Raw genomic sequence first — 128419 nt, forward strand, 5'->3', positions numbered from 1 at the left:
ACAATATGGAAAGAGGGAGTTGTAGAGAAGAAAAGAGGTAGAAAATAAAAAAGAAATGGTCAAGCAACTAGTTCAGTGACAGAGAGAAGCAAACTATAAATTGCCGTCAAAGGGGGAAAGACAGAAGTAAGGGAATAAGGTGGAATGGTGCTAACGTGGCGTCCCCAAACTTGAGTATCTTGAAGAATCCTGATGACTTAAGAGCCAAGCAGAAAAGACACAAAGAAACTAAATTAAGTGTTCCTGATTCCCTTGTAAATTTGTTTTCTGTGACATTTCTATTACATTTCTGATGTGTGAGAGATGGCACCCATTTGTATATGAGGACAGAGAATGACTCGTGAGTACTTTCACTGCTTTAACATTTACTAAAATGTTTTTGCAATTGAATTGGCATCTTTCAGTGTTCCAAATCACTATTGATCAGAGAAATGCAAATTAAGACAACTCTGAGATATCACTACACACCTGTCAGATTGGCTAAGATGACAGGAAAAAATAATGATGAGTGTTGGAGGGGATGCGGGAAAACGGGGACACTGATGCATTGTTGGTGGAGTTGTGAACGAATCCAACCATTCTGGAGAGCAATCTGGAATTATGCCCCAAAAATTATCAAACTGTCCATACCCTTTGATCCAGCAGTGTTTCTATTGGGCTTATACCCCAAAGAGATACTAAAAAAGGGAAAGGGACCTGTATGTGCCAAAATGTTTGTAGCAGCCCTGTCTGTAGTGGCTAGAAACTGGAAAATGAATGGATGCCCATCAATTGGAGAATGGCTGGATAAATTGTGGTATATGAATGTTATGAAATATTATTGCTCTGTAAGGAATGACCAGCAGGATGAATACAGAGAGGCTTGGAGAGACCTACATGGACTGATGCTAAGTGAGATGAGCAGAACCAGGAGATCATTATACACTTCGACGACAATATTGTATGAGGATGTATTCTGATGGAAGTGGATCTCTATGACAAAGAGACCTGAGTTTCAATGGATAAATGATGCACAGAAACAGCTACACCCAAAGAAGGAACACTGGGAAACGAATGTGAACTATTTGCATTTTTGATTTTCTTCCCGAGTTATTTTTACCTTCTGAATCCAATTCTCCCTGTGCAACAGGAGAACTGTTCGGTTCTGCAAATATGTATTGTATCTAGGATATACTGCAACATATGTAACATATATAGGACTGCTTGCCATCTGGGGGGGGGGTGGAGGGAGGGAGGGGAAAAATCGAAACGTAAGCGAGTGCAAGGGATAATGTTGTAAAAAATTACCCTGGCATGGATTCTGTCAATACAAAGTTATTATTAAATAAAATTAAATTAAAATTAAAAAAAAAAAGAATTGGCATCTTTCATGATATGCCAAAAAAAAGGAGTATTGTACTGGGTATGGGCTCAGGATATGATTTTAATACAAATGTATGTTATACACAGAATGTAGTTACATAACTTTTCATTAAACTAGAATACACAATTATGCAGAACATCCCACTTCCCTAGTATTTTGAATAAACATAAGGTACTTTAATCATATTATCATATCAATCATATAATCATAAGTAGGCATTGAGGGGAGAGGCAAATGTGCCTGAAAAGAAAGGGCATTGGACCATAAGCTAGGAGGCCTGGGTTCTATTTTTAATTATCCTTCCACTTTATTGTTAAATGACTTTAGGAAGTCATTTCATCTCTGTACACCTGACAAAATCAAGATTCAAAAAAATGTTAGGTTGAAACAGTAAACTAAAATAATGAAAGAGGTTAATGTAAATTCTTGCTTTTAAATTGAAAAATTTCACAAGGATGCAGGATATTTAGCTCAAAGGCAATTTGTGTCAAGGATTAAAAAAAGCTAGGAATTTTAATTGACTGATCTGTATTACATTGGGGAAGTTATCTTGTTTCCCCATTTGTAAAATGAGGGAGGTAGACTAAATTATATTTAAGGTCCCTTCCAGCTCTAAAGAGCATAATGCTAAGGAATGACTAAATATGAATGTTAAGAATTTGGCCTTAGGAAATGAGTTGGTGGATTTAGAAAATATGGAAACACTTGGACCTAATAAAAATGATGTTATCCACCTTCAGAGAAACAGAGACTAAGTATAGTACAACCTTACATAGATGTATACAAATGTATATGTGCATGATTATAGCTATGTGTGTGTGTATATATATATATACACATATATATACATATAAATGTATACACATACACATACATATCTATGCTTACCTATAGCCTACTTGGGGAATTGGAGAGAGAGAAAAAGAGGGAAGAAAAAGAAAAAAGTAAAAAAAGTACACAGCAGAGAATGAAAGAAAACCTACAAGGTGGCAAAGGACAATTCTGAATACAATGTGTAATATGTATTACATATGCTTTCTTGAAATGTTAATTCATTGTTTCATATTTTGAATTCTCTTATATTCTGCTGTGTACATGACAATTTTTTTCCTTTTGTCTTTTTTCTTTATCTATTTTGTATTTGTTTTAAATAAATACATTAAATTAATAAAACCTAGACTCAACTGCAAAAACAATAATAAAAACTAACACAATTAGACACTGCATGCATAGTGTCTAGAATTATTTCTGGAACATTTCAAATTAAAATGTTCCCAGTAAGGGCAATCTGGGACAGAAAAGATCTAGAAACTGTCATATGAGGAATTATTGAAAAACCTAAGGAAAATTTATCCTTCAGAAAGTTCTCAAATTTTGAAGGATTAAGGGAAAGGAAATAAGCCTGTATATGGCACCTATTCTGAGCTGGGCATCATGCTAAGTGCTGATCCCATTTGATCTTCACAACAATCTTGAAAAGTAGGTGATTTTAATATCCTCACTTTACAGTTGAGGAAACTGAGGCAAAGTTTAAGTGATTAGCCTAGAGTCACACAATTATTAAGTATCTGAGCTGAACTTAGGTCTTCAATGAAAGAGATTAGGTTTCCTTTTCTTATACTCCTCAGTTCATAAAACTTCCCAGCCAAACACTGGGGATAATTTTATTTATAATAGAAATTATTAGAATTTCCCCAAAAAGATTATTGTTTTGTTTTTTAAAGCTACTCAACATACAATATTAAATATAAGACAGTTCAATCTCTACAAAGGTTTCAGTTAGAGTTGAGAATTATTTAAAGGAAAATGATCCTGAAGAAAAAAAAGTTGGTGGGCAACAATAAAACTTTTTAAACAAAGGAATGATAGTAATAGAAAACCAAATAACAGTGTATTCTTCACAAGTTAGTACAAAGATAATGAATTACAAAGTAAACTAAAGTCAGACTTTAGGTCTGGAAAGCAGTGATTAAATCTTAGAGTGGCAAAGTTTGGATAAAAAAGGAGTGTCTGAATGTTTTACCCTTTTTAGCAGTTATCTTTTATAGAGTCCAATTTAAAATTTTAATTCTAATACCTCTCTCATTTTCTCTTTCTTTCTTCTTTCCTCCTTCTCTTTCTTGTCCCCTTCCCTTTTCTCATTTCTTTTCTCTCTCCCTACATCTGTCTCTCTCTCTCTCTCATCACACACACCCAGATCATGGAAAGTAACCAATTCAATCATATTCATGAATTCACTCAAGTATTTATGAAGTCATCGATTAATATGTACCATATGCCCTAGCATTGTTGGAGAGCAAGAATCAAGATGAAAAACCAGTCATTATATGTATATGTCCACAAGTTTGGAGCTATTTTAATTGTTTAACTAGTTTCCATGTTCCTCTAAGGAATTCTATGCTGGAAGCCAAGGAGCTTTTTCAGCATATGTGCCTAACAAAATGGTCAGCAGCAATATCTTAAAACTTGGCAAAAGCAAAATAAAATCTTGATTAGCACAAAGCCTCCACACTGGACTTTTTCCAGAAGATGCACGAGAAAGATGGGCAACCAAAAATTAGCTTCCTGTGTTTTCTGAGCCCTCTGTACCACCTCTGAAATCAGATGTCACACTGACATTTTACTAAAGATCCAGAAATAACTACAGCTGAATTTATTTCCAGGATGTCTTCAAATCAGTCTAATTACAATGAAGTATGATGAAGCTAATAGATGAAACCAGTCAAGGAAATGGCAAAAACCTCACTCTGTGACCCTCTTAGAATTTCCAAGTTGACTTCTTGTCTTTGAAAAGGTCTAGAAGAGCAGCTCTCTTTATTCCATTAATAGCATTAACTAGCATTTAAATTAATTTCACTGTTTAATGGTTGTTTTTAAAAGCCTGTTCATAAAGGCTCTGTGAACCAAACCAGCTTAGAATTAGAACCACACTAATTTCAAACATGTAGCTTCAGCTTCAATTTCAGTCAAATCAAGGTATAAAGTATTTACTGAGAACCTACTGCATTCCAACCACTATGTTATGAGGGGGAATGGGCTTTTAAAAAAGCAAGGAGATGGAAAGGATGTCATGGTTCCTACTCTCAAAAAAACAGTCTTTCTTTGGCATATGAGATAAGGGAGATAAGGGAGAAGAGAGGACTTACACATGAAAAGCAATCCCAGAATTATTTTTTAAAGTATGGAAAGAGAAGTTTTGTTCTAAGCTATAAGGCAATAAGAACAACAGTAGTTCAGTCTCTAAGAGAAACAATGCTTGGGTTGGAAGACCCAAGAGTTCACATGCTAGTTGGGATTGAGTTGGACTTTGCAGGTTGGATAGGATTTTCAATAGCAAAGAGGACTGAAAGGCATTCTGGACAAGAGAAAGAAAAGGAGGAAAGGAATGGAAATAGGAATGAGCACAACTAACATGGTGGGGAGAGATTATTTCATAATTCTAATAGAATCAGAGAAACTTCTGCTATGGAAATTCACTCCATTAATACAAACCAAAATTCTTCTGCAAATTATAGTGTAAGGGGTATGTTTGATGCCCATGAAAGTTGCATATGTCCATATGAATTCTCTAAATGAGGCTTTTAAGGAGATATGAATCTGAGATATTGCCCTTCTTCAAAGGAAACTTTTTGATTCCTGCATTGGAAAAATCCCTTTGAAAAAGAGCCAAAGAGAGCACAAGGGTCTCTTCAAAAAGAGTGGTACCAGATTGGAATTATGTATCTACCTGTCCCCACAATGTTGCTAATTTAGGGAAATTAATTTTATTAGGTTGATGCTATCTTTTCTGTTAGAATCCTAGTGTTAACTCAACTAGAAACAAGGTGATAACTCAAGGGAGATGTTAGAATCCTAGTGTTAACTAGGAATTGATACAATGCTTATTGGTTCACACCTTAGAGCAAATACTTACAAAGTGATAAGTCAGTTGCTTAATTTAGCATGGTACTTAGCAAATTCTCTAACTCACTAATGTATTTAAGTACTTATTGGAGTTCACAAGTATGGGAGATTCACAAAGTAAAGTTTATAACTTTATGAATTCACACCTCCCTTAATTCTTCCTTGGAGGAGTCAACCTTTTACACCCAGCATAAATAGAGCTTCAGTGAGCCAGTCAGGTCAGTTCAGCAGAAGCCCTCTCCTGGAGGCAAGACAGATTCATTCCAACTTTCACCTTGATTCAGGTTGGAGACATTCCGAGTAGAGCTAGAGGCAAAAGATTAGCAACAAGAGCTCTCGGAACCAAGGAAAGTTGAGGCCTCTAAGAAAGCTACCTGGGCCCAAGGAAGGAGAAAATAAACGTTTAGATTTTATCAGCTAGCTGTATTTGGAGTGATTATTACTCTGAACCAAAACTAAGGCTGCCTCCAGAAAACCTCCCCAAGAAACCTGCTCCCAGAGAGAACCATTATATTTTAAAGAGAACACCACATTTCCAAATAACTATTTTTTAAAGAGGAACCGGGATGAAGCCCATATTCAAAGGTTTGGTTGCTTTCCACCAAATGCTAGTTATACCTCCCCCACAAAAAAATCACAATGAATAATGAAACAATGAATAACAGATAAACCTATTAATCCAAGCAGAGAGAAAACAAAAATAGGAGACGTTATTCTGATTAGAATATTCCAGACAATACAAAGAGTGAATGAACTCTTCCACAAGAAAGAAGATAGCTCATCTCCTATCTCACTTAAAGGGATATTCCTTGAAGTCCCTGGGGAGGCAAACTGGAAATCAGCAACATTTTCTTCTACATGTCACCTCCCAAAATCCATTTTCTTTCTCTCTGGATTTCTCTCAAAGAGGGCCTGTAGTTTTTCCCAAGTTCTTATTAACCCTATCCTTCAAAAAGGCACATAGAATCATCATCAATGAAGAGAATTTTATGCAAATTATGCATGAATAACAGGTTATGATAATCTTATATATTTCTGTGGGGTATTGAAAGATCATGACTTACAATTTCTATGACTTCTCTTGCCTTCAAAAGTTTATCTTTATCCATAGCACCATACAATCAAAAAAAATTTTCAATTTTATTCTCATATCAAAATTCTTTTCTCTCTTCCTCTTCTCCATTCATTAATATGGCATGAAAATTGAAACCCATTACAAATATGTATGTTATTACAAAACAAATTTCTGCATTATCCATGTCCAAAAAGAAAAAGAAATAGAAAAAAATATATCTGGAGGTGGACAGCATGTTTCATCAGGAGTTTGAATTGTGGTTGGTCATGTTGAAAAGAGTACTAAGTCTCTTTTAAAAATCAATTTTTAATTTTTTTACAATGTTATTACTGTATAAACTACTCTCTTCATTCTGCATCAATTCATTTAAGCTTTCCCAGGTTTGTATGAAACTATCTTTCACATTTCTTACAACATTCTTAAGAACATTCTATCACATTTATATGTCATAATTGTTGAGCCAACTACACTGTCTTTCAATAACAACTTTTATGGATAAATAAAAATAGAAATGGTAGGAAAAGGCAAAAAGAGGTTAGTTTACACAGGCTGTCACCTATTTACAAAATCCTTTGTATACATTCTCTGAAATGAATTTCAAAACCATTTTGTTTTCTTTTCCCAATATATTTTTGCTTTACTTTTTAAAATAATTATACTTTTATTTTTCAAAATACATACAAAAAAAATGTTTTGAACATTCACCCCTGCAAAACCTTGTATCCCAAATTTGTATCCCTTCCTCTTCTCCTCTCCCCTAGAGAGCAAGCAATCTAATATAGGTTAAACATGCTTTGCTTTATTTTGAATATTTATTTTTCCAAATTCATGTAAAGATAGTTTTCAAAATTCATTTTTGTAAGACTTTGTATTCCAAATTTTTTTCTTTCCCTGCCTTACCTCCCCCTCCCCAATTCAGCAAGTAATCTGATATGGGTTAAATATGTGCAATTCTTTTGAACACATTTCCATATTTATCATGTGGTGTGAGAAAAAAGGGGAAAAAATATGGAAAAAAAAAAGTAAAAACCACTATGAATCAATCCATATTCAGTCTCCACAGTTTTCTCTCTGAATGCACATGGCATTTGCCATCCCAACTCTTGCCCAATATATTTTTATAGTAAAGAACAGAAAACATCTAAGTACTTACATTGTCACTCCTTGAAAACATGGCTTTGCATAATGCTAGTAAAGTTAAAATTCAATATGTGCCTTTGACCAACTTGCTAAAAAGTTTTTATTTTTCTGCTCCCCTAAAACACCTGTTCTGCTAACAAAAAAAGTTATATTACCTAAAACGTGGCAAAAAAAAAAAAAAAAAAAAAACACCAATGCATAAATTATAAACAAAAAACATTAAAAATACTACAACTTGTGGTGACCACCTTCAGCAGAAGCACAAGCAGAAGTAAAACATCTCTGGATGTTTTACCATACAAGGATTTTTTTATTTTTATTTTTATTTTTTTGCTCAGGTAATTGGGATTAAGTGAATTGCCCAGGGTCACACAGCTAGGAAGTGTTAAGTATCTGAGGACAAATTTGAACTCAGGTCCTTCTGACTTCAAGACTGGTGTTCTATCTACTGCACCAAGCAGCTATCCCACAAGGATTATCTTTTATAAACTGATTTAAACTCAAATTAATACAAAATCTGTATTTTTGTAGGTGATTTCTGCCAGGTAGTCAGACAAGCGCCTGATACCTCCTCATCTGTGGAAGACTCCTGGGATGCATATCAAAGTTTCTGTACAGAAGAGATTACAGGGTCCTGAAAGTGTACAACACTGTAGATCGTGAGGTACCTTGTCTAGCTAAGAATTCTGTGTCCCTAGAAGGAAGAGCTGATACCATATGGGTACCTTGAATTATACATGGACCTGAAAAAACCTGTGTTGAATCAAGTCTGGTCCCAGAGAGAAGGAACTAACATTGCTGAATCATTACTGAGCACCAAAAAAAGCGGGGAAAGATTAAAATGGCAGGGAACCATAGAACCCAGGTTCTTAGGATGATGTAGAACTGAATAACACAGAGAGCTTTGATGGAAAGGGGAAAAACTATACTTTGGCATTTTTGGTAACTGTGTAAATACACTGTTGATCCCATACCATAAAGCCAATTCTTTCAACAGGACTGTACATGTCCTTGAGAGAAGTGAGAGAATCCAGCTGTCTGTATCCTCTGATATAAGTCCTTTCTATTGGCTTACTCTCTCTCTCTCCCCCACCCGGTCCTTTTTTTCTCTCTCAATGCCCTCATTTTACACATAAGGAAATGGAATCCAGGGAAGGCAGACAAAGGCAGAGCCTGATCTGGAAACCATGTTTCTTGCCTTTGATTATTTGCTTATTGTTAGTGATTCTCTATCCTATTTAAAACACATTTGTGATTTTCCTCATCTCTGCCAATCTTGATGGACAAAAAGTCAAACATCAGTTTCTTTAATTTTGTGACTAAGGATCCAGATATTAATCACCCCATTTTACAAATGAGGAAAGTGAAAGTGGAGGTTAATTTACAATAGACATACAATGAAACATTGTACAATTCCCACCAAGTTGAGATTAACTATAAAATTCTTCCTGTTTAACTCTTCTCATGATAGAAGGAAAATGACCATGCATTGTACCTATCTTTATTTATAATTTATTATAAATCAACAAGTCTGTTTAGTCTTTCTAAAATTAAGATTGAAAGGACAGAATGAGTGGTATAAAATTACTTTATTATTCACATAATTTACATATATGAAAGATTATCACTTTCTTTGAAACAAGAAAGCTTACAAATGAGCATTTTTTCCATTTTCATCAATAACTGTTAGGCAACCTAGTTTAGATGATCACTTCTATCTCAAATCACAAGTATTCAAATAGTAGGTGTTAACAGAAAGAAATTATGTTTCTAAACTGATCATTCCTGAACTTTTTTATTTGAAAATGCATTCTGAAACAGGACATATGGTCTGACCTATGTGGCAATTAGAAAAAAGTCTTTGTATTCCACAGGGAAAGATAAAGACATTTAATTATATTTTCTGTAATTAATATTTTATAAAATACAAAACTGAAACCTTTTGAATCTGGCTGAGGTCTAAAATATTTGTGAATAAATCTTTTCATTTTTAGAATAGTACTAAATTTGCTTTAATGTCTCTTTTTCTGAGATCATTTTCTCATAGGGTCATTTAACCAACTGACTTGATTCTTTAAAAAAAAAAATCAGATAAACCCACTGCAACATATATAGTAGAATATAACATTTCACCAAAAGCTGCTGTTTATAAATTAAATCAGCAAGAGGCAAGTTTAATTAGCACTGTTCATACAAGGGGCAAATTAAATCATACAATCTAATCCAGAAAACAAAGTAAGAGAAAAAGAAATTTAGCTTAAGACTTTAAAAAAAATACTAGAGTAGAAAAGCAATGTGATAATTATCATGATTTTTCTGTACCTGATGCTTATTTGCATGAAAAGTATATATATGCACCCTTAAGTGAAGGGAATCTTCACTCTGACTTGCAGGTCTTTCCTCTGACAGTGATCCTATCTCTCATGGACTTTAGACTTACTCTCCCATTTTATAATGGGTCATACAAAGTAGCAGTCACTACAGAAGAAAAATTTTCTTGGAAATTTGATTTGAATCAAAATCATCTTTTCCCCAAATTTGGCAGCCTAGGATCATTTTTATTGGTTTTTGCTTGCCTTGCCTTTGGTTTGAGGGAAGAAAAAGGAAATCAAGTTAGAAATCTTGTAATCAGTTCCCACCAGCTCTCTACCCTCTCCCAGCCTGAATTCAAGACTATATATTTCCTGATGGTGCTTGGATGTCTCTTCAACGGGTTCTAGGACTCTTCCTCTAGACTGGAGTAGTTCTAGATTCTACATTGTGGTCCCCTTCCTCAATTACACAATTTTCACAGGAACTTTATTTTTCTGCATAAACTTTTTTCCTTATAATATGGTAATATGTTTCATTACTAATAGTTACCCAGCCATAAAGAGTAAAAATATTTTTGAAGATGTAGCTGATTTGAAAATTCATTTTTTTCTAAGTGAAATGCAGATTACAGTTTACACTCTGAAGGGTTTTAGTTTAAGCAAACACAAATAATTAATGAAAAACTAAAAAACAAGCTACTCATGGAAAACCTGAAATACTCTGGAATGCTTCATCAGAATTGCTGGAGAGGGGGAAAAAAGGATTGAGATGATTCCTAGATTATGAAGATGAATCACCAGAGTTTGAAATTACAATTCTTCAGTTTATAATGAAAACAAGTTTATGACTTCATTTCAATTAGCTAGTTGATTGATACCTTTTAGAAATTTTTTTAATCACAAATCAAACTATGTAGAATTTAGGGGAAGAAGAAAGATGCAGCAAAAAAGATTTATAATTTATAATCACTAAATTGTGGAAGGAATTTTGCCTAATTAGATTTTTTCTTGTTGGAAAGAATGTGCTTATCCTGAATTAGAAGAAAAAAGCCTACTACTGAGAGCCAAGTAAGTCAAGTAAAATATGAGGAAAATCTTCCTAGCTTCACAATTTCCAACAGACCAAACATAATCCATTATAATAATCATGTTCAATGGCTTCAAATTAAGGAAGAGATTCCTAATTGGATAAATACATTCATTTCTACCTTACCCCAAGTTTGTCAGGTTCAAAGACTGAAAACAGAATAGCATTCTTATAAATAAATAAAAAATAAATAAATAAGCTCTTTGATGTTTCACCTCTATACAAATATTGAAGTTAAATACTTACTTTTCAATTTGAACCATCAACCTTACATCAATATGGATTCTTTTATTACAAAAATACATATTTATAGTCAGAGAAATAGCTGATAATAGAAAACGACTGTTTCTTTGTCATTTTCTAAAGTTTCACAATCTGTTTCCACCTACTTAACAGAGGCAAATTAAAAGGCCCCTACCAAGAAATTACTTCACAAAAAGAAGTAATGATATATACAAACAACCTCCAAAGACTTTAGGCCTACAATTGAAAAGGCATTTAGCTGGGACACCACAAAGTGTCCACATGTGGCCAACACAGGAGGAGGGTCAAAGTGTAAACAAGAGTCTGATAAACCAGTCTAAACTGCTTGACTCAACCAATTTGAGGGAAATCTCCATAACGTACTCCAGTGATTTTAAGTGTTTCAAGACCGAGTTCATTAAATACAAAATAAACCCAAGAAAAATCAACAGTGATCCTTCAGCTAAATACTGTTTTGTTGTTATAACTGAGATTTAAAATCCCAAGCTTCAATCCCAAAAGCTTCAGTTTTGCTCTGCTTCATCCACTTCCATAAAAATATCACTAAAAAAATATTCAGTGACTTTGGTTGGCTCCTCTTCCGTTTCCATCTTTTGGTCCCTTTTATAACTTTCTTCCTCAAATGATTGATCACAGGAAACCTAATAATGAAGAAAAATGAATATTGAAAAGCACAACCCTATGGAACACTGTCGACTCCTATGCTGGCAATTTTTTGCCAAATCCCTTATGGTTGCTTTCTTTTTAAATTTTTGCTATAAAAGAAAGTTAACTGGAGGCATGGGATACATATTTAGAAATGGAGGCAAGGTAGAAAATATAGCAATAAAAATAACTTTTTAAATAAAAAACACCATACATCCAGCATAACTTTTATACACAGAACCTGGATTTTCTTAGTCTTAGTTTGATTAAATACCAATTAGGCTGTGGAGGCTAAGGCAAATTGTTTCAATTCTGCATTTTTGAGATTTCCTATCTTTAAAATAGGTTCACATCTTCTCTTCGTATAGTATATAATGTACGAGAAATTACAACAGAACAGATTACAATCTGAGGAGGCACTCAATGTAGGGGCAAACAATTCTAGATTTCATAATAATTCCTAATGAAATTATTTTACCATGTTAAAGATATAACATATAAACTACATATACTATATTTTAGTCAAGTGCAGTGACTGCCCCCAGAAAAATTTACTGTCAGTTACTGACGTTTAAGGAGGCAAGGACATTTTCAGTCACATAGAAAGTACCTCTAAAAATGAATAATGATATTATTGCATTATAAAAATTTTAGTAACTGAAAATGAGTAAACATTTAATTGTAAGATGAATGCAATTTTTAAACAACAGAATATATGTGGGTTGATGAGAGCATTATTACTCTTTGCTCTTCTTCTCCCTTAGAATAACAAAGACAGATACCACTTTCTTTTTTTGTTGCTGTTGGGTATTAAAGATTCTAATTTTGATTAGATCAGACACTTTGACCCAGAAATTTCCACAGGACTAATTTCCTAATTTAAAAAAAAAAGCTTTTCTTCTCCTCTCCTTTTTCAATGTTTTATTTTGTACCTTTTGCTGATATTCACATACAAAGATGCGTCATTCTTAACCATTAATTGAGTACATGTCACTTATTCTGTTTCACACAGAAACAATAAAATATAGAAGTAACTATCCATACCTGAGGTGTTGAGTTGCTAATAGTACTGGCTTCAGAATGAGATTCAGCACTTATGGATGGAAGGGGACAAGAGTCCTGCTTTTTTCTTTTGCTTTCATTTAATAGAGCTGGTCTTCTAAAATTATGTCTTGATACAGGTATAAGAGGTTTCAAACGTTTTTGACTATTTGTTGGTGTGGATTCTTCAGATTCCAAATTATTCTTTGAACATATCAATGATAAAAATCCTAGGGGTCTTCGGCCAGGCCTAGAAACAGAGATAAAATGACAATCTTGTTTATATGACTAAAATTCCTTTATTTCAAGTCAAGAACAGAAGATACAAGTCTTGGATAAATTAAACAAGAAAGGAAAACAGTTATTACATAGTTAAGAGATTTCTTCACAATACCTGGAAAACAAAGACGATGACTTGTTTCTCTGTCCTGATTGATAAGTAGCCTCACTTCTTTCCTGTGACAGTGCTACAGTGTCATCCTGAGATAAATGAGGAACATTCTCTTCTTTTTGAATACATGTCACCTCATCACAAGATTCAGTTCCTGAAGCCTGAACAATGGGTTCTAATTGCTCTTTCTCTGTCTTCTGAGGTTCTGCAATTGTACATGTGCTTCCCAAGATAGGTACAACTGGATGCTTTTCATAAGACTCTCCTTCAGAAGATACAAAAAAAAAAAAAAAATAGTGAGTATAAGCAATGAAGCAAGTTACTCAGAAAATGTATTTATTCAAAAGATCTGAAATGCTTCAAAAATATTATCAGCTGGATGTGGCTCTCTTTAACAATGAGAGGATTCAAACCAGTTCTACTTGTTCAGTAAGGAAGAGAGCCATCTACACCCAGAAAGAGGACCATGGGAATAGAGTTTGGTTCACAACATAGCATTCTCACTCTCTGTTGTTATTTGTTGCATTTGTTTTTTCTTTCTCAGTTTTTCTTTTTCTTCCTTCTTGAGCTGATTTTTCTTGTGCAACAAGATAACTGTATAAATATATTGGATTTAACATGTATTTCAATATATTTAACATGTATTGGACTACCTTCAACCTACGGGAGGGGATGGGAGAAGAAAGGGAAAATTTGGAACAAAAGGTTATGCAAGGGTCAATGTTGGAAAAATTACCCATGCATATGTTTTATAAATAAAAAGCTTTAATTATGTGTATATATATTTAATTTATGTATATATATATTTAATATGTATATATGTATATATATATTTAATTATGTGTATATATGATAATATATACACACATATATATTATCAGCAATTGATAGAATATTTATATATCTAGTTCACTATATGCTGAGTCATTATGAATCATTAAAAAGTTCATTTAGAATGAGCAGAATTGATTAAAATGGAAAATGATTTTTAAAAATTTAAGCATCACAGCACAATAAAAGTGAATGATGTACCTAACCCTTAGACTTATTCTTCTATATAGATAGATTCTTTCTTCTAAAGTCCGTCCTGAATTACCAACTGCTTTTGGGATATTTTGAAGTGGATGCTATACATAGGCATCTCATACTTAACATATAAAAAACAAAGCTCTTTATTTTTCCATACCTTCCCAATCTTCCTAACTGTCTTACTATTGCAGAAGGAAAATATCACTATCCTCCCAGTCATTTAGGTTAAAGCCTTGGTTATATTACCCTTAACACCATACTTTCATTCATTCCACTTACCCAATCTGTCGTTAAATCTTGTTTGGACTTGCACAATTATTTCTCCCCTTTTCTCTATTCAGATAGCTACCTTTCCCAGTCCCTGTCCTTAGTATGATCCCTCATTACACCTCATAAGGATTACTGCTCTCTAGTCTGCTGTCAAGGATCTCCACTCCATTCTTAGTTTAACTGCCAAAGTGACTTTGCTATAAAAAGCACATCTTTCCATGTTACCTCTTTATGCAACAAAATCCAGTGATTCCCTATTATCTCCAGATCTAGCAATAAAGGCCTCAGGCATTTAAAGCCTGGACTCTTCTACCTTGTCTGTATCCTATGCTCTTCAACTATACTGACTTGTGTTAATTCTTGCACCTAGATCTCCATCTCTAGACTACACCTTTCTTTCGGTTGTCCCCCATACCCAGAATCCTCTCTTTCTTCACCTCTGCTTCTTACAAGACTCAGCACAAATTCTACTTTCTGCAGGAGACTTATGCTGCTATTTCCTGATCCTTATGCATGGTACCCTAAGATTGCCTTCCATACATTCTTCATATTTCATGATTGAATTTTAACAAAAGGGCAAACTGAGGCAAATTTCTGAATAAGATAACATTCAATAAAAGAGACAGGCTATATTCTGGATTTAACATATATTTTTACCATATTAAACATATATTGGATTATAAGCCATCTAAGGGAGAAAGTAGAAGGGGGGAAAACTAGAATACAAGGTTTTTCAATGGTCAAAGTTGAAAAAAAATTATCCTTGCATATTTTGAAAATAAAAAACTTCAACAAAAAAAATTTTTTTTAAAGAGACAGGATATCTGTCAATAAACAGATGAGCAGATTGCCTCCATTAATGCCAAAGACTCCCTCCCCAAGCAAAAAAAGAGTTTCTCCTATGATTTTGGGGAATACAGGACAAAGTAGATGACACCACAGGATTAAAGGCAACATGACTGATTACACAGCAGAGATGGAGGGAATAAAAAACTGGTACTGGGAGTTAGCAACAACTTACCCTTCTTCTCCCATGAGAATAAAAAGAGCTCACTGTTTAAGCCCAGGTTCAAGACAGCAGCTTAAACTTTTAAAAACAAAAACAACCTTGAAGAATAGCTTGGTGGCATAAAGATATCAGACCCAAACTTCCTTGCTTTCTCACATATTCCAAGGTTAGTTAAATTCCTTGAGATAATAAAGCTATATTTTCAAAATTTAACCACTGTAGGCCAGAAGTATTAAATAAGTTCAAAGATAAAGAATCAAGAGCTGAGCAGTTACAGGGCAAAAATCAATTACTTGAATCAATAAGAAAATGATGCAGGATCAATTTTAATCTCAGTACCTCTTGTATATACTTTGTTATTTTCATATTGTCTGTCCCACTAGAATGTAAGCTTTTCTGTCTTGACTTCCTTTGAAGTATAGGCTTAACAACACAATCTCTGGGTCAAACAATATGGTCATATTTTTAGCACTTTTCCAATCTGCACAATTCCAAATTGCTTTCCAAAATAATTGTGACAATTGGCAGATTCACAACAGTACAATGATAAATGAGTCTGCCTTACCATTGTGTCTCCAACACTGGCTAATCCTAAATTTTGTCATTTTTAACAATTTGATAGACGTTAAGATTAGAAATAGAAATTCTCAAAGTATAGAAAGCTCCTTTCAGCCAATGATTCCAAATGCTTCTCCCCCAAATCAGTTGAAGCATAAGCAAAAAAAGAGACACACTTGTTCAGCTTTATGTATTGTAAATAATTTTCCTTCCCATGATAGTTTCTGATGAATACGTACAATGAACAAGTAGCCTAATGAAAATCTTATGGGTTAGTAATACTAAAGTCCCACAAATATGGAGACAAAGGTTCTTGAGAATCTGTGTTGATAATGATCTAGTTATAAAATGGCAACTGACACTATATAATATTTTTATTTGTGTTAAAAATGAGCATGTTTTTCCCCTTAGGACAAACAAACAGTCTCAATTTTTGTACAGTCCTAGGACTTTCCAATCACTGACAAATCATTCTAGCTTTGGGATTTGAATACAGCTGAATTTTAGAATGAAGGCAAAGTCAAAATGCTAACAGGCTTTGCTAAATCATATATATCACTAGCTATCCCAATCTTCACCATGCTACTTTAATCATAATTTTTTAAAAATGCAACTTCCTTGACTCTAAATATATCAAACATTATTTAAGCAATTACTTCAGATACAACTGATAGCCCAAAATTACACACAGAAAGAAGAGAGGTAAGAGCAGAAAAATAAAATTTAAAAGGGAAAAAACAAAAAAAAAGAAGTATACAAAGGAAAGAGGTACATAAAGAGGGGACTGAGCAGATACCAAATGCCAATTTGATAGAGATTTCCCAAAGAATTGTTGTAAAAATATTGGAACCAAAAATTCTAGAGTTTAGGAGATAGTCAAGCGCCAAGGTTTTATACTACTCTCAAAATGAAATCTTGAGGATGATTCCAGGGAGTAAAGAAATCCCTTTAAAATTGAGAGTATGGACACAATTTTGGCTTCTACGCTTTTTTTTTCTTAAAAAAAAAAAGCCTGATAATTATTTGGTTTGGGGCCAACATAATTTGCCAACTAGCAAATTGCTTTGTGGAAGGCACCAGAAGCACTCTTGATCCCAATGTAAAGGAAAGAACAGAGAAGTGTTGCTAAGACTCCATGAAGGAAAGTCTGCATATAGTAATAGTAAAGATTGATCATATAATCTGAAAATTACATAACTTGATTCTCATTACCACCCAGTAAGGCAGATGATGACAAGTATTATGCTTATTTTATAGATAAGAGTAGTTGAGACTTGAAAGATTAATTTACTTGCCCAAGGTCCCATAATTACCAAGCACAAAAGTCAGAAGCAAACAGGAAGTTTTGGTGCTCTTGGTATTACCAGACAGAAGCTTCAATTCTAAAGCTAGCTAATAACTAGATCACTATGCCTCCTTTCAAAGGACCAATTCAAGTTTATGAAATATCCAGTTAGATTAAGATCATTCAAGATGATGAACAAAATGTAAACACCAAATCCCTCACCTGCAGTATTCTTGTGCATATTTGTGGACTCTTCTGAAGACACCTGTTTTAAATAAATGTTATTAAGGTTAGAAATGTATTTCTTTCTTCTTTGTCCAGCAATCTGAATGAGATGACAAAATGTCTTTAAAAACCAGCTCAGATGATTAGAGTATAATGTTGACAATTAGGCTACAGATTCAATTCCAAATTGGAATTGTGTGACAAACCCAGGAACTATATGAACACAATTACAAACACTTCTCCCACAAATAATGTCAGATCTAAACAAATGGAAAAATATCAATTGTTCAGGGGTAGGCCAAGCTAACATAATAAAAAAAATAACAATTCTACCTAAACTGCCTAACTTGGTTCAGTGCCATACCAATCCAACTACCAAAAAATTGCTTTGTAGAGCTAGAAAAATAATAACAAAATACATCTGGAAGAACAAAAGGGCAAGAATATCAAGGGAATTAGTGAAAAAAAATACATAGGATGGTGGCCTAGCAATATCAGACCTAAAACACTATTATAAAACAGCAGTCATCAAAACTACTGCCTAAGAAATAAGAGTGGTAGATCAGTGGAATAGGTTAGATACACATAACACAATAATCAATGACTATAGTAATCTAATATTTCATAAACCCCTAAACTCCAGTTTCTGGGATAAGAACTCAGTATTTCACAAAAACTGCTGAGAAAACTGGAAAATAATATGCCAGAAAGTCACACAGACTTACATATCACAAACCATATCAAAATAAGGTCAAAATGGGTACATGATTCCATAGAGGGTGTATCATAAACAAATCAGTAAGATATAATTTACCTATCAGGTCTTTGTATAAGGGAGAAATTTATGACCAAAGAAGAACTAGAGAACATTATGAAATATAAAATGGACAACTTAGATTACATTAAATTAAAAAGGTTTTATACAAATAAATTGGAACGATGTTCCATGAGTTTAAAGGATTTATTCTAGTTCAGGAAAGTTATCTAACAAATGAATTATACTATTTTTATAACAATACACATATTGCTACTAGAAAAATAACCAAATTTTTTGGTGTACAATGGTAGTTCAACAGACCCATTTTCATGTATGAAGAGTACATTTTATAAATCATAGGAAAAGGATTTCTTACTAACAAAATACAAGCTTAGAAACTTTCATGAAATTATATTTAATTATGCTAAGATATGAAATAACACAGAAAACAGTATTATTGGAAAACAAATATAATTCATAATCGTCTGGGTTTAAGGATATATCTTATTCTCATATAACTACAAAAAACTTCAAGTCATCTAGACCAACTCCCTCTGTCCACAGATAGAAATTGAGACCCTATGAAGAGATTAAAACGACTTGCTTATGGTCACTGGGTCAAAATAAGTGACAAAGAGCTCATTTGCTTCAACTTTAAACAGAATACTTTCTTTCTTTTCTGATTTTGCTATGTTGCTTCTCTCTTGTTTACATTTTGAGGACCCCAAGAACTAAAGCTTTGCTTTTGGGTCTTTGACCAACAAAAGATGCCATCCAAACTGAACCACCAAAAGGAGTTTATTATTGTTTTCTCTTGTATGTTCTGAGAAGGAATACATAATGAGAAAAGGAGATTGTATGTAAGTTTGGGCACTGTAAGAATATGCCTCAAGACTCATCTCGTTCCATGTAATTCTGAAATTTATCACAGCAAAGTCATTTGTATTAAATATCTTCACATTTCCTCATCAAACAATTAATTCCTCCTTACCTTCTTATGGTTTTCTGAATGCTCAGAATGTACTATCACTGGTTTAGGAAACATCAGGGTACACATTCAAACACTCAAATGAATCTGTAATCTCAATGAGGAGGGAGTTCCCACAATGCAACTCATTTATACCTACCAATCCTATGGAATTCTTGTCCATGTCTTTAGTGAACCAAATGATTGATCCACTGTCTCTTATTTTCTTTTTCTCTTATGTATTTCCTTGATCAGTTCAAATTATTCACACTACTTAAACTAACAAACGGTATAGATCTAACATTCAGAACAGCCATGCAGGGACCAACATGGGCTTTATGAACAGTTAATTATGCAATTTATTTATCTTTCGGGGAACCCAAATACTATGCTAATTTATTCTACTGGAGAGAGATTATTGCTCTTCAACTTTCCCTTTAACAAAGTTCCTTTTGCCTTATTTTTCTGCATGTACGTGAATATCTAATAATAATAACTGATGTTTATATGGTACTAATAGCTGCAGTACCTACTGTTTATTTTGTCTCTATTGTATTTAGTACATTTCAAAATCCAAACATAAAAAGAAATGACAGAATATGATTACTTCAGGTCCTTAATGGTTCCCTTACCTCAGAAGTGATTTTCTGACAACTGTCTCCTAAAGTAGAAACATTAAGTTCTGTAGGAACAACAAGGGTAGTGCTTTCTTCAAGACTGCAACCAAGTGTTTCACTAAAAGAAAGATCCAAATGAGTTGGAGGCTTTTCAGGAGATGGCTGTACACTGTTTCTGTGACTAGATAAATGTGTGGCATCTTCACCAGTTGAGAAGTTCAAGCTGCAGTTAAATAAATTGGATTTTATAATTTTATAATATATTAAATGTCATTCCAATGGAAAATTAAGACAAATTATGCACTGACTACTACAAAATTCTACTTTCTAATTATATTCATGTTTAAGTTCTGATCTCAACTTGAATTTTTATGTACTAGATTTAAATCTGAATATTTTAATAACTTCATTTTCAAAATGAAAAGATTTAACTTAAAATCTCTAAATTTTCTTCCATCTCTGACATTTTAGACTTCTAACATCATTTGCCAAAAACTACATAAAAAGTCCTAAGAATCTTAGTCTAGTTTTAAGTTTTAATAACTTAAAAGTAGCTTTTAATAACTCCAAGTTTCAATCTTAAAATTACATGAAGATTTTTTTAGGATAGCCTATATAGGTTGGAGAAAGATCTAACACTGAATGAGAAATCAGAATAAGAGATGTTTAAGAAAATATCAATATCCAAATGGCATTTTCCCCCCAAATATGATGTCCTTACACATTTCTGTTTTAGCTGTCCATCCAGAAGTAAAAGATTTAGAGTAACTAACAATAAAATTTCAACTAAGCTTATTTCATTTTAAAAATAAATTTGCTAATTTCTTCCCAAAACACTCAGCAAAAATAGTGTCACTCATAATTTACCTCAGGTCTCCCCTTTCTTCTTTATTCACTGGTTTGACCAATATGGGTGCTGGCAGTAGAGGGCCAGAAGTTAATGAATCTGACAAACCAGCAAATTGCTCTGCTGAGTCTGTTGGGATTTCCACTAGAGTTAAAATGAATGTCTGCTCCTCTTCTTCTCCTTGATGTTCAACAGCAACTAGATTCACTATTAAAGTTTAACAATCAGTAATGAAAATCTGAACTAGGTTTATTAGCAATTGTCCTATAATTTAAATTAGCCTTAGCACAAAGGTTCACACATAAAGTACAAATAATAGTATTTCAAAAAGAAAGATGATTAGAATTGGTTAAAAGAGGGACTAATGTTACCCTAGAGGATAGTTGAAGGTGAAAGAAACGAGAGAGAGAGAGAGAGAGAGAGAGAGAGAGAGAGAGAGAGAAAGAAAGAGTGAGAGTGTGTTTGCGCTGGGGATAGAAAAACAGAATGGAGGAAACAATATTTAGAAGTAAAATATTTTTGAGATGAACAGTGTGAAAAAGAAGAGAAAGAGGCAAAGAAAGATTAAATAAGGAAAATAGGATAGAGAGAAATATATAGTAATCATAACTGTGAAAAGATTTTTATAGCAAATTTCCCTGATAAAGACCTCATTTCTCAAATATATGGGAAATGATGTCAACTTTATAGAAATAAGAACCATTCCTCAACTGACGATGGTCAAAGGATATAACCAGACAGTTTTCAAGTGAAATAATAAAAGCTTTTTTCACATAAGCATATGAAAAAATATTCTAAATCACTACTGACTAGAGAAAGGAAATTAAAACAAGACTAAGCTACTATACCATATATATTAGATTGGCTAAAATGACAGAATAGGAGAAGACAAATGCTGGAAGGGATGTGAGAAAACTGAAACACCAATGCACTTTTGGTGAAGTTGTATGCTGATTCAACATTCTGGAAAGCAATCTGGAACTATACCCAAAGGGCTATTAAATCACCAAGAAATACAAGTACTAGGTCTATATCCCAAAGAGTTTTTTTTTAAAGGGGAAAGATGCTATGTACAAAAAATATTTATAGTAGCTCTTTTAATGATGGAAAAGAATTGGAAATTAAGGGGATGATCATTAATCAGGAAATGGCTGAAGAAATTGCTGTATATACTGCTGCTATAAGAAATGACGAACAGGAAGCTCTCAGAAAAACCTAGAAATACTTCATAAATTCATAATTCATAATTCATAAAAAGTGAAACAAGCAGAACCTAGTAAACACTATACACAGTAATAGCAGTACTGTATGATGATCAACTGTAAATGACTTAACAATTCTCAGAGACTACAATGATCAAAGACAATTCTAAAGGACTTCTTATAAAAAACACTATCCATCTCCAAAGAATAGAGTATAAATAAATAAATAGATAGATAGATAAATAAGCATGCTTTTTTATTTTCATTTTTCATGTTTTGTCTGTTTTCTTTCACAACATGAATAACATGGAAATATGTTTTGCATGACTGGACATGTATAACCTACATCAAACTGCTTGCATTCTCAATGAGGAAGGGATGGAAAAAATCTGGAACTCAAAAATTTTTAAAAACAAGTCAAAAATTATTTTTACGTGTAATTGAAAAAGAAAATAAAATTTTACAAGGGTAAAGATGATTCACTACAAGGAGGGAAATTTAAAAGACCTTTGATTTTAAAACTCACTTCAAGATTTTTACCAAAAAATAGATCCTTATGAATGAAAAAATATTCACTTTTAATGAAATCAAATAAGAGTAAAATATTGAAATAAAAATATGGGTAATATATCACCTTACATATAAAGTAGCTAGATGGCATAGTAGATTAAGAGTGCTGTGCCTGGAAGTATGGAGTCAAGAAATCCAACCTCAGACACTTACTATCAATGTGACCCTGAACAAGTCACTTCATCCTGTCTGCCTCAGTTTTCTCATTTGTAAAACAAGCTGGAGAAGGAAATAGCACACCACTTCAGTATCTTTGTCAAAAACAACAACAACAACAATAACAAAACAAAACCAAAAAAAAAAGACAACTAAAAGGTTTCATGAAGAGTTGGACACAAGTGAAACAACAATTTTTTAAAAATCACTTAATAGAAGTATACTATACCTGCTGTGTCATCTGGAATGATTACATTCTGTTGTTCATCTTTTGTTGCATTGTTCAATGTACATTGCTATAAAAATTCAAGATTCAAAATTATTTTAGGGCAATATGACACAATGAATTGACTCTAGATTTGGATTCATGAAGTTATATGTTTGCAATATATATATTTATAATTATTTTTATATTTATTTACCCAATATATTTACAATATCAAAAAATTTGAAAATTTTCAGTTTTGACAATGTTTTCTATTTGTGTATGTGTATGTGCAAACAAATGAAGAGATCTAGAAGTAAAAACTGACTTGTTACTTTAAGCGTGCTGACTAAATCACCCAAATAATTTCTATACTATGAAATAACTTAGATGATGGTCCTAAATCTTCCTTTTTCTACATAACAAGTACCAATTTGATAGAGAAAAAAGTTATGTGGAGAAAGAAATTTACCTTTCAGCCAGTCTCTAGCACATACCCATTAGTCTCTGACAACAGCCGTATTACTTAACACTTAAATTAGTAAATAAATAGAATATTGTGGATGCAACATAGAGGACAGAGAAAATGACAAATCTACCTGGATGTTTGTCAATCTGTAACTCTGAGAGCTGTGTCGAGGAAAAGGTATGAGAGAAATGAGATTCAGGTTCCTCTCAAACATGCAAGGTGTTAAAAAAAAAAAAAAATCAGCACAAGCCCAGAGACAAGACCAAGAATTTATATGCATTTTCTACATGTATGTGTGAGAAAGAGAGAAAAAGAGACACAGAGATGAAAATAAAAGATGGAAAGAGAGAGACAGAGAAAAAGACAAAAAATTCCAGGGGGAGACACACAGAGAGCAAGAATAAGAGTGTGTGTGCGTATGTGTATGTGTTTTCTAATAACTGGCATATTAGAATCTAAGTATTTCCAAAGATTTTGATAGGATGTAAACTCAATTACCCAAATGTATAAAAATCTTATTACAATGAATACCACTATAAAGAAGTGGTTTACACAGAGATTTCTACGTTTTCATGAGTGGACCCATAAATACAAAGAATAGACTGTAGGCAAAAGGGCAAGATAAGATGTAAAAAAAATTGTTTTTTTAAGCATAAAATAAATAATCCTGTGCAACAAATGAGTATTTGGCCTATGGCAAGTGATCACACATTTAAAAATCAATTTAATGGAAACTGTGTAAACTTCAGAATTAAGTTGAACATTTTGTCTACTTGTTATTTTTAGTAACTATCTTTCAACTCCTTCTCATCCATGCTTACCCTTAAACATCCCCACTACAAAATCTCTCAACCAGTTATCAAAGCCAAAATTAATTCCAGATATAAGTGTTTAATAGAGAAGTAGTATGATACCTCCATTCTGCCAATACTGATTCAAAGCATTTCAATATAAAACAAATTACTAGAATTGACTGAGCATCTGCTATTTTATTTTTAGGACTACAAGACAGGAAATATGTCCATATTTTCATAAAATTCTATTACAGTAAAATAATCTGGAATTTGAAAGGATTTCAGGATAGAAGGGAAACTCAGATATTCTTTTACCTGAGCAAAAGGAGTCTTTAGTAAGTTGTGTCCATCACCATCACAGCTAGGAAATTCTTCTGTTGCAGTCTCAATGAGATTACCACTAATGTCATATGAACTGCTCTTGGCTAGTGTAGAGGGAGACTCCATTTGAGACTTGTGAAATTCCTTGTCCTGGTTTTCTTCTCTAAAAGTAAAAAAATATAGAAAAATAGGCATAAAATCACAATGTTTTTGACATGAAGGTCTTAAATAATCTAGTTTAACTTTCACATGAAAGAGAAAATTAGAAAAATGAGACTAAGAAAAGCTCAGTAATTTTCCCAAGGTCACACTGCTCCTGAGTGACAAAAGCAGTATCACAGATGAGGTCCTTTCACTCATAGCTCAATGGTACTTCTGCTATATAGTAGAAAACCAGTTATTTTCATAGAACATCTAATTATTTATTTTTAGGCTATAAAAACAATTATTTTACTCAATATAGCAACTTGGAAAACTTATGCCATTTTAAAATACTACTAATAATAGCTAGCTAACCCTTATTTAGCATTTTCAAATATTCAAAGCACTCACTGATCCTTATGACAACTCTAGCAGATAAGTACTATTGTCCTTCCCATTTTACAATTAAGGAAAATTTGTCGGACAAAGGCTAAGTGACTTAACTCAGAGACACAGAGCGTGAGCTCTGAAGTAAGGTTTTCCTGACCAGGTTCAGAGTTCTATTTTCTGCAGAGCTTAGCAGCCCTCTAGCATATAAATAGAATTTCTTTCTTTTGTTTACCTTTCTATTTGGTTAACTTCTGTGCCTTTGAAGCTGTGTAGATCTGTCAACATGCTGGTCTGCATCATGCCCATGCCATCTGCCATAGTCTTTGATTCTATATTTATATCTTCCAATACTGCCCTTTTGGAAACCATACATTCTGTTTCTTAAAAAAAAAAAAAAAAGAACAAATCATTCAATATATTGCAAGATAAGATGGCTTATACTAAAACCACATTCTTGATTAAGCCACCAACAAAACTTACAAACTTATTCAATCTATAGCTTTTCTAAATAATTCCTAAATAAGAAATACTGATGTATTATTTATAAAGGGGAGAAAAAATGACAATAGCCAATCACATTACTGAATTCCAAATATGACTGATAATTTATTGTGATGCATATTGCTTGCTAAACTGTGCCTCAATGATGATCCCAATCCAGGTTAAACAATTTCATTTTTTAAATTTACATGAAAACAAGTCATCCTATAAAAAGCAACACTGACAAAAGAGGACATCTCTGAACTCCAGAGGATTTTATATTCAATGTTTATGTTATTTTATATTTAAACCTATAAGTGACAGAAAGTCAAAGGAATTTACTGAAGCAGGTAGGGGCTGGGGAAAAGGAGAATGGGAAAGTGATATGCTCAGTGTTTTAGGAAGATCACTTTGACAGTTGAATGGAGGATGGATTGGGGTGAGGAGAGAATTGTGAAAGACAAACTAGTCTGCAGGCTATAAAACATAACTAGTAAGTGTCTGAGGAACAATCTGAACCCAATTCTTCCGATTCCAAAATCAGGATTAGATGCCCTAATCCTCTTAGTGGCCTCTTAGGCTGAAGAAAATGAGATAAAATTTAACAGTGTAAAATACATAGCCATAGAACTTAAGAATTAGTAGGGATTTATAGCAAAATTTAATTGAGACTGTACTTGACCAAGAATCCCTTCCAGAGAATTCAAAGAGGCAAAGGGAGATCTATGTAGACTAATGCAAGATGAAGCAAGAACCAATAAAAGAATACATACAACAACAATAACAAAATGTTATGTAATTGTAACAATCACCTGGCCATAAACAAAAGTGGAAAACACACACACACACACACACACACACACACACACACACACACACACACTCCACTTTGCCAAGCTAAGGATGTTCAACATCACATATACAATCAGATATAGCTAATGTTGGTAATGTTTTGCTCAAAAAATTTTTTCCCTGTTTTTCTTTTAAAATTATAAGGAATTGTAAATTAAAATTGTAAGGAAGCCTTGTTAGGTAAAGGGCAAAAAGGACATAGTTAGAAATTAAGATGATATTATATCAAAAGATTTTATCCATAAAACATAAAAAAATTTTAAAGACTGTTTTATAATATTGGCAACAAGTGGCCATCCAATCTCTGCTTGTTAAAGGGGCCTATAGCTCTTATTATTAAACGCTTCTTGAAATGAATCCTATATCTGTGTCTGTGTAACTTCTATCCACTGCTTCTGAGTTCAGATCTTCTGAGGGCATGAAGAACAAATCAAGACTAAAAGGATACAATCTATGGCCTCCTTTCAATAGTCTTTCGTGTGTGTGTGTGTGTGTGTGTGTGTGTGTGTGTGTGTGTGCGTGTGTGTGTGTGTGAAGAATGAATACTGCTACCAATTTGTACCTAAAATTTTCTTTTTTTCAAAGATAAATGTCCCAAGTTCATTCAACTGACTCTGATATGATATATTCTCCAATCTTCTATCCTGCATGGCCTCTTCTACTCTAGCTTGTAAATGTACAGCCTTCAATATGGTACTCAAAATTGAACAAAGTATTCTCCATGCTGGCAGATATTTATTATTACCCTTATTCTGCACACCATCTATGGTTTTCCAACAAATCTACAGTTCAAAAAAGAAACAGTCTGAGAAAAGTGACTATATGAAAAGGACTGTGGGTTTGTAAATTGCAAACTTAACATGAGTGAAAAAATTGTAGTGGTAGCCAAAGAGGCTAATGTCATCTCAGGCTACGGTAACAGAAAGAGGAGACAGTCCCAGTGAAATCTGTACTGGTCAAATCATATATGGACTATTAAGTGAAATGTGATCAGAATGAGAATGACACTAGAAACCAGGGTCAAACATAAATTAAGAAACTAAGAATTTTTAGCCCCTCAAAAAGATTTAGGAGGAAACATAAATACTGTCTTTAAATATGAGAAAGCTTATAAAGGAAAGATTCAAAGACTAAACTAAAGCCAATTAATAGAAAGTTAGAGAAGTAGATTCCCACTAGATATAATATCCCATTTCAAATGCTGATATGCTGTAAACATAGGGCCAAAAGTAACTCCATTTCCTACAAATAGAACTACAACACTCACCATTCTCTATATCAACCTGTTGATCCACAGTTGCAGGAAGACTAGTAACTTTCCGGCGAACATGTCTATCTTTTCCAAGTATTTTACTAAGATTTGGCTTAGGCTTAGGAAATCTATTTCTTGTTCTCAATAAACTTGTCTTTTTAGAAGACTGGTCACTACAGAAAGAAAAAATTTCATAAGTGCCCCATATCTTAATAAACTATAAGCACTTTAATCTTATTAGTCTAAAACAGTTAATCAGTTTATAAATGTCAAACTTACTAGCAAGAAATAACAGATATGGGTAAAAGTTTGGTTCAACAGTCATAAAATATTCTAACTACTTTAGCTAAGTTTAAATCATTTTGGCATAAGTTTGATTTTACCATCAAGGTGAAATGTTAAGATCAAGAAAGCAATTGTTTTTTTCAAAATTAAGAAAGATACCATAAATACTTACTCTGATTTGAATTTTATAATTAAATATGCCTCAATACTATCTGGTATATTAAAGCAGTTACTGTAAAATTGTACTTTTAAATGACATTAAAATTTACATTTACTTTATACTACCATTCAAAAGAAATAGATTTATTTTTAAAAAGCCCATGAAATTAACCTGGAAAGTACAGAATTTTCCTTTATTTGCCCAGGTACAGTCATTTCTTTTCCAGTACTTTGTTCCTCTGATATACTCTTATTTTCATCCTGTGTTGTAAGCAATGTACTAGGAACTGGTGAAGAAAGTACTTCATGTTCAAGAAGTACCCTGTGGTCAAAGGTCTCTGGGTTAGAAGTGGAAATAGGGGTTTTTATATCACCTTCAGGAAGCACACACATTATTCCTATAATGCAAAAAGAGAAGAGGAATGAGAGGGACAAGATTTTCAAACTTATTTGATAACCAATACAACAATACATCCATATAATTTGTTAATTCTCTATGATGAAGAATTAATTACATTTAAAGATATAACCATAATAATTTTTGTATACTGAAGCTTAAGTTTATGCTGCCCAAAATCCTATTTAAATGAAATTCAAGATAGATAATAATTATTATTTTTTGGTTAAGGCAATTGGGGTTAAGTGACTTGCCCAGGGTCACACAGCTAGGCAGTGTTAAGTGTCTGAGGTCAAATTTGAACTCAGGTCCTCCTGATTCCAGGGCTCATACTCTATCCACTACACCAACTGACTGCCCCTAAGATAAATAATTGTTAAAATAACAAACATGAGGCTATTGCACAACTACATGAGAATAGCCTAATATTATATTAATTTAATAACTGTGTAAGGAATTCTACCTTTATATGCTCTCTTAATGAAACCAGAAGTATCACAATAAATTTGTAAGAAAAAATAATGCATCTTTATCTAAACTATCATTTTAAAAAATAAACAAACATACTGAAAACATACAATAAAATGCAGCATCTAGGAGTCAGAAGATTTAGGTTCTCGTCTCAGCTCTTACACTGGCTGTATAATATTGTGCAAGTCCCTTAATCCCTCTGGGGCTCAAGATCAACAGACAGAATATCAGATTAGCTTAGATGACCTCTGTGGTATTCTCCAGCTCTAGAATTCTCTATTTCTGTGAAATTTATTAACTAAGAGAATTAAGCACATCCAAGTATGTAGGTACATTGTGATTATATGCACCTTATGGGTACTTAATTAATAATAATGGTCAAAAAGAATGGCATAGAATCGGGCCAAAATGAGTACGATTACAGAATTACTTCCATGATAACAGCTGCTGCTGTCCAAAACATCTCAGCAAGGATGTGTTAAGTATAGAACAGACTTTCCCTAGGATGGGCAGACATCATATTCAACCAAAGTGCTATTAATATATGGCTGACTTTCAATATTTTTGGCCAGTGACGACAGTACCACTAATAAAAAACAATCCAAAATGCATGTTATTGTCAACACAATAAAAAACAACCCAAAATGCTTGCTACTCATAACGTCTAAGTAGGAAAAATGGTTTTGCTATGTGAAAGACTAAAATTTTGTTTTCAGCTAAGATGGAAGAATAGGTATGTGAGGAATTTTGTTTTTGCTTTTGTTTCTCTTTTTTTCATACCTTCAGAAATTGTCTCTGACTGCAACATTTGATTTCCCATTGTAAGTAAAGCTATGGCAGCTTCTGTGCTTCCATCATTGATACCTATAAAACAATTTACCCAACTTTGAATAAAAAAGAATCATTATAGAAATCAATGTTTATTTAAATTTACTTTTTAAAGAATCTATTTGAAGATACTTTTCCTTCTTTATTATATTACTGTCAACATCTTACAAAGAAATACTAAAAATAACAAAATGAGACTCTGAATTTTTTGATCAGTTTAATTTATCACTTAAAAAATGTCCTTATACTCTTTTGAGAAGAAATTTCTTGATCATATCAAATGACTATACATTATGACAATGTCCTTCATCTGTTAAAAATATTCTGAGTAAGTAGTAGGTCTCTACAAATCCTTAATTATTCCTTCTCCCACTTAACTATCAGAAAAGAAAAACATAAAATTCTTCCAAAAGAAAAAGAATTCACTCATCAATATAGTCCTTTGGTTCAATCTTCCAGAACTATCACCACCATTTAATTCTTGAGTTTGCCAACAGTTTCTTAAGTACTTTCCCTACTAAAAGTTACCTGTTTCTTCTTCAGGATATTCAACTGCAGTAATTTCCTAAAAAAGAGGAAAAAATTGTGAACTAAATTATCTTTCTAAGCATTATTTCAGCACCTTACCTATGGTACAATGTGCCGTCAGGCATTTAGTTCCCTTTTGATAATTCTAAACTTAATTTTCTTTTTTTCTTTATCATTATTCATGAAATTACAAGTAGAAAAAAGTAAAACTATTCACTATTCCTACTTTTCCTCTTTCTTTGTATCCTTGTCCTGGCTATGGCCACAAATGAAAACTCTTTACACCTTTTATCATTCGTGTCTTTCTTTCTTCTTCATCATCATAAGCCTCTTAGGACATCTCTCCTGTCAGCTACAACCTAAATAAAAACAAGTCTGAAAATGTCCCTTTCGAAAGGACAGATAGATTGACACATATACTAATATATAATGAATGTTACAAAGTCTAGAAATACACATTAAAACCCATAACTCCAAGTCTTTAATAAATTAGGTTAATGTAAAACAATGTGACTTCTAAATAGTTTGGAAATAAATATATTCTGAATAATTTTAAGTTAGTATTAATTCAATACAAAAAAATTAAGGGATTATTGAAATACTAGAGAAAAGGAGAAGGGCCTTCATTTAAAATAGATCGGTATGATGAATAAAAATGATACAACTTATTAGTCAGGCAAGTACCACAATAGGGTTGCAAAGAAACCTACATGTAGTACCTACTCATAACATACCTAATTTTCACTTGTATTATTAGTCTCAATTGTTTGCGGGTTTGTGGGTAGATTATCTGTGACAATATTGCTCCAGTTATTTTTAAGTGCCTATAAATGAATTAAAGGTAACAAATTGAACTGTATACTTACAACTGCAGCATTTAGATTTTCTTCCTGATTCAGTCCTTCATTTGACACATTTACATCAGGAAGGAGATGTTCAGCAATAGTAATACATGGTACATCTGGAACATTCACAGAAATTTCAAGCTATAGAAATGAAAACATTTTATTATTTTATTTGAAAGTCTTCAAAAATGTAATACTAAACTTCAAAACTTCATGTTTGACTTGAAAATTTAATTTAACCTCTTTCAAGTACTTGCTTTGGTCCTAGGATGATAGAAAAGATCTAAGGATATAAAAGAGTTTATAGTATCATATACTACTATAAATTACAAATAGATAAGTGATATGAATGTAAATGGGGTCATATTATAAGAAATTAAATTTCTTTAAATTTAACTTAATTATAGGGCAGTATATCAAGAAATCTTTCAGAATTATAGCTGAGAGAGAATTCATAATCAAATGAGGGATAAAAGACATTAAAAAAGATAAAACATAATTTTGATTAAATAAAATTTAAAAGTTTTGCACAAACAAAAGCAATGTAATAAAAGGAGAAACTGTAAAACAGGAAAAAGAAACCTTCTATCAGATATCTCTGATTAGTCAGACTTAAATAATTGGAAAAATATTAAGTGCTCTTGGATCGGCCGAGCGAACATAATAAAGATGACAATACTCCCTAAACTAATCTATTTATTTAGTGTTATACCAATCAGACTTCCAAGAAAATATTTTAATGATCTAGAAAAAATAACAACAAAATTCATATGGAACAATAAAAAGTCGAGAATCTCACGGGAATTAATGAAAAAAAAATCAAATGAAGGTGGCCTAGCTGTACCTGATCTAAAATTATATTATAAAGCAGCAGTCACCAAAACCATTTGGTATTGGCTAAGAAATAGATTAGTTGATCAGTGGAAAAGGTTAGGTTCACAAGACAGAATAGTCAACTATAGAAATCTAGTGTTTGACAAATCCAAAGATCCTAACTTCTGGGATAAGAATTCATTATTTGATAAAAACTGCTGGGATATTTGGAAATTAGTATGGCAGAAATTAGGCATGGACCCACACTTAACACCATATACCAAGATAAGATCAAAATAGGTCCATGACCTAGGCATAAAGAACGAGATTATAAATAAATTAGAGGAACACAGGATAGTTTATCTCTCAGACTTGTGGAGGAGAAAGAAATTTGTGACCAAAGATGAACTAGAGACCATTACTGATCACAAAATAGAAAATTTTGATTACATCAAATTAAAAAGCCTTTGTACAAACAAAACTAATGCAAACAAGATTAGAAGGGAAGCAACAAACTGTGAAAACATCTTCACAGTTAAAGGTTCTGATAAAGGCCTCATTTCCAAAATATATAGAGAACTGACTCAAATTTATAAGAAATCAAGCCATTCTCCAATTGATAAATGGTCAAAGGATATGAACAGACAATTTTCAGAGGATGAAATTGAAACTATTACCACTCATATGAAAGAGTGTTCCAAATCATTATTGATCAGAGAAATGCAAATTAAGACAACTCTGAGATACCACTACACACCTGTCAGATTGGCTAAGATGACAGGAAAAAATAATGATGAATGTTGGAGGGGATGCGGGAAAACTGGGACACTAATGCATTGTTGGTGGAGTTGTGAACGAATCCAACCATTCTGGAGAGCAATCTGGAATTATGCCCCAAAAGTTATCAAATTGTGCATACCCTTTGACCCAGCAGTGTTTCTATTGGGCTTATATCCCAAAGAAATACTAAAGAAGGGAAAGGGACCTGTATGTGCCAAAATGTTTGTAGCAGCCCTATTTGTAGTGGCTAGAAACTGGAAAATGAATGGATGCCCATCAATTGGAGAATGGCTGGGTAAATTGTGGCATATGAATGTTATGGAATATTATTGTTCTGTAAGAAATGACCAGCAGGATGAATACAGAGAGGACTGGCGAGACTTACATGAACTGATGCTAAGTGAAATGAGCAGAACTAGGAGATCATTATATACTTCAACAACGATATTGTATGAGGACATATTTTGATGGAAGGGGATTTCTTTGACAAAGAGACCTGAGTTTCAATTGATAAATGACGGACAGAAGCAGCTACACCCAAAGAAAGAACACTGGGAAACGAATGTAAACTATCTGCATTTTTGTTTTTCTTCCCGGGTTATTTATACCTTCTGAATCCAATTCTCCCTGTGCAACAAGATATCTCTGATTAAAGTCTGATGACCAACATATATAAAAAATTGATAAATATAACACTAAGAGAAACTACCCAATAGATAAATGATCAAAGCATCTAAATGGTTCTCAAAAGAAGAAACCTACACATATGAAAAAATGATCATACCTGGTAATAAAAGAAATGAAAATTTCAAAAACCCTCAGATAACACCTTATAAACCACTAAATTAGCCAAAATGACAAAAAAGCAGAAATAGAGACTTTAGAAGGGGTTAGAAGAAGGTGTGGGAACCCCTTTGATGTCACTACTAGACATACCCACTGATTAGGCATCAAATGAATAAATTGTGGTATGTGAATGTAATGAATATTACTACACTCTATGAAAGAACGACTTGTAATCAGAAAAATACAGACTCGATACAGAATGGAGAAAGCAAAACCATGAAAATACTATACAAAATTACTTTAATAATGTAAATAAAAATAATATCCAACACACCTATCTTGGTCACAAAAGGCAGATTGACAAAACACACTTTTCTTCTCGAATTAGATTTGAGTGGCTATGGGTGTATCATGAGTCTAATATTATTAAATATGGTCCCTAATTAGTGTGATTAGATACAAAAGAAGAGAGCAAGGTAGAGGATTATTTTTGGGAAAGTAACTATGGCATAAAAACAAAAACAAAATGCCAAAAAAAAATATCAATAAAACATTTCTTTTTAAAGTTCACAATTTGGGAGCAGGTAGATGGCGCAGTGGATAAAGTACCAGCCCTGAAGTCGGGAGGATCTGACCTCAGACACTCAACACTTCCTAGCTGTGTGACCTGGGTAAGTCACTTAACCCCAGTTGCCTCAGCAAAAAAATAAATAAATAAATAAATAGATGAATAAGATATAAAGTTCACAATTTGGTAGGGGGATACAATACACGTAGAAAATAAAAATTTGCCGATCTTTAGGTGTGCTATATACATCAATGCGTCATACTTATAGTTAAGGGATTGAAAGATAATAATGTTTACCATTAGTGATTGTGTCCTGGCCAATAAAAATATGTCCTTAAGGTTACCAGTAATCTTACCTAAACTTAAGTCCCTGACACCTTATTCTGTCTTTTTTTCCCTCTGCATAAAGGTGTTATTGCTGTCCTATTTTGTTATCCAAGGAAAAACTGGAAACAGTTATTTTGGGGAATGGCTGAAAAAACTGTGGGATAGCAAGGTAATGGAGTTACATCATCATAAAGAAGTTCAAATTTGAGGACTATAAAGAAAAATGCTAAAAAGTGATATGAAATAATGCAAAGTTTTTTATAAAGCACAAATAGACATTTTTTTACATAATGACTTCATCTACTCATTCTCTTTTGTCAGCCACTGTTTCTCACTTTTTTCTACAAACTGTGTGGCTTTCTGGCAGTTGTATTTGGAATGTACAATAGAACAAAATTCCCTTAAAGTTCTAGCTGAGGTGCTCTCTTCTCATTTAACTTAATATCTCTCCAGACTGACATGATCTAAAAATTTAAAGTAAAAATATCAACATAATGAATTAAGTGTTAGACCTAACTAGTCATATAAGTTGTCTGGGCCTTAGTTTCTTTACCTAGAAAATAGTTAGCTATTTTCTTAACCAGGTTGTTTTGAAGACAAAATGAAATAAAAAGTGAAGGTACTTTTTTTTTAAATTAAGATTTTATAAAACACAAGGCACAGTAACATCAATTACACATGATGTTTAGAGAACAGACAAGTTTGGAGAATAAGCTATTCTAAATAACTAAAGATTAGTTTCTTTTATTTGTTTGTTTTAACACTTTTTGATGAACTAGCTAAAATGTTTCATATTTATATGTCCTAGAAAATGGAACTTTAATAACAATTCCTATGACAAACTACTATTCACATCCTAGAACATCAGTATAATAATGCTAGATAGTCCCCAGAGCATACGTATATTGAAACTTGTTTTCCTGTAACCAGATAACTAATTTTTATTGATTGTTCTTTCAAAAATAAACCTAAGTGTAGAATGTCTATCTGGTGAATTCCTGTGCAGTTATGTAAATAGCTATATTTTGGCACAACTAATTACTGAGTGAAAGGCCAAATTAACCTGTGCTTTTTTTTTACCTCTCAGAAATTCTCTTTGCCAATTTTATTGGTGTCATCTGAATTTTTGCCAGTATTCAAAAAGATTCTTTTATTTCCACACCAGTAAATACTTTAAGCTTCTTCCTAATTAGCTTTGGCCTTCTTCCTAATTACTTTCTGTAAGGGTCCATTAGAAAGGTCAGGCAAGTGCAATTGGGATGGAATTAGGCCAATGGTCTCGAGGTCCCTGGATGTGATTGGGTATGAGCACATAGGAACTTCCTTCGTGGATAGACCCTCCAGCCACAACGGGAATCCTAAATATTCTGAAATCACGTCAGGTAGAGGATGTAATCTCCATCACCAATTGGCTTATGCCTGTGACCTCATAGATCCTATATAAGCTCAGAGGAGGAAGGGCTCAACCCTTTTACTCTTTTTCATCTCTTTTCCACCTTCTTCACCTGGAGCTCGGCCTTGGGGGGAGATACTAAGACAGTACAGGAGGTTATAGAGTGAAATGTAAACCACATGAATAAAGTCTAAGTTTGTTTGCCAAAACTCTCAGGTGCTCTGTTGTGCTCAAACTGCGTCCACATGAGATAGCAACTGGAGGATTTCTGGAGCTCTCAAAAAGAGGTAAGATTTATAATATTTACCAGAGTTTCTCTGATTTAGACCTAGGAATCAGGATCAATTAGCGGTAGTTACATGCAAGAGTGGCACTTAACAACTTTCCAACCACTTTCAAGTTTCTGTGCTTTAATTTTCTAGGGAACCTTTGACTTTTGAGACTAATCATTTCTGCTAATAACCAGTGGAAGCATGCTGCACTTACTCCAATGGTCATAAATGGAATTAGGAAACCAAATTCCTAATCTATTCTTTTGCTTCTGGTCAGTCCCTAGGACTAAATGATCTCAGTTTGTAATTTCAGTACTACCATCAAAATCTGGCCATCTAAGATTATATAATGATCAATACTGATGGACATGGCTCTTCTCAACAATGAGACAATTCAGGCTTGTTCCAATGATTTTGTAACGAAGAGAACCATCTACACACAGAGAAAAGACAGTGGGAACTAAGGGTGGATCACAACATATCATTTTTACAACTTCTATTGTTGTTTGCTTGAATTTTATTTTCTTTCTCATTTTTTTTTCCTTTTTGATCTGATTCTTCTTGTGCAGCAAGATAATTGTATAAATACATATGCCTATGTTGAATTTACATATATTTTTACTATGTTTAACATATACTGAATTACTTGCCATCTAGAAGAGGGGATGGAGGGAAGAGGGGATGGGGGGATAGGAAAACAAGGTTTTGCAAGGATCAGTGATGAAAAATTATCTATGCAAATGTTTTGAAAATAAAAAGCTTCAATAAAAAAAAAAAAAAGAAGAATCTGGCCATGTTTCCTAGGCCTTTGGAGTTTTAACAGCCATTAAAATCAGTGGCTCAGGAATTCTTTGCTTCAATCTCTTTGGGATCCTGGGAGGTCTGTGGCTAGTTAAAAAGGACCAAGTTTTAAAACCCATGTTTCCTGAAGGAACTAGAAAAACACAATGGGCTCTAAAAAATAGTGACAATCATCCATATGGGTACACAGCTACCCTGGAGAGCTTTGATGCCCACATGTAAACAGCTGTTCCAACTACCTACTTTTCTCAAAGTCTACTGCTGTTATTATTGTGTTTGACCCACAGAGTTGAGGAATACATATTTCTTCCTTATTTTTATGAATTTAATTAGTCTAAGGCAACATAAAAGTTTTTAAATCCTTCAAAAGAAGAAAAATGTTACATGAAAATAAAAGAAACCTAAACAATAATACAATGTCAGAGAATCAAAAATTTTGCATACCTCTTCCATAGTTTCCTCGATTTGGGCAGAAACAGGTTCTGGTGACCGAAGTCCTATAGGTACAAACACTGGTGCCTTATTGACTTCTTCTGGTGCAAGATGGTAGTTTTCTTCCTCATATTCAGACTCTTCTATATCCTCTTCATCCTCTTCGTGAGAAGCTCGGAGTGTCACTAATACTGCCTTTGAGGACTTAGGTTCTTTCCTAGAAATCCTCCCACGGACACGTTTGGACCCACGTCCTTTGCTGAAATTTTGTTTAGACTTCCGCTGTGTTCTCCTATCTGTACTATCCATCTCACACTCAGAGGTTGAAGAAGTAACGATTCTTCGACTCAAAGTATTTTTCAGACAACCTGGTTCTTTTGATTGTTGCATATATCTAAATGATCATTTAAAAAAAATATTGTGGTCACTTGACAAAAACAACTTTTTAGGGAAGTTTTATTAACAACATTATTAACTATAAAGGTTTTATATGAAGTATAAGTTTAAGTCATTAAAACAAAAATTATCACCACACATTTTAATGGCTTATTTCTTTAAAGAATTATAATTCATGGAAAGAGTTCATGAACAAAGTGAAATATACTCTGGTGTGTGTGTGTGTGTGTGTGTGTGTGTGTGTGTGTGTGTGTATACATACACAAATAAAATAATAGCAATGTTCTAGAATGACCAGCTATAAATGACTTTTGTTATTCTCAGTAATACAATTCTCCACAACTACTCTGAAGGATTTACAATGAAAAATCCTATCTATATTCAAAGAAGGAACGATTATGTCTAAATACAGATTGAAAAAGTCTCTATTTCTCTATTTTTAACTTAATTTTTATTTTCAATAGGGTGGGAGATATATGTTTTCTTTCACAACTTAACTTTTATGGAAATGTTTTGTATAATTTCACATGAAGTTTCTTAATTGTGGGTAGGAATAAGGGAGAAAACCTAGAATTCAAAAATCTTAAAAATAAATGTAAAAGAATTTGTTTTATATGTAACTGGAAAAAAATATTAAATAAATTTTGTAAGAAAAAGAATTATAATTCAGTTCATCAAAACTTCCTATTATTATTTCATATTCAGTAGTAAATTCAATTTTTGATCAAGCACATGTGAAAACCCATAGCAATACTTTCATCCTGGGCTAGCTTCTCTTTTCCAACCAAATGGAAAATGGAATAGGCAATTATTTAAGAAAAGTGTAGAAATAAAGGTAAAGATGCATTAATATTAAGGAACTTGAGAATAGAAAACTTGCTATTTTTTAAAAACTCATGAGGATATTCCAAGAAGCAGGTAAAAGAAGCTAAATAAAGCATTGGCAAAGGTATATTCTCTGAGTGAATGGCTTCCAGCTTCACTTGTTAGAATGTGGTAATGAAAGAACGTGGAATGCTTTTTTCCATTTTTCCATTTTCCATTGCAACATCACCTAGTCTCCCAATTTTCCCTACTTATTTACTTTTAGTCAGTGGGGACATTTCCTACCTGGACAGATTCTATGTATGATATGCACTCTATACAAAGATTTAACTTGGCATAGGGAAATAAAATTTTTTATATTTATTCATAGACAAGGGAGAAAACCTTGAAAAAGAAGAACATAAGGCAAAAGGACAAGAATAATCAAAACTTAGAAAAGAAACTGAAATGACTAAAGAATCCTTATCCTCTATGAATGGAGTAAATAAAAGGTACCGTAAATAAAAGGAGACTGGAGATATGTTTAATTTTCTAAACAGAGAAATTATGTTACTTTAAGCTAAAAGTAATTAGGTAAGTCTTCTGCATAGAGTACTAGATCTGGAGTTGGGAAGACCCAAGTTCAATCCTCGCCGCCTCAGACAAATCATGTGATCCTGGACAAATCACTTAACTATGTTTCCCCATCTATAAAATGGGGATAATAATAGCCCCCTATCTCCAAGGGTTATGGTGAAGATCAAATGAGATAACAGTTATAAAGTTCTTAGTAAATGTTAAAGCATTATGCAAGTGTTATTATTATTGCTACTATTATTCTGTTATGAAACTGTACCTTGTTGATTTATTTAGAAGTTGCTCTTCAACACCTACAGATGACGAAGTAACTCCTGGAGCACTGTGACGACCATATTCCAACTGTTTGTCAAAGGAATCCAGTTTTTCTGACTGACTATAGTCTTTAGGCAGGATAGAGTCTCTAAAATCTATACATTCTTTTCTTGCTGCAATCCCCAAGGATGACAGTAGCTCTGTTTTATCCTTAAATATGAAATTTTTAAAAAGTGTTTTTAGATTTCACAATATGGTCTGCTTCTGTATTTTGACCTAAACTTGTTCAAAATATGCATAATAAATTCATGAATCTTTTTAATATTCAAAGATCCTAAATTCCCAGAAAGAGAAGTAGAAGACTCCCAAAAGTATGCTTTCCTCCATGACTATGATAGAAAAGAATTCATTAGATCTAGGTGACTTTAAAAAGCTTGGATTTTTCTACAAGGCAGTTTAACAAAAAGCAAATACTAAAATAAATTACAAAAACACTTAAGTTAATTGCTATAAACAAAAGTAAATTAAACACTGAGTTGTTTCTCAATATATAATTTGACAATGTACTTTTGATTAAAAGACTATCAAAACAAAAGCCGTAGTCTTAAACAAAAACTCTTCAGTATCTATTGAAACATTAAATTATCTTTTTTAAAAGATATGAAATCAATCTGTAGAGGCAGATTTAAAAAAAGAATCTCACTTTTAGAGACTGGTGGATATCAGAGTCTTCTTGCTGTAACAATTTATCTTCTATTTTTCTTGTGTCATTTTTACTTGGCACAATCTTTTCTGTTTCAGGTTCTTCTTTCTTTCTGTACACCCTCCCCAAATTTGGCTTAGCTGTTTGAAATCGGCTCCTTCTCCACTGTGCTGGACTGATAGCATGAAGTTTATATTTATCCTTGCTTTAAATTAAAAATTTAAAAATTAGTGACAGTAGTAATTATTTATAGCAAATATTTTTAAAAGAAAATTTCTCATTGTATAAAAAGTTTGCATATAATCTGACTATATAAAAATAAGTATATATTCCATATGCCATAATTAATTATAAAAAATTATCCATTTATATTTTTAAAGTTTTACATTTTCTTTGATGATGTCAAGGCCAAACTCACCTTATCTGTTCACTTAGAACTTCAGTTCTGCCAACTTGCAAATTTTCTTCTCCTATACTTTGATTTTTACTTCCACACAGACTATGGGCTTCAGAAAGTCCAACTTCACTTTCAATTTTAGAATTTGGCTAAAAAACAAAGTTAGACCATGCTATATAATAGAAGAAAAATAAACATGTAGGATTTGTTTTTCTGAAAAGCAGAAAATACACCTAGGAATTATATGAACCAAAATAATGTTTAAAACTATGTAGTCTTTGCATATAAAATTTGTTGGCATAAATTTCTTTAAAAGATTATAATATAAACAATCAAATTAGCAACCAATTGTTAAAAAACCTATTTACAATCAAGTAATAGAACAGAAAAGAATAAAAGGATTTATTTCCATCTACATGTAAATTTCAGCATACTTTTTTTTTTCTTTTTCTTGTTGAGGCAATTGGGATTAAGTGACTTGCCCAGGGTCACACAGCTAAAAAGTGTTAAGTGTCTGAGATCACATCTGAACTCGATGTCCTTTTGACTTCAGGGCTGGTGCTCTATTCACTGCGCCACTTAGCTATCCCCAGTATATATTTTTTAAACTACTTTTAAACTAGAGATCTGGTAAGGAACTTCCTCTACCAAAACTGGTAATCTTATCTATAACTTAAGAGTCTGAAAGAGTTGCCTGAAGCACTGAGTGCTCAGAAACACAAAATTAGGATATGAACCTGATTCTAGGCTAGGCCAATAACCTCTATTCAAAATGCCCGGTTTACATCAAGTGTTAACCCAGGAATAATTTACTTTTAAAATATAATAGCTCCCTTCATGAAAACAAAAAAAGATGTAAAAGCACTTTTTTTTTTTAGCTCAAATGAAAAAAGACCAAATCATCTTTAATCTAGTGCCTATGTGAGAGAAGGTAGGACTAAAAAAACCAGAACCAGATGATACAGATTTCTTTAGTCATAGCTAAATACTAGTAAAACAAGTGACATATGTAATCTTGGAGAGACTTAGTATAAATGTGATAGATTCTTGTCATATAAGCAAATTACCTAATTTGTCTCTGGGATAGCGTCTGAGTTACTACCTCATGCATTTCCTTCAATATTCCTGACACAATTCAACAAAATTACAGAAGACTAACTTACAATGGTGAATTCACTTTCAGATTCATTATTATGCTGAATTATTCCTTCTTCCTTATCTCCTTCTTCAGGAATACATTTTCCTGTTGTCCTGGATCCTCTCCGTTCTGCTTTGCTTATGTTTGGCCTAGGCCTCTTAAAACGGCCCCTCATTCTTTGTGTAGGTTGGGTATCATTTGTCTTAATTTCTTGCTGGAAATTCTTAATGCTAAGGATGCGAGGGAATAGAGAGGGGGGAAAAAAGCTATTAGTACTTAAAGCTTAAAAAAGCATCCTGATAGAATAAAACTTGAATCTATGAACTATCATAAATTAGGGTAATTTAAATTCATAACTGATTTCCTTTTATGTTAATATTATCAAAGATGTTAGATTAAAATTACTTAATATACTTATTATTAAAAATTAGTGAACATAAAATTTTTTAAAATGTATCTCCTCCAACAGACCATGAGTTTCTTAGAAGAAGGTACTATCTTGTTTTTCTAGTTATAACCCCAGAATTTAGCCAGAGCTTAGCATATAATAAGCACTTAAATGCCTTTCATTCATTTTTAAGGAAAAAACTAAGTTAAATATCTTTGGGGCATCAACTATAACTTAGGGTAAAATAGAAGATAATTATGCAGTCTTAAGAGCTAGAAGTAATTTCAGTTAATCTAATCTAATTTGTATCTAATGCAATTTGTAATTAACTATGAATCACCTGTGCAATATAACCAATAAAGAGAAACCTAACATCATTTAGCTTAACAAAAATGCATATAAAATTTGTCAATTCTTAAAACATAAAGACTAAAAGTTCATTAAAAACTGCTGAACCATAAATGTTTACTTTGGCATTTTTGGCATTAACTATACCAAAAGAGAAACCAGATTAATTTTCAAATATGTTTTATATGGCTATAAAAATGAATGGAATTTTTTTAAAAGTCTATCTTTTCCCTTATCCTACCAAACAATAATCATAAAACTTATTACCTTGCAGAAACAGTGAAACCATTTTCTTGGGCTTCTATAATTGGAGACCTCTCTTCACAACTCTTTGAATCTAAGAGCTTTTTTGGGCTCTGTTCATTTAAAAGTAGATTTGTTTCCCCCTTTTCTGGACCTGGTTTTTCATATTTAATTGCTGTCTTTTGAGAATATTCAGCTGCATCCTGAAAAGCATATTACACAAATGATTTATTTTAAATACCAAGAAGATAACTATAAACACTACTATTAGGAAAGCACTAAGGTACTTTAAAACAGGGTACCAAATTATTTTTAGCCTAAAAAGGTTTCTATTTATATAAAATGCTCAAATATTCATCAGTGTGAACAATGGATTTCACTTTACATTAAGTATATGACCATGTATCACAGGAAATAACATGGTTCTGCACTAACTCATGAAAGCTGTGTTTAAGTTAAACAAATATGTAATAAAATATATATATTCTTATAACTTTTTATAGAGTATTTTTACTTCCACTATCTGACATCGTCCAACAACCCAGTGAGACAAGTTAAGACACTATTACCATTTCAGATGAAGAAATTGAATCAGAGAGTTGTAAATATGAAATCAATGTAGCATTAGTGAAAAAGACTGGTCAAGAACCTAGGCTTGCCAACTTCACAATAAGCTCTTTCCATGTTCTTGTCTATGATTGTCTGTGATTATGACTCCTAAGTGTTTATACCTTAAGTTATGTGGTTTGACTCAAAGAACAAATAATGGGAAGGCAAAAACCATGTGCAGAAATCCTGAGGTGACTAATTTCAAGAGCCTAATTACCTATAGCTAGTCATAATTAATTATGCTTGTTACTAAAAGTTTCCAAAAATACTTAAAATATTAAGTAGAATCACTTACATTTTGACAAGGGTGGTTGATGTCTTGAATGGGAAGGGCATCATATTGAGGACACGAAGCAGTAACTTGAACAGGGGAGACTTCATCTTCAGGGGAGAAGGCAACAACTTGGTTGGGGGAGGCACTGACTTGAAGGGAGGAAGCAGCAACTTGAAGGGGGGAAGTATTGACTTGAAGGGGGGAGACATCAACCTGAAAGGGGGAGGTATCATCTTGAGTAGGGGAGGCAGTCATTTGAGGGGGAGAGGGATTATTTTGAGAGAGAGACACATCATCTTGACGAGGAGAGTCAACGACTTGAAGAGAAGAAGCAGTCAACTGAGGAGGAGAGGAAGCATAGGCTTGATCAGGAAAAGCACCAACTTGAAGGGATAAGGCATTCTCTTGAGAGGAGTTATCACCTTGAAAAGGGGAGGCTTCATTCTGAAAAGGGGAGGCCTCATCATGAAGGGAGGAAATTTCACCTTGAAGGGAGAAGGCATTGTCTTTAAATGAGGAGGCTTTATCATGAAGAGAGGAAGCATCATCTTGAAGGGAGGAAACATGAGCTTGAATGGATGAAGCATCACCTTGAAGGGAGGAGGCTTCACCTTGAAGGGAGGAGGCTTCACCTTGAAGGGAGGAGGCTTCACCTTGAAGGGAGGAGGCTTCACCTTGAAGGGAGGAGGCTTCACCTTGAAGGGAGAAGGCTTCACCTTGAAGGGAGGAGGCTTCACCTTGAAGGGAGGAGGCTTCACCTTGAAGGGAGGAGGCTTCACCTTGAAAGGAGGCTTCACCTTGAAGAGAGAAGGCTTTATCATGAAGGGACAAAGCATCACCTTGAAGGGAGGAGACTTTACCTTGAAGGGAGGAGGCCTCATCATGAAGGGAGGAAATTTCACCTTGAAGGGAGGAGGCCTCATCATGAAAGGAGGAAGTTTCACCTTTCAGGGACAAAGCATCACTTTGAAGGGAGGCAGTGCCTTTAAGTGAGGAAGCATCACCTTGAAGACAGGAGGCCTCATCATGAAGGGAGGAAGAATCATCTTGAAGAGGGAAGGAATCATTTTGAAGAAAGGAAGCATTTTGTTGAAGTGGGAAGGCTACATCTTGAAGTGAAGAGACTTCACCATGTAGGGGAGAAGCATTGTCTTGAAGAGGAAAGACTTCATCTTGAAGTGGAGAAGCACTGTCTTGAAGTGGGAAGGTAGCAAGTTGACAGGGGGAGGCAGAGATCTGAGGGGCTATGGAATCACTCTGAGGAGAAATGGAATCATCTTTAGGGGAGCAGGCATCAACTTGGGGGGAAGAGGCAGTGACTTTAGTTGGGAAGGAATCATCTTGACAGGGGGAAGAATTAACTTGAAGAAGAAAGGCATCTTCTTGAGGGGGGAAGATGGCATCCTGTTTATGATCATGTTGAATCATAATCTCCAATTTTCCTGTTTCCTTTTTCTCCAATAACTCACATTTTTCTGCTTCAAGAACTCCACTTTTTTCAACTGCTCTTCCTAAGTTTGGTCTTGGTCTCTTGAATCGACTTCTCACAAAAGGGTTTTTTTTAACTACAGGGAGCTTTTCATCTTGAGAACATTTGCTTTTGAGAAGAATAATATTAAACATAAGAAAGTAGTTAATGCTACAAAAGAAACTTAGAAGCAAATTCTTTTCTACCTACAGTTAGAAAGGGGCCCTGGTTTAAAAAGCAGCCATTTAAGTGCCAAAGAGAAATTATTACTATTTGTGAGAAAAGGTGACAGTATGGAGAGAGCACTTCTATGTATGTAAATAGTATTGGTATGTCAACAAATTAGGATTTTAAGCTAGGACACAACCATGTATCATAAGAGTCTCATCAATGAAATAAAATTTGCATTACTTAAACACTTAAAGAGTATTTTTCCACACCTAATAAGCTTTGCCTTGCTAGCTCCCTCTTCTCCCACAACTATCAAATTCTCCAAGCTTATTCTTGTGCCTAGGGAAGCTGTTCATTTCTGGTTTTTTTCTTCCCTTTTTACTTTACTACTGTAGTTCCATAATCCTTATTCTTTGAGGATCATTCTATTACATTTTTTTCAACCTGGACTAAGAAAAAACACCAGATTTGGCAATTAAGAAATTCTTGTTAACTATGGAGAAAAACAGTTTCATTCGAGTGATAAGGCCAGAAGAGACTTCAACAAAGGGTTGTGGGGTTAGCTGAAGTACAAGGGAAGAGGAGACAATGTGTTTAGACAAGTTTTTGAGGAATGTATCTGAAAAAGGAAATAGGGATAGAGGATAACATATTTAAAGAACTAAAGGATTTAGTAAAGGTTTCTGAAAGATGGAGAAGGCTGAACAAGTTTGAAGATAGTAGGGAAAAGGCAGGAGAGACACTGAAGATGAGAAAGAAGGACAGAAGAATCTCAGAGGAGAAAGATAGAATACGCTGGAAAAGATCAAAGAAGAGGGTATCAAGGGCACATTAGAAAGGAGAAGTTATCTTGGCAGGAAAAGCTATCTTATTATCAGAGACTAGAGGAAAGGAGAGATTTTATTAAGGGATTTTGAGATGATGAGAAAACGAGAAGACAAACAATACCAGATCTTCTATAAGACAGTGTTTTATCTTATTTAAACTTTGTATTTCCTACACTGCTTAGCTCAATGCTCTGAATACAATGGGTATTTTATGTTGAATATATTAAATGTTTTTAATTTATTCCTCCCTTTTTATTCTTGTATCCCTAATTTTACAATTACTTCTTTTCATCAAGAGCTAAGATGAGCTCTAAATTAATAAAATTGTGTCCCTTTTGAGTCATTTGATTCCCAGATCATCATCTAATAATTTAGCGTTATTTTCTTGGTTTCCCTTTTGTTATGGTATTCTTAAATTCTGTTTCTCTGTCCTAGCGCATCAGAAAACCTATCTAAATTACTATCAATTATCAACAAATTTTTTCTTCCTCTTATAAATAAATATATCCACTTAGATACCTTTTGACAACATCTGAAACTTGCTCCAGTTCAGTTGTAAATTGTGTTTCCTTATCTTCTTCATCAACTTCTACAAAAGATATGCCAGAAGGCTTCAGAGGAATTACTGAATTTGAGATCTCCTTTTGAGAAGGTATTTCTTTTTCAAATGCTTCAACAGGGAGTGGAACTCTACAGTTTATGATCTAAAAATGACATATATAATAATCAACTAATGCACAAACATTGTTTCAAGTGTCTAGAATTTCCTCAAGTAACCTCTATAGCCAATACATTTTTATGAAGCCATGCCAAATCTTTATCTCAGATAAAAAAGAATTCTGAAATTGTGAATTCTTCCTAGCTACTTTTATGTTAAAATCTTCTAATCCTTAGGCTACTTTATTAAAACTCAGAAATCTAACAGATAAGATATATTAGAAAGTGATCACTAATCAAATGTCTTAAGGATAATGGAACATCAATTAATGCAACCAGAACTCTCAAGTAAAAGGAAATTTTTTTTAAACATCAAAGAATCAAATAGTGGGTTAGTATTAGTTTAAAAATGAATCCTCAGTAATATCCTATAATAAGAACAGATTCATTCTAATTTTCTATACATCTTACATTTTATATCTACAATATTATCTTATATTTGGAAGCATCATCTTGTACATACCTACAATAATACAGAATGATAACTCACAAAACAAATGATAACCTTTGAGGTGTGATAAAATCTCAAATCAGGAAATGTTTAGAGTCTTTCAGATGCTGTCTTAGACCAATTTTCTCTGCTTACATATGAGATTAACTGGGATCGTGAAAGAAACTGACCTATCCAAAGTAATTCATAGCATTAATTTCTGCTACAGTGCATACCTAAAAACCATATTATGTCTGCTTTCTCTGAAAAACTAACTAAACTAAAAATATTTTTAATAAAGAAAAATGCATAAAACTTACATCTGGGAAGGGAAGAGAACTGAATTCAGCATCAGTTTGAAGCAAACCTGCCTCTATTTTCTCAGTAACACTTATTTCCTTGGGTGCCTTTTCCCCTGTTCTAATTTCACTTCTTCCAGCAGCTCTTCCTATGTTAGGTCTTGGCTTCTGAAATCGTGTTCTCCTTAATGGTCTTTGTTTGAGTGTATCTGATGTATTTGCATCTTGCAGACTGTCAAAAACAATGCAAAATCACAAACTTTTCATTCTTTTAGTGAAAGTTATGGTACTTAAGGAATTGTGCTAGAATATACAGAAACTTCAGGAAGGAAAGGAAAAGAAATATTTCATCTTATGAGAAAACAGTAAATAACAAAACCAATAAATACTTAAAGCTGATCTAGATAAGATCGTAGAAAAACCAACAAGATGATAGTGAACTGCCTCTTTTCAGTATTATAATCCTGAAAATTAACACAAGCCGCCCCAAAAGAAAATCACAATAGCAGCAAATAGGAATGGTCCAGTGATGTACAGAAATTATCCTATTTCTGTTTCCTGTAATGACAAGAAAATAAATAAATACATGTGTGCCATATGCAAGGTGAGAAAATGGATTAAAGGTTAGGAGGAACACCTTTACATTCTCTAGATCATTCTCTAGATTATATACCTTGACAGAATGACAGGAGAATTTAAAAGAAAAACAAAGAAGGAAAAAATCTGAAGAGGTTCAGAGTAATCCTAACTTTTTTTCAAGAGGATATAGCTGGTAAAAGATTGTCACAGAAAAAAAAAAGTAAAGGACCTTCATTAACACAATCTAAGGGTTTAGAGGATCTTTTTTTAGATTATGGTGCTATCTTTGATCACAGTCACATAGCATGAAAAGATGAAGATGGGTTTCAACCAGTGTAGATTTGGGGGGGGGGGGGGAGGGAGGAGGAGGAATTGATGAGATCAAAGATCCAAAGTATTGAAGGAAGAGAAAACTGCAGAGTTTGACACGTATGCAATACATATTTTGGAAAAAGAGATTTCAAACTGTTCACAGTTTGAATAAAAGTAATGGATATTAAGCCCTATAATTCTGTTAATATAATTGTCAAAATAGTAGTAGGCTATCTCAGAGATAAAATTCTGTTTTGAAACACAAGTAATTGCAATGAGGAATGCCAGGGGAAGTTATCCACAGACACCACAAAGATGTGGCTACTCAGTTCACTGATCAAATGAGATTTTTAAAATATACCTACAATGCAACACTTTTATAGTAGCAAAAAACTGGAAATGAAATAGTACCTAGACTGAAAAATGATGCTGGAGAAATAGCAAAAATAATTCTGAAGAGCATGATCTGAAGCAAAACAAAATAAGCAGAACCAGGAAAACAAAATGCAATTACTTCAACAACAATGCAAACAAAAAGAACAAAAACACCAACTGAATTTTGTATAATTATAAGACCAAAGAAGCTTTGTTCTTGAAAAAAAGTTAAGAAACTGTCACTGTTTCTTAATTACAGAAAGGGAAGCCTAAAAGGAAACACAGACAAGTAAGATATATTTAAAACTATATGTTAAATTATATAACTAAAATGAAAAGCAAGCTATACATAATGTAAATTTGAAGGCTTACATACAATACTCTTTTCTGTTCTGTTTCATATATAGAGATATACATGTGTGTGTATATACATATTATATATTATTTATATTTGGTGTTGCACTGAAATTTTTTTTAAATTAAGGGAAAAAAAAGAATACTGTCAGATATGACTAATGTTTTACTTCATGGATTTGCTGAACTGTTTTCTTTTCCTATCTTTGTTTTTGGGAAATGAATATGATAACTTAATATTCCTAGCTTTGTGACCCTGTGCAAGTCATTTAACATCAATTGTCTCACCAAAAAAAAAAAAAAAAAAAAAGGAATGAAATGAATGTAATATAAACAAAAGACTGACTTTAAAAAAAAGTAAAAGTTGAAAGGGCTAAGGATAACATCTTTTTAACTATGTTGGGGACAACAAAAAGTCAATAAATGGACAAAGCTACTGCATAGAGTGAAAAGGATGATAATAACAAACTTTTTCTGAGGATTCCCTCCCAATACATATCTTCAGAACTAAGCTTAAAACAGAAGCCAAGATGAAACTTGTCAATGTTTATAATAATGGACACTCTATTTTACTGTTGGTGACCAACAAATTGGTTCAATCATATTGGAAAATAATTAAGTGAAATTATTAAGTGACTAAAATGTCCATAATGTTCATGGTAAAAGTAATATCTTAACCCCTAACCCAAAATGCAGATTAGGACAATGTTTCCTTTCAAAGTACTGAAACATTTCTTTAAACTGAGTGGATGAGTAAACTATGATCTCTGACTGTTAGCATTATTTTTTACCAATTAAATGAAACTCAAGGGTGAGGATAAGATAAATCTCAGAAGTTTATCCAGTAGGTCACAATGGACTAAACGGGTAAGGAAACTGCTCAGCAGAATTTGAGATAATTTTAATGACTATATTTGTTGAATCATCTTCTCCAGTTGTGGTTAAGCCATTTTTCAGCAGTGTTCATCTGTCCATGCTCTTATTTAGAATTTCCTTGGCAGGTATTTTACAATGATTTGCCATTTCCTTCTCCAGCTCATTTTACAGATCAAAAAACTGAAGCAAACAGAGTGAAATGATTTGCACTGGACCATACAATTAGTATGTTGTAGGCTTTTTTTTTTTTAGTCTAAGGCCAGATTTGAATTTATGAAGATGAATCTTCCTGATGCCAGGCCCAGAACTTTATCCACTCTGCCATCTAGCTGCCCCTAGTAACTCTTCTGTTACAAGCTAAGTAAATCAATCCCACTTTGTTTACTAGCGATTTGACCTATGTGTAGATCATTTGTCCCAGTACTGAATCTAAATTATCAGATCACCTGATCTAAAACATCTTTTGACTCCATCCCACTGTTATGCATGAAACCCAAGAAATGGATATAAGAAATAAAAGCATCCATATCAATTTTATTTATAGCATAATGCTCTTTGCAGAGGTGAAAAACTAGAAATAATGTAAATATTCAACAATTGAGGAAGAGTTAAACAAATTATAGTACATGAATGGAACAGACTATTACCATATTGTAAGAAGCAATAAATATGATAATTTCAAACAAATCTAAGAAAGTTTGTATGAACTGATGCAAAATGAAATGAGTAAAGCCAAGAGAACAAGTTATACAATAATAATATTGTAAAAACAAACTATAAAAGATTAAAAACTGATCAATGCAATGACCAATCACAATTCTAAAAGTCTCATGATAAAACATGCTACCCTATTTCCTAAAAGAGAAGTGATGCATTCAATGCAAACTGGGATATATATTATCTGGATGTGACCAATATGAAAATTTGTTTTAACTATTACAAAAGCTTTGTTTTTCTTTCTTTTTCCATAGGGTTAAGGGCAGAAGGAGGACCATGAAGATGAGAAAAGGAAGATTTATTTTTTTTTTTTTGCTGAGGCAATTAGGGTTAAGTGACTTGCCTGGAGTCACATAGCTAAAAAGTATTAAGTGTCTGAGACCAGATTTGAACTCAAGTCCTCCTGACTTCAGGGCTGGTACTCTATCCACTGTGCCACCTAGCTTCCCCTGGCAGATACTAACTAAAAAAATAAAATTTAATTTAAAGAAACAATTATGAAGCATATAAAAAAGCCAAAAAAAGAATTATAAACTGAAGGAAGATGAAATAACCAGAAACAGAAAAACAACATACACAATGATGCCAATAATGTGAATGAAAAGTAAAAAAAATTTTCTTAAAAATGAACTTCTCCCTTATGTGCATAAGTAGGAGACTGTTGGTATAGAAAGCAATATATTATGTCAAAATGTATTAATGTATTTGTTGATTTTGCCAAACAGCTTCTTTTCCTCTTTTAAAATTCTTTATGTCCTGAAAGCAGGAGGACCTGAGTTCAAATCTGGCCTCATATACTTAACACTTCCTTCCTGTGTGACCCTGGACTAGTCACTTAACCCCCAACTGCCTCAGCAAAAAAAAAAAAAAAAATCTTTGTTACAAGGAATATCTATTATCTCCCTGATTAAGGAGAAGGGATATATTTGGAAGTGAAAGTGACATAAAAATAAAAGAGATTTTTAAAAATTAATAAATACAGGACAAGTAAGAATTCAAGGAAGTTTTCTTCATCAATCATGTAATCTATTCATGAATAAACATTTACCTCTATGAATTCAAGGAAAAATTCTAATTCCTATCTTTATAATGCTTGTGGGAAAGGCTAAGCAGAATTTTCACCATTGTTAAAAACCTTATATCACACAAGGTATAAAGAAGAAACCTCATAGAAACACTAATTTAACAAAACCAGTCCAGAGTATAAAACTTAATGTTAAAAAATATATATATATAATTCGTTCAAACTTCCAAAAATTTAAAATAGTAGGTTTCCACACTTTCTCATGAGTAAGTATGAAGAATTTCATCTTCCCTATAAACACAGATGTTCTAAGAAATGGAATCCCCATTCAGGCCTTCCAGCTAAGCTTTGGACAAATTAGCATGTGTAAACATAACATTTTCAATGACAATTAACTTAGAAGCATTTATTAAGCAGGTACTGTGCTGCTAGGACTTGGGAGTACAAAGACAAAATTGTATCTTTTCTGCAGATACACTTACCTCTGATTTTCTTTAAGGCTCTCAGGCTCATTTGTTTTTGACTTCTGAGAAAATTCATCTTCTTTTTCATTCTGTGAACTATTGTTCCCAACATCTAACTTGCTGAATGACTGATCTTCCATTTCTACTTGGGCCTTCAGAATAAAAAATAGCAAACATCTTATACATTTCACAATAAATGTTATTCTAAGAAACATATATGTTACTCCAATAATTCAAAAGTTTTTATTGGTGTGGATAATTCCTCTATTAATGATCCCTCCACACAACAGTAAAACTTCTTATGTCTATAACTAAAAAATCCATTGTCTGGAAATGAACCTTCAGATGATGAGTCTTTCTAAATTTAGCTATGTTCAGGTTCACATGCCAAACAAAACATGTCATTAGGCTTGTAAGGGAAGTCTAGTTTGGAAGAATATGCTAGTACTTATTACTGAGATAGCCTCTGAGAATATATCAGCCCTATATATACAAAAAAAGCATCAAGAGTAGAACTTCAGTGGAGGAAGAAATATACCCAGTGGAGAAAGGAACTTCATTTGAAAATCCAAGCTATTGTACTTCTAGAGAAAAAAAGGTTAAAGTATAATATTTATAAATAAAATTTCAACACAATTCCTTAAATTTTATCCTTTCAATATCTGTATCAAATAGCTGATAACATTTTATATGCCTTGATTTCCTTTTTTTTATTTTCACATCTCTAAGAACCCATTGTTTCTCCCCTTTTATTAACACACAAAAAGTTGCTACAATATTATCCCTCCAAATCATGATTCTCAAAATTATTTTTCCAAATACTTCTTCATTCAGTATCTTCTCTTTAATATATTAGTCAATTGGGGATAAATATGATAATGCATATGGTCAGACATTGCTACAATTAATGTCACTGAGATTCCCATGAGTCATAAAGAATCATTACAACACTCCCAATGGGCTATGAAAACCAAAGATATTAAAATCTGTTGATAAAAAAGCTATAGATTATTTTCATTTATTACTTTAAATATAGTTACATGATTGATTTTAATACAAAGACATTTCCTAAAATACACTTTATTGTTCAAAAAACACAATTCTATTTTACTTATTAATAAAGGGAAGAGGACTTCCGGTCAAGATGGCAGAGAGGAGGCACACAGCTGTGTAAGCTCCGCATTTTCTCTCACTATCCATTTCATTACAAGCCTCTGAATTAATGCTTGACTGAAAAAAAAAAAAAAAACCCCACAAATAGTTACCAAGAGAAGCCATCCTTAAGATTCGCCAGGAAAGGTCTGTTTTTGCTCGAGGGTGGGGACAGTTTTAGATCGGGCCCAGGCTAAGGGCAGTGGCAGTGAGAGCACGGGAGCATACTGGAGAGGGGGTGGGGTGTGATCGCAGCCGTCTCTGCAGGGGGAGCTTTGCTACAGGACTGGATACTTTGCCCTGGCAGCAAGTCAGCAGCCCAGCAGAGAAGCTAAAATCATCAGGAGGGGAGGAGAGAGGGGAAAGAGGGGGTGAAGAATACAACCCCAAACAGCTGGAGTCTCTCGGGACCTGGCCACCCTTGCCCCACAGTGTCTCAGCACGCTCTCGGTGTCTCAGAGCGCAGGCCCAGCACAGTCCTGCTAGTGCCTCGCTGCTGCCCCCGCAGTCTGTAGAGGAAGCTCGGTAACACCACCCAGTCCCTCCCCCAAAAAAAGCAGACTCCATTTAGGGTTTTTTTCTTTTTTTCTTTTTGCTAGTTTGTCTTTGATTCTTCTCTGACAAAATGAGCAAAAAGTTTTTTTTTTTTTTAATTTTTTATTTAATAATTACATTATATTGACACTCGTTTCTGTTCCGATTTTTTTCCCCCTCCCTCCCTCCACCCCCTCCCCTAGATGGCAAGCAGTCCTTTATATGTTGGATATGTTGCAGTATATCCTAGATACAATATATGTTTGCAGAACCGAACAGTTCTCTTGTTGCGTAGGGAGAATTGGATTCAGAAGGTATAAATAATCCGGGAAGAAAAACAAAAATGCAGATAGTTTACATTCGTTTCCCAGTGTTCTTTCTTTGGGTGTAGCTGCTTTTGTCCGTCATTTATCAATTGAAACTCAGGTCTCTTTGTCAAAGAAATCCACTTCCATCAAAATATGACCTCATACAATATCGTTGTCGAAGTGTATAATGATCTCCTGGTTCTGCTCAAAATGAGCAAAAAGTTGAAGAGGACTTTAACCCTTGACAGCTTCGACATAGATAGAGAGCAGACTCTAAACCCTGAGGAGACTAAAAACAGATTGTCTCCAGGTGAATCCCCAAAGGAGATCATCTGTTCCTCAGCACAGATGAATCTCATGGAGGAAATTAAAAAGGCTCTCACAAGAAAGCTAGAAGAAAAATGGGAAAAGGAGAGGGAGGCTTGGCAAAAGAGTCTGGAGAAGTCATCCCACTCATTTAAAGAGAGACTGGATAAAGAAATAAAATCCTTGAAAAATAGGATTAGTGAACTGGAAACAGAAAACAGCTCTCTAAAAAACAAAATTGGTGAAATGGAAAAAAATTCCACAGAACAAAAGAAACTCAATTGGACAACTAGAAAAAAAATTTTTAAAAGTGAGTGAAGAAAATACTTCACTGAAAATCAGAATTGAACAATTGGAATTGAATGACTCGAGGAAACAAGAAGAATCAGTCAAGCAAATCCAAAAAAATCAAACAATGGAAAAGAATGTGAAATACCTTCTGGGGAAAACAACAGACCTGGAAAACAGATCCAGGAGAGACAATCTGAGAATCATTGGACTCCCAGAAAAGCATGATGAAAAAAAAGAGCCTGGACACTATTTTCCAGGAAATTATCAAAGAGAACTGCCCAGAAGTCATAGGAACAGAGGATAAAATAGACATTGAAAAACTTCATCGATCACCCACTGAAAGGGATCCTAAAATCAAAACACCAAGGAATATAGTGGCCAAATGCCAGAACCCTCAGATGAAGCAAAAAAAATACTGCAAGCGGCTAGAAAAACCCAATTCAAGTATCAAGGAGCCACGATAAGGATCACCCAGGATCTAGCAGCATCCACATTAAAGGATCGAAGGGCCTGGAATATGATATTCCGAAAGGCTAAGGAACTTAGTATGCAACCAAAAATAACTTACCCAGCGAGAATGAGCATCTTTTTCCAGGGAAGAAGATGGACATTCAACGAAGTAAGCGAATTTCACCTATTTTTGATGAAAAAGCCAGAACTTAACAAAAAGTTTGATCTACAAATATAGAACTCAAGAGAAATCTAAAAAGGTAAAGATTAATCTTGGGAACTATATTTCGGCTATAAAGATGTATAAAGAATACATGTATACCTTGTTCTAGAAACTGATGTGGAAAGGACGTTGTACCAGAAAAAGGGTAAAGTGGGGGTAGTACACCTCATGAAGAGGCAAAGGAAACCTATTATATCTGAGAGAAAGAATGGAGGAGGATGAATATAGTGGGTATCTTACTGCCTTAAGAATTGGTTTTAAGAGAAAAATTTTAGACATATTCAATCTATGGTGAAACTTCTCCCACCTCATTGAAAAGTGAGAAGGGAAAAGTGAAAAGGGCAGAAATAAGCTAAGTGGAAGGGAATACGGAAACTGGGAGGAAAAGGGGTTAGATAGGGGGAGGAACTCTAAGGCGGGAGGAGGGATACTAAAAAGGGAGGGCTGTGAGAAGCAAGTGGTGCTCACAAGCTTAATACTGGGAAGGGGGGTAAGGGGAAAAGAAGGAAGAAAAGCATAAACCGGGGTTAACAAGATGGCAAGTAATACAGAATTGGTCATTTTAACCATAAATGTGAACGGGGTAAACTCCCCCATAAAGAGGAAGCAGTTAGCAGAATGGATTAAAAGCCAGAATCCTACAATATGTTGTTTACAGGAAACACACCTGAAGTGGGGAGATACATGCAAGTTAAAGGTAAAAGGTTGGAGCAAAATTTACTATGCTTCAGGTGAAGTCAAAAAAGCAGGGGTAGCCATCCTGATCTCAGATCAAGCTAAGGCAAAAATTGATCTAATTAAAAGAGATAAGGAAGGGCACTATATCTTGCTAAAGGGTACCATGGATAATGAAGCACTATCTATATTAAACATATATGCACCAAGTGATGTAGCATCTAAATTCTTAAAAGAGAAATTAAGAGAGCTGCAAGAAGAAATAGACAGCAAAACTATAATAGTGGGAGATCTCAACCTTGCACTCTCAGAATTAGATAAATCAAACCACAAAATAAATAAGAAAGAAGTCAAAGGTAAATAGAATACTGGAAAAGTTAGATATGATAGATCTCTGGAGAAAATGTAATGGAGACAGAAAGGAGTATACTTTCTTTTCTGCAGTTCATGGAACCTATATAAAAATTGACCATATATTAGGACATAAAAACCTCAAACTCAAATGCCATAAGGCAGATATAGTAAATGCATCCTTTTCAGACCACGATGCAATGAAAATTACATTCAATAAAAAGACAGGGGGAAGTAGACCAAAAAATAATTGGAAACTAAATAATCTCATACTAAAGAATGATTGGGCGAAATAGCAAATCATAGACATAATTAATAACTTCACCCAAGAAAACGATAATAATGAAACATCATACCAAAATGTATGGGATGCAGCCAAAGCGGTAATAAGGGGAAATTTCATATCTCTAGAGGCCTATTTGTATAAAATAGAGGAAGAGAAGGCCAATGAATTGGGCTTGCAACTAAAAATGCTAGAAAAGGAACAAATTAAAAACCCCCAGTCAAACACTAAACTTGAAATTCTAAAAATAAAAGGAGAGATCAATAAAATTGAAAGTAAAAAAACTATTGAATTAATTAATAAAACTAAGAGTTGGTTCTATGAAAAAACCAACAAAATAGACAAACCCTTAGTAAATCTGATTAAAAAAAGGAAAGAGAAAAATCAAATTGTTAGTCTTAAAAATGAAAAGGGAGAACTCGCCACTAACGAAGAGGAAATTAGAGCAATAATTAGGAGTTACTTTGCCCAACTTTATGCCAATAAATTCGACAACTTAAATGAAATAGAAAAATACCTCCAAAAATATAGTTGCCCAAACTAACAGAGGAAGAAGTAAGCATCCTAAACAGTCCCATCTCAGAAAAAGAAATAGAACAAACTATCAATCAACTCCCTAAGAAAAAATCCCCAGGACCAGATGGATTTACATGTGAATTCTACCAAACATTTAAAGAACAATTAACTCCAATGCTAAATAAACTATTTGGAAAAATAGGGATTGAAGGAGTCCTACCAAACTCCTTTTATGACACAGACATGGTACTGATACCTAAACCAGGTAGGCTGAAAACAGAGAAAGAAAATTATAGACCAATCTCCCTAATGAATATTGATGCTAAAATCTTAAATAAAATGTTAGCAAAAAGATTACAGAAAATCATCCTCAGGATAATATACTATGACCAAGTAGGATTTATACCAGGAATGCAGGGCTGGTTCAATATTAGGAAAACTATTAGCATAATTGACTATATCAATAACCAAACAAACAAAAACCATATGATCATCTCAATAGATGCAGAAAAAGCATTTGATAAAATCCAACATCCATTCCTAATAAAAACACTTGAGAGCATAGGAATAAATGGACTTTTCCTTAAAATAGTCAGGAGCATATATTTAAAACCATCAGTAAGCATCATATGCAATGGGGAAAAACTGGAACCTTTCCCAGTAAGATCTAGAGTGAAGCAAGGTTGCCCACTATCACCATTATTATTTAATATTGTATTAGAAACACTAGCCTCGGCAATAAGAATCAAGAAAGATATTAAAGGAATTAGAGTAGGCAATGAGGAAACTAAACTATCACTCTTTGCAGATGATATGATGGTATATCTAGAGAACCCCAGAGATTCTACTAAAAAGCTAGAGATAATTCATAATTTTAGCAAAGTAGCTGGATACAAAATAAATCCCCATAAATCCTCAGTATTTTTATACATCACCAACAAAACCCAACAGCAAGAGATACAAAGAGAAATTCCATTCAGAATAATTGTTGATAGCATAAAATATTTGGGAATCTATCTACCAAAGGAAAGTCAGGAATTATATGAGCAAAATTACAAAAAAGTCTCCACACAAATAAAGTCAGACTGAAATAATTGGAAAAATATTAAGTGCTCTTGGATAGGCCGAGTGAATATAATAAAGATGACAATACTCCCTAAACTAATCTATTTATTTAGTGTTATACCAATCAGACTTCCAAGAAAATATTTTAATGATCTAGAAAAAATAACAACAAAATTCATATGGAACAACAAAAAGTTGAGAATCTCAAGGGAATTAATGAAAAAAAAAATCAAATGAAGGTGGCCTAGCTGTACCTGATCTAAAATTATATTATAAAGCAGCAGGCACCAAAACCATTTGGTACTGGCTAAGAAATAGATTAGCTGATCAGTGGAAAAGGTTAGGTTCACAAGACAGAATAGTCAACTATAGAAATCTAGTGTTTGACAAACCCAAAGATCCTAACTTCTGGGATAAGAATTCATTATTTGATAAAAACTGCTGGGATAACTGGAAATTAGTATGGCAGAAATTAGGCATGGACCCACACTTAACACCATATACCAAGATAAGATCAAAATGGGTCCATGACCTAGGCATAAAGAACGAGATTATAAATAAATTAGAGGAACATAAGATAGTTTATCTCTCAGACTTGTGGAGGAGAAAGAAATTTGTGACCAAAGATGAACTAGAGACCATTACTGATCACAAAATAGAAAATTTTGATTACATCAAATTAAAAAGCCTTTGTACAAACAAAACTAATACAAACAAGATTAGAAGGGAAGCAACAAACTGGGAAAACATCTTCACAGTTAAAGGTTCTGATAAAGAACCTTTCTTATTTCCAAAATATATAGAGAACTGAATCAAATTTATAAGAAATCAAATCATTCTCCAATTGATAAATGGTCAAAGGATATGAACAGACAATTTTCAGACGATGAAATTGAAACTATTACCACTCATATGAAAGAGTGTTCCAAATCATTATTGATCAGAGAAATGCAAATTAAGACAACTCTGAGATACCACTACACACCTGTCAGATTGGCTAAGATGACAGGAAAAAATAATGATGAATGTTGGAGGGATGCGGGAAAACTGGGACACTGATGCATTGTTGGTGGAGTTGTGAACAAATCCAACCATTCTGGAGAGCAATCTGGAATTATGCCCAAAAAGTTATCAAATTGTGCATACCCTTTGATCCAGCAGTGTTTCTATTGGGCTTATATCCCAAAGAAATACTAAGAAGGGAAAGGGACCTGTATGTGCCAAAATGTTTGTGGCAGCCCTGTTTGTAGTGGCTAGAAACTGGAAAATGAATGGATGCCCATCAATTGGAGAATGGCTGGGTAAATTGTGGTATATGAATGTTATGGAATATTATTGTTCTGTAAGAAATGACCAGCAGGATGAATACAGAGAGGCTTGGAGAGACTTACATGAAGTGATGCTAAGTGAAATGAGCAGAACCAGGAGATCACTTTACACTTTGACAACGATATTGTATGAGGATGTATTCTGATGGAAGTGGATTTCTTTGACAAACAGACCTAACTGAGTTTCAATTGATAAATGATGGACAGAAGCAGCTACACCCAAAGAAAGAACACTGGGGAACGAATGTGAACTATCTGCATTTTTGTTTTTCTTCCCGGGTTATTTTTACCTCCTGAATCCAATTCTCCCTGTGCAACAAGAGAACTGTTCAGTTCTGCAAACATATATAGGACTGTTTGCCATCTAGGGGAGGGGGTGGAGGGAGGGAGGGGAAAAATCGGAACAGAAATGAGTGCAAGGGATAATGTTGTAAAAAAAATTACCCTGGCATGGATTCTGTCAATATAAAGTTATTATTAAATAAAATAAAATAAAATATTTTTTTTAAATTAATAAAGGGAAGAATGTGTCCCTTAACTCTAATATTATGGTACTAACAATGACTATTATATGTAACTAGTCTTGTTGACTGACCACTATAATAACATCAACATAAATGCAGATATGACATTTGCACACAGGTCTCATAGTTATCATTTCAAAATTTGATTTCAGACTTTTGGTGTCACATCAATGATATTTGCTGAATGCCCACTGTATATTAAATAGAATAATAGATGCTATGAGCAAGACAAGACTAAATAATACAAGTAAAGAATCTATTAGAGACCATCAGAGAAAAATTAATTAGATTGCCCATAAGAGAAATATTATAATTCAATTTTAAAAACTTAAGTTCTACAGTTTTTCAAAATAACAGCAGCAGACCTAGAGTCAGGAAGACCCTGAGTTCAAATCTACCTAACAGTTACTAGCTTTGTGACCCTGGGAAAATCACTTATCTCAATTGCCTCTCTAAAATAAAACAAAAATAAGAACAGCAGGGAACATAAAACTTTAGATGATAAACATCACTCGCAGAACATTAACAGTCACACTTGTTTTGTCCCTGGTTTTCTTTTTCTTTTCCAAACTGTCAGCAGTGCTCCTACACTGAGAGTTGAACAAGGTGTCCCAAAAGCCATAACAAAGTTCTTGTTGCTTGGCCACTAGTAACCTGTCACTATATGCATTTATGTTGAATATATGTTGGAGATATATATATATATATATATATATATATATATATATATATATATATATAGTGTGGCATCAAAACCTCATCTCTGCATGATGTTAAGATCAGGATTACAAATGTAAACCTTTCAGTCACTGAGAAGCAACTAATGAAAGTTTTTAAGAAATCTGCAAAGTTACTATAGCACAAAACTGGTTACTTCAGATTTTAATCAGAAACACAGATATTTTAAAATTTTAAATAATTAATCTTTCAAATGTCATTTTTATAAAACTCTGTAATACTAACAAGGTTATTACAGTTTAAAAATGCATTAAGACTTTCATTTACTATGTATAAAATATCTAATTTCAAGTTTATTGAAAGGTTATGCTATTCAATATAAATCTAAAATTAGATCCTAAAGTCTTCTTAATAAAATTCACAGAGTGAGGCAGGTAGGTAGCAGAGTAGATTGAGCATCAGCCCTGAAGTCAGGAGGACTTGGGTTCAAATCTGGTCTCAGATACTTAACACTTCTTACCTGTGTGACCCTAGACAAGTCACTTAACCCCAATTGCTTCAGAAAAAAAAAATTCAGAGACATAAAGATATAGCTTGATATGGATTACTTTATATTTGCTATAAGTACAGAAAATTATCAGTCAGTTATGTCAAAGAACCAAAATTCATAATGTACTCCAAAAAGCAAAAGTATTTACCTTTTTAAGTAACATTGTACATGGGTAACTATTAAAAATTATTCTTCATTTTCTAAAGAAATAACTTCTGCTGAGGCAAAATTGAGTAGGAAAAAGAGGTAGAAAGCAAGAGTTGTTTAAATGAGAGGTCATGGGAAAAGTCATGAAATTTCAGGAATTAAAGGATTGGCCACAACTACTATGTCTGTCTCCCAAATATATCATAAATGAGAGCGTAGGACCCATATGTGCCCCAAAATGTTTATATCAGCCATTTTTATAGTGGCAAAGAACAGGAAATTGAGTGGATGCCCATCACTTGGGGAATGGCTGAATAAGTTATAGTACATGAATGTTATGGAATATTATTGTTCTGTAAGAAATGATAAGTGGGCTGAGTTCAGAAAAGCTTGGAAATAACTGATGCTGAGTGAAGTGAACAGAAGCAAGAGAACATTGTACATGATAACAGCAAAATTAGGGGATAATCATTAGTGATGGACTTGGCTCTTCTCAATAATGTGGTGATTCAAGACAATTCCAACAGACTTGGAATGGAAAATGTCATCTGCATCCAAAGAGAAAACTACAGAAACTTTATACTGAATCATAGTATTTTTACATATTTTGTGTATTTCCCTTTTCTTTCTTGTGGTTTTTTCCTTTTTGGTCATATTTTTCTTGTACAATATGACAAAACAGAAATGTGTTTAAAAGGATTGTACATGTTTAACCTCTGTCAAACTGCTTGCTGTCTTGGAGAAGGGAGAAAAATTGGTAACACAAAATCTTACAAAAATCAAAGGTTAGAAACTATCTTTATGTGTGTTTGAAAAAACAAAATATTATTGAGGGGGGAAAAAACAAAAGATTGGCCACAGAATATCCATAAAGTAGATCTCTTCAAAATTCAGATAATTTTAAATTAAGGTTCTCTTTCTTTTTTTTTTTTTTTACACTTGGGAAATCTGCTTATCACAGGATTTTGGCTTTAACAAATTAGATTTGATCTAGAATTCAAGGATTTTTTTTTTATATTGGAAATAAAGACAATACTTACATCTTTGGTGACACTGGACTCATTTTTCTCCTTTTCGTCATTAGTTCCAGTTTTGTCTTCTGATGCCAATACTTCTTTCTGGTCAACTACATGTGGTTTTAGTCTCTGCATTCGACCCTTCATTAATCTCGGTGATCTGAAAGTACTTGCCTTATTAGTTTCTTGTAAAACATGTTTTTCAGTGGGGCAAAAAAAAAGTGATAAAATAAGGGATGTCTTCTAACACATTATCTGTTATTTAACAGATATGCAAATTACTAAGACAATATGGAATATAACTAACTTTGTGAAATATTTTCTTAAATACCATTTGTAAATTTATTAAATTTTTTATTATTATCAATTGTAAAGTTAGAAATGTAAACACAAACTTCTTGTCATCTTTTAAGCACTCCATTAAACTTCTATAAGACAAAAATAGAGGGAAAGAAAGATAAGACAAGGGGAAAGAAGAAGGAAGATAGAGGAAAAGGAATATGTTGGGAGTGAAGTAGACCAGTAGACAAGGATATGTTATAAATGAATTAAATAGCTACCAAAAAACAAAAGCAGCTGAAAGTTTCTGTAATAAAAGTTTCACTTCTCAAATATATAGAGAGCTAAGTCAAATTTATAACAACAGTCATTCCCTAATTGACAAATAATCAAAGAATATGAACAGGCAATTTTCAGATGAAGAAATCAAAGCTAATCATATGAAAAAATGCTCTAAATCACTACTGATAAGAGAAATGTAAATTAAAACAACACACCTATTAGTCTAGCTAATATGACAAAAAGGAAAATGTTGGATGTTTGGAGGGGATGTAAGAAAACTGGGATACTAAAGCACTGTTGGTGGAATTTCAACCAATCTGATCTTTAAAGCACATACCCTTTGACCCAGCAGTATCCCAAAGAAATAAAAAATAAATAAATGAAAGGAAAAGGAATTAAATGTACCCAAAAAAAGGAGTTTTTTTGTAGTAACAAAGAACTGAAAACTAAGGACTGTCTATTAACTGGGGAAATGGCTGAACAGACTGGGTACATGATTGTTTCTTACGTACAGTACAGTAATATCTCATCACAATGAGTAGGATGGTTTCAGAACAACTTGAATTTACATGAACATGCAAAGTGAAGTGATGAAAACCAGGAAAACAGTGTAAACAGTGAGAGCAATATTGTGTGATGTTAAACACTGAATGACTTAGCTATTCTCAGCAATACAATGATTCAAGACAATTCAAGGACTCATGATGAAAAATGCTATCCACCTCCAGAGAGAGAACTGAAAAAGCCTAAATGCAAATCAAAGCATACTTTGTATTTTATTTTTCTTAGTCTGTTTTTTCCCACAAGATGATTAATATAGAAACATGTTTTGCAAGACTGCATATATATATAATCAATACAAATTGTTTTGTATTGCTTCTCAATGAGGGAGGAGGGGACAGAAAGGAGAGAATTTGGAACTCTGAAAAAAGGTGAAAAACTGTTTTTGCATAGAATTGAAAAAAAGTAATTGTTTTGAGGGGAAACAAGTTTTTGGTTTTTTTAAGCAATTGATAGTTTGTTTACAAAGTGAATTTTTTATACATCTCAATGGATCTAATAAGCACATATAAGTGTAATATCATTGCTTCTTAGTTCCTAATCATCTAATACTCAAACTATAGTAATACAGTGAGAGGAAAAGCACCTGGTGACATAGTGGACAAAGTGCTCAGTCTAGAATGAGAAAGCCCTGAGTTTCAAACATGCCTCAGACACTCATTAGTTGTATGATTCTGAGTAAGTAATTAAACCTGCTTGCCACAGTTTTCTGAATTGCAAAATGTAGATAACAACAGCATCTATCTCATAAGGTCACTAAGTGGATCAAATGAGAATGTATAAAGCATTTAGCACCATGACTGGTACACAGCAGGCACAACATAAATGTTTATTCCTCAATGAAGTGCATACTTACTATTTGGCTCCCTTTGATGCACATGGCATCTTTTTTTCTCATGTCAGATATCACAGATTTAGAGCTGGAAGGGCCCTAAAAATCAGCTAGTCCAACCCTTCATTTTACAAATAAGGAAACCCAAAATTATGAAGTGAGTTGCTAAGTCCCCTAGATTATATAAGAAACAAATTCAAGATTGAGAAACAATACATTCTTCTGTTGATCATATAGAGAATGATACTGTCTCTTTTTTTAAATAAACGTTCCTTTCTAAAATTTTCATGCTGTTATTGTTGTGAAGCTGTGAAATGGTTCATCAATTCTCAAGAACAATTTGGAACTATGTCCAAAGTATTATAAAATCAAGCATACACTCTCTCGCCTAGCAATACTATTATTAAGTCTATACTCCAAAGAGAGTAAAGAAAAAGGACCTCTATGCTCTTTTTTGTTATAACAGCTCTTCTATTAGTAGTAACAAAGAACTGGAGATGGAGCAGATACCTATCAATTGAGGAATGGCTGAACAAGTTATGATATATGACTGTTATGGAATACTACTTGTATTATAAGGAATAATGAGCAGGATGGCTTCAAAAAAACCTGGGAAGTAAGGAAATTTTACACAGTAACAGTAATATTGTAATGATGACCAAATGTGAAAGACTTTAGCTACTCTGATCAATACTATGAACTAAAACAATTCCAAAAGACCTATGATGAAAAATAATCTCCACCTCCAGAGACATCTGATGAACCATGAGTAGAGATTGAAGAACATTTTTTCCTCCTTTTTTTTTTTAAGTGTACTAACTTTCTATGTAAACTGAGTACCATATTTATTGTCTTAAGAGATAGAGGAAGGAACAGAAAGCTAAAGAGAACTTGAAACTGAAAATCAAATTTTTTAAACATTTTAAATCAAATAAATCAGTACAATTCCCACGTTGTTAACCTCTTTATTTATTAAATTTGGATTTGTTTAGTATTCTTTGACAACAGCAGTAAGAAAGGAGCTTTATAACCTATAAGAATAACTGTCATTTTGGTATGGTACTCAATGTTCAATTGAGCTGGATTTATTTACACTTTGAATGTCTTAAATACAACCAGTGGAGACAAAAAAAAAAAAAATCAGAAATTAGAATTGCATTTTTAGACAGCAACGTAGTGATTTGCCTTGCCTGACTATGCTTATTGTTACATGGGTTTCGTTTTTTCCGTTTTACTTTTAAATTAAGAGGAGAAAAGAAAAAAATAGTTAAAAAACAAAATAAAACGAAAAAATCATCTTCCATGCATAATGCCACCACTACTAAATGCTATTTTAAAAACTATTTTACCTGATACTTACTCAAAGTTAGCGTCAGGTCCTTGACTCTCTGTGGCCTCCTTTCCAGTAATATCAGGAGAATTGCATTCATCTTTTCCTATGAGATTCTAGAAAATTGTAAAATGTTAACCTATTTATACTTAATAGTCTTACCAAAATAAACTTTTAAAATTTAATTCAAGGGCTAAACTTAAGAAACACAAGAAAATCCCATACAATATCTAAAAATGTATTAAAAAAAAAAAACCTGACGACATTATAATATAGGATGATAACATTTTAAACAAATATACCAGAAGTTAAGACATTCAAATGTAACTTTCCTTCTAAGTTTCAGAAGTTTTTTCAAGCAACATTTACTAATCACTTAGTATGTTAGTAGGCTAACAATACCAATTCAAAAAATCGAACAATCACTATTTTCAAAGAGTTTACACTCAAAGAAGGAAAACATTAATACATCTATAAGTATATGTTGAATAAATATAAACAGAATACAAGATAACCAAATATAAGTCATAGAAGTAGGGCACTAACAGCTAGAGTGATCATATGAGATTACATATAGAAAGTGATAATTGAGCTGAATATTGAAATGAAGGCACTTCAAAAGATAAAGTGAGAAGGAAGTGCATTCCAGGCACATGGGAGGACTAACACAAAAATACAAAGACAGAAGAGCCCTAAGGAACAGAAAGCTCATCTGGGTACTCGTCTGGGTAGCCAGCACAATGTAGGGAAGAGGAATAATTCAGAATAAGGCTGGAAAGACAGGATGAGATTGTAAAGAACTTTAAAAACTAAACAGAGACAAAAGGGAACCCTGAAATTTAATGAGAAGGGGAATAACAAATGGTCAGAATGGTGCCTAAAAAAATCATTTTAGCAACTATGTGAATGATAAATTGAGGAAGCGGCAAACTTGAGAAGATCAATTACTTGTGTAAGAAAGAATAAACTAGGCATGCAAATTTTAGTTGAGGAAGAAGTAGCAAAATTTGGCAAATGATTAGATATTTTGGGTGAAGTAAAATGAAAAGGTGAAAATAAACCCAAGATTGTAAAGCTGAGAGTCTGAAAGAATGATGGTGGCTTTGATAAAAATAGGAAAATCGACAAGAGAGGTGAATGAAGGGAGAAAATTACGAATTTTGCTTGTACACAATGAGACAGAGATGCCTCTAAGATATCCAATTTAAAATGTCAAATAGGTAAAAGAATGAAGTTCATGGGTTTGTATTCCAAAGAGATCATAAAACAGTAAAAAAGGACAGATGTGCAAAAATATTTGTAGCAGCCCTTCAGTAGTAGCAAGGAATTGAAAACTGAGTGGATGCCCATCAGATGGGGAACAGCTGAGTAAGTTATGAATATATTATTCTATAAGAAACAATCAACAGGATGATTTCAGAAAGGCCTGTAGAGACTTACATGAACTGATGCTCAGTGAAGTGAGTAGAACCAAGAGAACATTATATTCAGCAACAAAATTACATGATAATCAACTCTAGACATGGCTCTTTTCAATAATGAAGTGATTCAAGCAAATTCCAATAGACTTGTGATGAAGAGTGCCATCTGCATCCAGAAAAAGGACTATGGGGACTGAATCTGCACCACAACATAGTGTTTTCCCCTTTTTTGTTATATTTGCTTGCTTTTTTTTCCCTCAGTAAGTACTCAGAAAGTACAGGACAGATTTAGGCGGAATTATGAATGAATCAGAAAAGAAGAGAATGAAATTTACCAAAAAATAATAATAATAATCAGAAAAGAACAGTATCAAATACTTTAGAGAGGTCAACAAGGTCAAAAACTATGAAAAAAACGACCAAAATAGGCAACAAAGAGATCATTATTAACAGTGAAGAGAGTTATTTCATTTGAAGGATGAGATATCAGGAGACTTCAACAAAACGTTGAGGAAGAATAGGTTTACAATTAATAAATGGTGAAAGGATACGAACAGGCAATTTTGCTTTCAGAAGAAGAAACCTCAACTATATATATAGTTTCCTCTTAGGTAAACAGTGTATAAGTAACACAGAGTAAGGGAAGCAAGATAGCTTAATGGATAGCTGCAGGTAGAAGATGATTTTAATAATAATTATTATTATTATTATTTTATATATATATATATATATATATATATATAACCATAGGAAAAAATGCCCCAAATGCAAATAAAAACAAAAGGTGCCCATAAAATAGGTTTTGCTTTTCCTTTTTTTCTCTCCAATTGGAATGCTTGTCAAAAAAGAAAAAAAAAGACTGAGAAGAAAAAGGGAAATGAAATGATGGTAAGAGAATACATACAGTTTTTTCAAGGAAAAAATGAAAAGTATGGGTATACCTTGTTGATGTTTTTTTGTTAAGGTTAGAGGAGAACTGTATGTATTGAAGGTCATTGGAAAAGAACCAGTAGAAAGGGAGATGGTGAAGAAAAGAGAAAGAATAATAGTGGTAGCAACTTGGTAGAGAATATGGGAAGAGATCACAAAATCATGGGCACATGCAAAAGACTTCAGCAGGGGTTGTTATCAGAAAGTGAGGGGAAAAAAGAGTAAAGAATGAAAAAAAAAGGGTTTTAAGATGAAAGGAAGAGGAAGAAAGTAAGCATAATTCATGGCTGGGAAAGAGATGGGCAGTGTTAGGAGTAAAAGATCACTTGGTATCAGACTAGAAGACAGTGTGCAATTGAAATGCTTAACTATAGGACTGAAGACAGGAAAAGAAAAAAGGCAAGTTAAAGTAGGCATGACATTGTTGGTGGAGTTGTGAATGAATCCAACCATTCTGGAGAACAATCTGGAATTATGCCCAAAATGTTATCATACCCTTTGATCTACCAGTGCTACTACTGGGCTTATATCCCAAAGAGATACTAAAGAAGGGAAAGGGACTTGTATGTGCCAAAATGTTTGTGGCAGCCCTGTTTGTAGTGGCTAGAAACTGGAAACTGAGTGGATGCCCATCAATTGGAGAATGGCTGAATACATTATGGTATATGAATGTTATGGAATATTATTGTTCTGTAAGAAATGACCAGCAGGATGAAGACAGAGAGACTGGGAGAGACTTACATGAACTGATGCTAAGTGAAATGAGCAGAACTAGGAGATCATTATATACTTCAACAACAATAGTGTATGAAGATGTATTCTGATGGCAGTGGATTTGTTTGACAAAGAGAGCTAACTCAGTTTCAATTGATCAATGACGACAGAAGCAGCTACACCCAAAGAAAGAACACTGGGAAATGAATGTAAACTATTTGCATTTTTGTTTTTCTTCCCGGGTTATTTCTACCTTCTGAATCCAACTCTTCCTGTGCAACAAGAGGACTGTTCGGTTCTGCACACATATATTGTATCTAGGATATACTGTGACATATTTAACATATATAGGACTGGCTTGCCATCTGCGGGAAGGGGTGGAGGGAGGGAGGGGAAAAATCAGAACAGAAGTGAGTGCAAGGGATAATGTTGTAAAAAATTACCCTGGTATGGGTTTTGTCAATAAAAAGTTATTAAATAAAAAAAATAAATAAAGTAGGCATGACAAAGTACCACATGGTAGATGGATTGAAGTTTACAATGAAGACAACACAAAAAAGGTTTAGGAGGAGATAGAATAAAAGGTTATATTAAGAAAGAGGACTGTCAAGAGTTTTTGACCAAGGATGATATCCAATTTGTGATCACCCCTCTTCATGATGATGAAAAAATTGAGGAATCAGAAGGTTAGGAAGTTTGTGGCAATTCAATATTACTGTTTAATCAATATTACTGTTTAAGTCCTAAGTACAGAGTATTAAGCTTTAACAGCTTAAAACTACACTTAAGGCTTTTAGAACACCCTCTATAAAGATAGAAAACGAATAGCAAAAAAAGACAGTGTTCCAAATGCTAAACTCCTTGAGAAAAGCAGAAAAAGGTCCAGATGGTCAGTATAGAAAAGTCACCATGATTATACAGGTCAAAAGAATATTCAATCATGTCCATTTCAAAGAAGCAACAGTTGCTAAACATAAAATTTGAGTGTTTCAAGGATTGTTTAGATACTTACACACACACACACACACACACACACACACACACACACACACACACACACACACATTATGTTGGAGGGTGCTGAGTATAAATGAAAGTTTGCTAGAGATAAAGGCCAATGATTTAGAGACATCTTGGGGCAAGACAGATTTCGGTGAGAACCAAAAGATAAAAGAAATAAAAGAAAGCCCAGAAATGAAGGGAAGCTTGATCACTATGGAAAAGCAAACTGGGCATGAGAGGGGAAAAACTGAGAAAGATAGGGATGAGAAAGGAAAATGAACATTGACAAAGTAATGTTCTTTATCTCAGGTAAGCAGTGTGTAAGTAACACAGAATCGGGGAAGCTAGATAGCTTAATGGATAGCTGTAGGTGGAAGATGATTTTAATAATTATATTCACAATAAGAGTACTATTTCCTGGAAATATCCAAGGCTATTGAACTTTAAGTGTTCCTGTGATCCTCCAGATTGTGTGATAATAATGATGCTATTTCTCAAAAACATTCTTAGAATGGTATTTTCAAAAACGTTTTCAGAAAAACTTCAGAAGCTATACAACTAATATATTTCCTTTAAGATTGGTACACCTCAACTCAATTATGATAATCCCATCATAATTCATTTTTACACAAAAACAATATTATCCAAGTTTATCAGCTGTAGTTAAATTTATTTTTGGTTACTCCCTAAAATGATACTTATCTTCAAATGACAAACATTTGCTATCAGGAAAGAGTTTTAAAAATGTCTTCAATAATGGTAACATTATTAGAATAAGTACCGTGATTCATCTAGAAAACTTTATCATTTGGATTCGTAAATTATAACATAGTGGTTTTTAAAATATACAATATTATTTCAAAATCATACTGCAGGCAGTTTAATCAACCATTTGGGGAAAAAAAATTGTCATTTATTTTCAATTTACTCTCTCCCTATTCCTTACCTTTTCAACATTTCCTGGAAGTTCTGGAAATAAATTTTTGCTCTCTATTTCAATTTCCTTTTCAGTAGTTTCTGCTTTTTTTCCAGATGGTCTTAACAAGTTGGGTTTAGGCCTGAGGGGACGCCCTCTCACTTTGGGCTTGCTAGTATCAGTTTTTTCAACTTCCCTTTAAAAAAAAAAAAAAAGTCTAATATTTAAATTATATTCAAACTGAGGCCAAAGACATGTAATTACAGAAAATGATGCAAAAAATAAAGTTATTATAAAAGAGACAGTCTACTAAACTATGGTCTCATTTTAAAGAAGTATAAAATTGTAGAATGAATTCCCTAACCTGTCCCTTAATATCTGTGTGACTCAAGTCAAATCATTTAACATCTGTTCTCTGTTCTCGAATTGGTACAAAATGGATAATGATACTTATACCATCTCAGTCAAGGTGTTATCCCACCACCATCACCACCACCACATGCAAAGGATTTTCAAGGGTCTCAAATTGTAGACTTCCACAAAGACTCTGCTCCTTCCCTTCATCATGTCCCTAGTGATATTACATAATTATACACAACACAAAAAAATCCCTAAAATGACAAATGGGAAGGTGGATTATAGACATAACTAAATTGTACCACGTAACTAACAACTTGGAAACAAAAAATGGCATAAAATATATAGTTTCACGTCAGTGGAAAACAGTGTTAGGCTGCTCACCTAGTTAGAAAACTGTCCAAACAATACAAAAAGCATAACTGGAATATTAAAAAAAAAAAAAAAAAAAAAGGAAGGTTTCTAATATGTTGGCTAGAACAACAATGGCCATTGATGGGGGGGAAAAAACAGAAAAAGATGAAAATATCTCAAAGGATCAGGATGTGCACTGATGGAAAACATAACCACATGGATAATATCCTTGGTTCTACAAAATCCAGGAAAGGTAAAACTGAAAGCTAAAACACTTAGGACTTAATATCTTATAAAGGCACTGTTATAATCAGTAACTTACTAGGAATAATTTACCTCTTCTAGATTATCTAAAGATAAAAACTTAATGACAGAATTCCATATGCCATTAACATATTCACTTAATTGCAAAAGAAACACATACTGAAAGTAACCCTTGAAAGTGTCATGCACATTCAACACATAATTTCTCTTCATCTTATCATTTCTTTTGTAAAAAATACTTACAGGAGTTTAATATTAGTGTCGCTAATTTTTCCTCCTGTGTTGCTCTCAATTTGAACAATCTGAAGCAATTCTTTACTTTTGGCTTTTGAAGGAGACAAATCTAAAACCTCTGATTCAGAGGATTCAACTGCAGCTACTGATGTGGCATCATCTTGATTACTGAAGAAAAAAAGTATGGTGAGAGAGAAGTGGTATTATACTTTAACAAGCACAGACAATCAGAGGTCATTATAGCAAGGTTCACACTTGAGAAGATAATATCACACAATTACTTAAGAAATGCAATTTGATGTTGTTCCTATAGCTTCTTTGTACAGTATTTTCAGTGAATAACATTCAAACTTGTTCCTAATTAATACAATTTGTTAGAGTGCACCTATTTTCTAATATTTACATTCATTCAAAAATACAGAATAATAGTATCTACCACCTGAAAAATGCCATCCATATCCAGAGTCTATGAAGACTGAATGTGGATGAAACCACAGTATTTTCATCTTTTTTTGTTTGCTTACTTTTTCTTTCTTATGATTTTTTTCCCTCTGGGTTTGATTTTTCTTATACAACATGACAAATATAGAAATATGTGTAAAAGGATTTTACATGTTCAACCTATATCATGCATCTTTGGGAAAGGGGAAGGTAAGGGAGAGAGGGAGAAAAAAATCTGGAACACAAAATCTTATTAAAACGAATGTTGGAAACTGTCTTTATGTGTATTTGGAAAAATTAAATACTATTGAGGGGAAAAAATGTCTATCACCATCAAAAATTTACATAAGTTTTACAATTGAAAAGAAAATTGATTTACCTACTAAAATAAGAAAAAATAAAATTATTAAAGACCTGTATTATTTGTTTGAATGGAAAGTGCACTTGAAACCCATATGCAAAGAAAAACTGAGTTTCCCTAAGTATATTCCAAAAAAAAAAAAAACAACATCTTCAGATTAAGTAGCTACTACAAAGTTAAATCAAACAAGCTTTGTTCAAGAGAGATGCTAAGAAGTAGCAAAATATAAAATGATTATCACATGAGGCTGATCGTATAAATTTATATATACAAAGTATCTGAAGCTATACATTCAAGGATAAATTACACTATGTGTAATATATGACCATAAAGTAATATGGCTGTTTCCAGAAGCCAAAGAAACAAAGAAAAATCAGTGTATATCTAATTTCTAATGTAAAAGACCCAAACCAAAAGGATAAGAAATAGGAATTTAAGGAGTTGGCCATTGATTGGCATTAGCTGAAACACATATAAAAGAGCATTAAGTGACAGAAAATACTAGATGGTAGATGTCTTCCTCTTCTAGATAATACTAGAAATCATTTTTGGAGGAGTAGAGCTAACAATCACAGTTCTAAACCTACATTTCAAGTTCTAACTTTTCCCCACTCATTGAAAACAAAATGCAATCAAATCCTCCCTCTTTTCAAATAAGGTGGCTGTGTGCAGAAGAAATCAAATTTTATTTTATTTTATTGTACACTTACTTTAAATGATTTAAATAACAAGCCATGCCCATAAAACCAGCATAATGTAGGAAAACTAGAAAAACAAAGTGAACTTTTTGTAAACATTAAAATTACCTTGCTAAAGAGATGTGTTCAGTTTCTTTCTCATCATTTTCACTCAATGGTATGCAAGCAATGTCATCTAAGTTTTCTAAATTGGAAACTTCCAAGTCTTTATTACATTCATCCCCATTTATTACAGTTACCAAAAGTTGACATTTCTCTATTAATAAACAATGATAAAAAATGAATGTTATTTTCAAAACATGAGAAAAATTTTCCCAATAATTTTTTTTTAAACAGAGAAGTATCTTCTGATGGTGTTATCAGGAGTATAAAAATGTTTATAAGCATATAATCTGAAAAATACTGAATATTTAATGACTTAATAAAAAAAATTTTATCATCATTGACTACATATAAACCACCATACTAGGACTCTCTTAAAATCTAAATGCAGAGAATTACAGTAGAGTACTAGTTATCTTCTTATATAACATAACTTGAGTAAAAATTTTGCTATTTTTAGATGTATGACCATCAGTAAATGACTTAACATTTCTGCATTCTAATTTCCTTATGAATAAAATAAGAATGATACTTGGCTACCTGCCTAAAAGGATATCAGGAAGCAATTTATATATCGATTGGCTGTATATGTAAACCACTTTGAAAATCAAAAAGAACAAATAATATAACTGTAAGCTATTAGTATTATTTTACCAGGTAGTACCGATTTACTCTGACGGTGTATCTTGATGGACTAACTATAGTTAAATTAGTGATCAAATTACTTGTGGTTCTTCTGATCTGTTACTACTTCTTTTATCTTTAACTTATATGTCTTAAGCAATACAAATTTTTAACTCATGATGGAAAAAACAATGTTTGCTCTATATCTAATACTTTCACTTCCCCACCTCAATCTCAAAGTAACTAGTGATAAAAACATGTAGGTTCTAATAAGTGTTGTTACGCTTCCAATGAAAATCATTTCCAATGCCAATCCATCTTTGTCAAAACAATAAGTATCGTGGACACAGTACTATGAATATAAATCCACAATCAATAGTCATTATTTAACAGGAATAATTCCAAAGCAAAATTATTTAGGTGCACAATAAAAACTGCATAATCATAAACTTTACTCTAGATTTCTGCTAAAAATTGTCACTTACTCTTATTTGGCTTTTCTCCTTTAGGAGTATCTGAAGGACCAATGGCCTCTTTTGAAAGATTTTCTGCTTCTTGCTCATCAGTGTCATCCTTTTTCTTCCTTTTCCGTTTCTTTCTGTTTACAACAGACTCTAATACAGTCTGCCCAACTACATTCAAAGACTGATCATTCTCTTTCTCAACAATTTCAGCATCTATTTCAGTTCCTTCCATGTCTGAAATTCTAGCATTCAAAGAATCATCTGGATCATCACCCACTTCGCCACTGGCAACTCTATTTACTAAAACAGAAATATCTATGAATTTTATTTTCACTTTCAAACTGTAATATATATTTTTAAGGCAGGCTAATTGCCAACTTTAAAGAAAAAAAACAAAGGCAAAACAATGAAATGAACATAAAAATGAAGCAAATCTTTTCCATCTCAGAACAGTAAACATTATTTAAACATTCTGGATACCAGCACCTGTTTTTAAGAGTAGTCTTGATATAAAACAAGTTGTAGTGAATTGACGTTTCTTGCAGATATAGATCTGTAATCCTATGAACTAAGAATGTTCTGAAAGCAACTTTACTAAATTAGAATTAATAGATTTTAGAATTTATTATTGCAGAATTGATGTTATTTCTTTCCATCTGGTATAGGTGGCAAGAGAAAAACAGCTAAGAATTATACTATGAAATGAAGTATGATATTCTCAATACTATTTCCACAAAGAGACAACAAAGTGAAAGAAGCACTTATGAAAACTTTGGATCTGGCCTTAATTCCATCACTAACAGATATTTTGACCTTGGTGAAGATACCTGAGCACACCAGGTTCAAATTATTCAGGTGTAAAATAACCTTCTAGCTCTAAGATCCTATGATTTCATTATTTCAGCAGTAGATGAAAGGAAGATTTAATTTATGCTTGTAGACCAAGAAGTTTATGTAGAAAAAATTTTCTAACAAAAACCAAAATTGCCTTTCAGATGCCAGCAGTAACTCAAATGCATTAATGACATAAAACAAATCTCCTAAAATAAAAAGAATTAAAATTTTGTTAAAAAATAAATTAGAATCAAATAGAGAATAATTAAAGATTGTTTTTATACCAAAAATCAGTACTAAAGTATTGTCATATGATGTTAACATATATAGGCCTATATAGCCTATATAACACCCATCATACTCTAGGATTTTAAAATACAACTTTAGAATATATATATATCAAGTTTGTTAATAAAATGTTCCAAAAATATTTAGGGAACTATACTCATAATACGACTACTACTCATAAATAACTATAAAGTCAAAGAAAAATCAATTACCCTTTAGTTGAATGCTCTGATCCTATGTTCCCAAATTACACAACCAGTTATAAAACTTTAGACACAGCCAAATCAATATTATTCCATACTCTCATTTACGATAAATACCATTTTGTTTTTTTCGAGGCCTAGAAGACTTCTTCTCTTTTGTGCTTTGATTTTTTACAGTTTTCTGTTTTCTTTTCTCCTCTTCAGCAAGAACCTTCTCAAGCAAACGAGCAAAGAAATTGAAGTCAAAGGGGCGTTTCTCTTCTGTCCAAAATAAAATGTAAAAAACAAAAAAATTCTAGTCATGACTTCCAAAATATTCTAAAAGTTAAGATAAATACATTATCTAATGAACTCTGGGAATGCCAAAACGCCTACCCAGTTCCACCTGTCTTCTTGCTACTATCAACCCTCTAATACTATAGGAAATGCAAACCGATAATGACAAAATCAACTAGGTGGCAGAGTGATTAGTGTTGGAAGTCAGGAAGGCCTAAATTCAAATCTAGGCTCAGATATTTACTGTGTGACCATGAGCAAGTCACTTAACCTGACTGCCTCAATTTCCTCATCTGTAAAACGCTAATAACAACAACTCTCTCCCAGTGTGGTTATAAAGATCAAATGAGATACTTTTTGTAAAGCACAGTGCCTGGCACATAGTAGCTATCATATAAATGTTACTTATTGTTTATTACTTCTATTACCACCACCATTATCATTATTACTACTATTATATCCCTTTTAGCAGCATTGGGAATAATACACAAATTAATGTAACAGAAAATCATGAAAGAATGAATCCAAAACAGTGGCATTAAAAGAATCAGTTAGAATTCCAAGGATTTATAGGTAGATCTGAAAAGGGCAACAAAATATCCTGAACCAAATTCTGGGTCACTTTTGATGCTTTATAGATTTAGTTGCTTTAGATGATGCGGTTATAGTCTAGTCTTAGAAAAGTGACTTTAACTAAGAAAAAACTTGGTGCCTCATAAAGTCAATCACCACATTATATCTTTATCAAGTTCTCAATACTAGACATCCTAAGAAAGTCTTAGGATTAAATCCAAAATATCCTCATAATCTACAATCTTATGAGTCTATTCCAAAAGTTCCTAACATATTTTGTGGCAAATCAGATTGAATCAGATGGTTTGAATTTGAGTCCTAATTTCACTTCCTTACTATTTTTATGTCACCCTTGCTGGGCTTCAGTTTCTTAACTATAAAATAAGAAAACTGGACTAGATGCAAAATAAAAGTCAAAAAAGTGCACATTAAAAAATTTAGATTTGGATGTACAGAAAGAAATTAATTTAAAAAACATATTTCATTGATGACTTTTCTCTTCATATTACAATCATTTCAATATTATTTCCCTTATGATAAATAATTAAGCAAAAATAATTGATAAAGAACCTTGGTTGACGATGCATATAGTATTGTCATAATTGTTTTCAACTTTTCTGCTAAGAAGAAAAAGATATGATCGATATCTGTGCTATTATTCACTGGTTAACTTTTTTTTTTTGCTGTAATGATTACATGATTTTTTTTTTTGGTTCTTCATATTTTATTCTGCATTACTTCATATTGATCATTTTACATTTCTCTTAATTCCTTATGTATCATTTTCTACTATACCTAATTAAATTTTTTCCACAACGGCAAATTTCATAAAACATCCAAAATGGAATAGACCTGAGATTACCTAGCACAACCTGGACAGAATTTCTCTCTATAAGATTCCTAATAGAAAAATTCAGTCTTTGAAGACTTCCAGTAATAAAAAATTCATTATCTCCTGAAGTAGCCTATTCTACTTTGGGGTATCTTTAATCTTAATCTTTATCTTTAGTCTCCAATTATACACATATAAATACTGCTTTAATCCCTTTGGAGTATCGTTAATCCTCTGTGGCACAGCATTCCAAGATCATACTGGTCTGATCAGCCACCATCAGACACACCATAACTCGACTCTAACACAGTGATGAAATTTTGGTCTTCTTAGAGAATGGAGACCAACCAAGCAATACCCAAGGAGAAAGTTCTGAACACTGAGACAAAATTTTGTCTCCCAAAAATTTTCATTCATTTCTCTTACCTATGTCTTCTGAGGCCAAGGAAAAGAAGGACAATCCCTCCAAGAAAACCTTTCAAACACTTAACTATAACTATAATGTTACCTTTGCTCTCTTCTAGGCTTAACAGCTCCAGTCCCTTCAATTGGTAAGGCTTGACTCTTAGTTATCCCCCCATTAAACATGCTGCTTTGTAAATCTCCCACCACTACAATAAGGCACTCAGACATGAACATGACATTCTACATGTGTTCTAAAGTAGCCTGAAATTGTGTTCAGTGTTTTGGCTGTTCTGTCATGTTACTCACCAAATTGAATTTGTATTCCGCTAAAAACTCAAATCGCACGGACTGCTGCCAATTTCCACAAGCCTTAATTATGCAACTAGTTTTTATAATCCAACAAGGATAGGGCTTTACACTTATCCTATTAAATTTCAACTAAGTAGATTTATTCCATCTGTCCTAGAGATCTTTCTGAGATCTGGGCTTTGTCATCCAACATACTTTCCCTTACCTAACAACATTCTATTCTTTCCAATTTTATGAAATCATAAATTAAATAAGTGCAAATAGCACTAATGTCTTTAAACAAGTCACTGATAAAAATTTTGAGAAGTACCACCAAGGACTGATCTTTGAGGCACTCTGCTAAAGACTAATTTTACTCCTAACCTCAATCCATAAAACACAATTCTCCAAATATCAAAGACACTATTAATGAGCCCACATCTCTCCATCTTTCACAAAGATATCACAAAACATTATTAAATGCTGTCTGGATTCAGGTATACTAAATTTATACTGCTTCCCTTCTCAACTAATTTAGAAAACTAAAATGAGGACTGGCTAATCAGTTTTCCCTTTAAAGGTCATAAAGTGTTCATTTAATAAAGTAATTCTAAAAATTTTCAGGTATAGAAATAAAGTGCACAGATCTTTAAGGAGAAAAATCAACTTTCTCTACTTTTGGGGGGAAATCAAAACATTTCATTTGTTAATCTTTAATCCCATTGAGCCTGTCTTCTTTGCCATGATTTTTCAAAGTCCACTGTTAATATGTCAATGATTGTATTGACAGTAATTTTCTTAACGGTCTACAACTTGAAGCTGGTGGTCATGAAAAGTGGTCTTTGGTCCTGCTGAACTGCTTCAAAGCCCAAAGAATTTTAGCAACATTGCTCTCAAAAATAACATACAGCCAGGTAAACCAAGCTGTTCAGGTCTCATCCTAGACAACATTGAAAATTCCCAAAGGACCTGGTTGGGTATAGGGGAGAAAGAGAAGTATCTTATTTATTGTCTACATGTACATTAATTTTTTAAAAATTAAGTATATATTAAAAACACCTTTAAAATTTTTTTTACAAATATTTTTATAAGAGTATTAATTTGTATTTCTAACAGTACACAAGGCTTCTCAGATCTCTCCAAGAGTGCCTCTGCTCTGTCTAATTCTAATCAACACCCTAATACTTAAATACTTAGCATCTCTGCAGTTTTACCATGTGGTACACTTCCAAAGGAAAAAAATTCTAGATAAATCCTCAAATCAGACATGAACCTTAAATATCAAAGAGCATTTGCAAGAAATAGCAAACATTCCTATATGAAAAAAAAATGCTGCTATTAGGATATTAGTACCACCATTCCTTCCTCAAGCAAACGAAAAAGAGCTTCCACTGCAGTGATTTTAGCCAATGATTAACACTTGTATAATCAGACACTTCTATGTATCAGGTAATATAAAACAGGGAAGAAATCAGTTGTAGTACTGGAATGGCCTACAATTAGTGTTCAATCCTATCAACCTCCTCAAGTTTGGATTCTCCATCAGCCTATATAGTACATGCTTACTGTATCATATGTTCAAAGACCTCCTGAGATCTGAATTATGTTTCTAAAGTCAAGGTATTTGTCTATTCCAATCAGCTTTAATTTGAAATGATCTGTTTTATTCCAAAGCCTGTGTCAAATAGGCTTTTGTTTACCATGTGTTTTGGGGTTAGACACACCTAGAAGGATATATTCTAGTAGTGCTCACATCTCTGAATTATTACAGTAACAAAAAAAGTCTACTTTGAAATAAAGTTAATAAAAAATAAGGCTTATTAAAAAGCTTTCCAAATAGCATGCATTTTTTAAAAAGTAAAATACTTACGAAATGCTTTATCAATTCTCCACCCATTTGCTTTTTCCTCACGTTTAAATTTATTCTGTGAAAATAAAATAAAATTTCATCTGTGATTTTCATTTACTAGAAAGAAAGCTAAAATTAGGGAGCATGGGGTGGAGGGGATTTGGGCTTGATCTTTAAGGTACCTATTCTATGAAAGGTTAAAGGAAAGAAAGATATCTATCTTAAAAAAGGGGGGAAGATCAAGGAGAAAGAAATCTTTTCAAAAAACAAACAGTTAAGATAGGATTTGAAAAATGTGTAAGATTGTGATGGGTGGAGACAGTGATGACAGAAGTGGGGAAAAGCAGTGAATGCTAAGAGAAAAAAAGTGGTCCAATTTATCAGAAGCACTGAAAAGTAATAGGAAAAAATACTAGGACTATAGGTGGATACTAGAATGTAGAGGAATGAATATAAAAATAAAGATCTTAGATTTTATTTAATAAACAACAAACTAACTTAAGATAAAAACAATATGAGCAAAGCTTTGCTTGAGAAAACTGAAAGATAAACTTGAAGGTTTGAGATCAAAGGCAGCAATATCAGTTAAGAAGTATGGCGGGGGGGGTCAGCTAGGTGGAACAATAGACAAAACACTGGTCTTGGAATCAGGAGCATCTGAGTTCAAGTCTAACCTCAGACACTTATTAGTTGTACTATCCTGAGGAAGTTACTTGATCGCAATTGCTATCCAACTCTATCTCCCAAAAGATTAAGCACTAAGCAATAGCTCAACAGTAGAGTGGCAACAACAGGAAAAGAGAAGCAATGATTTAGAGTCATTGTGGACACACAATTAACAGGCTTTGACAATTCTCACTGAAAACTATTGAGTTAAGTAAATAGGAGAATAATTCTATTAACAAAAATAGGAAACTCAGAAATAGTTAAGCAAATTAAATAAGTAAAATAAATTAAAGAAAACCCCCACAAAACTGCTAGCTCATGCCATAAGCATACTATAGAATTCAATCTAATATTGGTCCTTCCCAAAAGTTATCACGAAGGCAGGCACACAAAGAAGTGACCCTCAAAGACTCTTCCTCTTGTATAGATGTATTCACATAGTGAACACAAAAAGCTAATTTTCTAAAAAAAATTATTACAAATACCATGTCAATTCCATTCTACCCTGACTTTAGAGAAAAAGTTGCAACACCAGATATGAGGGTATTACCTCTCTCTTCCAGGACTGGCAGTAATGTTACAGTTGGCCTCAATTTCTTGGGGTGATAAATAATAGTAGAGATGGATGAAACAGGGGCCAGGCCCCAGAATTTTGGTAGAAAGGGTCTAAGCAGACTCCCAACCACTCACTTATAGAAAAACGTAAACAAAATACATGCTGAAAGACAGTGAGGAATAGTGAAAACTGTAAGAGACATGGAATGAGGAAATTTGACTTTGGGCACCACATGTCATTTCCTCATTTTGTTATTATGAGCAAATTATTTAACCTCTCTGATGTCCAATTATCTTATATGTAGAAATGTAGAAATAGTAACTAGTATGTAGCTCATGAGGCTGTTGTGACAAATAAGATAAAATATCAATGTCACATCTCAATGCCAGCTATTACATTATTATGGGATAATGCTATTTAAACGTTATCAAATTAATTTGTTCATATTATACATATTTTTAAGGCTGAGAAACATATTTTTAAATATAACACAGCAAATATAAAAGAAATTAATTAAATGAAAGACCAAAAAAAAAAAAAACCAAAAATTAATAAGAAAACACATTAAGTACTTCCCAACCCCTTTCGTAATTACCACCATAGCTTACATTCAATTTTACCTTAATTTCTATTCTTGCTCTGTGAGGAAAGAGTTGGCCTATCATGGAAAAGTCCGTTCCTACCATGCTGATAGCTAAAAAGAACATGTCTGTTTCTGTTAAGATAAAGATTCAGAAAAATTACAAATTAGCTTCAATATCTGAAAGTAGAAAAGTTATAGATAATAAATATGTATGCAACAATATTTACATATATATATATAAATAGATCTTTTATTTAAAGCTTTCTGCCTTAAGTCCTTAATATCAGCAATCATAGAAAATACCTGACACAAAATAAAAATCATACACATAAAAAATATTATTTTATAGAACATTCATAAAACCTAATTATGTAGAAATGAAAAAGATATTCAAAATGTAATTACAATAAAATTAGTTTAAATACAATTTAAAAGATACTAACCAATCAAGAAATACGCAGAATATAAAGTGAAATACAAGGTAATTTTTACAAAAATAAAGGAAGAACTAAATAATTCATTAGTTAAGCAAAGCCAATATAATAAAAATCAAAAATAATAAAATCCAACAAGCACTTAGTAAATACAAGGTGTTAGGTGTCAGTATATAAAGATTTAAAACCAAAAATTTGTTCCTGCTCACAGAAAGATTCTTGTAAATCATGTGACATGACCTAAATCTTAAAGCCAGGAATTGTAAGAGGTAAAGGTAAAAATGGAGAGTATGACAGGCAGTGGGTAAAGCCTAAAGTGGGTAAAGGCAAAAATATGAGATGAAATATCTTGTTCAGGAAAAAAACAAGTAAGCCAAACTCGTTGAACTATAAAGGAAGGACACAGTGGGGAGTAAAAAAATCAATTTTGAAACACTGGCTAGAATCAGATTATAAATAACTTTAAATGACAAAATCTGTCTCTATTCTAGAGGAAAACAGGAGCCACAGGAGCTTCCTAAGCAAGGAAGTGATATGATCACACTTGTGCTTTAGAAATATTTTACCAACTATGTGGAAATTAGATTGGAGAGGGAAAAGATAAGACAGTAGTAACACTAAACAGGAGGCTAATGGGTGCAGATAGAAAATTTGAACCAGAGTAGCCAAGGTATTAATGGAGAGAAAGGGATAAAAAGAAGATCTAAGCAAATCTTGCCCAAATGGGAGTGGAAATCATTCCCAAACTTCAAATTATACCATAAAGAAGTAATTATCAAAACTAGATTTTGGGGAATTTTTAAAAGAGATCAGTGAAACAAGTTGAAAATAGTAGGGTTATAAGTTATCCAATTAGACTATAAGTCTTATATTCCAAGTACTTAGCACAGTGCTGGCATATAGTAGGCACTTAACAAATGCTTATTGACCAATTAATAAACTATAAGAAAGTACATACAGTAGCTTTTAACATTTGTCTCTCCAAATTTGGTTGAATAACCTACCCAGTCTTTTGTGACCTAGATACTCCAAAAATCTCACAAAAATTACAAACAAACCAACGATAGAAATACTTCTTAAAAATTAAGGGCAAAGCATATTGATATGCTTTAGAGGAAGAATGGATAAATTCTTAATAAACTGTGATTTGAAAAAATTATAGGGCATAAATTTGCTGAAATAATTATCCACATATACAAAAATAAAAACCTTTCTGTATAACAAAAAGAAGTTCATTCAGGAAGTTTCCTGGAAACAAAACTGCAGACAAAATGAACCTTCATATAAGTGTTACAAAAATCTAGCATAAAAATTTATAAGACACCCTTACAAATTTATCAAAATAAAAATCATTTTTTCATTTGAAATGTGATAAAAGCTATGAAGAACCCATTATAAATCACAAGAAATTTCTAAATCCTATTAAGGGGGCCAACAATTCAGGTCAGCAATATGGAATTGTTAAGAAAGCATATGCTTTGATCCAGACATCTAAAAATAGGTATATTGCCCAATATAAATACAAAAATATGTAAAATCCCATCTTCACCAAAATATTTATAACAGTATTTTTTTGTCACAATAAAGAACTGGAAATAAAGTAAATGCCTATTGTGGAAAAAGGGGGAAATGATTATCAAATTATGTTATGCAAATATAATGGATTACTCCATCAATGTGTTTATTAGACACAAACACACATATACAAAGTTGTTGGAATCTTGACAAACTGCTAACTCATTAGAGTTGATAGATTGTTGATCTGATCTTACAAGAAGATGTTTTGGGCCAGAACCTGAAACAAGGTACTAAGTAGAACTAATTAGTACAATGCTTGTGTTTACACCTTTACTCATCGGAGTTCACAAGTATGCCAGATTCACAACGTAAACTTTGTAACTTTGTGAATTTACACCTCCCTTGAAGTTCTTTGGGCCAGAGAGCACTATGGGAGAAAACCCATAATCCCATTCTCTCAGAAGAGTCATATATAAGGCCAATGAAGAGAGATTTATTCCAGAATATTTTCCACTTGGCTGGCTGGTGGCGGAAGAAAGAGTTTTCAGAGGAAGAAGCTACAAGTCGAGAGTTCAGCGGACAACCAGATTCATCTTCATCTCACACCACTGTGTTTGGTGGCTGGGCTCCTACACTCCCCCCACTGAGACCAAGCTGGTCTGAAAGACTCACCAGAAAGCTAGCCAAATGAATAATGACCTGGGACTAGAATTAAATCAGAAGAAAAAAGCAGGTAACATTTGGATTACAATGATGAAATTGCCCCACACTTTCAACAATCCTAAATTGTCCCTACCACAAAAATCCATCTTTTTAATACCAATATTCTCCCAGTGGTGGATGTAAATTAAAGAACACAACCATATGGGGGAGGGGAGAAGAAGGGGGGGAGAGGGGGAGAAGGCCCATGGAAATACATTGTAAATATGACTAGGCTGCAGCATATCAAATAGTGACTACTTAAAAGAATAAATTTTTACTTGAGTAAAAGATATATCAAGAATAATATAAAAAGTGTCTAAAACCAAAAACAAACATAACATGCCATAGGAATACATTAGAATCTTTCCCAATAAATACAAAGAGTAAAATAAGAAGACCTACTCTCTCTATTATTTGACACAGTTCTGGAAATTCTAAAAGCAATATAAGAAGAATGAGAAAAGAAAAAAATTAAAGGAGTAAAAGATAGGTAAAGAGGAAATAAAACTATACTATTTACTGAAGATATGATGGTTTATTTAGAAAATCCTAGGGAACCAGCAAAAATATTAACTGGATAAGGAATATTTTCAGCAAAGATGTAGACTCCAAAATAAACAGCATTTTTGAATAATAATAAAATTCAAGTGACAGAGCAGGAAATCCCACTCCAAATCTCTACAATACACATGAAATATCTAAGGACCAATCTGCCAAAATAAATAGGTCTCAATAGACTAGGCAACAATAGAGAACAATAGGAGAGAGAAGAGAAAGGCAGCAGTAAGATTAAACAGGAGTCTAATGGGTACAGGTGAAGAACCTGAACTAGAGTTAAGGTGTTAATTGAGAAAAGGGGATAAAAAGATCAATAAAAAACAACAGCACTTAAAATTCTATTGAAAAACAAATTATTTAGCAAAAACCACTATATATGATAAATACTGATAAAAAAAACTGAAAGCAGTCGGGCAGAAACACTTCCAGGACCAACATCTTACACAATGTTTCTTAATACATCCTAAATGGATTTTGCTGTTGTTAATCAGTCGTTTCAGTCATATCCAGTTCTTTGTGACTCCATCTGGAATTTTCTTGGCAAAGACACTGGAGTGGTTTGCCAATTCCTTCTCCAGCTCATTTTATAGATGAGGAAACTGAAGCAAATAGGATAATAAATGTCTGAGATCAAATATGAATTCAGGAAAATGAACCTTCCTAAATCCAGGCCTGACATCACTATACCATCTAGCTGTCCCAATACATGACCTTATTGTGAAAAATCATGCTATGAGAAAAATTAGAAGAAAAGCATATCATATATAACTGACAGAAGACATATTTTTAACCAAACATGGATTAGAAGAAATTATAAAAGATTTTTTTTAATCTTTTATTATATGAAACTGAAAAGTTTCTTTCTACACAGTCAAAATTAATGTGCTTATGATAAGGCAAGGGAAAAATCTCTAGAATTTTCTGGTAAGAATTTGCTATCCATGAAATGTAAACAATTAACAGATGTCTAGAGAAGTTCAAAACTTATTTCCCAATAAATAAGCGGCCAGAGGATATGAACAATTCTCAAAAGAATTACTATTAACAACCATATAAAATCACTATAATAAGAGAAATGCAAATCAAAAAACCTCAAATTGCCAAAGATGTCAAAAGATGGGAATAGTAAAAATTGGAGAGGCTATAGAAAAATAGTGCATTGTTGGAGCTTTGAATCAGTATAATCAATTTGAAAAGTAATTTGGAATTGTGCAAATAAACTGATTAAAATGTCCATAACCTTAAGACTCAGAGATTCCACTAACAGGTTTATAATTCAAGGACACCAATAATAATTAAGTATCAATATACATCAAATTATTTATAGTAGTACTTCTTGTAATAGAAAAGAACTGGAAACAAAGTAGATAACCATCAATTAAGAAATGGCTAAACTGTGGTAAATTAATGTAATAGAATATTACTATGTTATAAGAAATGACAAATGTGATAAAGAAAAAACATAGAAAGATCTACATTTGATACAAAGTGCAATAAGCAGAGTCTAGAAAATAATATATACAAAGATTACAATATAAATATAAAGGATCATCAAAAAGAATGAACTTGCAAAATTACTAACAAATCTGGCTCAAAGGAAGAAATATGAGAAGGCAACCATATTCCAAGGGTAAGAGGTCCACAAAATGTGATAAATTACACATACTTTCCAACATTTTTTAATGTGCTTACCAATTAAGCTAACATTCTCCTCATCCTTAAATATATTATTTATTATAGGTGATAGCTTTTAGGAAGTAGGGGGGAGGAAAGATTCTAGGGAAAAATTTTAGTCACGTAAGAAAAAAAATCAATAAAAACTTATTTTGAAAAGTATCAAGAATATATATGAAAGAAAAGTAAACGGGTTTAGAAGTTCTGTAACACTATCCTCTTCTAATCTATTCTGACCCGACAACCACTCCTCTACCTCCTTGGGTAGATCATCACTGATGTCCCACCCCATTTGTACTTAAAAAGTACAATGGCACTTAGAGCTCCAATTTGGGACTTCTTGCCTTCTCTTTTTATTTCCTGTGCCAGAGAATATAGATATAAGTTACTTAGGAAAAGCACTAATGAGCTATAATCTACACTGGTGAGGGCATACCCACTTCAGTGAGAATAGAGATCAAAGAATACATGGGATAATCTGTTATACAGTGAAACAGGCTATGGAAATATTTTTGTTCCAGTGAACTTTTCAATTAAATTGTTTATACAAGAACAGGAATTCTTAATTTTTAAGTATCAAAGACTCCTTCTGGCAGTCTACTCAAGCTTATAGACCCGTTCTTGGAACGTTGTTAAATGCATAAAATATAATACAAAGGATTGGAAAAGGAAACCAATTATATTGAAATACACTTATTAATTTTTTTTTTTTTTTGGAAAATGGAACAAGTACATGAACTCCAAGTTATGTACATCTTATGTACACATATGTGTGTGCGTGCATACTTATACACACACCTCAGCAAAATTGGCTGAAATTCTTACTTTTTCAAAAAACTTTCACAATAAAAATCAAAGACACAGTTTTATGGGGAAAAATAGACTAAGTTGAAATTTTTATTTAAGAATAAAGTTTAAAAAACTAAAATAAAAGTAATAACATAAAATATAAACTTTTCCTTGCTTTCTGAATAGGGATCTATAGAGGAGAGAGTACTGGCTTGAAAATAAAATAAAGCTAAATTTGAATAAATAAAATAAAGGAAGTCAGTATGAGCAAAGGCAAAAAAGAATTAAGTAGTTAATAAAGAATAAAGACTTAACTAAATTATATTTTGTTAGTAGAAACTCAGCTAATTTAGAAAACTCCAGAAACATACTCTCAAAAGTATAATTATATTTTGCTTAAAAAAAAAAATTAATTTTATATCTGCCCTGAGCTTACTTACTTCCGAGTAACATTTCTCCATCATGGTTATCTTCTTTTAAAAACAGCATTTATTTTAGTGAGAGAGAACCATACTATTCTAGGACTCTAACAATATCAATGGAAAATTAATACATTAATACTTGAAACATTAACTTATTTTAAGCTATTCCATTTTATAATAATAAACAAGAGTAAAATGGAAAATGGATTACTTCTACCTTACAAGTATAAATTTAAATTAGGAAGTTGAATTTACATGAAGAATTTAAACAAATCTATCATAAAAAAAACTACAAGTAAAACACAATACTAATTTTACCAAATGATCATCTAAAAAATTCTATGAAAGAGTTAGATATTTACTGCAGCCCTAACTTTAATTATACTCATAGTTTATATAGTTAAATATCACACTGAAATGTTTTCATATAAGCCCCCTTCAACTGAAATAGGATAATGATTACCTTTATTTGACCATGGTTTGGAGTAATAATTTTTCCTAAAGCTGGAATATGTAGTTGTGGAACCTCTTTCAAAAATGGGATCATTTTCTTCAACAACACATGGACCTTTTGTCCTTAAAACTTCAACAGTTAAACTGAAAGAAAAGCATTTTGAAAAACTTGAAGAATATGAAGCCTAAAAAAGAACTGTCATTTTTTAATTATCATGACAAATTCATGAATAAAAGCATGTTTCCTTAAATTTGACTGCAAATTTTATTTTATATTTATTCTCTTTATAGTTATTATGATATGACAAAGTTGTCTCCCTTTTTGGTAGAATTTAAGAGTAAACATTGTTTCATGTATTGGATTTGTATATCAAAGGTCTACCATGGTATCTAGAACATAGAAGGTACTTAATACTTGGTGATTACATTTACATAGTTAAAAGAAATGCAGTTTACATTATTAACTACAAGAATAATTCATAAAATACTTCAGAATTCAATCAAAAGAAAAAATTCTATTGTAAGAACTTATCATCATTTAATATTCCTTTCAATATATATTTACTGTGCTCCTAAAATATAGTTCCAGAACATGAAGAGCTCAGCATAAATTTAGCATCACTACACTAAGGAAAAAAAAAAATAACTAGATGGCCAATTAGTAATGTCATTTTCATGTATAAAATGTAACATAATTAAAATTTCCAGAATGGTATCTCACTATATCCCAGTTGGTACCAATAAGATTTGTACAAATTACACTTTATGTAGATGAAAAAGCTGAGAGGCTAAGGGACAGCAGCCTATAATGATTTGACTACAGAGTATAACTTCTCCTCTGTTCCAAGAACACACGTTTTTCCCTTTCTTTACCTTTCTTCATCCAGAATAATAGATCCATCTTCTGCCACTTTTACACGAGGAACAAGTAAAGGACCATCATTGCTCTCTTCCTCTATTTCTTCAACCTCATCTTCAACATCAGGAATATTTTTCTCTTCTTGACTAAAATATGCCCCAAAGTAAAAATAGTTTAACTCAAACTGTGGAAAATAGCATTTTCTGATCAGTATGAACTTATAAAAATGTATATGACTAATGTCATCTTTCATTAGAAAGATTAAAAGTGCAATGTATAAACATGGTTTATAAAAAGCCCTCACATTATACTATAATTAAACTTAGCTAGGCAAGTGTTTTCCCAGTGCAAAAAGACCATTTATTTTTTGTGAGCAGTCTTTACATCAGTACTATTGTGAATTCCCTTGGTAACAATGAAATTAACATAAGATAATTTTCTTAACAGAGAAAGATCATGGTAGATGAGTGTTATGGGTATTGGGATATCAAGAAATTATACAGCTTACTGGAATAGCTTCAGGCAAACCAACAGTAGTGCACCATTAATGGAAAGTGATCCAGCCATTTTGGATACTAATTTGTAACACTACCCTAAAAGTGACTAAATCATACTAATCTGTGAAATCAATAATACCACTACTACTAGACGGCCTTCCAAAGAGATCATCTGAAGAATAAAAAGACTAATATGTACAAAAGCATTCACAGCAATTCTTTCTGTAGTGGAAAAAAGCTGGAAATTAAGAGGATATCCATCAATTGGGGAATGGCTGAAAAAGTTATGTTAAATGAATTAATGGAATTTTTGCCATGCTATAGAAAATGACAAAAGGCCAATTAAAAAAAATCAGAGATTTATATAAAATGATAGAGTAAAGTGAGCAAAACCAGAAAACAATTTACACAAAAATAACATTAAGACAACTTCGAAAGACTTTAAATCGGTGCAATGACTAACCATGACTCTAGCATGACTCGTGACTAACTAATATCCTCCTGATAGAGAGTTGACATTCTAAAGATGAAGAGACATACACAAACCATGTATACTTATCTTGCCTGACTATGCTTCTTTGTTAAGAGTTTGGTTTTTTTTCCCCTCTTCTGATATTTCTAGGAAGAGGGAGAAGTTAAGGAGAAAGAAGTGATGAGTGATGAGAATGCCAATAAAAAAAGGGGTTACTGGAACATTTTTAACAATGCCCAGAAAAGAAGAATGTTCAGATGAATGCACAAAATTTCGAAAGTAATTTGTGAAAAATATTAACTTTTTTTAAAGTATGCGATAGAGTCATGGCTTCATATATACAATCCTTCTTTGTGTTCTGTTGTGTATGAAAATGCTGGAGGAATGATAGAACTATCTGCATCCAGAGAGAGGACTATGAGGACTTAATGTGGATCACAACATAGTATTTTCATCTTTTTTATTGTTATTTGCTTGCTTGTTTTTTCTTTCTCATTTTCTTTTTTTTTCATCTATTTTTTCTTGTGCAGCATGATAAATGTAGAAATATGTTTAGAAGAACTGCATGTTTAACCTATATTGGATTATTTGCTGCCCAGAAGAGGGGGAAGATGGAAAGGGAAGGAGAAAAATTTGGAACCCAGGATTTTGCAAGGGTGAATGCTAAAAACCATCTTTGAATATATTTTGAAAAATAAAAAGCTATTTTTAAAAAAAAAAGGAAAGCAGTGCATTTTTATTTTTCTTCCTGAGTTATTTTTACCTTTCTAAATTCAATTATTCTTGTGCAAGAAGAGAACTGTATGAATATGTACACATATATTGTACTTAAGATATACCTCAACATGTTTAACATGTATGAGGCTGTGCCATCTAGGGGAGAAGGTGGAGGGAAGGAAGGGAAAAGTTGGAATAGAAGTGTTTGCAAGGGTCATTGTTGAAAAATTACTTATGCATGTGTTCTGTCAATAAAAAGCTGTTTAAAAAAAAAAAGCAGGCAGGAAATAAACTGTGGAATAAATATAATAGTTTAACTCACTTTGTAAAACAAATAATGCTGGGAATTGCTGACATGTAAGTTCAAATTTTAAAATAAAATTTAAAAAAAAAAAAAAGAAATCAGCGTTCCCAATAATTCAGCTAATTATCCCTGCTTAAATGAAAAGACCTCCATTAGTCCTAGACCTCATCATGCTATAGCAATGATCCAGAAATTTAAAGTGTTTAACAACAGTATTCATCACTAACACTTTAGTAGGCAGTAACCTACCAGAAAAGCATGATTCCAATGACAAAATATTTTCATCATCTGAGGTCCAAACTACCTAAGTTCAGATTCACCACCCAGATGATCTTAAAGTTGATAAATGTTTTTGACCACAGTAATTCTCAAAACTGCTATTTCAAATTAAACAAAAGTTTTCATTTATGTAAATGGAAGGAGTATTCACACTAATAAAATCAAAGACTTTGAAAAATAATGAACAGAACCAGTAACTCTTGTGCTATGACTTGCTGCTCTACCTTCTGGAGTAACTGTCTGGAAATTAACTACCAAAAAGCCAATGGAAAGATAAGGGATAAAAACCAAATGCAAGATAAATCCTGAAAAGCATTCTATGAACCTGCACAAAAAATCTCCTGTTAACCATCCAATAATCCATCCTTTAATTCCCCCAAAATCATAAAAATAAAAATTTTAGTATGAACGAAATTTTAAATGCAAAAATGTAAATAGTTTTCCACATCAATTTAAGTGTTTATTATATTTGTTAATAATTCTATTAAGTAGAATCCAACCAACTACACTTGACTTTAATTGTACTAAAACAACTCTTTTTTTCCCCCAAACATGTATTTTTTATTTTTTTTTGTTTATACATGTATATTAACTTTTTAATGCATATTTCTTTATGAATCATATTAAGAGAGAAAACCATGACCGAAGAAAAAGAACAGAAAAAAAAGTGAACACCACATGTGTTGATTTACATTCAATCTCCAGAGTTTTCTTTCTGGATGCAGATGGTGTTTTCCATCCAAAGTTTATTGAGATTACCTTGGATCACTGAACCACTGAGAAGAACCAAGTCTTTCAGAATTGATCATCACACATTCTTGCTGCTACTATGTACAATGTATTCCTGGTTCTGCTTGAAATAATTCTTTTTAAAAGCATACATAACAGAAATTTTCACAATTAAAAAAAGCAGCTTACTCTTTAGTTTGCACTGGTACTGCAGATTTTTCACTTTTTGCTTCTTGTTCCAAAGAGGACCTAATAAACATATTAACACAACATAAATTTGAACAATTATTACTTTTAATTCTTCTTTTAAAAGATATTTAATAGAGCAACTTTAATCAGTCAATAAAAAATACAGTGCTACCTTTGTCAGTGAAGAAAACGAGTCCCAAAGACATGCTTTTTCAGACACTTTGTTATTAGATAGAAAATAATCTGGAGGAAGCACAGAGGTGTGACCTTTCAGTAGCTTTCACTAACATGCCCTCTTCTATTTCTTTCCCGGCTTTGCAAGCACAGTAGGATTTCTTTGCCTTCTAAGTAAGTACTCCTAACTCTGTCAATTCAGTATCAGCCAGTCATGGGCTGGCTGCATATACCCTAATCTTAAGAGTGATTTTTCCTGACCCCAAAGCCATGGCCCTTTGATGCCTCAAAATATGGTCTCCCTTTCAGCTATAACCAGGGGTTCTATCCCCCTGGCAAGTTTTAAGCACAGATCATATCACTCAGGTTAATTTTGTTAAAAAGAGAATTCCCAGAGGATATGTTCTTTGAACATCACTGCACTTAATTATTTCAGAATCAGTTTTAATTATGTATCCATTATTTCAAATTCAAGCTTAAAAATAAAAGTTATGGCACACATTTATATGCTAGTTTATGATTTAAGTGCTTTTCTCACAATTATGTGAAGAATGTGGCCCACATATTAATATGATCATTTTATATATAAGAAAAGTAAGTCATAGGAAAAAATCCCTTTTAGATAAGAAGAAACTAAGCCTTTGGTTACTCAAAAATATTGTTAAACTTGGTTTCATAGTGTACCTCGATAGTTAATAAATCCAGGTAAATACTTTTGATCTCAAAGAGATTAAGATTTGCAATAATTCTGTCCTTTAAAGTTAGGCATCAGTAGTACAAGCCTCCCACAAAAATTAAATTGCCAATTTTTTTTCCTTCATAACAATGTAAATGAAAGAATTTAATTTTATAAAAGCATGCCAAGGAATTTGAGTCCTTAATTTAGGGAAGCTTTAAACAAATTCTTAGAAATAATACTTATATCATTAAAATCAAATCAAAGAAAATTTTAAAAGATTCAATTAAACTTACTTCATAGGATTGCTGTCCGGCAGATAATATATCAAGTCTCTCATAGTCATTTTAGAACGGTCTGGTGGCATTTGGCTTTCATTTCCAGCATATTTGTTTTTCCATTGCTTCTACATATACACACAATTATTTAGTATTATAGTATACATATAAATCTAAGACATGCTGAAACAAGGAATATAATGCACTGTCATTCTTACTGCTTTCTCTAATGAAATTACCTTAGTAATATCCTATCCCATGTTTTAAGGAAAACATTTTCAAAAACTTAATATAAAAAGATGAAACCTAAGAAGTCACAGATTAATAAAGTTAGGATAAGAGCAGCTCATTTTTATATAGCATTGAACAGCTAGCTAAGTGGTAAAATGGAAAAATGGAGTCCTGGAAGCAGGAAAATACATCTTCCTGAATTCAAATCTGACCTCAGATACTTAACTATGTGACCTGAGTAAGTCACTTAACATTCTTTATCTCAGTTTCCTCATATGTAAAATGAGCTGGAACAAGAAATTGCAAAGTACTCCAGCCTCTTGGCCAGGAAAATTCCAAGTAGGATTATGAAGAGTCAGACACAAGTGAAATGACTCAATAAGGAAACTACAATTTACAAAGCACTTTCTTCACAATAGCCTTGAGAGAGAAGTAATATAAGTATTATTGTTCTCATTTTACAGAAAAAAATTGAAAAAAGATGTAACAGGGATAAGAGCTGCAATTTATTATATGTAACACATAATAAATTTAAAATAACTCAATAATCTAAATATAAAAAATTATTTTTAAAAATTTAGCAGATGGAAGGATATTATATAATTTCACAACTACAAAGATTTTGTTTAATTAAAAATTAAAGGAGACAAAACTAAACAAAAGAAGTACTACATGGCAACAAGCAATGTACCCAGAATAAAGAGGAAAATGTTTTACTTTATGTACACTTTTCATAAATCTAAAACTCCCTAATAATCAGAGAAATTCATAACTCATAAGTGGCCTTGGAGATCATCTTTCATTTTGTAGGTAAGGAAGATCAGGGAATATGGCTTGCTCAGGTCCTCAATAACAAATTTGAAAGTTCTTCTTAATGTCATGCTACTTCTCAAATTAAATTAAAACTGGAAATATATCACATTTAAGTTGGCAAAGATAATTAAAAGCAATAAAATTCAATGCTAGCAGGACTGCATAGAGACAAACACTGTAATAAAAGGCTCGTCAAACTGTGAATTGATGCAATTTTTTCCAAAAAGTACAATGACAATTTAAAACAAAAGACAGCCATTATGCAGTAAATGAAAAGTTGGTCTCAGAGACAAGAAATACAGTTTGAAAGTGTTTTTTTAAAATTAAATTGATCTCTACCCCCATAGTTAAGAGTGAAAGACTTGTTTTTATCCCTGGATATAATAAATATCACTTCTCTAGACTATATAAGCATATTATTAACAGGAGAAAGAAATGGTTCCATGGTTAAATATCCCATTTAAATCTGAACTTGGTCTTATTAAATTTGTTCTTATTCTGTATATATACACTTACAGCAAGCAATATACATTGACTTTTGTGCTATCTTTTCAAATACTATACTATATATACTTAAGACTTTAACTTGTATGACAAAGCATTGATTTCTCATTTATAACACCAATACGGAAATTTTCACATTTTAAAGGCTTTCCAAGCCAGCCATTCTAAACAAAAATAAAGTTATAAACTGGCACCCATTTTCTTTTCCAGTATAGCATGGGAAGTAGGAGAATACATGGGTAAATAAAACCTATTCCTTGCCTCAAAAGCCTCCAACCAACACATAAGATCTTGGATAAAAAGCATATGACAAGGGCCCCTCTGTTCCAGAAATGGTTTGTTCTCAGAGGGAATCTTTGGCTTTTAAGAATTGGCTTCAATAACAGAAAGTACAATGTTCAAGAGGGAGGACTGAGAACTGCAGACCTAACGTGACTGCAAATTGTAGGTAGAACATTTAAGATCCAGGTTGTTTGAGGGATGTTTCTCTGAGTTCTTTTTCTTTTCCTATTTAACAAGGGGGTCACAATCTAGGCCCCATAGTAGAGTCGTCTTCATTCTGCTCTTCCTTTTCACTTTCTAGTAGTATGGAACAAAAATTTTTGGCTTTTTCAATCACTTTTGTTCTACCTGATACACTAGGAATTCCACATCACCTATATTTCCCATTTATATATACCACCACCCATACCTCTCTTCCTAGAATCATTCCTATAATAAATAAAAAGGTACAATAAATTTCACAAAATTAACCAATGTATCAAAAAAAAAATCTGATATGCAATCTCTGCAACCATAGGATCCCCTACTCCATGCAAAAAAGCAGGGGATAGAGGGACATCTTCTCTTATCTCTTCTTTGAGATCAGGCTTGTTCATTATTTCACAGGATTAAATTCTGATTATTTTGCTCTTCTTTTCATTTATTTACTATATTTATAATGTAGTCATTGTGCATATAGTTTTCTGGGTTCTGCTTGACTTCGTCTTTCCATAGTTCTCTGAATTCATCATGCTTATCATTTCTTACAGCATAGTAATATTCCATCACATTAATATACCACAATTTATTTAGCTATTCTCTAATCCTTTGTTATGACAAATATGCTCTAAATATTTTGGCATATATGAGGACTTTTCTTTTGTACTGACTTCATTTGGGTATATGCCTTAGAGTAGAATCTCTGGGTCAAAGAAAATGGATATTTTATCATTTTATTTGCATAACTCCAAATTGCTTTCCAAAATAACTAGATGAGTTCACAGCTCTCCCACTCCATGCTTCTCATGTACCTGCCTTTCTAAGCCCCTCTAATACTAAGCTTATCTTTTGCCATGTTGGTCAATTAATGGGGTGTGAACTGAAATCTCCAAGTTGTTTGGTCTGCATTTCTCTCACTGGTGATTTGAAGCATTCTTTCACAGAGATATAGTTGGCAATTCTTTTGGGAACAATTTGCTCAAATTGTTTTACTACTTATTTAGTACAGAATGGTTTTTTTGGTCTTTTATATACATGCACTGTCTATATGTAATTCTGGATATTGGATCCTTATCAAAGATATTTCATAGATTTTCCTGAGACAACTCCTTCCCTTCTTATTCTTATTCTAGCCATATTAATTTTATTCAGACAATCTTTTCAATTTAATGTAATCAAAATAACCTATTTTTGTCTTTAGTAATTGTCTCTATTCCTGGTTTGATACTGAATTCACCTCTCAGTAATAACTATGGAAGGTTTATGACAATTACCTTATCTTCTAAAATGTTATGGCATGACCATTAACATTCAGGTTATGTACATAATTTTAATGTACTGTGGAATATAGTATAAGATATTGGTCAGAATGTAATTTCTAACAGATTACTTTCCAGTTTTTCTAGCATTTCTCCTCAAGTGAGTTTTTACCTAAGTAATTTATGTTTTGGAACTTATCAAACACTGGTATTCTGAGTTCAATTATTTCTGATTCTTTCTTGCCTATTCTTTTGATTTTCTTAACCACTACCATATAATTTTGGTGATTTTTGCTTTATAATATAGTCTGAGGAATGGAAGTACTTTTCTTGTTCATTTCCACTTCATTATTTCCTTGTTAAATCATTTGTTAGTACAAATGAATTTTATAATATCAAAATCTTAAAAATGTCCCTTTACTAATTTGAATGGAAGAATATTTTATTAAATTAATTGTAAAATAACTTTGGTAACCCTGTCATTTTTATATTAGCACAGTCTAGTCATGAACCCAGGATTTTCCTCCAATTATTTAAATTGTCCTTTTTTTGAGTCATGTTTTAAAATTACATATACATAATTTGTTTTAATAGATTGGTTCCCAGATAGCTAGTGCATTTTGCATCTACCTTGAATGATACATTTCTTTCAAATACTGTTTAGTAAATTTTATATAAGTATATAAAAATCTGCCAGATAATGAGGGCTTATTTTGTTGCCTGCAAATTTAATGAAGAATTAATTTTCTTAACAGATATCTTTTCTGATTGCCTAAAATTTTTAGTTAAGCATTATAATATTAGCAAAGAGTGATAGTTTTGTCTTTTTTTAATGTCTTTATTCTTTCTCTTCTTAGTGCTATTGCTGTTATTTCTAGAACCATGACAAATAATATTGAAGAAAAGGTGCAAATCTTCATTCCTATCTTTATTATGAAAAGTATCTAAAATTTGCCTTTTGTATATAATGCAAATTTTGGGGTTTTTGATAAATAACTTTCCAACATAAAAAAAAAAAAAATCATTCTACACATATACCTTGTAGAGTTTTTAGTCTAAATGAGTATTATATTTTGTTTAAAGGCTTTTTCCAAAAGGGACCTCTTGATTCTATCTTTTTGTTTCTCTTTCTTTTCTGGTACACAAAGGAGAAGATGCTCTAATTCCCTCTTCCTGGCAGACAACAGGATAAGAGATATTCTCAAATTTCATCCTTCCCTAAGGACAAAGTAGCAAATAACAGTTTTTTTTTTTTTTCTCTCTCCCCTTCTCTCCACTAAGAGTTGTGAAGACTGAGTAGGTCTAACTGTAAATAAAAAAGATAATCTATTTACTATCATCTTCAATTCCATCATGAAGTAATTCTGAATTCTGAAATGAAGATTCTCTTATCAATATAATAATTACTTTTGATAGATGTGTATATAGAGATAAGAAAAATCTTGATAATCCATGTGCTTACCAGTCCCCATTAAATCCCTTTCAAAAAAAAAAAAAAAACTAAATTTTTTTTAACAGAGTTTAATCTTCTGGGTGGTACGGTGACCATCAGTGAAAGTTCTGAGAACTATGCTAAATGCTTGGGGTATAATATTCCCATTAACATAAACTAAATCCAATAAACCAGAAAAACTATCAACCTCATGAAACTGTAAGCAGATTGTCAATATAGAACATTTAGAATGTATAATAAAATGTAAATTCAACAACTTTTAAAATTAGAATATCTTCCCACACACTCACATCCCAAAAGCCTAAATATCTGCCCACATACTATTCCCACAATTTTACTCTCACTGAAAAATGAAAGTTTTATTATCTTTAATTCTCTTAACAATATAGTAATCATATTCCTTGATTTAAGTCATCATATTATTTGGAAAGCTTTATTTGAAAGTATGATTGGTTTGGCCTAATATTTTAAAAACAAAATATTACATATGAGAATACACTTTTTTTTTTTAATTACACGTAATAAAAGTAGCAAATTGTTCCAATCATTACGGAAAACTATTTGGAACTATGACAGAAAAGTGATGAAATAGTTCATACCCTTTGATACAACAAGAGTTTCTGGCATATATTCCAAGCAGGTCAAAGACAGATGGAACAAAGCTATATATACCACAATATGTATAGAAGTTCTTTTTATGGTAGCAAAAAAAAATAAAACCTAGAAACAAAGCAGGTTCATGTTTATTACAAAGCGACCAAATTGTACTATATAAATTTAATGAAATATTATTTTGCCATAAGAAATCATAAAAATGAGGGATTCTAAGAAACTTGAGAAACTGTTTGAAATGATACATAATACAATAAGAAGAACTAAAAGAACAATAGACACAACTATTATAGAAAACAACACTTAAAGTCATCATAATTCAAATCACCCCTCTTGAGGAGGGGTAGTGTATTATCAAATGAGGTATGCCCATTTAGAAATTAACAAGTAGATTTGTTTTGCTTAGCTGTACTACTTTGTTGCAAGGAAAAGTTCTATATAAATTAGTACCAAGAAGTAACAGTGAAGTTTAAAAAAAAAGAAAGAAAGAAAGAACTGGTAAAGCATCTTTAAAAGAAAAAAAGACTTTTACAAAAAGAAACAATTCACATTACAAGCCATGCTCTTTCATCATAGTTTCCCCCAAAAGAATTAAGAAAGATTATTTGCATGGATACAAGACTCTCTGGACTTGTTTCCAGGTAACAATTCCCAGGATATAGTTTACTGACAGAATTCCAAAAGAACTCCAGAATCAAAATTCCATTCTTTCTCCCCATCCCATTCTTAATGGAAGTCCTTACCCTTCTTTTTGTCATTTCTTCTCTTAGCATTTCTCTCAGCTTTTGAGCTTTAAGTATCCTATAACGGTCTGAGCATGGCTGTTTTTCCTTTCCTGGAAGAGGACTTGGTTGTAGTGCTTCCTGTTGAACAGTGCAAAAGGACTGAGGAACTGATGAAGCAGGCGCACTAGATTTACTAAGATTAGACACAGTTGACAGTCGCTTTCTTCTTTGTAAAGCAGTCGGTGAACATTTACTGGATTGTCCAGCATCATCCACAGTGGGCATTTCATCACTGCTGAAATATCCAAAAATGTGCCATGAAGTATTTTAAAATATTTATCATAGTTATTTTCTAATATTAAAACTCATTTCAATTTAAACCATAAACAAGTACTAAGACAAGTGTGATATAATCTTATTCATTCAGATGCCATTAGTTCAGAAGAGAGACTAGGGCTAGAAATAAGAGTTTATGAAATCACCAAATCAAATAGTAAGAAAATACAAAAAGACCCAGGACAGAGTTGTGAAGAAGACCCCAATTAACAGATGTTACATGGATGAAGAATCAGCAAAAGAGAGTGAACAAAGCAGCTGGATTATAAGTGGAAAACCAGGAGAGAGATATGTCATGAAAATTAAAAAAGATAGTAATATCCTAAAGGAGGCGATTAACAATGTCAAATATAGCAGAAGTCAAGTCAACAAGAATTCAATAAATACCTATTATGTACCAGGCATTTCTGCTAAATATAAGGGATACAAAGAATGTCCCAAAAAAACCAAACCTGTCTATTAGAATAGCGATTAACAAATGGGCCTTTGCAGAGAGCAAAATCAAATTAAAATTGGAAAATATTTAATAAAATAAAATAAAATAATAAAATAAATACAGTATGTTAATTTGAAACTTTCTAAGTAAGCATGCAAATGGAGAGAAAGGGGAAGGGCAGGGAGCAATATGTTTCTATTTGTATTTGATACCACTGCTCTAAAATACTTGATTCATAATAACCAAACTTCTTTCCATCTTAAATCTCTTCCTTTCTTATTCCTCCTATTCTATAGCTCTCATTGAGACTTGGCTCCTTTTTCTTAACACCACCAACCTTGCTACTATTTTTCATAATTCCAGCTATTCTTTTTTTGCATATCCCCCCCAATTTACTAGTTGGAATGAAGGAAATGAACTATCCATCACCTTTTCCTCTACTCTCCTTCATCAAATATTATTTACTCTGTAGAGGTTCATGCCATCCAAAATTATCTCCCAAGCAAAATATTTATGGTTATTATCTATTGCCCAGAATATATTCTTCCCTTCAATGAGTTCTTTGCCTAACTCAGTCTTTCTTCCTCATTTCCCCTCCTATTACACTAGTTCAACATACTAATGCTCTCTCAAAAATCTTAACATATCAGTTCTTCAATTTACTCAACTCACCAGAACTACTCCTCCATTTCACCTCAATTCTCGGCAAACAGTCCTATCCTTAATCTTAATCACTCCCAAATGTTTGGCTAGCATATTAATAAATTGTGAAATTCTTTTTCAGATTATAATCTTTGATCATTGCATCATTACCTCTACCTCAAGACCAAAAAGCTTGTTCTTAAATGTTATCATGATCTCCTTTTGCCTTTCAGTTCTTTTCTAGACCTTCATCCCTACACTCCCCTCCCCTATCTCAAAATGCTTGGTGAATCAGTTCAACTTTACATAATCTTCAAAGTCCCCCATCTTTGTCTTATCCCATCACATACTGTAAAGTCTTAAACCAGGACCATGGATTAAGATGGATTCTTTTGCTGTTAGTCACAATGATACTGACAGGACACAGAGAAAATTATGAAAAGAAGACAAGTAAAACCAATCCAAATTTATGCCATTCTTAACTGGGCTCTCACTTCAACAAAATAAACATTCTATTCTCTCCTAACTGACTGGAAGAGCATATCTTCCAAACCATCATATCTCTATGGGTCTACATATCTATAGGACATTCACCTTCCCTCCTCACCAAGTTGAAACCATGGCCCATTGACTTTCCTTCCCAAGTCCTACTCTCATATTGGAAGACTTCAATAGATACATACTCTCAAAAAATCCAACTCTCAATTCCTCAAAATATTCATTTCTGATGATCTACTCCTCTACCACACAACTAGCCAGGGAGATGGATATATCCTTCAGCTTGCCATCATCCATTATATGTTAGACATCTAAGTTCATGAACTCTGAAATTCTTCTCTGAAATAACTGATCACAATGATGGGGAGTGAACTCTGAAACTTTCCTCTGAAAGAGGCCCACCTTTCAGGGCAATTAAGTGGTCTCATTCAGTTGTGGTTGCACACTCTATATTGAAGATTAGTCTGGGACTACTCCCAGTAGCTCAAAATTCCCAAAATAAGTAATCTCTTTTAATTAGAGATCTAAGCCTGAGGCACTGACAACATTGAAGGAATCTCATTCAATTATGAATTGAAGTCCCAGCCTCAGACGGCTAATAAAACACAATTCTGAACCCCAAATCTTTGCAGAAGTCCAAAACAGGATTATGCTTTGCCAAGGAAGCTCTCTTCTTAGCAAAACTGCCCGCCAGGACTTTTGCCCTCTGTGAAGATATTCTCTTCTCAGTATTAACCTTTGTTGCCTTCCTGACAGGACCTTGCCATTAAGAAGTCTGTCTTCCTATTACATGAACTGATGCTAAGTGAAATGAGCAGAACCAGGAGATCATTATATACCTCAACAATAATACTATTTGAGGATGTATTCTGATGGAAGTGGATCTCTTCGATAAAGAGAGCTAATTCAGTTTCAATTGATCAAGGATGGACAGAAGCAGCTACACCCAAAGAAAGAACATTGGGAAATGAATATAAACTGCTTGCATTTTTGTTTTTCTTCCCAGGTTATTTATACCTTCTGAATCCAATTCTCCCTGTGCAACAAGAAAACTGTTTGGTTCTGCACACGTATATTGTATCCAGGATATACTGTAACCTATTCAACATGTAAAGGATTGCTTGCCATCTGGGGGAGGGGGTGGAGGGAGGGCGGGGAAAAATCGGAACAGAAGTGAATGCAAGGGATAATATTGTAAAAAATTATCCTGGCATGAGTTCCATCAATAAAAAGTTATTTAAAAAAAAAAAAAATCTGTCTTCCTAGCAAAGCTGACTTCTCAATGCCAAACTCCTAATGAGGAGCTAAGAAAGCTTCCTTCTTAGTGAACAATAAAATTCCCTTTCCTGCCACTCAGATTTTGCTAGGGAATTCTTTTTACATAGAACCTGCTGACTAGAGGGGATTTTCCCAACCCAATTCTCACACCTCTCCACTACCACTAACTTCATCATTTGTACCTCATCAATAATACATGATTACTCTACTTCTCTCTGCTTTACAACTTCAAATTCTATTCTTTAGCCTCACTATGATTTCCAATCCTTCCAATCCTCAGTTATTTCCAAGGTTATTCCTACTATACTGGACATATTTTCTTTCTTACCAATCTTGACCCTCATATCAAATGAGAGAATATTTGTAAAGTGCTAGGTACATAATAGGTGTTTAATAAATGCTTCTTCCCTTCCCATCTTGACCTCCTGGTGATGTGATTCAACAATAACTTCTTTTCTTAGATCCTGTGTCTTTATTATACAAAAAATCTTGCTCTCAAAACCTCAACTCAAGATAACTCCATCATCCATTGCATTCACTTTTAACTCCCATGCTGCTAAGAAAAATCATGAAACTCTATTGACTGAATTTACTTCAAATTTATGCTACACAATGTCAATGAGGTCTCCAAAGCTGTTAAGGCACCCCTTTTATAGCTCTGTGATCAATTCACTAGCCCATTCACCATAGCAGATGTACCTAATTTTTAAACTTATTCTTAAAACTCTAAAAGTCCCTTTATATTATCCATCCCGTCAATTGAGGACCTTGCCTCATATTTTATTGAAAAAATTGAGGACATTCACTGAGAACTCATTCTCCCTATTCCTCATCTTATATCACTAAGATGCATTCTGTCATTATTTCATCTTTCATCCCTATTTTCACAGGAAAAAGTGGCTTTTCTACTTAGCAAGGCACATGTACAAATAACTTACATGCACAAATAATCCTATTCTATCCTATTTCCTCAAGCAGAATACTCCTTTATCAGGCCTACTTCTCTCAATTTTCAATTGTTCTCTCTATGGGCTGCTTTTCTACCACCACCATATCTACATCTTCTCCATCCTCAAAAACACTCATATGATCAATTCATCCCTGCTGGCTATCATACTTTCATCTTTTTTCCCTTTGTGATTAAATTCATTGAACAGACAATCTAGAAAAATGGATCTATTTCCTTTCCTCTCATTCTCTTCTCAACTCTTTGCAATCTGGCTTCCAACCTCATCACTAAAATGAAACTTCTCACAAGTTACTAATGATTTTTTTTTAAATAGCTTTTTATTTACAAGTTATATGCATGGATAATTTTATAGCATTGACAATTGTGAAATCTTTCGTTCCAATTTTTCCCCTCTTTCCCCCCATCCCCTCCCCTAGATGGCAGGTTGACCAATACATGTTAAATATGTTAAAGTATAAATTAAATACAAGTGTACATGTCCAAACAGTTATTTTGCTGTACAAAAAGAATCAGACTTTGAAACAGTGTACCATTAGCCTGGGAAGCAGAGCAAAAATGCAGGCAGACAAAAATATAGGGATTGGGAATTCTATGTAATAATTCATTGTCATCTCCCAGAGTTCTTTTGCTGAGTATAGCTGGTTCAATTCATTACTGTACTAATGATTTCTTAATACTCAATTCTAATGGCCTTTTCTCGATCCCCATTTTCTCCAGCCTTTAACATTGTTAAACATCTCCTTTTTCTTGAGACTCTCTTCTCTCTAGTTTTTATAATACTCTCTCCTGGTCTTTTTCTTACCACAACTCCTCAATCTCCTTGGTTTGGGTCACCCAAGCTTTATCCTGAGCCTTAATCTCCTTCTGAAATATTTCACTTGGTTTCAATTGTCATCTCTTTACAGGTGACTCTCAGATCTATTTGTCCAATCCTAACTTCTCAGTGGTCCTCCAATCTTGCAACTGCCTGCTAGACATCTTGAAATGGATATCCCATAGGTATCTTAAACTCAACACATCCAAAACTGAACATTATCTTTCTCCCAAAACATTCCCTTCTTCCAAACCTCACTATTATTATTGAGAATACCATCCTCTAAATCAAAGTTTATTAAATTGTGGGTTGCATAAAACTGAATGTGGGAGTAGCAAAATTATGATTTATTATCACTATTTTTGATGTGTATGCCTATTTTATATACCTAAATATACCCAGAATCATGCAAAAATTTCTCAGAAGAAAAAAAGTTTAAGAAATCCTGCTCTACTGTGAAATTGAGTGTGGACCACAACATAGCATTTTCACTCTTTTTGTTTTGCTTACATTTTGTTTTCTTTCTCGGGTGTTTTTTTCTTCTTGATCTGATTTTTCTTGTGCAGCAAAATAACAATAAATATGTATACATGTATTGGATTTAACATATATTTCAACATATTTAATATGTATTGTACTACCTGCCATATAGGGGAAGAGATGGGGAGGAAGGAGGGAAAAATTTGGAACAGAAAGTTTTGCAAGGATCATTGTTGAAAAATTACCCATGAATATATTTTATAAATAAAAATCTTTAATTTAAAGGAAAAAAAGAAAGAAATCCTGCTCTAAATCACTCAGGCTTACTTACTTGTCAATCTTGACACTTTACTCTCTGCCCTCCCCTTCCCTATCCAATCAGAGGTCGTCCTGTTATTGCCATCTTTGTAATATACTATGTCTTCTACAGAGTCCTAGACACATATTGTTATAACCATAGTGCAGAACCTTTTTATCTAATACCTCAGACCACAACAATAGCCTGCTAGTTGGTTTTCCTGCCTCAACTTTCTCCCCACATCCAAATATCCTCCACTCAGCTGTTAAACTGTTCTTCTTAAAACACAAGTCTATCCACATCACTGATCTAGTCAATTAATTCCAGTGACTCCCTAAAATTTAATAGGCTCAGTTTGGCTGTCAAAGTCTCTCAAAAGCTAGCCCAATCTATCTTTCCAGTATCCTGATACCTTACTTTCCTTCATGTACTCTTCTAACATTGGCCTCCTTGTTGTTCAAGTCAACAAGTACTCCTTATGTGACTTCTATGCACCAAGCATTTTCCAAGTGATGAGAATACAAAGAAGAAAAAAAAAAAGAAAAACAGTCTTTGCTTTTGAAGTGCCCACAGTCTTAATAAGTGAGACAACATAAAAATAACTATATCCAAACAAGCTATTTGCTTGACAAACTGGAGATAACCAACAGAGGAAAGCATTAAGGGAGATTAGGAAAGGTATAGGTGAGATTTTAACTGAAGGTCAGGAAGTCAAAAAGTAGAAATGAGGATAGAACACATTCCAAACATGGAGATGGTACTTTATGCTATGAATAGTAAGGAAGCCAATGTCACTGAATGGAAGAGTACATGGGAGAGAAACAAGATTTCAGAAAACTGAAAAAGTAGGATGGAACCAGTTTACAAAAGGCTTTAAAAATCAGAGGATTTTATACTAGATGCTGAAGTTAATAAGAATGCATTGGAATGCAAGGAAGGGGAGGTTGACACAGTCAGGATCCTTTCTTAGGAACATTAATCTGACAGCTAAGTTAAGGATAGACTTGAGTGCAGAAAGCTAAGGCAGGAAACTTAACCAGAAAGCTATGGCAAGTGTGCACCATTACAACTGTCTAGGTGTGACATAATGAGAGCCTACACCAAAGTAATGGCAGAGAAACAGGTAGGTACAGAAAATATTATTAAGATAAAATTCATAGTACTCTGCAATAGACTGGACTGAACAGTTAAAGAGGAATGAAAGAATCAAGAATTAAGGCTGACACCAAGTCTAGGTGACTAGAACACACAATTGAGGTCCTCAACAGTAACATAAATTAGGAAGAGGAGGAGGCTCTGGGGAAAAAGATGAGTTCAGTTCTGGACATGTTGATTTTCTAAAGAACTTCAAAACTGGAGATGTCCAACAAGCAACTGGAGATACGTATGGAGTCGAAGGTTAGAGCTGAATAAGGAGATGGATGAATCCCCACATTCTGCGGAACTGACGTTCCCTCCACAAATACACATCTCAGCTCCTTGCCTGAAATTCTCTCCTCACTGCCTCCTAGCTCCCTTAAAATCCCACGTTCCGCAATAAGTCTCTTGCAATCCTTGGATACTAGTGCCTTTCCTTGAATGATTACCATTAGATTATTCTAGATTTGTGTTCCAAAAGTCTAAGTTTTAATAACTTAAAAGTGAACTGATACTTTTGGGTCACTACCTTCTGCGTCCAGAGCTCTTTTCACGCATGCTTGCCTATACTATCTGTCTCTCTCCTTTTCCCTCCATCTTTCTCTCTACTTCCCTCTATCTCTTTTCTCTCTCGCTCCCATCAGACTGGTAGCTTATTCACGGCAGACTCCTGGTCTGGCTTGACTGGGCGCTCAGCACCCACCGCAGAAGGCGCTTAGTAAATGTTCTCGGATTGGTGCCTGCTTCCTCTCATTCCGTGTCTGGGGAAGGGGCGGGAGGGGGTTCGGAGTTGGGCGCAAGAATCGGAAAAGCGACTCGGCCGGCTCTTACCCACACACGGCCGCCTCGTCCTCCAGGGGCTGGGTGCCCCCGGAATCCAGAGGGGGCGCTGACGGGGTCTCGGCTGCTTCAGGCGCTGGCGGCGACAGGGGCAGCGCAGCCGGCTCGGGCTCTCGGGGAACCTGCTGGCCGCGCGGGAGCTCGGGAGCGGCCGGGCCCCGGCCGCCAGCCCCGGGTCTCACGTTGGGTTTCACGCTGAGTCGCGCCCTCCGGAACATGGTGGCGGACTAAGGGAGGCGCCGCCGCCACCAGCCCCTAACGCGGCCCGGACCACTAACTGGAAAAGGGGGGCTAGGAGGTGACGCTCCTACCCCGGAGCTATACCAGCCACCCCAGAGGACACTGCTACCGCCGCTGGGCGGCCCCGCCTCCGTCTGCCTCCCGCCGCCGCCTCTTCCTCATGTCCCCGCTCCAGATCGCGGCGGGCGGGCTACCGTCCCCCTCCAGCTCGGGGCCCAGCAGGCAGACGGCCCCGGCCGGCGCCTGGCGTCATCACGGTGCGCGACGACGCGGGCGCAGTGACGTAAGTCACAAGCGCCCGAGGTAATGGTAGCCTCTCATTCCCTGTCCTAGGTATAGGGATCTTGATCCTTCTCTGGCGCTCTGAGGTTGCTGAGCTCGGTGGCCTACCCCGTAAACTCAGCCTTCCCGCGGTTGCCTGATGCCCAGGAAGTGACGCTTGTTTTCCCAAGGCCATAAACTAAGACGATAACCGGACTATGATAAATGGGAGAAGAGAGGAGGATGGCAGTTTCCGGGGTGCTGGAACTGGGCTCTGAACCACCTAACAGTGTCGGCTGCGCTTCTGTGACTTTTCTCTTTTCTCTCCATGCCCCCGACCCTGCCCGGAAAGGCAGCCAGCCCCCTGACCCGGAGCAAATCGGGCAGGATGAACCCCCGAGATGTTGGGCACATTTCTCTCGCATAGAACTCTGTTGACATGGGAGAAAGAAGTCGGGAGAGAGGAGAAAATATATTACGAATCAATTCTTCAGAAGATCCCTGATTTCCCGGGACTGGGATTCGTTAATCCTAACCCCTTCTTGCTTTTTTGTAAAATGTTTGCAAGAGTTCTTAAGGCCCGAAGGTCTCATCTTCTGATGAGAGGAGCCTCTCCAGACCAGGTTGCTTTCCATAGGAAAAACCCATCCTGGAAAGTTAGATTTTATATTTGGAAGTTTATAGTCCTAGAGTATTTATTCGTCTGAAGAAGCCTTGGAAAACTCACCAGTAACAATCTTTTTTCTTCGTTGAAGTGTCAGAGAAGACCTTCAAAAGAGAGTATGAATCAACTCACGTTATGTATAAGTACTTTCCATTTTACAAAATACATTTTTCATACTATATGAATTAAGTAATGCTACTTCTGTAGAAAAACTTACTGATGCGTTTCTTGTTTGGACAGTTTTTCAAATTTTTTGACCATTTTATCCGTTAGAGAATAGCTCTTAGTCTTCACTGTTTCATGTACCCCAATTGTATATAAAAATATTCGAGTTATTTGGTAAGTTCAGAATTTTTTAAAATGTAATTTTAAAAACTTAAAACAATTATTCCACTCTTGATGGTTAATTGTTGGGTTGTTTTTTTTTAATTTTGAAGAATCCTATTAGGTATACAAAGATAACACCATCAATCATTTCAACATTCAACATCAACAGGCAAGTTGCCTGCTACAAGCCAAGTGACAATGAATAGAGTGCAAGACCTAGAATCAGGAAGACTTCTTTTTTAGTTCAAATCTGACACTTAGAAGCTGTGTGCCTTGTGAGCAAATCATTTAATACTGACTCAGTCTCCTCATGTATAAAATGAGCTAGAGGAAGAAATGACAAATCACTCCAGTATCTTTGGCAAGGAAATGCCAAATGGGGTGATGAAGAATAGGACAAGACAGAAAATCCACCAAACAAATATGCCAGTTTCTCTGCCAAGCACTGGGAATACAAGACAAGAAAAAAAAAAAAAAAAAAAACAGTTCCAGAAGCTTACATTCCATTGGAAGTAAGGAACATATAAATAAAAAAAATTAAATGCAAAAACTATACAAAATAATATTCAAAAGGAGAGTATAAATCTAATTTAAAAGGCAAATTACCACTAGAATGGGAATTCCAAGGGCATGTTAGAATTTATTTTGGACATGGAAAAGATAAGGTGACATAGTTAAATATGAAGTAACCTATGACTAAACATCAATAATTGAATAAAAGTTTTAAGTTCTTTCTCCAGAAATAGTATTATCTAGTTCATAAAGTTGGTTTGAAAAATGTACTTTGTAAACCAGCAAGTACTATATAAACATGAGCTATCATATTATCTTTCCATCATTCATTTATAATCATGTGCTTTACTTTCAACAGTCTTTGATTTTTACAAATAACTAGTAGCATACACAAAGTGGCACTCAGCTGGTATTTAGGAAAGCTAGTTCTAACAATAATTTGCTCAATGATCCGTGACATATCATTTAACCTTTTTGGTCCTGTCTGAATCTAAAATTTTTATCCAGGTCACATTAAATGGTACCTTCTCTAACCTTGACATCGTGTTAACCACTTAAAACTGTGGTAGGTATTTGATAAAATACATGACCATTGATTAGAAAATGATTAAATAGATTGTGGTACATGAATGTAAAGGAATATATTACTGTGAAATAAGAAAGTATTAATATGTGGAATAGGGAGAAATAGCGAGTTGTGTAATCTGATGCAGGATGAAGGAAGCAAAGCCAAGAAAACAATATACACTATGACTACAACAATGTGAATGGAGAGAACAACAAAACAATAAAAAATGAATGTTGCAAAAAATACAAAGAGAGATGAGAAAACACCCTCATCCCACTCCTTTGCAAAAGTGGAAGGTCTATGATAGTGATACATTGAATATATTTTCAGACTTTTTTTGTGTATTGATTGGTTTTGCTAATTTACTTCTCTTTTTAAATTTTGATAAAAATATTATATTTGATGAACTCTCTGCAAGAGAAGGGAGAGGGATAAAAGAAATTTTGGTGATTAAAAACAAAATACATCAATGAAATTTAATTTTGAAAAAAATATTAATATTGTCACTTCTCTTAAGGTAGGAAGGGAATAAGCATTTATATAGTGCTTGCTTGATGTGAGACTGCATTAAGTGCTTTTTACAAATATTAATCACATTTCGTTCTTATAACAACACTTCAATGTAGGTCCTTTCATTAGCCTCATTTTATAATTGAGGCAAACCAAGGTTAAGTGTCTTGCTAGAGTCATTCTGTTCATAACTTATCTAAAACTAAATTTGAGCTCCGGTCTTCCTGACTCCAATCCCAGCATTATATTCACTCTCCTATCCTCTTCCTTTAGGCTTTCCTGTTTAATTACAGAGTCAAGATTTATATTCACCAAGGGCATCATCTCTAAATTGATTGTTTAGACGCCTGATTTAATTTTCCCATAAAATGATACAGTGGTCATGTTTTCTGGCCAGTCTTTAAACCCACTTAGCTCAAAAATAGTACTATACTGATAATGTTGGTGGGCAGCTAATTGGTAAAGTGAATAAAGCACTGGTTCTAGAGTCAGAACAATTTATCTTCCTAAGTTCAAATGTGACTTCACATACTAGCTTTGGTGACCTCGAGCAAGTCTTTGCATCCCAGCTGCCTCAATTCCTCATCTGTAGAATGAGGTGGAGAAGAAAATGATAAACCATTATCTTTGACAAGAAAATCCCTAATAAATCACAAAAAGTGGGACACAACTGAACAACAATAGAATCTCCTCCCACACACCCCCCCAAAAAAAGTATCTTGCACATATTTTATATACAAGTTACTTTATATATGTATATTATCTCCCCATCTAAAATTTAAGTTTCTTGAGGACAGAGACTGTTTATATTTTTATTCCCAGCACCTGAGAGTGCTTAGTGACATTGTAGTTGTTGAATAAATGATTGATTAGTTTGGGTTTGGGTTTTTGTTTTGCTGAGGCAATTGGGGTTAAGTGACTTGCCCAGTATCATGCAGCTAGGAAATGTTAAGTGTCTTAAGCCAGATTTGAACTCAGATCTGTAGAGGGCTGGAACTCTGGAAAAGTATATTTGAAAGGGTGTTTACTCAGTGTAATTGATGAGATAATGGTTCTTTAATTCACATATACTTAGTACTTAGTATGGTGATATAATGGTTCTCTAGTTCACACATACTTAGTATGCTGTAATGATGTAATCATACTGAAGAATCTTAAGGGCTGAGAAGGACTGGAAATGAGACATTCCATCTTTGACCATCCTGGTGTTGGCTCTCCTGCCTCCTGCACTCCTCCACTAAGATCAAGACTGGGTCAGACTGTGACAGACTGTGAAGGAGACAGACTTGAGACTCAACAATAAAGACTTTAGACTCTATTGTTGTCTATTCTTGTGGTGACTATCCTGCTGAGACCAAGGTCCGTTTGAAGGACCTCCAGAAAGCTAGCCTGGACATTACACAGATCCTCTTGACTTCAAGGCTGGTGCTCTATCTACTCTGATTGTTGATTGTTAACAGCCATGAATAATGACATTTCTACCTTTGAAAAATGCAGAATGTCAATTAGGGATGATAGAAAAACATCTTTCCCCTTCTCCCCCATCTCAACAACCCTGGTCATGAGAACAAAGACTCTTCCTTCCCTACTGCCCTTTCCTGCCAGAAAATAGAGAGGGGATTTTTTTTTCAGTTGTAGCTGTTTGAATGATCCTTATGGACATGGGCAAGGGAGCTAACAAGTTGAGAAAATCTACAGAATGTTAAAATATTATTTTTTTAAGTATCTTATTACCATTTCCTCAAAGATGAAGGCAGAAATGTGGAAAATCTATGCCAGAAAATACTTATATTTAAAAGAATCATCTATTAATTTTAAAGATATTCCTAAGGAAGAGAATATTTTTAATGGAAAATAACACACATGTTTTTAATGCCATCAATAAATAAAAATAGGAGATACTGGCAATTACCAATCTATATACTTAGTTTATTAAAATTTGGGGAGTATTTTCAATAAAAATATAAGAGAAAACATTAATATATCATTTTTCATAATAGATCACATCTTTAAGATTATTTGGATGATTGGAAAGTATAAATTCCCTTTACTCATTAATTTTAAGGAAGCATTTAACTTCAGAGATTGAACTGCATCCTTGAAAACTATCTTCAAGGGGCTGTCATATGAGATTCAAAATTACAGAAAATTCCACTGTGAATATGACAAAATAAATTTATATTATCTAAGCACTGGCATCAAATAAGGTGCTTAAGAAAGATAGATATATGTTTAACTAAAAATATTTTTCAGCATCATGCAAAATATATATTGCATAATGGCCAAAGAAATTGTTGCTTGTTTTCTAAATATTGCCATTTACAAATGAAATTGTACTTACCGAATCAAGCTCCCGGAACACATAGCAAAACCTCTTTAGTAAAATGAAATCCACAGAGAATGATCCAGCCAACCATACTAGAAACTAGACAAAAAACTCATTGCTCAAATTATAGAATAGAAAGAATAACAAGCTTACTGAATTAAATTAATCAAAGTGTGTATCTTTGATAAATGTTTGTTGCTTGCTTTTTTGGCAAATGGAGAATTAGCTGAGAATAGACTTGAGTAGAAGGGGAGATGGGTCTTGCTTTTATTTGGGAAATCATTCAGTGCATTCACTGATTATCAAACATTTGTCCATCACTTTTAACACCTTTATTTCCTTAGTCATACTTTATATCTTTGACTCAAATAATATCAATTTTGGAAAAATTAAAATTATAACTAAAATTCATAAGACAATGAAGTTACATAATGGGTATAAGTTAACTATAGAATGTCATTAGTTATTATATTGCAAGAAAATGTTTAAAGAAGAATATCAAGGATATGAATGACCAAAAAATGTAGGGTGGTCACTTATGAGAAAAGTTTAAATGAGAATTATATTGATGTTCCCCTCATTAATGTTCCCATTAAAGAACCAGAGGAAAGACTATTTTATATTGGATCACCATGAAAAATTTGTGATAAAGCATGAGCAATAATTATAAATGATGAGATGCTATAGAAGAGTTATGATTTTCATTAGTACAGGGAGCCCTCAAAAGTAAAATTACAGATCCTGAGGATATATTTTACTGTTTCTATTCCCTCCATTTCTATTAACAAGTCTTATCCATCTACCTTTAAAGTTATTTACAATCTTTTGATTCTCTTGTCAAGACCTCTGTCATCTCACACATATACCATTGGCTTTCTGACTGTAGTCACTTTTTTCCCCATAAATAATCTATTAATAAAAATATTTGAATTAAATTGAATTTCACCAAATCATTCAAATAGGCCTGTCATCTCATTAGTCTAGATATGCCCTCATGTAAGTTCATATTAAGAGATCTGCCCAATATGCTTACTTTCTTGCTTTCTCTTGATATTATGAGGATACTGTTGGAGTACACAGGCTGTTCATCAATTATTCCTCTGTCTTACAGTGGGATGAACCAGTCTTTTTCACTCATGCCAGGTACTTTTCCAATGCCTCCTGTATGATATTCATTTTCAATTTTTTAAAGACTCTATTATTCCAAATTTCACAGCTATGCAATATTAATGCAAAGAAGATAAGATTTCCTCTCAGGAAGAAGTTTGTAATCAAGAAATTAGCTTTGCAACTTCCATAAAACAGACTTTTCTTCTCCTGTTTATCCTGTTTGCACTATCTTTTCAGAATACATAAACTGGTAAGCTCCATGAGTTGTCCATTAATACATGTTACATTCCAGACAATGGGTATTCTTCCTCCACATAACATAGATAATTAGGCCAGTCGTGGGGGTGGTTTATGATTTTCTCTGCAGCGTTCCAAGTAATGACATCTAAAACTAGCAGCATCTGGAGTAGCTCACTCTTTGTGAAGAATCTTTCTTCAATTTGAAGTCTGGGGATCTCATTCATGACAGTGGTAAAAACTTGTGACCAGGGACATTGTCACATTGTATGCCTTATCTGATATTATGATTAGAGGCTCATTGAACGTGTTTCTTTCTATTGTATCTTTCAGAAATCCTATATAACCTTGTGTATAGGTGAGGCCACTTCTTGCAGGAAAGTGTCAGGATACATTGGAGTCCAGTTATTGGAGGCAGTGTTTAGCATGAATAAATCAAATGCTTTTTTAAAGTCCATAAATAGTAAGTACAGTAGAAAATTGTATTCTCTACACCTTTCAATTAATTTTAGGATGTTAAAGAAGTGGGAGATCAGATCCCGTGATTAATGAATGAAAATAATTGTCAGAATTTTATATGGGTAGGAAAGAAGCATGGAATTTTGGATTTTAGAATAAAGTCCTTTGCCCAAGCTCACACAAATAAAGAGAATAAGCATTTATACAGAGCCTGCTATGTGCATGGCACTGTGCTCAGTACTTTATAGATATTTGATCCTTATAATCTTGGGTAAACTGCTGTTATCCCCTACAGTTGAGGAAACTGGAATGAAGAATACTTGTCACATTGATTGTTAATGTCTGAGACCAGATTTACACTCAGGTCTCCCTGAATTTAGGCTCCAGCACTCTATCCAATGGAGCACCAGCTGCCTGTAGTAGCAGCACAACTGATACTGTAATAATACTAATAGTGTTTTCAGGTTTGCAAAGTACCTTATAAATATTATCTCAACCTACCTATATCTATATGATAATCCTAGGAGGTACTTTTTTCCATTAATATCCAATATTCTGAAGTCGTTTTGCTTTCATGACATATCTTTATTCTTTATAAGAGAGTCTGTGTTCAGTGTACTATACTCTAACAAATCTATTATCTTCTGATCCCCACAAAATAAGCTTAATTCAGCACCTAGATGGGTTCAGTGGATAGAGCACTGGCCCTGGAGTCAGGAGGACCTGAGTTCAAATTTGGCCTCAGACACTTAATACTAGCTGTTTGACCCTGAGCAAATCATTTAACCTCAATTCCCTGCCAAAGAAATAATCATTTCAACTTTTTAATGTTATTTCATGTTTACTTTGAACATTTTCCCATGTTTTTTCCTCAAAGATAGTATTCATGATAGAATAAAGCATTTGTATAATGCATAAACTCTCAAATTAACCTTAACAAAAAATTGTAACAGACTTTCCCACTGTCTATAATAATACTGATAATTATAATTTATAAAATACTTTTAGGTTTATAAAGCATTTTTAAATATTATTTTATTTGAGTTTACAACATAAAAGTAAAAATTCTTCTACAATCTGGTACTTATCTGAAATTAGTTGTTCAAATGGATTCAAAGAGTACTGATTAATATAATCAGTGCTGATCTAAGTGTCATGCTTTGTCAGAGGCAAGAAGGTCACAGATGACTAAAAAAATTCATGGGTGCTGTTCTTTAAAATGTAATTGGAGGGATGTTTAACAAAATAAATAAAAATGCAACGGGATATAGGTAATATAAATTTATGGTTTCCTAAATCAGTATATATCCTGAAGGGATCAGTTTCTGTTTGAGCTTGAACACCATTGCTCTAAAGGAAGATAGAATATTGCAGACCATGTTTTCTTCACCATTTTTATCAGTGATCAGAAGAAGATATAGATGGTATGTTTATCTAAATGATATATTAAATAATAAGTATTTCATAAAAATTTCACTTACCTGGAATGATGAAATTTAATAGGGATAACAATAAAGTCCTTCACTTGATTTTCTCTTAATCACCAAATGTAATAGTCTTTTCTCATTCCTTAGTCTTTTCTACTTATTTGCCACTTTTGATGTAATTGACCAACTTCTCCTGGGTACTCTTTCTTCTCTGGGTTTTGGTTACCAGGGAAAAGCTTTATTTTACCCACATTTTTTCTGGTCTGTGTCATTTAGGTTCTTATCTTCCTTTCCCATTTCCCAGCCTCCAAAATGTTTAATAATATTCAAATCATTATCTATGAATGGATCTCAAAATTTTTGACTTAATGAATCATTAAAAATTATAATATTTATTACTTTTTATAACATTTAACTAAGAGCTTCCCATGATCTATTGCATACCTAAAAAAGTCATTTGTCCTCATCCCTGCCTGTTAGAGCCTAATGAGTACCAGATGTTTTCTCCCAACAGGTTGTCTTCTAGTGAACAACAACAAAAAGCTTATAAACATGCAGCAATATATGTTGGTAAATTCTTTGAGACTAGAAATTTGCTTCATCTTTTTGCCCTAGTTCTATCCTTCTATCAGCCTTGTGACCTTGAATAAATTTTTTCTGAGACCCATCTTTAAAATATACTTCACCAAATTGTTATGAACAAATGATTAGAATTAAGTTAATGGCCTTACTTCTCCTCATACCCGTCTCTTCATTTCCCATCTTTATGCTTTTGTACTAGATGTCACCCCCCCCTTCCAAATATTTAGAATATAGTTCCTCCTCAAACCCATTTCTTAGAAATCTTGGTCTCCTTCAAAATTCAATGCAAATACCAGCTTTAGAGGAGGCCTTATCTTATTTTCCTCTCCCCACTACATAGGATCAGCTAGGTGGCACAGTGGATGAAGAGCCAGAGTGAGAAAGACTGAGTTCAAATCTGGCCTCAGACACTTACTAGCTGAGTGATCTAGGCAGCAAACCCTGTTTACCTCAGCTTCCTCATTTGTAAAATGACTGGAAAAGGAAAGAACAAATCATTCCTGTATTTTTGCCAAGAAAATCCCAAATAGGATCATGAAGAATTGGATACAAACTGAAATGACTTAACAACAATGACATATATACATAGGGTCTTTTCTTATGAAATATAAGTAACTTAAGGGCAGGAACTGTTTCATTTTCTCTGTGCCCTGCACTTAGCATAGTGTCACAAAAGCACATAGTAAGCTCTTACTAAATGTTGATCGATTGATTACTGCTTTCTGTAAAGGCAAACTTGTCTGTAGAACTAGTATATAGCAAGTTTTAATAAATGTTCATTGAAAACATAACCCCAAAGTAGAAATATGAGAAGATGCCCCCACTCTATTTCTTTGTTGAAGTGGAACATTCATGGATGTGGAACATTACATGCATGTTCAGACTCTTTCAATGTACAGATTGGTATTTGCTCATATTTTTTCTCTTTTTCTTAATAAAATATTTGTTGAATAGGATGATTCTATGAGAGTGGGAAAGGGAAGTGATACTATGAGAAATTTTAGTGATTGTAAAAGATCAATAAAAAATTGTTTTAAAAGTTAAATGTTGATGTCCAAGAAATACTTAGTAGTTGATTGTATTGTATACAATATTCCTCCTCTTTCCCATTAAAAAGCTTTTTGAGAGCATGGAATGAATAAGTGAAAAATATTTACTAAACATTTATTGAGTGCCAGGAATTAGGCTAAGTGTTGTGGCTACAAATACAAAAATGAGAGCCTGCTGCCCCCAGATAGTTTATATTCTAATGAGAAGAGCCCACACATATATAAGGAGGTAATATTAGGCCAAGAAAAGATGGATTTCTCCAAGAAATCACTGGCATAGAAAATAAAACCATAGGATTGCTAAATGGCACCCCTGTTCCACAAGCAGTTGATAGTATTGATTTTAACTCAGTTTCCATAGTAAAAAGTTCAGGGAGGGTTATTGTGAAATGAATATGCTATGATAAAGAATAATTAGCAAGAATTCTATGTCCTGGGTACATATCTAGAAACATGAATTTTGCCTTATCTAAGTTGTATACTCTGCACAGGATGCACACTTTATAAATATTTACAGGTTTCTCACATATTGCCAGTTTCTAACCAATTTTCAGGCTTTTTTCAGAGTTGATGATTATTTTCAGAAAGACTTCCATCAGATGTTTGGTTCCTTCTTGGTAATCTCTGATGAATCAGAGAAGAATTTTGAATGTAAATTTTGTAGGATTAGGAGGTTGGATTGCTGCAGAGAAATGTTACTTAAAAGAATTCCCTGTATCCTGGATGTGGGTTGTTGGATAGTGCTGAGTACCTTGACATTTGGGGACCTTAAGGTTTTATACAATCTTACATTTGGTAGAGCATGAAGCAGATATGGGGAGATCCCCAAGAAATATTTCTTTATAAAGAAATTTCTTTAAATCTATGTCCACTTCTTCTCAAAGGATAATCAGGAACCATAAATTAAATGGTTCCAACAAATGTACTTTTTTAAAACAACTTTTTTTTTTTTACAAATCCAAAAGACTGATTTAAATTCTCTGAAGTTATCATTGCTTAAAATTAGGCTAACAGTTCTATCAGCTAGGTTCAACAGAAACCTATCATCTTAAGAAACTATTCTTAATCTAAAGACCACCCATGCCAAAGTTAAACATAGCACTCAGGGGTGCTGCTCTATGACTTTAGGATCATCTCTTTTCTCCCCTGGAGGATGAATATTTCTGTTGCCAAGTGTACAAAACATATTCTAATACCTATTTCATTTCCTCAACAGGAAAAGTTAGTCAATATTGTTACCATGAATAATAATGTACCTTAAATCTGACCTGTTAATTTTTAAATTCCAGCCTCTGTGGTGTTATTAGAGTTCAGTAGCATTTTTGTTATATTCATGAAATGTCAAGCCCATGTTGCAACAAAGGACTGCTAAAATCCTTGGCTCCCTAAAATGAAGCTATCCCACAAAGATAACTGTTTTTAAGGTAAGGAAGGAAAATCCATTTGAGTCCTGCTAATAGCTTGTTCTGATTCCTCCTCCTTTCCTGTAGTTTATCTTTGGAAGCTTCTCAGTTGGATAATTTTTTCATGTCTGTTTCTAAAGGAGTAGGTTTTCCTAACTCCAATTATCCTTTCAGAATGGATCCTAAAAGAAATCACTGCAGTTAACTCCAGTTGACTGAAGCATTCCTTTTCTCTCTTAGCAGAGGCAATGAATTTGTAACAGCTTTTTACAATAAGATGATTATTTTAAGGCTACCAGTATAGATGAGCCTCTAAGGTCTACTTGGTTCTTTCATCTTTGCTTTGGGGGGTAAGGGTGTTTTTGTTATTTTTAGATGAAAAGTTCTAAATTCAGTTACAGTTGCTCTGAATCCTCATTTAGGAAAATTCTTAACACATGCAGAGATTGGACTTCTGCCTTAAACTGAATTTATCTCTAACTAGAGTTCTTTGTGAATGAGGCCAAAATTAACTTCCCTGGGAATATTTGGGTAATTAAAGCTGATAATTTAATATTTGTGGCTAGATAGGCATCAAGAGATGAAGTTTGGTAAAGAACTTGCCTGGAGAGGACTTCACTAAGCTACAATTCTCTAAGCTGCCTATAGAGACACTGACTTTCTTCACTATATCTTCTGGACATCTCAGTTTTCCCTTTTTTCAACCCTTCCAGTCCAGAAGCTCAGAATTTCTTAAGTCTTTTATTCAAATTATTTATAGAGTGACCTATTCTCTCAGAAGCACACAATTACTTTAATTGATTCAAAGTACAAGGGCCATATTACCTTAGTTCTGATAGACTGGTTCAGTCAAAAAGTGTCACATCTAATCAAAGCACCAGAACCAAAGTTATAACTCTACCCTTACAAACTATAAGTAAAGAACGGCATTTTTAGACGGGTCACATCACTGATTTGTTTCAAAGAGGAGCCTGGGAAGATTTTTTTTTTTTAAACATTAACAGAACTTTAAAATATTTACTATTCGAAATGAAAAAGAAAATTAAAAACAAGAAACTGGAAATATTCATAAGGTACCACAAACAAGGCATTTTTGTTACTATGTTAAATTTAATAAATACTTTAAAACTATGATGTAACAACGTCAGGAGTTCACACACTGTGATGTTTGCTGGAAATTGTTACGTTCATTTAAAAAAAATTAGAAAAGAAGAAGATTTAAAAGAGCAAGTACTAAAGGTCTTTCAGAAAAAAGCAAGACTAAGATGAGCACCCTCGGGACACAAATTTACCCTTAACGAGGGTTCATCTTTAACGCATGCGCCTTAGCAACCGCTGTTTCCATCGAACAGCGGCGAATGTTTTTCTCGTTGCTGTGGGTGGAGTCTGGTGACGACACAGACACCTGAGCCTATTTAAGGCCGGGTGCAGCGACGGTTGCTGTCCAGATCGGTCCTGTGGCGGTGGTGGTGGGACGTTTGCGTGAACGGTTGATTTTCGGAGTTGTTGGTTCCCGTCGAGACTCCTACGGTCGCCATGGCCCGTAAGTGTTAGCGGATCGGCTGCAGAAACCCTGAAAACAACGTGCCTGGGTGTCCCCCTCCCAAGGCTGCTGCCCCTATCGTTAGCATGCCTAGAGACTGCCCTTCGGAGCTAGGGGAAAGGACCTTATCGATTCGGTGACCCCGAGCCGACTCTGGGCTATACCTACTCTTATCCCTAAGGGCTCGGTCCGGTTTCGAGGCTGGGTGCAGACCCAACTCTGCAGTCCTGCGCTCCTGGGGGAAGGAAAGTAACTAGCTAGGAGGGAAGGGAAAGCAAAGCTGGGCTGGCCCGGGGCACCCATCAGAATGCAGGACCCATCAACCCCGGTTTCAAAAAGCGACAATTCCACAAAGACTCTTGCTTTTCTCCGCTTCTCCCTGCTCCTCATCCCTTTTACTTACTGACTTCAGGGGTCCAGCCTGTCGGTTTCAGCTTCAGCACTTTGAAATACTCTGTGGTGCGTCAGTCCTTTCTCTAGTTTCCCATCCATTTTATATGTAAACGTTTAATAATAAACCGTTCCCTCTGAGGAAAGTATGTATTATTGTCTGAACCTCAGCTAGACAAGGGAATGAAGCAAGAGAGATGGGATGGAAGAAAGAGAAATATGGCCCTATTGTATATTGTGGTCTGTTTATGGATTATGCCTAAAGCCATGATGTAACCAATAGTAAGAAAAAAGAACCAAGATTGTTTCTCTTCCCACGATCTTTTTCTCACCTTTAAGAATGAGCATTTTTTTTTTTTTTGGCAAGCCAAAATCTAAAACATTCTATGTACAAGTTAAAAATCATAAACATTTTCGTGGGAGCACTGACCTCATAATAGGACAATTTCTAATTCATTAATCATACGTAAAAGTATGTCTTGACTCCTGCTCACTGCAATCAGGATGCTTACAGAGTGCTGGGGGGGGTTTGGTCAGAGGACCTGAACTCAAGTTCAGAGTCTTTTCTCTGACATTTATTATTGTGTAATAATGAACAAAAGTTACCTAATTTCTCTGGGCCTTAGGAAGTAAGGAAGGAAAGGGAGGAAAGAAAGAAGCATTTATTAAGTACCTGAAGTGTGCCAAGCACTGTATTTTATCTCAGTTGATCCTCACACAGGTAGGTGCTATTTTTACCCTCATTTTATAATTGAGGAAACTGAGGCAGATTATGACTTGCCAAGGTTAGTAAATGTCTGAGGCAGGATTTGAATTCTGGTCTTCCTGATTCCAGGTAATGGGCTGTAGTCATTGCATCACTTTCAGTGAAATGTTACATTAAACTAGATGCCCTCTAAGGTCTGTTTCAATCCTCAATCTATGCTGAACTTGAAATCATTTTAAAGAGGGTATTGTAGCAGTAAATGTTAATATTGTTTATGGTCTAGTAACTCTTATGTTGATATGTTTTCATATGTGTCTACTAATCTTGTCATATCTGAAAGACTTGCTGATAATTCATACTAAAGATTCACATAAATGTCCTTTAAACAGAACTAAGAATATAGTGGGCGTTGAAAGTATGAGTCTTATTTATTTTGTAGGTGGGAACCAGCGGGAACTTGCCCGTCAGAAAAACATGAAGAAAACACAGGAGATTAGCAAGGGAAAAAGAAAAGAAGATAGCTTGTCTGCCTCCCAGAGAAAGCAGAGGTAAGTTTTTGTTTTTTCTTAATGGGGGTTTATTAAGTTAACTGTCTTCATTTCACTCTTGCCTGTTCTTAATAAATGTCATATCCCTTCATCTAAAACTCTTTATGACTATAATAGGGGAAATGCCAGGTCCAATCCTTTTTCATTGCAGATTTGAGGCTTATGACTTCCTTGTTCATTTTGAATATTGAAACTGAAAATCAGAGGTGTTAACACTTGTTTTCTAAATAGATTTTTGGATTGGTTTTGTTTTGGTGGGAAAGCAGTTAAGTGTTAAGTGACTTGCCCTTGTGGTCACATAGCTAGTAAGTGACCAAAGGGTCATATAGCTAGTAAGTGTCTGAGGCTGCATTTTAACAAATGCTCCTGATTCCAAGGACAAAGCTTCTATCCACTGTTTCACTTAAGTTTTTTCATTTGAAAACAGAGTTCATATTAATATGTTTGGTAATGATTTAAATTTCTTCTTGTATTTTTCCCTTCTCCCATGTAGGCAGCTGTCCCTTATAATAGAGATGTTTTTAAAGAGAGGAAGAAAAAAAATCAACAAAATCAAATATATGAAAATAAATGATTATATAGGCAATGTGTCACATTACAGTAACTGCAAAGAAGTGAAGGAGTTGTCTTTTCGTATGTCCCCTTTGGAGCCAAGTTTATTCTTTTTAATTTCAATGCATTTCATTTAGACTTTTGTGATGGGTAGTGAGTCTTTTCATTTACATTATTCTTGTTACTTACATTTTGATATGGCTTATGGCTCTGTTGACTTTGCAGTGCAGTTATGTTCTCATGTTCTCTGCATTTAATATTTTTCTCACAAGCATAGTAATTATTCCATCAGGTTTATGTACACAATTTAAGTATTCTTCAGTCAATGGACATATATTGTTTTCAGTTTTTGCTAGAAATTCTTCTAAATAATAGCAAAAATAATTATCTATGGATTAAAAAATATTTTACAAAGTAGCTCAGAATTGTTCATTGTTAAAGGGGCCATACTATACTTTTCTTCAGGCACTTTGTACACCATGTAAGATATTTGTTCTCCATACAGTAACAGTTAATTTGTGTGCACAGATTATCTTTTAAGAGCAATAAATATCTTTTATGCAGTAAGTTCCAGGATTAATCGCAATGTTAGAGTTGACTCTTCCATGACAGTACTGAATTATCAAATTCAAATGACGTGGATTTGTTTTAAATGGTTGAAGTAAGTATGTCTGAGTCTTAAGTAATGGGGAAAAAAGGGGGAGGGTGGTCAGAATTAGGATTGTTGGCCAAGAGAGATTTCCTAAATGGATTTATCTTGATTGGAGATTTTTAGACGCAGGCTGGAAGGAACAATTTGTCAGGTGAAATAGGTTTTTTTGAGGAGGATGAGTTGAACTTGATGATCATTGAGGTTCTGTTAGTACAAAAATTTTGTGATTGTATAACATTGACTACAACTTCTGTTGTAGCATGGAGCCCATTCCAGGGGTCCTCAAACTACGGCCCGCGGGCCAGATGGTGGCAACTGAGGACATTTATTCCCCTCACCCAGGGCTATGAAGTTTATTTATTTAAAGGCCCACAAAATAGTTTTTGTTTTTACTATAGTCTGGCCCTCCAACAGTCTGAGGGACAGTGAACTCTGGCCCCCTATTTAAAAAGTTTGAGGACCCCTCGTTAGACAGTGTAATATTTAACACATTATCATGTGACTTTTCATTTATATGACATTACTTATCAAATTAACACTTGAGTTTCTAATTAGTGCAGGCTCTTTAAAAGAAAGTGGAAGTAAGCACTTAATATAAAATAAACAAGTTAATATGTTACATTATTTTAGGAATACAAAGTGAAACACTCCATTCTCATAGGGAGTTTACAGTCTACTAAAAGACTGAAAAATAAAAGAAAGGGGCAGCTAGGTTGGTGCAGTGGATAAGAGGACCAGCCCTGAAGTCAGAAGTGTGAGTTCAAATGTGACCTCAGACATGTAACACTTAACTAGCGCTGTGACTCTGAGCAAGTCACTTAATCCCAATTGCCTCAGCAAAAAAAAAATAAAGGAGAGCTTGCATGAAACTTTAACTGTCATTTATAGTAACTGGCTAGAAAATGTATTAACTTCAGTGAAAAATTAGTAATATCTTGTTGGTTTTGTTGTCCCTTCTGAACTCTTTTCTTTTGTGTCTGGACCTCAGTGCTGCAATTTGATTTTTATATGGATGCTGCTACTGTCAATATGTTCTGGTTAATAATCTTCATTCAATTTTACTCATCATATCTTTGTCACCACATGTTTATTCACCCTCTAGTCACATTATATCCTTGGGTGTTTTTTACATTTAGCAGATAAGAATTCACCTATCTTATTGGATTTCTTTATGGAAATGTGATTGTGTTCCTAATATCAACTTGCAAAAATAAAAGGAAATGTATTTTGGAATAACAAATTTAACTTTGACATCTTTTTAAAAACTTAGGCCCATTTCCTGGCCTATCTGTTCATGAATGATGAGATTTAGTTTCTAAAAGTGAGACCTAGTAAGGAGACAATAATTCAGGACATTTAGTGAAACAAAATCTGATAAGAATTATAGCTGCATTAGCAAAGCAGCGTTATTTCCATTCTCATCTATTATCAAGAACAACAAAGGGGAGAAAATTGCAATGTAGTTGTATTTGTTTTGTAATACCTCAATGCTTTTAAAAAATGCATAAGAGAAAGGATATCTATGGAAAATAATAGCAAAAATGTTCTTTTTTATGGCAGCCCATGTTTTTGTTTTTCATAGGGATTCTGAAATCATGCAACAAAAGCAGAAGGCTGCTAATGAGAAGAAATCTCTGCAGACAGGTGAAAAATGATCCACAGTAATTCGAAGAACCAGGTGGATCACAGGATCTGAAATCAAGAGTTTGTAGAATGACCAGCCATTAAATATCTAGCAGTTTATCATATCCTTAGACTCGTTTACTTCCTACTTATTTCTTTTTAGTTCATGATAACTTAAGCTGCATGGTATAGAATAGTCTTCTAAAGTAGAACATTTCTTCATGCTTATAAAAATGATAAAAAAAATTAATGAATCCTGTGGTTCATATTTAATAGCTAAAATTACATAGATAAGTAATTTTGATACAATTTAAGCTTTAAATCTTTTATTTCTGTAGTATCTTCATATTAACTTTTTGTTTGAATTAATTAAGTCCATTACAACTCTTTACTATTGAATTTATAAAAATCAAGTTTCCATGTACTTTTTAGAGCATGTTTTGCATGAAATATTATCTAAATATGAAATTCTCTGATTAGTAAACAAATGTTTTAACATCAATCTAAATTGGTATCTTCATATTTTCCATTTAACTTTTTAAAAATTGAGAAGGTATGCTGACTACCCTTTTTCAATCCAGTATTGACCTTGCCTATAAAAATGTTACTTTCTGAAAAGAACAGAACAGATACAGATCCCTAAAAGATGTCAGCATCTATTAATAGGTAGTAGAAATGTAATTCTGAGGAAGGAGTTAAATGCCATTTAGTGACATTTTTATTAAAGTAAACAATGCCCTTCCTCCTCCTTTTTTACAAATAAACTGAGACCCAAGACACAAAAGTTATACAACCAGTAAATGCAGAGATTCCATCCCAGATTTTGAGACTTTTTTTTTTAATAAGAATCCCATCTGATTTAATAATGGAAAGATAATTTTTTTTAAACTGGACTTGTGATTTCATCTGTGTAGGAAATTCAGTGCAAATATGCACCTGCTCTGCAATTTATAAAAGTCTCAGATTTGCTTGAGGCACCTGAGATCTTAAGTCCAAAGTCACAAAAGCAATGTATGTCAAAGAAGGACCTTGAATATAGTCCATCCTGACTCTTAAGTCAATTCAGTAATCTATTCTGCCATGCAGTATACCTCTGAGATTTATGGTGGATAAAAAAAACTACATGGCTACAGTAACTATTTGTGTACAGTAACTATGTTATAGAAATAGCTCAAATTATCATTTGTTCAAAATTAGACTGGTTAAGCATTAGGGCAAGGAAGAACTTCTGGCTTTCATATTAATATTTGTTGTATATTGTCTCCTTCACTAACAAAATTTCTTTTTAAATGACTGGTATCCACTGTATTTCTGATAAACAGTAAATGAAAATGTGTGAAAAGTATGTAATACTTTAAAAGATGGCCACACATAACAGTAAGTTTACTGCAAAAGCCCATTTTTAAAAAAAAAAATTTTTATTATTGTAATCAAATTAGCGCGATGATAAAATAACACTTGGTTTACAAATATATATATTTTAATGCTCAGAGCTTTAGCTTTTAGTACAAGTAGGATATTGTTTTAGAACTGTGGAAACTGAGGCTGAGAGTACACAGCTAATACATGTCAGACATAGGATTCAAACCTACACCACCTCAGTCCCAAGTTCAGCATTCTATTATATATCACATTGCTGCCCACCCCATAACCCAAAAAGCATATAGTCACATTTCAGCCTAAAATAGGTTGTGACATTCAGCATAGGATAATTAGAAAAGGTAGAGGACTAGAGTTAAGAGTATAGAAAAATAAGATTGGTGGAACAGTAGCAATACAAAATAGTCTAATTTTTAATAAATTCAATGTTATGAATGGGAGACAACCGAAATAGAGTGTGGTGGGTATATCCGAAGATCATACAGGTTAGAGGAGAACCTCTATAGAAGACCTGAAAAGAAAAATAGATACAGAAAATCAATGAAAAAAAATGACACAAATTCAATAAAGTTGTAACAGAATACAACATAAATTGACATCAGCATTTCTCTATAGTACTCACAGAACCCCAAAAGAAATAAGAAATTGCTTTCAAAATGAATTACAAAATGCAAAAAGCATATGGAAGTTAATCTTCCAACTCCAGAAATATTCTTTAGTAAATGAAGGCAAATAATTGGAGGACTATGCCAATATAATAAAAAAAAGTTATACCTAAATTTAGGGAGAGGTTCTTTATAGAATCAAGACAAAAATTCTTAAGGAAACTGTGATAAAGGGAATAGAGCACTTTATTAGAACCATGACCTGGGTTCAGCTCCCACTTTGACACACTCTTTGTGACCTTGGCCATATTACCTCATTGGACATTAGCTTTCTCATCTGAAAAAATAAGGGGGTTGCATTGATGGCCTCTAAGGGCCTTCCTAGCTCTAAAACTAGGCTCTTTGTCTCTATGAAGATGAGATGCATCTTTTTCCTCATTAAATAATAGATGTAAAAGTTTGGGAGAGAAAAAAAGGTATGGATTATCAAAGAAAATAAGTACAAAGGGGACAGAGAAGTATTTCCAGTCTATATTTTAAAGTAGCTTGTTACCAAAAATACTTGAGTACTAAAAAAAAAAGATTGATGGAATAGTAGCAATAGAAAATAGTAATCTAGCCATATTTTTTGGTTTTATAAATTTAAGATAACATTACTGGAGGAAGGGCTCCTATTTTGACAAAAGGAATTGGGAAGACTGGGAGAAGCAGATGAGAATAAATTATTCAAATCAATATTTTATAAACTGTAAGATGAAAATAGATATTTGAACTGTGAATAGAAAAGAGATGGTTTAGGGAAATTAAAAGCAAATAGAAAAGAAATCACAAAAGGCAAACTATTATATCTTGATTACCTAAAATTTAAAAATATGCATTTGGATTCATCAACAAAGATGAAAACAAAACTTAAGTAAAATATTTTAATAAGTCTTATAGCCTACATTATTAGAAAACTAATGCAAATACATAGAAACACCAAGATATGCCTTTACCTGAATTAAGTTTTTAAAGAACTGCAGCTTATAATGATCATTTCAAAAATAGCTTCAAATTACTAATGCAAATTGAAACTCGAGATTTCATTCATTACTCTGTAGCATAAGATGATTAGATAGGAACAGTCAATGTTGCGGGGTTTAGGGGAACATGGACACATAAATACATTTTCAAAAATACATTTTCTTGACATTTTGTTTTTATATCGCCCACATTTCATATTATCCCTTTA

At 33.4% G+C, this 128419-nt stretch overlaps 1 protein-coding gene across 1 annotated transcript; it reads right to left on the reverse strand.

Annotated features, from left to right (window-relative positions):
• Positions 1–9051: 9051 nt before the first annotated feature.
• On the reverse strand, positions 9052–110353 carry BDP1 (B double prime 1, subunit of RNA polymerase III transcription initiation factor IIIB). Its single transcript, XM_051992555.1, has 39 exons — positions 107505–110353; positions 99803–100079; positions 93726–93835; positions 92580–92639; positions 89407–89538; positions 88544–88677; positions 82021–82115; positions 80200–80254; positions 76073–76216; positions 74652–74930; positions 73549–73696; positions 71950–72108; positions 70762–70927; positions 65779–65864; positions 62489–62669; positions 52086–52219; positions 47388–47598; positions 46440–46624; positions 43476–45051; positions 42596–42774; positions 41618–41822; positions 40476–40603; positions 40058–40262; positions 39359–39564; positions 37315–37696; positions 31152–31271; positions 30286–30322; positions 29710–29793; positions 28234–28459; positions 27633–27790; positions 25266–25413; positions 24497–24665; positions 22943–23009; positions 20806–20992; positions 19954–20161; positions 17595–17637; positions 13225–13486; positions 12834–13080; positions 9052–11785 (listed from the first exon to the last, which is right to left on the reverse strand). Exons 1-39 carry the CDS (start codon positions 107729–107731, stop codon positions 11648–11650), a joined length of 7758 nt encoding a protein of 2585 aa, XP_051848515.1. The 5' UTR covers positions 107732–110353; the 3' UTR covers positions 9052–11647.
• Positions 110354–128419: the final 18066 nt, after the last annotated feature.

The sequence above is a fragment of the Antechinus flavipes genome, chromosome 1 (assembly GCF_016432865.1).
Source record: "Antechinus flavipes isolate AdamAnt ecotype Samford, QLD, Australia chromosome 1, AdamAnt_v2, whole genome shotgun sequence".
In the NCBI taxonomy this organism is placed as follows: Eukaryota; Metazoa; Chordata; class Mammalia; order Dasyuromorphia; family Dasyuridae; genus Antechinus; species Antechinus flavipes.

Excerpts from the sequence above, each read along its gene's own strand:
- BDP1 (XM_051992555.1), bottom strand. The coding sequence starts at position 107,731 with ATGTTCCGGAGGGCGCGACTCAGCGTGAAACCCAACGTGAGACCCGGG. Across the intron at positions 31,272-37,314 it reads TCGAGGAAACTATGGAAGAG|CTTGAAATTTCTGTGAATGT; the intron begins GTATGCAAAATT and ends TCATTTCTATAG. Across the intron at positions 11,786-12,833 it reads TTAGCAACTCAACACCTCAG|GTTTCCTGTGATCAATCATT; the intron begins GTATGGATAGTT and ends CTTCATTATTAG.